General features: G+C 52.3%; 2 protein-coding genes across 10 annotated transcripts; one reads left to right on the plus strand and one right to left on the minus strand.

Annotated features, from left to right (window-relative positions):
* Window positions 1–38,468: 38,468 nt before the first annotated feature.
* NDST1 (N-deacetylase and N-sulfotransferase 1) lies at window positions 38,469–98,063 on the minus strand. 9 transcript variants are annotated; one of them, XM_046667292.1, is made up of 17 exons: window positions 97,864–98,063; window positions 78,777–78,864; window positions 70,546–70,606; window positions 68,354–69,251; window positions 62,016–62,510; window positions 58,456–58,543; window positions 57,118–57,272; window positions 56,260–56,511; window positions 54,464–54,592; window positions 53,516–53,698; window positions 52,413–52,509; window positions 51,067–51,190; window positions 48,893–49,067; window positions 46,725–46,895; window positions 45,962–46,071; window positions 44,080–44,182; window positions 38,469–42,946 (listed from the first exon to the last, which is right to left on the minus strand). In XM_046667292.1, the coding sequence occupies exons 4-17, from the start codon at window positions 68,864–68,866 to the stop codon at window positions 42,827–42,829; spliced, it is 2,715 nt and encodes a 904-aa protein (XP_046523248.1). In that variant the 5' UTR covers window positions 68,867–69,251; window positions 70,546–70,606; window positions 78,777–78,864; window positions 97,864–98,063; the 3' UTR covers window positions 38,469–42,826. The 9 variants fall into 9 exon arrangements, with proteins under 9 accessions (XP_046523248.1, XP_046523250.1, XP_046523249.1 ...); XM_046667294.1 differs by lacking the exon at window positions 78,777–78,864; XM_046667293.1 differs by lacking the exon at window positions 70,546–70,606 and having other exon boundaries at window positions 78,782–78,864.
* Window positions 98,064–121,997: 23,934 nt separating this feature from the next.
* On the plus strand, window positions 121,998–127,964 carry RPS14 (ribosomal protein S14). The gene is made up of 5 exons (XM_046667299.1): window positions 121,998–122,151; window positions 124,451–124,601; window positions 125,235–125,396; window positions 126,741–126,817; window positions 127,850–127,964. The coding sequence occupies exons 2-5, from the start codon at window positions 124,453–124,455 to the stop codon at window positions 127,915–127,917; spliced, it is 456 nt and encodes a 151-aa protein (XP_046523255.1). The 5' UTR covers window positions 121,998–122,151; window positions 124,451–124,452; the 3' UTR covers window positions 127,918–127,964.
* Window positions 127,965–142,329: the final 14,365 nt, after the last annotated feature.

The raw sequence follows: 142,329 nt of genomic DNA on the forward strand, positions 1-142,329 counted from the left end.
CCGGGGGCCTGGGCATAGCATCCCTCCAGCAGGCGTTTTTGATCCTGTTTGTGGTAAGATCTGAACCCAGCCCCTGGGGAGAAACCCTCCTGGGGCTCCCTGAGCCTCTGGCTCCCTGGCCTTACTACCTACAAAGGCTGTGGCCCCGCCTGGGGACTAGTGGGACTATTTAAGGGGAGCATTTTGAGGGGTAGGGGCCCCTGAGGTCAGCCCAGGGCCAGGCCTCAGGCCTCCAGCTCCCGTTCAGCTAGATGGCGTTCACCGAAACGCTGCCAGGGAGCTTTAGCTTACTCTTAATCCCCACAGCCGCCCTGATTTTACAGGTAAGGAACTGGGACCCAGAGGAGCTAAGCAACCCACTTGAAGGTACACAGCAGGTGGGGGCAGGACTGGGACTGGGACTGAGGCCTGGGAAAGAGGAGGTGCTCTCCCCTCATCTCAGGGCACAGCCCTCGGTGTCCCCTTCTCCCCTACGTAAAGTGGCGATGACGCCCTCCTTACGTCAGCAGAATTATTCACAGGCCCGATAGCTTCGAGCTGCTGTTTACCGAGTGCCAGCTGCAGGGTGTGCCAGGACGGCTGTACCATCAGCTCATGAATCTTTATGGCAGCCCATTTTACCAAATCAGGAAAGCAGAGCCGAGAGAGACGCCGCGACCTGGCAAAGTCCACTGCTGCAGCAGGAGCCGAGAGCGGGTTGACCTGATCTCTCTTCTTCTGTTTCTTTTTTCCCTAACCCAGCAACAGACTTCAGCTTCCCTTGGCCCGAAGTCAATGCTGTCACCAGTGGACCTGCGTGTGACTCTGTATGTACACCGCGTGGTCGCCACTCCATGCTGCCTCTAGCAATCCCAGGAAAAAGAAATCAAGGTGAAAGCTCAGACAGTGGAGCCCCAGGGCGTCACTGTGGGTGGGTAAGCTGAGTCTAACTAGAGTCCTCTGCCTCCTTCTGAACCCATGGCATAGCCCACCAAGGGTGACATGTTTAACTGGACCCTGGTCCTAGGAACAGTTTCATTTTTCAAAGAAGAAGATTCCTTTAAGAAGACCTTGCTCTTTAAGCCCACATCCTCCCCACGAGGCAGCGCCGCCTCCCACTCCCCGGTCAGGCAGATCTCTCTCTAATGATGCCATAAAGCTGCCCAGCGCATCATAAAGCAATTCCGTTTGCCCTTGGCCTTGGGTGTAACTGCTAGGAGTTCCACAGCACCCACAAGGCCGCTGAAGGCCAGTTAGAACGTGGTAAGTTCTGCAAGCAGGGACTGTGCCCCTGACCCCGGCCAGCTGCTTCCCCTGGATTTGAAACAGCTGGTCCAGGACCCAAGGGAACCTGAGCCCAAGGAGTGTGGATGAGTCCAGGTGGCCCATCCCTGTGCCAGGGAGCACAACCCCAAAACTTACAGGGTTCTTCTCCTCCCTCCCCCCGGAAGGCACTCTAGAAGGACAAGAACCCTCCAGAAGTAGATGGATGTGGCTCCATCCTAGGGCAGAGCTGGAGAATGACTGCAGCCTCACTGAGGACAATGTCTCCTGGGGCCTGTGGGCACACTGAGGCCCCAAGAGGATAAGGAGTTTGCCCTGGGCTCCTTCCTCTGCACCTGCTGCCTCCCCAAGAAGAAGCCGTGAATTCATCTCCACCCAAGGAGACCATGCACATCCTTGGGCCCAAGTGTGCTGCCCTCTGCCTATTGCAGGATGAGACAAGAAAGGACAGTCTCGGAAGATGCACTTCCTGCCACGGCGCAGGGTCAAGCTTGCCTAGAGAGTTGGTAATGAGACAAATCACCAATGAAGATCCACAGATAAACAGCCGTCACAATCAGGAGGAGCAATGACGGCAACAGCACGCCGCATAGTAAGGGAAGGAGCATGGGGAAGCACATTCCTCATGTCACCAGCTCCAACCAGCGCAGCCTGGAGAAGTAACCGGGCCTCTGCAGAGGGGTTCCCCACGCCCCCTCCAGCCTCCCAGTGCACCTCTCCTGGGCCAGCCCTGGGTTGGCACGTAAAATGCAGCCAAGTGGCCAGGGAGTCAGGGATGAATGGCAGGAAAGGCTGAAGCCAGGGCGGCCCCTCGCCTACCCGCCCATCCCGGTGATTCAAAGCCAGGCCGAGACAAAGCCCTTGAAAGTGCCAGTCAGGGAACAATCTCTTTCCCGTACTCCCTGCCTTTGACCTTGGGCACACAGCCCCAACCTGGGATGGGCTGATCTTTCTCCCAGCTCTGCCCATCCCATCTCCAGTCCCTTCTCACATGGCGCACAGAGCACAAACAGTGTACACATCATACACCACACACACACACACTCCACGGTGACAACTAGGCTTTCCACTCTAATCACACAATTACAGGACTGCCAATTTGTGGGGGCCAAATGATAGTCTACACGGCAGATCGCATCTTCAGGTCCTAGATAGCCAGAATCAACACACTTATGAGCATTTAAAATGGCAGAAGCACAAAGAAAGTCTGTGCCGAAGTGGACAGGGCCCTAGGGATCTTCCGTGGTCCCCAGTCTTCATTCATTTAGGTTGTTTATATTTTTATTTAACTCCACTCCCTGGTTTGATGTGCTTTTCTATATTTTTTTTTCCCAAATGTAGGTGAAAACAACACGCAATCCTTGTTAAAATGAAAACTGGCAGTCCACGTGGCACCAGCTCATGAGCTGCCAGAGTGGTGCACACCACACTTTGGGAAATTCTATCTTGGCCCAACCTTGCCATTGTAGGGGTAGGGAAACTGAGGCCCAGACAGGGGAAGAGACCCATCCAACATCGACAACAAGGCAGAGGCAGGGCCACCACCTGAACCCAGAGGCCAGCTCCCAGCCTTGCTCGTCTGGGAGGGAAGACCCAGGACTCGGGCCACCCAGGCCCCCAGGGTGCCCCAATTTGCCACAGAATCTGAGTGCAGCCTTTTCCCCAAGGAGTGCTTGTCCCGGTAACCCTCGACCCCTCGGGTTCGGATGGCCCCCATACTGTCTCCCTGAAGCATTGGGCAGGCTGTCCCCCACTGGGGCTTGGTTCCCTCACCTTCCAGGACTACAGTGAAGACGCCAAGTCTCTGAAAAGATGCAGACAGATGCGGGAGAAAAAACTGCGAGCAGCCCCTTTCTCGACGCCTCAGCCTTCCTCTCTGGGAAGTAGGTAGAGGTTGTACAGGTGCAAGAAGACTGAACTGGGCTGGAGGAAAACGAATGAAGGAGGATAGTGGCCACGGGGAGTCCCAGCATAGAAGGACCGCCACCAACTCAGTGAGGGTCTCCTCCCCCCAGAGGATCCTCTCAGGAGGCCACTAGCAGGCCCCCAGGCTCTGGGTGACAGATCGGAGCCTGCCCAGGACTTAGGTCACAGGAGGCCGAGGGGGAGGCCAGCTCGGCCCCGCGAGCAGGGACATCCCAGTGACCTGCAGACAGGGTCACACGTCCGCACACCACTCATCCATGCAACATGCACACACACACAGAACTCAGTCGTTCACTCAGAGTCTGAGACGCTCTCACTGGTCCGATGCAAACGACCCCAACCCTTCCTGCCCCAACCCCGACCACCCCGGGGCACACGGGAGGGCCCGCCTGCATCTTTCCTACCCCCATCCCAAGCAAGCCCCAGGCTTGGCCGCGTCTCTGTCCCGCTGCCTGGGAGACACATGTGGTTTCAGTTAGCAGCAGAGCGGGCATTTCCGTCCCAGACGGCCGGGCCCTGCCAGGGCCCCGGCCCCACAGGCACCCGCCAGAGGGGCCACCTTGGCCCCCACTCCTGCACCGGCCTTTCCAGGAACCCCGGAGGCCCCTCTCCCCAGGAAGACCCTGCTCTCCTTCTCCGAGCTCGCCCCCTCACCTGGAGCTAGAATCGGCGCCCATCCGCACAGGGGCTGGCCATGCCCCGGCCCCTGGCCCGGCTGCCCGCCTGCCTCCTCGCTCTCGCTCCGTCTGGGAGCAGGCTGAGCGGGATGGGAGGAGGGCAGGGTGTCAGGGGGGCGGGCGGGAGGGAGGGGAGGGGGCGTGTGGAAATGAAACTTTAATAACAGAGCCCCTTTTGTTTCCGAGCATATGGGATATTTCATACATACTGAAGACATTAGCCGTCTATATTTTTAAGGGCTCGGGCTAGAGGATGAATAAATACAGCCCGTGTTCCGCTCGGCAAACATGCACATGCAGAGCGCTGACTTCTGGAGCATTTCAAAACCCAAAGAAAAAGCCCCCAGTGACACCAGACACTTAAAGATAAATGTGTTTCCAAAACCTCAGGCTCGCCTCGCCCCCTCTGACAGCCACCTGGAGGCCCAGGGGCTCCTTTTCTCCCGCGCCCTCCCTCCACCCGCTCCACCTTCTGATCTATGGGGGGTAAAGCAAGCCCCTCAAAACCAGGCCCCCATCCCAATTCTCTTTCCCAGTACCCCCAACCCCAGCAGGATCCCAGAGTGTCAGAATTCCTAAAGAGCTTGGAAATCTTTGTCCTCCTCATTTCAGTGGACCAAGGCCCAGAAAGGGGCAGGGACTTGCCTGAGGTCACATAGCAAATCAGGATCTTGAGTCAAGGGGCAGTGCCTTCTTCTTTCGACAGGAGGACTCCCCCATTTCCCCACCTCAGGCTTGGGGGTGGGGAGCCTCCCAGCCCCCAGAGGGAGGGCCGAGGTGTGGGCTAGGAGAGTGCCCGCCTGCTTTTCCCACTAGAATGCTGCTCTGGGCACCCCCCACCCCCACCCCAAGTCTGGGCACCCATCCAGGGCAGACGTCAGCAGGGCTGGGAACTGGGCCGGCCCCAGGAAATCCCCTTCAGGCCGGCAGATCCCAACAGGCCTGGAGGCCTCAGGTGCGGGAGCTTCCCTCCCTGATAGCTCGGCTCCCAGTCCCTTGTGTCATCCATCTGCCCTACGGGAGGAAAAACAGAGGCCTAGAGAGGGCCGGGCCTTGGCCTTGGCCAAAGTCACACAGCAAGATGATGACAGAGCAGAAAAGTGGACCCAGGCCTTCAGACCCTAAGCTCACTGGCATGCCTGGCTGGTGAGCTGTTCCCTAGCTCTCTCCAGTCAGGGCCCTTCCTCCTGGTCTGCAGTTTCCCCTACAGGCATTTATTCATCCCCCAGAGGTGGCCTCAGCTCCCCACTCCTTTTAGAGTTCAGTGCCTTCTCACCAACTGTCTAGACGCCCATTGAGGTGAGTAATTAGCACAGTGCTGGACACATAGGCAGTGCCCACAACAGGCGTGAACAACTTCTCATGATGCTGGTGACAGTTTCTGCCATGTACTGCACCCCGTGCCAGGCACAGGGGCGGCAACAGTGACCTTGAGTAAGTCCACACCCTCCCAGAGCTCATGGAGGAGAAACAGCCTCCCTCTTGGCAGACACCTTCTCCCCATTTGGGGGAAACTGAGGCTCAGAGAGGTTTAGATGCTTCCCCAGGCCACACTGGGGGTAAGAAATGGGGCTGCGCCTCCAACCAGGATTTCCTGGCTCCACAGTCAGTGCTTGTAACCCTCTGGGGGCTCATTGGTTGCTTGGGTGCCCCCCACTGGGTCCCAGGACTGCCCAGCTCCGTGTAACCATCGAGTGTCTTTGCATTTAGCCATAGTGCGCATGCGGAGTACTCTGATCCTCCCTGAGAAACAGCACTGATGCAGGAGCTGGAGACCTGGGTCCTCAGCCTCGCCCTGCCACCAACAGCCGTGTATCCTTCTCTAAGGATGGATTTTCTCCTCTGTGAAGTAGAGATAACCACCAAATCACGAAGATCACGTGATATAAAGGGTGTGAGGGGGTCTCGCCTGTACGTGGTGATTTCCCCGTCTGGAATTTCATGCTGTGGATGGATCCTGGCATTAAATCCTGTCTGGGTTCCAACAGGCCCTGACTGGCCTCCCTGCCAGCCGTTGCCCCTCGCCGTAACCTGCGTCAGCCCCCAGAGTCAGCCTCCTGAAAAAGCCTTTGCAGCTCATCACCCCCCACAGTGACCCCACAGCAGCTCCCCATGGCCCCCAGGGCAGCCCATGACTTAGAGGGGCATTCCAGACCCTGGGAACCTGATCCCCACCTGAACCTCCCCACTCTTTCCCAACCCAGACCCTCTACCCACATCTGCCCAGCATCCTCAGGGAAGCCTTCCTGGCCGCAAGTGGTCTGAGCCAACACCACCATCACCGCCCACTGCGCCACTGCTATCACCAACTTCCTGATGAGGAATGTCCACGAGCACAGACTCGCTGCTCTCCATTCGTGACATCTCAGAGGCCTTTTTAGAAGGGGGGCTTCATGTGAGTTTTGGCTGCGTTCTGCAAGGAAGGTTTCTAGGTAAGTGAGACGTTATTGTCTCAATGCTAATATTTCATAAAAATGATAATAAGATAAAGTGGAGCACTTCCTCTGTGCCAGGCACTGTGCTGCTGTATCACGTGCATCTCCTGCTTGTTCCTGACGACCGTGTGAGGCTGGTAGGGGGGCTAAACTGTTCGCCAGAGCCCCAGCCTGTACGCGGCAGAGCCGGTGCTCAAGCGTGGCCTGCCCATCTCCAGCCCACACTCCAAACCGGCTTTGGGGTCAGTGTTTTATGTCCCCAGGGACAGTGTGAGCCCCTGGAGGAGTGAGATTCAGCCTCGGGCTCTTCCTTCTCCCCACAGCAGAGCTGAGCACTGCACTCTGCTCTCAGTTGGCATTAGTGAGGATTTGCAGAACTGAACACTACCGTGTCCTGGTGAGATTCTCCAAACGAAGGAGGTGGGGGGTGTCTGTGTGCATGTGTGTGTAAGCCCTGCCCGGCCCACACAGAGCCCTGGACGTGTTGCTTGGAAGGCGGTGCGCCCGCACAGGCGGGACCCCGCTGGGCATGAGGGTTACGACTCGCTCTGTTTCCAAGCTGGGCCAGTTCACCCCTCCTTAGGGGACCTGGTGGTGCTCCTCTCCCAGGAGGTCACCGTATTGATGGGCACAGCACACGACGGCCAGAACTCCTGGGCTCAGTGGCCTCCTGTGTATGTGCATGGTGAGAAGTGGGCAGGCTCGATGTCCAGGAAAACAGTTCTTAAGCTGTGGGCTCAGAATAAGAAATGTTAAGTGCAGACTTGAAGAAACAGGAACCCTCCAAGGCCCACTGCCCCCCACTCACCAACTTGGCAGAAGCCGTAGGAAGACAGCAAGGATTATCCTGATTTCCCAAGGAGGGCACCCTGAGACACAGCACTTGGTTCCCCGACCCTCACTGTCACAGCCTTGCAAGTAAGCACCAGCCTTCATGTCCTGGCTCTCCTGCCAGGGATCAGAGGGTGAGGAGAAGTCATGAGGGTCACCACCCTCACAGGCTGCACTGGTTGGGCCCACAGGGGTAACATTCATACACTGTCTGCCTCCACCTCCAGCCTCTGTGCCCTGAGTCAGGTCTTGAAGGAACGGGGGGCCTGAGACAGAGCAGGAGGTGGCAGGCTCTTCTGGGTCCCTACCCCCAGCTCAGCAGGACACTGCTGACCAGGCCCTATCTCCCCAGGGGCCTCAGGAAGATACCCCACGCTGTGAGAGGGGTGGACCACAGGCCTAGGAGCCCTCAGCTCTGGCAGAGAAACCTTCACCAGGCCCCCCCGGACACCTGAGCTGTCCTGATCAGATCACCGGTAATTGAATTGCTTTGGGGAGTAAATTCCATCCAGATGTGGAGGGCGGGTGGACTTCCTGGGCAGAGCAGGGGGCGGGACACCGAGACACGGGGGCCATGCAGCCACCTTGCCAAGCACCCAGGAGGCCTGGGATAGAACATTGCCTTCCGGAAAAGCTTGAGGCGGAATTTCAGAGCCAGGACATCTGAGTCCAACCCCTCTCAGTGGGCAGATGGGGAAACAGAGAGGCCAGGAGAGCTGAGGGAGCAGAAGGGACTGGCCCAACAGTGACTGGTGGATCTCAGATCTCCTGTCTGGCCAGATCTCTTAAGTCTGGGGGTTTTAGATGGAAGCAGGCAGAGTAGTGCCTTCCCCCAAAATCCCCATCAGGTCTTGGATGAGGAGGTCAGGTGTGGGGGTCAGGAAGCAAGAAATCCACGGGTAGGGGAACTCTAATCACCTCCAGCTTATACCTCCAAACCAGAGAGAGCTCTGCACTCTGTTTGCAGGGATGGGGGGTGGGGGTGGCTCCAGGGGAAGCCTGTAAACAACATGCCCCCCAGCCATCCACCCCTGCACATCTTGGGGGAGCCCGTGGCCTGGGCCCCTTTTCCCAGGGGAGGCGCATCCATGCTTCTCTCCTTTGACCTCCTCTGGGCCACATACCTTCCTGGCTCCTTTGGGCTGACTTACTGGAAGGCAGGAAGAGGCCAGCCAGCCCTGGTGGGGGGGGCATGAGAACTTGGAGAGAATGAGAGGAAATGAGGGGGGAGTGGGCCAGGGTGGGGGGAGATTAAGAAGGGAATTTTTTTCCTCCTGCCTCATGTTTTGGCTGCCTTAGTGTGAACATGTCTAGGCGCCTTATCGCGAAGGCCAGCACAGTCTGCACGAGAAAGAAAATAGTGTCTGCAGCGCGAAAAATTGCATCTTGATAAAATATCCCTTTGGAATGGCGTTGTGTGTGGGTCTCTTATCAGCAGGCGACTGGGCCCCACATACCTCTCGTCTGACTGTCCCCAGGCCCCCAGCCCTCTTTTTCTTCCCCCTCCCTGGGCTCTCTACCCTGTTGCCACCCCCCCCCACCCCCCCCCCCCACCCCGAAAGTGGCCTGGGCTGAAACTATCTGGGAAGTCAGGAGACCCCAGTGCTAGTCTTGCCTCTGATGCTGTGTGACCTGAGCCAAATCCCTGCCCCTCTCTGGACCTCAGTTTCCCCTCAGTAAACGGCTGGGAGGCATGTATGGGCCAGATGGTTTTTAAAGATCCTTCCAGCGTTAACACTTTGTGATACCAACGTCTTCATACTTTGTGGTTCTGTGTGTTGTGAAAATTTGCAAACTCCACCTGAATGCCATCATGTGCTAAACGCCCCTGATCAAAAATGTGCAAATCCTCTTCATTTCCATTAGACACGTGAAGCTCTTGCTTAAACCCCAGGTAAAGCTGCCCAACCCAGAGCCTGTGCTGCTGAGAAGGGCCTCCTGCTCTGCTCCCACCTGAGCAGTCTTGGGAGAGCACAAGGCTTTACCAATTTGTTCTAGACACAAATATTTTTCCTAGAAACATTTCCTACATAGAAATCCATATGGAAAGCAGGCAAGTGGAGCGATTGTGCGTGCTCCGCCCTGCCCCTCGTCCCCCACACTCTGGGAGTGTGCAAACTGCTGGCCCTGTGGATGGAGGTCTGCAAGCAGAAGCAGGAACCCCAGCTCAGCCCTGGCCTCGCTGTGTGAGCTTGGAAGACTGTTTTCCCTCTCTGAGTCTCAATTTTGTCATCTGAAAAAAATTGGAGAGAGAGCGGTCTGCATGCCCACCTCGCTAACTGCCAGCCTGTTGAAAGATAAGCTAGGTGGGAAATAGAAGAGTGCTCGGTAAAGCATAAGAGCTTATTATTATTATTGCAGAGAACTTGGAATCCACAAAAGTGAGACCTGGGAGGGCTCTAGAGACAATCTGTCCAAGTCCTTCCTCAGACATTCAGGGAACAGAGGTCCGGAGAGAGGGGAAGGGACGTGGCGCAGGTCCCACGCTAAGAGAGCCACAGAAGCAGGGGCAAAGGAGAGAGGCGGGGGTGGCAGGACCCCCTTCTTGGACCATCTTCAACAGAAGAGATGCCGTCTGTCTGCAGGCCGGGGGAGGACGATTCTGCCCAGCTTGGAGGTTCAACATGAGCCGTCTGAGGCACTCAGAGAACCAGGGGGCTGGCTTTCCCCTCTGCCAGCCCCCTGGCCCCATGGGTAGGGGTGGGGAGAAAGCTCCTTTGTGTAGCAGCTGAGCCCCAGCTCTGACCATGTTTTTGTTTAGGAAAGACCTTCCCCTGGCAGAGGAGCCCACGGCCCCGCCCAGCCGGCCGCCCTGCACCCTCCACACTGCCCTCAGGCTGTGAGTCCTGGCCTGCTCACAGGATGCCACAGGGCACCTCTGTCCTCTCACCGTCTGGGTCTCAGGGCGTGGGCTAACACACGGGTGATAGTCTGCAGGCTGGAGACAGACAGGCCAGGGCCAGCATGACCGCGCAGGGCACCTCCATTCTCCCAGCAGGGGCAGCCCCTATCCCATATCCGACCTCGCTGATCACCTCGTTTAGTCCTGCTTCGTCATTCCACAGCCATGCATGGCCAGAGCTGGCAGCCCCTTCAAGGCCACAGTCGGCACAAATGCAGCTCCCGGGCTGCCATTCCACTGCCCACACACTGCCTGTTTTCCCGCTGGAGCCAGACACTGCCTCAGAATCCTTCTCATCACAGAACTCCAGCCCCACTACAGAACTCCAGCCAGCACAGCACCAATCGATCAGAACAGGCACAAAGGTTTTTACCTAGGAGAACAGGCCAAGCTGCTTACAGTGCATAAAGCAGAGCTAAGGTCCAGAAAGGAGAGGGGTCTTGCCTGAAGGCACACAGCAAATTAGAAACTGAGCAGGGAACAGAGCCCAGGGCCACCCAGGCCGTGTCCCCAGTCTCAGGCCCTAAGCCTGTTTCCCTATAAATGAGGAAGCCAGAAATCAAGCCATAAGAGGTACAGTCAAAGAAATGGGCCTATTCAGACTCCAGTGGGCTATCATCATGGCTGACAAATCCCTGACGGACTGCCATGGGGGAGAGGGAGCCCTTTGTTCAGGGGGCCGAAGCGACTCTACAGAGACACTTCAGGAAGGCAGACTTCCTTTCAGTCTAAGGAAGGGCTTTCTAACAGTCAGCGCTGCCCAAAAATGGAAAGAGATTCCTTGGTAGGTAGTGAGCCCCCTATCACTGGAGAAGTGCAAGCAAGTTTCAGATTCCCACATGGGGCAGGCAAGGGCTGGAGTAGGTGTGAGAGGAGATGCCCTCAATAGCACTTGTCTGTCCTGTGAGGTATGATTTGGGCGAACACGCAGCCACTCATTCTCATAAACCATAGTTACTGAAACACGAGCCCCTCTGTCCTCTGAGAGCAGTCGCGACTTTATCCCTGAGGAGGGTCCTCTGTCCCTTAAGCCCTGGGGTCAATGGGAGGAAGGGTGCTCAGAACTCCAAGATTGCTGCCCTGAACTTGCTGCCCCTGTGCCTCCTCCTCCAGGGGGCCTTCCAGAGTTTCCCCAGCCTCAGTGCTCCTCCCAGCTCCAAATTCCCACACTAGAGTGTTTTGTTGTTCTAATGCCACCTGGGGTCAGACTGCCTTTCTCAAGATTATTTTTGGTGGCATAGGGACACTGCATGGGAACATCTATCTCTTGGCAGTGAGAAAGCTAGTCCTTTAAAAACTGTCTTGCATTCATCAAGGAGAGGGTTGCCAGAGTCAGCAAATAAAAATACAGGATGCCCAGTTAAATTTGAAATTCAGATATACAACAAATAATTTTTCTCAGAATAAGTATAGCCTGTGCAATATTGAAGACACACTTATACTAAAATCTTATGCATTGTTTATCCAAAACTTAAATTTAACTGCACATCCTTATTTTACCTGACAGCTCCAACCAAGGAGAAAGTCTTCGGTGGCTGCTAGCCTGTCTTTCTCTCACACTTGCTAATCTCTTTTTTTCTTTTTAATCAAAGAGGGAGCAAGTCTCAGGCACTAGCCAGAATTTAACAACATTGTTTTATTTTTATTGTATTTTATTTAGACAGTTACTCTGCATGGCAAGTGATATAAGTCTTCCACTTACAGTAGCGATATAAACTTCCTTTTTAAAGAAATGTACTCAAGTTTTAAAAAGGAGTCAATTTAAAGTAAAGTAAAGTAAAGTAAGTAAAATCACAGGCTAACCATAGATACGACAAAAAACCAGGCAAGTGGAGCTCACAGGACAAGCCTTGGGGCTCCTGAGAAGGTGGCCCGCCTGTGAGCTCCGGGGGCAGGGTCCGGGAGCCCAGCACAGGCGGGCTGGCGGGAACTCTCCAGCCCCCAGGGCAGGCCCTCAGGAAGCTCGGGGGCTCGGCTGCAAGTGTTGCAATTCTGGGGGAGAGGTTTCAGCCCGCCCTCCACCGCTGAGGTCCCCTGAGCCCCTTTACACAAAACAGCCTCCCCGGCCCGGGCTCAACTTCAGAGAGGCTGTTTCTGAGGAGGCAGACGCCAGGGACTTCTCAGTGTGCTTCCAAGTCAAATCCAAACCTTTTCAGCTTTGCCAGGAAACCACCCCCTGCCCCACTCTGGCTGCCTCCGGAGTTGGGGCTGCAGGGCCACGTCCTCCAGACAGCCTCCCCCACTGCCCAGGCCTCCGGGCCAGCCCCCGGTGGGGCCCCCACCCCGGGCCAGGCACCCTCTCCCCCTCCGCTCCCCACACCCTCCCGCCGAGGCTCAGAAGCCAGCTGGAATCAGAGGTGAGGAGGTGGGAGAGGAGCAAAGAAGGACCTAGTTCCCTGGACTGCAGCGAGAGCCCCAGCCCCTCCTTAGGACATGGCTGGACGGGGCAGGCCCTGTATCAGCAAGTCTGCTGCACGCTAGCCCCTCTCCTTAGAAGCCCCCTCCTCGCTCCTTTATTATCAGGAACAACGACAGTGATAAGAGCTATTCTTCTTGAGGCTCTATTCAGACACTGTGCTAAATACTGTTGTGAATCTCCTCATTTCACCCTCACAAGAACCCTCTGCCGTGGGAATTGTCATCATCCTATTTTACAGAGGAGAAAACTGAGGCTCAGAGGTGTGAAGTAAATTGACCAAGGTCACAAAGCTAAAAGGGACAGAGCCCAGGCAGGGTCACTGCTGACACCCGCACAGAACCATCCACTTCAGCTGCAGATGCCAACACCAGCGAGGTTCTAGGAAGCGGGGTAGGGAAACCGAGAGACCAATAACCAAAGGCTGCCAGGCTCCATTAGATCCCAGCAGAAATGCCCTCCCCTGCCTCCGCCACTTCTGCTCACCGCCTGAGAGAGAGCACACTTCACTAATTCACTGTGTGGCCTGGGGTAGCCCCTTGCCCTCTCTGGTCCTCTGCGTCCCCTTCTGGGCTCTATCACAGGAGTCATGGCCAGGCTGTGATGGTCCCTCTGCCCCCTCCAGGAGCCTGCAGTCCCAGCCGGAGTGGAGCCGGGGAGCACATGGGGGGAGGGCCTGGGGACCATCTCAGCTTGACTCCTCTCTTGATCCTCAGCAAAGATGCTTCACCCCAAGGCGGAGGCAGACTTGGGCCCGGACATCAAAGGGCCTGCGCGGCTGGCGCTTTGATGGGAGCCTTGTAAAGTAATAGGAAACATGAGGATGACACTGTGCCCCAGCCCGAAGCACAGGACTTGCAAAAATGAAAAGAAGAGCTCTTGGCAGCCTCTGCACGGGCTTTGGCTGAACTCGCGCCCCTCACAGCTGCCGGCAGCCTGTCCTCCCCACTCTAGGCTGTTTGTAGCCCCCAGCCCCACGCGGGGGGAATGAGGGTCGTGCATGGCCTCGGGGCTGGGGCCTCTCTGCACAGCAAAGGACCGTGTCCACCGGGGCCCCTTTTCCCAGGCTCCACAAGGAGCTACAGAGAGCACCAGCCCACAGGAGCTCAAAGTGAGCCCTCATCTGAAGATCCTTTAGGCCGTCTCAGACCACGAGACTGTGGCTCATAATCCGATACCTTGTTCTTTCCACCTCTGCCAAATGCATCAGGAGCAGCTGACCAGATCTTGGAGGCTCGTCCTTCCTCCCGCCCGAACCCTTCCCGGGCGGCAGCCTGCTGAGGTCTGCTGAAGGCTGCGTGCACCTGCCCTTTGACCCAGCAGTACCACCTCTACAATTCACCCAACAGGGACCAGCCCACGGGCTCAAAGGTGGATGCACAAGGATATTTTCATCGCAGGATTGTTTGTGGCAGCAAAAGGCTAGAAAAAATGTCACTGTCCATCAGTAGGGACTGGGTCACGAAGTGCAGAGCATCTGCTCCAAGGGATGGTACGTAGCAGTAAAATCCAGGCTAAGGAATGATCTGCAAAGCATACTTCACAACAGAATGGTGTGCGGGATATGCTTCCATTGTGTAAAGGAGGGCTGGAGACCCGGAATAAACACAGTCTAGAAAATCTCTTCAGGGATGCAAAAGACCTGGCATGGGGGTGCCTCGTAGAGAGGGAGCTTGAGGGAGGCCGGAGGGAAGTTTATTATTTATTTCTTACTGTGCATTCACTTGGACTATTGGCTTTTTTTTTTTTTTTTTTACAATGAGCATGCAATATGAATATTTTTAGCATCAAAAGAAAAAGTGAAAGCCTTTTTTAAAAAAGTCATTCTTTACTCTAGAGGATAAAGTCCAAAGGCCTCAGCCTGACTTTATGGCCCTGGCAGCCCGTGGGACAGCTGCCCAACCTCCTCTTCTCCCCTCTGCCCCCTGCCTGCCCCACCCCACACCTCTGCCAGGGGCGTGGGGCTGTCTCTCTCTCTCTCTCTCTCTCACACACACACACACAGACACAGAATGAGATCCCCTCCTCTCTGACTCCTACAGTTCTGTGTCTGGGGCTTCTGAGTACCCTTAAGACCCACACCCTTCCGGGGCTGCCACAAAGGCCCCTTCCTTGCCAACATGTGGAGCCCCTTTTTCTTGGGCTGGGACAGGCAGCCCCAGGCCGATCTAGGGGAGTTCTCCCTCCCTAAACACACTTCCCCCAACTTCAGGGGCTGGGGTTGCAGACGGAGGTGAGGAAGTTCCAGGCAGGGCCTGTGGAACCAGAAACTCACTGAGGGGCCCTCCACAAGCTGCAGCCCCCGGGGGCACCCCTGAGAGTGGACAATCATGCACTGAGATGCAGCTGATGGCCAGGCTGGCACAAGAGAGAGATGGAGGCGGGTCCTCCCACTCCAGACCTGGGACCTCACCTGTTCCCCAGGGGCCTGGCGTCCACCCTGACAGCTCCACTGAGCTCTGAGAAAGGTGTGGGGAGGGCATCTGTACTAGGCCCCTCAAAGCCCAGTGAGGCTGGCCTTCCCAAGAATGTGAGGGAAACTCTAGACTTTGCAACCTCTTCCTTTAAAGAGAAAATGAAGGCCCAGTGACTTGTCTCAGGTCACACAGAAGCCATGGAAGAGATAGGGCTGGAACAAGAGACTGTGACCCCTTTCCTAGAGGCTGGTTTGCACAATAGTTAGGAACTAGGAATTTGGGGTCGCATAATTTGCTGTGTGACCTTGGACAAATTTATTTCACCTTTCTGGGTCTGCCCGCTCATCCCTTATTCTAACAATATAATAAATTTTTTAAAAGTATCTGACTTTAGCAATCTAGAGTTTCATGACTGTTCATATTCTTACAGTCTAACATTCCAAAATTCCACCCATCCATCCTTTCACTTGTGCATCTGTCCATCCACCCACCCACTCATCTGCCTACCCCTCCAGCACCCATTCATCCACACCTTCCTCCACTCAACCATCCCTCCCAAGCCCCCCCACATTCATCCTTCTGCTCACCTATCCATCCATCTGTCCATCCACTTATACATTCATCTATCTATTCACTCACCCACCCATCCATCCCTCCACCCATCCGTACATACATGCATACATACGTACATATACAGACACCTATCTGTCCACCCACACATGGGTTCGGGAAACATCCATTGGGTCTTTACTATATGCCAGGGCCTGTGGATACTCTGGTGAACATGACAGACCCATCTCCTGCCCTCTCAGAGGTTGCAGCTAGAAGGGACACATTATCAATCCCATAATCCCACAAATGAGAGTATAATTACAAATTATCTAGCAGAAGCCCCGCTTCTATATGTGCTTTTCCAGAGGAGTTTGGTTGCACTTCCAGTGGGTGGTGGGGGTTGGAGAGCAGGTATCATTCGGGGTGGGCTTCCCTGAAGAGGGGTCACTGGAGCTGCGACCAGGAGGAGGAGGCGGCGGTTAACCAGGAGACGGGAAATCACGGTGGAAAGTGAACTCGCGGGTTGTGGCTGGGGAGGTTCCCGACTTAATCATTCACAGGTTCTACTCCGGTACGATTGATCCTACCCTCTGCAATTCGGGGGTTTGACTAAGCACCTCACAGTACTGGTCTCAGCTGCCGCTCCCCAAGACAGAGACAGCTGGCGGGGTGGGCTTCCCCTTCCCCCTTTTCCAGCCTCTGCCTGGCACTCACCTCTGCCAGCCTGCCTTACTGGCCTGCAGTTGCCCCATACGCCAGGAAGTTTGATGCTGATGCGTCTCGAGGACCTCCAGAGCCTGGTACCTGCACCTGCCCTAGTCGTGTCCCTCTCTGGGGGTGGCACAGCCACTAGGGGCCTCTCGGCTCCTCCTTCCACAGGGCCTGGTTATGACGCCAGGGAGAACTTTGCCCGGTGCAGGGCCTCCTGTGGCTCCTCTGGGGCTAACCCTGGCAGAGTTCCCAAGAGCATCCCCGACCAGGATACCTGGCCAGGCTCACCTGTTGGCCCCTCCTCCAAGAAGAATCTGAGGGATGCTCCTGCAGCCGTGAGCCTCCCCTTGGACAGGTCTGCCCCTCGCTGGTGATGGGGCTATCAGATATACTCCAGCCTCCATATCTTGGCTCAAGCTGTGTCCACTTCCTAGAATGCTCCCCTCTCTCCCTCTATCCTTTCCGCCCATCCTTTAAAAGCCCACTCAAATGCCAGCCTGTCAAAGCTATCAGCTGTTGGGTGCCCCAGTCCCTTCCTCATCCAAAGCAGTGCAGCCTGGTGAGAGCGTGGGTTTTGGAGAAACAGACCTGGGGTTGAGTCCTGACGACTCTGGCCCTTGGTTTCCTTATCTGTAAAATGGGGGGAAATGTGGTAATAATGGTATCTACCTTATTGAGTTATCAAGAGGAGTAAATAAGAGAAGGCATAAAAATGTCTGGAGCACACAGCACCCAAAACATTGGGGCTATAATTAGTGCTGCTCTGAACTCCCAGAGTTTTCCACATCTGAGCCCCGTATGCGGAATGCAGCACAACCATCAGTGCTCCTGGTGGGTCTGTGCTTGTCTCCCAAAGAAAGCCCCAGCCTGGGCATAGGGAGGCTTGGCTCTTAGGCCTGGCTCTGCCACCCACTCCTCATGTGACCTTGAGCAAGCCCATCCTCTGAGCCTCATATGACTCGCTGAGCTGTCAGTCCCTCGAGGATGGGAACCTGGGTTACCCTCCCCACTATGCCCCGTGTTGACCTCGGTGCCAGGCACACAGTAAGCAGGTCCTCAAGGTTGGCTGGAGAGGGCAAAGAAGGAGAAAGAGGGGAGAGGAGGGAGGGAGGGAGAGAGAGGAGGAAGGACGGAAAATTAAAGGGCTCAGCGACATGGAGGGGGTGCCCCCCTCCAGTCCAGAAGCACAGGTCTGGGGACAACTCTGGATCTATGGGAGAAGCCAAGAAGGTGGTTTACAGCCTGGATTTACTGCATCTCCAGCTGCCCGAGCCTGAACAAGCCTGGTCTGTTCAACTGTGTACCAAGGGCTGGGCGAGGCGTGGAGGGATTTGTGGCGAGCACTCAGACACTGGCAGCCTGGGCAGAAGGCAGCACGCATGGAGCGAAGCGGGAGTGGGCCAGGGTGTGCCCAGTGTGTGCAAGGGCTGGGCTCCTCTGCGCACGGCCTCTGTGACCTTAGGCAGGCGACTTCACCTCATCTGTCTAATGGAGCTAATGACAGTGCCTGCTACTGGGAGGACTGAACGATGCCTGGGAAGTGCCTGGCTCGTAGTAAATGCTCAATAAATCTCTTATTAAAATTATTGTTATTCTATCGTTACTGTGCATCTGAGTGTGATTAAGTGTGCGCAAGGCAATGAAAGGGTAGGCTTCAGTTTGTGCGTGTGGGTGTGTGCACGTGTGGGCAGGGAAGAGAGTGCTGGAATGCTGCTGGGAGTAGCTGACCTGTGGGTTTTCATGCAAAGTTGATGAGAGTAAGTGCCTGCGAATGTCACGAAAGGTGTCAGTTCCACACAGTTCGCAGCACTCTTGGGTTCCAGAAACACTTGAGAGGTCACCTCCAAGTCCATTCCCCTGCTCCAATGCTTCTCCGAGAGGTCATAGCTCGTGCTGTGTTGTCACACACCCCTTTCCCCAGGGACCAGGAGGCAGGTCCTTGAGGTTCCAAGGCTGTGCTGCTCACCCCAGCCAGGTCTGCCATTGTCTGTCCCGTGGTGAGTGGCTTGTCACTGCACCAGGGAAGTGCTCAGGAAATGATGTCCTGCCCTTGAGCCCAGCAGACCCCAGGCGAGTCGCAGAAGTCCCTGCCAGCTGGGTGGGATTATAGAGGAGGTGCTGTGGCTCACAGATGGTGGGAGAGAACGGCGACACTGGCTCCCCCAGTCTGCAGATGGGCAAAGTGAGGACCAGACAGGATTTTTCCAAGGTCTCCTCAGTTCCACTCCAGGACTTCCCCATCCCTTGGTGTCGTCTAGAGAGCAAATGGGGAAGGATGTGTTTCTGGGCCTGCAGGCAGACCCCAGGGACCACTGCAGCCACCACCAGTCACCTTCCTGGAAAGGTGGGGCCAGGGCCCAGTGGACATGGAAGGCAGGCTCCAGGGCACAGCACGTGAGCCGAGTCAGGGAACGAGGGCCTGCGTGTGCAAGTTAGATCTGCTCAGGCTTGCAGGAAGTTAGTTTGATCACAGGTCCCTCAAAATCCCCCCGTGACATACTCTTCTACTGACTGATTTTACTTTTTGAAATTTATCCTAAGAAAATAGTCCAGGTGTGTACAAAGGTATAGGTGTGGAGAGATTCAGTGCTACATTGTCTATATGAGGGAAATTTTGAAAATCACCGAAATGCCAGCAACATGGGGCAGTGCACAGTGGAAAGACATCGACAATGTCGATGGACTCTATGTTTCCGAACACGGGCGGATAGATGTTCACGACGTGTCGCTGGTGGAGGAAGGCAGGTTACAAAGCTAGACGGATATGATGAGCCCACTTTTTTGAAAATATGCACACATAAATATTTATACACATAGACCCAGGATATAAATAACAGAAAGATTTACATGAACACGTTAGCAGTTAATCATTCGACAGGGTGAATCTTGGGGGGATGTCTAGTTCTCTCTTTTTGTTATTCTTTATAGGTATTTTTTCCTGTTCTCTTCTAATTATTGTGTGTTTAACACTAAGAATCATTAGAAAGCCCAGAGGCGATGCTGTGCAAGTCTTTGCTACAGTCCTGGTGCTTGGGAAGAGACTTGGGGCCACCCCAGCACCTGCGGCTGGGACTCCACCTTCTCGCCCAGTCTGCCTTCAGACCCGCTCCCCAAGCCACAGGCCCAGGGGCGTCACCCGGATCTCCCCCCATGGAGGGCTCAGGCTCCGGTCAGAATAACACAGGGTGTTATTCTTGGGCAGGTGGAACATTTTCCTCTCTGGAGCTTTAAGTCCTTTCGTGGGCAGCTATGTGCCTCTCTCAGCAGGACAGAGTGGGTGGGGACCCCCATCCCTGACTCTGAACAGAGTCAAGGCCCAGGACACCATGGCCACTGACCAAAGGTCAACAGCAGAACCAAAGCCACCTCAGCCCAGCTGCCGAAGAGAAGGAGGCAGAGGGTCGACATCTGGGCAGCTGCCCCCTGGCCCACTGCCGGCCCTCCCTACCCCCATCCCAGCTCCCCAAAGGCCAGGAACATCTGGCTGCTGGCCTCGCTCCAGGAGGGTGAGCAACGGAGGGGCCTCCTTCCGCCAGGCCCGACGCTGCTGTGGTGCAAGGCCCATCAATCAGGGCTGCGGGGCCGGCTGGCGCTGGGAGGGGAGCTGGCTCCTGCCCCACCCCCTCCCCAGACATTCCTGCGTAATGGAATCTCCCTTCCTGTCCATTTATTACCAACCCGCAGAGCTCCGCCAGGCCCAGTCTGCAGATTCAAACTTCAGCAGCCCTGTCTTTTCCTGGGGAAAGGGGTTCCCAAGGGGGCACCTGGGAGGAGCACCAACTCCCGGCTTTCTCTAGCATGTCCCATCCTGCTCCTCCACCCTGTCCATGGGTTTGCTCAAGAGGCCAGATCTAAGCTAGGCACATCACATTAGGGATCTCATGTGTCCACGCCTGTGAGATGAGCACTCTCTCATTATCCTCTTGTTAACAGATGAGAAAACTCAGGCTCAGAGAGGTTAATTCACTTGCTCAGTCACACAGCAAGATGACGGCAGAGTCTGCCTGATCCCCAAATCCAAGCCCTTTCCTTCTCTTCTCCTCTTGTTGAAAATGCTCTTCTTTCCTCCTTGAACGGTCTTGGCACCCTTGTCGAAATCAGTTGAGTGCAGAAGTATGGATTTATTTCTGGACTCTCAGTTCCATTCCATTGACCTCAATGTCTAGACTTGTGCTGGTACCACAGTGTCCTGATCACGTTGCTCTGTAGTTAAGTTTTGAAGCGGGGAAGTGTGTGTCCTCCTACTTTATTCTTCTTTTTCAGAGTTTTGTTTTGGCTCTTCTGGATCTCTTGAAATTCCACGTGAACTTTAGAGTCAGCTTGTCAACTTGTACAGAGAAGTCAGCTAGGATTTCGATAGGGATGCAGTGAATCTGTACCCCAGTTTGGGGAGTACTGCCTTCTTAAGAAGGTGGATGGGGTCTCCCAATCCACGAATATCTGATCTTTTCCATTTATTTAGATCTTCTTTAATTGATGTCAACAACGTTTTGTAGTTTTCCAAGATGCTTTGCATTTCTTTTGTTAATTTTTTTGTATGTTTTTTATTCTTTTGGATGCTCTCATGGATGAAATTGTTTTCTTAATTTCATTTTCAGATTGTTCACAGAAAATATATAGAAATTACGAGTGATTTTTGTATATTGATCTTGTATCCTGCAAACTTGCTGAACTCATTGATTAGGTCTAATAGTTTTTTAGTGGATTCCTTGGGATTTTCTACATACAGGATCACGTCACCTGCGAACAGAGATTAGTTTTACTTCTCCCTTTCCAATCTGGATGCCTTTTGTTTCTTTCTCTTGCCTAATTGCCCTGACGATGTTGAGGAAGAGGCGAGAGCAGACATCCCTGTCTTGGCCCTTCTCTTTGTTACATCCTACATCTCTTCCCTTCCATCCTCAGGCTTCTTACTCTCTCCTTCCCCCCACAAACAGGGGGTGAGGGAAGAGGGGATCAGGAGAGAAGAATATATGTGACAAAGTAGGTGCAAGAGTAAAACGAGAAAGAAGGAAATCAGTTGGACACTTAAAACCTGATGGACTACATCAGGCTCCCCACTGTGTAACTGAGAAAAGTGGGGCCCAGAAAAAGATGTCACACTTAATGTTTATTGAACACCTACTGTGTGCCAAAGACTCAGGATGCAAAGAGGAATCACACGGGAAGGGTCAGAGCTGGAATTCAGACTGAGATCAGAGCTCCAGAGACCCACCCTACCGTCCTATAGAGGGAAACAAAAGGAACCGACAGCTGTGGCTCCAAACCCTCCTTCAGGTTCAGAAGTGGCCAATCCAGGGCTGTCAGGAAGGCAGCCGGAGAAAGGGCCTGAGTCAGGTGGGGCCCCTGCTCCTTCACTCCTCGGCTACGGGATCTTGCGCACACAATGAGCTTCCCTGTGACTTAGTTTCCCCTTCTGTGAAATGGGGAGAATTACAGCAGCCGCTTCAGAGGGCTGTTCTGAGGGTTAAAATAGTTTTATGTGAGGTGTTCAGTAGAGGGCCTGGCGTGCAATGGAGCTACGGGAGCGCCTCCTCTCCTGCGTGTTCGGGACCCATCGACAGCAGCCTGCACAGGGCAGTGAGGCTGCCTGGGCTGGGGGCTTGGGAAGGGACTCTTCCTTGCTGCTTGGACCCCTTTATAGACATGGAAGAAACTGACATGACTTCTGCTCCCTTCCAGACAGGGCTCCCCACCATTTGCACGTGGCAGGCCCACTGCTGGGGACTTCTCAGAGAAGATAATAATAATGATATTATTCTTATTTTACCTTACTACGTGTATCAGTCAGGGTTCAGCCAGAGAAACAGAACAGTAGGGGATACATATTAAGAGATTAATTGCAAGAAGTTGGCTTACACCACTGTGGGGTCTGGCTAGGCAAGTCTGAAATCCATAGGTAAGGTTAATTTTATGTATCAACCTGACTGAACCACTGGGTGCCCAGATATCTGGTCAAACATTATTCTGGGTGTTTCTATGAGGATGCTTTTGGATGAGACTAACATTTGAATCAGCAGACTGAGCTATGCAGATTGCCCTCCCTGAGGTGGGTGGGCCTCATCCAAGCAGTTGAAGGCCTGACTAGAACAAAAGGCTGACCCTCCCTTGAGTACAGAAAATTCTTTCTGCCTGACTGCCTTTGAGCTGGGACATTGGCTTTTTCCTGCCTTTGGACTCAAACTGAAACAACAGCTCTCCTCGTTCTCAGGCTTTTGGACTCAAACTAGAACTACACCCTCCGCTCTCCTGCGTCTCCAGCTTGCCAGCTCACCCTGTGTATGTACGTTCTGCTGGTTCTGTATCCCTGGAGAGCCCTGCCTAACCGTAGGGTGGGTGGTCAGGAAGGGCCAGCTGGAACTTGCCGGCACAGGTGGAATATCTTCTCCAGGGAAACGTCAGCTCTGCTCTCAATGGCCTTTCAACTGGTTCAATCAGACCACCCAACTTATCTCCCAGAATCTCCTTTACTTAAAGTCAACTGATTATGGACTTCAATCACATCTGCAAGACACCTTCCCCGCAACACCTTGACAAGTATTTGACTGCATAACTGGGGCCCGAAGCCTAGCTGAGCTGGGACATAAAACTGACCATCCCAGCATGGGCCAGACGCGATGCTGAGGCCATGGCTATGTGTCAGCTGATCTGTTTCTCCAACAATCCCATGAGGAAGATTTTTTTTAACCCTTTTTTTCTTGAAGAAAGTGACTTGCCTAAGGTCACACAGCTGAGCGAGGAGGAGCTGGGGTTTGAACCCAGGTTGCCTCCAGCGCGTGCTCTTTACGACCCTCAGGCTCTGCATCCTCGCCTGACACTTCCCAGCCCGCATACAGCACCCTGAGGTGGGTTCTACGCTCTGCTTTAGAAGCAGGTGGAAGCTCAGAGAGGGTGAGTGGCTGCTAGTGTCACTCAGCCAGGAAGTGGAGGCCTGTTCCGCATCAGCTCGGTTTCCCCTCCTCACAACAGCTGTCGGCTCACTCCGCCTTACTGCAGCTGCCCACCCCAAAGGAAAACGCTGAGTGTCTGCACCTGAATGCTCTGTGACATGGGCACCCCCTTCTTCCTGGCCTCAGCATTGTCCTGTGTCAGGAGAGACATGGCTCTTCCAGGTTTGACCTTGGAGGGCCTGGCCTTGGAGCCCAGGGTGGAGTCTGGGGACCCCTACCTCCAGGGAGCTCCTATTCAGGAGCTAGTCCCACACTTGGGGATGTCCCAAAGGCATCCTGTGGGAGACGCCAGCCAGGACCAAATGCCCTCAAAGTGTCTCTCTCCCCAGCCTCAGGCTGGACAAGGCCTGAGTTGCCCAGTGGAACGTGCATTCCAGAGAAACCAGGGCGCCTTCTGAGACACCAGGCCCCTGAAGGGTCCCGGCTCAGCCAAGACTGCGGTCAGTGTTGGCCGTGGCCTGGCCCGCCCACCCCTTCCTGTGGGGGCCTTGGTGCCAGGGAAGCAGCCCTGTGAACAATGCCCCGCTCTGTTCTTGGCCCAGGACGGGGTGGCTAACTCAGCCACACCTCACACTGGCTGGGGATCCAGCACTCCCCCACTCACCCCCACTAACTGGTCCCTTCAGGGCTCAGGGGAAACCCTGACACCCCACGCTTAGCGCCCTCCCAACTCCCAGACAGGCCACGAGTCAGAGGTCAGGAGTCAGGGCTAAAATGACTTCAGGGACCTTGGGGCTGGGGCCTAGGAATGAGGCCAGCCAGGGCCAGCTGTGAGCACCCAAAACCCCACCGTAGCCAATGTGGCTCCATCTTTGCTCACGCCCTTCGAGCAGGGCTCAATCCTTGTTTGGTGAATGAGGAGAGGGGCTCAGAGAGGCTGGGCAGCTTGCCTCTGGTCACACAGCCAGGAAATAGCAGAGGTAGAACTTAAACCCAGGTCTGTGAGTCTCTAGAGCCCATGGCTTTAACCACTGCACAAAACCGCCCTTTGGAGACCTGAAGCGATCGTGAGTCCAAGGGCGCAGGGTATGCTGCATGGACAAGCACACACCCACACAGGGGCACACACACACAGGCACACACATGCACAGGCACACACAGACACAGACACACAGGCACACACATGCACACACATACATGCACACACAGGCACACACGAGGCACACACATGCACACACACAGGCACACACATGCACAGGCACACACAGACACAGACACACAGGCACATACATGCACACACATGCACAGACACACACAGGCACACACACAGGCACACACACAGGCACACACGAGGCACACACATGCACAGGCACACACGAGGCACACACATGCACACACACACAGGCACACACATGCACAGGCACACACAGACACACAGGCACATACATGCACACACATACATGCACACACAGGCGCACACGGGGCATACACAGGCACACACATACACACATACATGCACACACAGGCACACACATACATGCACACACAGGCACACACGGGGCATACACAGGCACATACATGCACACACATACAGGCACACACGAGGCACACACATGCACAGACACACAGGCACACACAGGCACACACGAGGCACACACATGCACAGGCACACACGAGGCACACAGGGGGCACACACATGCGCATACACACACAGACACACATGCACACTCAGGCGCACACTGCGCGTGCAGGCACACACACGCACACCTTCATCCGTAGGCAATGCCTGCCAAGGACAGCCTTGGGAAGGGCCCGGAGGTACTCCAGGCCAGTTCCCCACCCTCACCTGGAGGGGGCCTCTCTGCCTCCCGCATCCCCAGCCTGGGCGCAGGGGTCAGGGTCCCAGCTCAGGGTCCCCTTGGAGTGGGCGTGTGGTGGGGGAGTCAGTCCTGCCCAATCTCCCCCGAGCCCGGCAAGCCTGTGGGTCAGCTGGACCCCCGCCCCCGTCCTCCCAGGCCCACAGGCCCCGGGCCAGGCCTGGCTTCCGGAGCTGCCGCCACCTTGGCCGGCAGCACCACACATGGTTTCAATCAGCAGCCCGCCTGGATGAATGGTGCCTTGTGACAGCGCCGCAGGGCTCACCTCGCACAGGACAGGCCAGGTGGGCACCCCAGGAAGGGAGGAGGGTGAGGGGACCTCGGGTGGGGGATGGGCGGAGGGACAGGACAGCATGACAGTGCCAGGGACTGTGGTCAAACAGAGAAGAGGGGGTCCCAACCCTGCCACCCACGGTGTCAGTTGGGGCCACCCAGGGAACCTCTCTGGGCCTTGGCTCCACCCTCCATGTAAAGGGGAGAAAAGAGGCCCTTCCAGGGGCTGTGAGGAGCCAAGCGATGATGCTTGGCATATAGGAAGAGCCTGGCACATAGCACGTACTTCGTACCTAGAGTCAGCCCAACCTGTCGGGGCCAGGGCCAGGGGCCTCACAAACTCGATTTAAGGGGAAGGGAGAGGACCCCAGTTTGGAGCAGGGGGGCTGACCTCATTGTGGCTCCATCTGTGAAGCGGAGAAGGCTGCAGTCAACTCCGTGTTCCCATCAGCTCCCTCCACCTTCCAAGGGGCCTCACAACAGGGGCCCTAGAAGCAGATCCCAGCTCCATGAAGCAGGTAGACCGGGAGGGGCTGGCCTGTCACCCCACCTCTATTGCCGCAGGAGAGCTTCGGGGCAGACAGGACAGTAATAACTAATGCTTATTGAGCACTTACTGGGTGCTGCGCCCTGTGCATTACAGGCATCATTTCATTTAATCCTCCGCCGCCTCCTACGAATGTTTACAGTTTACATATATCAAAACCATGACTCAGAAAGGGTAAGGAAGCAGGCCACGGCCGCACAGCCGGGGAGAGACAGAGCTGAATGTCGGCTGCACGCCGCAGCTCCAGAGCCCCGGCTCCTGCCTCTACCACCTGCTGCCTGGGTGGCTGGCCCAGGGCGGCCGGTCCTGGGAGTCGAAAGCTCCTTCCCTGGGGGTGTCCAGCAGATGGGGCCGGGGCAGGGTGGGGACTGTGCTCCCCAGAGTCCCTGCTCGGCCTCCTTTCCCACCCACCGAGCTCCCAAAGGACCCATGTCCTCCTCCCCACCTCCCTCCCAGCATCCGGCACAGCCTGGCACAGAGACGATGCTCCTGGGTGTTCGCGAACAGAGGGGAGGGAGGGAGGAAGTGTCGGGGGGCCCACAAATCTTATTTCTCTTTGTACTGAACCACTATGGCGGTCCTGTCACCGTGGGATAAAGTGCAGACTCCTTACCCCTAGCACAAAGTCCCAAGGACCCGGCACCCCTCCTCCCTCACCCCCGCCCCAGCCTCTACTCTCCAGGCTGAGGCCTTCTGGCTCTCGGCAGCCCTCGGCCCTGTGTCCCTCACCTCCAGGCTTTGCTCATCTCGCCGGCCTGGAGCCCTCTTCCTTTCCACCCTGGCTAACTAGTCCTCCAAGACTCAGCCAAGCACCCCATGCACCAGGCTGCCCCATCTGCCCCACTGGGGTCCGGGGTTCCCCTGCCCTGAGTGCTTCTGGGAGCAGGGCGCTGGGGCCTCGTGGGCCTTTCTCTGGGACTGGCCCCAAATTCAGAATCTATCTCTGTGGAGGAAAGACATGCATCCTCTTCCCTCCGCTGGAGATAGGACACCACCTTTTCAGACTGGTTTTCTCTTGTTCCTCTTCTGACTGACCCGTCTGTGGAGTCAAGGGGGCTGCTTGGCCGTGCGGGGGTCATTTGCTGAGCAGGTCATTTCTAGCTCCCAGGCTTTCAGTGATTCTGTGGGCTCCGCTGAGAGACCATTTCTGGAGGAGGGTTTAAGGAAGAAGCCGTCCCTGCTGGACTAGGACATCTTCAAGCGGAGCCAGCTTAGCCAGAGCCAGCCGCACACGTCTCATCGGGTCCCCTGACGGTCGCTGACCCTCTTGCCCTTGTATGATGAGTCAGGGAGGGCCGTTAGAGAAAGCAGCCCTGGAGAAACAGCTTTGGTTGTGCTAAGGGTTCAGCTGCAAAAATGTTCAGCGTGACCTGGGTTATGATCACTAAAGATCTAAAGTAACATGTTCAACGAAGTGTGGTACATTCACAAAACTGAATCCCAAGAAGAATATCTAATCACACCAGGAGAGGGTCACGATTTATCTCTAAGAAAGAAAAAGCAGATTATGAAACATTATGTTAGAAGAGGAAGGCCTCCAGGCAGGTATGCAAGGAAGCAGGAAGCTGGGGGCCTGCGTCCAAAGACGGACTTCGCCACCTTGTAGCCAGGTGGGCAGGTTTCAGCAGAGCTTCCAGACTAAGACAGACAAGGAAGAAGGACCCACTTCCCAAAAAACTGGCCATGAAAACCTTGTGAAGAGCAGTGGAACATTGTCAAATACCGCACCTGAAGGTGAGAGAATGGCGCAAAAAGACCAGGCAAGGCTCCGCTCGGCTCTACACAGGGTCGCTAGGAGTTGGAATCGACTGACGGCACTAAGAACCACAAAGCCAGCAGACAGTGGACAAGTCACCAAACCTAAAAGCCAGAGTCGTATCATCTGTAAAATGGGGATGACAGTGTCGCTATGATGTGTACCAGGCACTTAGCACAGAGTGAGTGACACAGACCAAGAGCCCAATCAACATCACCTTTCACAATCATCCACACCAAAGTGCAGGCAAGTGCTTATCACTGTTACGAGTGGTTTTAATTTTCTTAGGTTTGCTTATTTGTATTTTTTAAATTTTCTGCACTAAATGTGTATTACTTGTATTAATTTTAAAAATAAAAACAAAGGAATTCACAAGGAAGCAGTCCGATGGAACTCATTCCTGCATTTCCTGCCAGCAGGTTGTTGACAACATCACTTGTTACAATGCACAGATGAGATTTTTCTGGGAGAATCTGATCTGTTCTTGGTACCAGGAGGTTTCCCTGATCACACTGGCTGCCTGTGGGCTTCAAGCCACAGCTGTGTACCTAACTTCAATGTCCAATGTGAGGGGATCATTTAAATAAACTACAACCCAGCTATGCAAGATGCATATGCTTGTAATGTGCATAGGAGAACGTATGAAGGAGTCCCCCCAAAGAGTTAGAAGTGTCACCCCAGGGACTGGGGCAAGAGGAACACATGCTTTAGATTTGGTGCCCTTCACTGATGATTGCAATTCTTTCACACTAATCTTGTTTCACAATAAAAATGGAAATGACATATTTTGATAGCAGAAAACATTTAACAGGTAGTAGAAAGACATTTAATAACACGTAAAAATGTTGACAATTGATTACAATTAAAAAGAGGTTTATGAAACAAAATGTCAGTATGGGAATCCATTTCTACAAAAAATGACTTTATAAATCAGACAGAAAGGAAAAGTCCTTAAAAACCACAAACAGTGGTTATCCTGGAGTGGTGAGATCCAGACCTTTTCATTTTCTTCTCATTTGAATGTATGCTCTCAATTCCCCACAATGGATATCTATAACTTTTATGATTTAAAAAAAATGTATTTTCTGAAAAGGAGAGATCTGGCTCAAGATTTTGCCTCTATTAGGTGTCTAAGTCACGGCAGACTACATTTTTAGCCTTTATCTTGCCTCCACTTTCTCCCCACCCCGTGTGCCTGTTTTTAATTGGCACCTTCTTGCTCTCCTTCCTCTGTCCTCGTACAAAGCCTGAAATCCTTGTTGGATGAAGCAGGGTAGAAGCGAGGGTGCAGGTCTGGCCCACTTCTCCCTGTCCACTGGTGCCCCCAACCCACGCTGCCTCCTGGAGTATTGTTCTAATTAGTGTGGACGCAAAGCAGACCCAAAGGCGGAACTATAAACAGCAGAGGCAAAGACCCATAAACAGCTGGATAACCGGCTCCAGCTGTGCAGACAGCCCTGGGGGCTGGATGGGAGCTGGGCTGGCCACTCGACGATTTGCTCTCTGCCTCCTCTCCTTACACCACAAGCTTCTATGAGCTGGGCAGTTAGAGAACTGGGTGGGTCAATCCTGGGCGAGCTTACAGCCACGTGTGTAGGGGGTATGGGGGCAAAGGATCCTCAAAGTCACCTGAATTCCATTACCTATGCCCCTGGGGCTCAATTTACCTGTCTATAAAATGGAGAAGAGAAGAACCAAGAGACTGGATGGGCCTTCTCAGTTCTACCACATCATGCTTAACTCATAAATCTATGCACTGGGACTAAATGCCTGTAATATACCTACGTGTAAAATCATACAAATATATACCATGTGATAATATAAACATATGCTATTATAAAATTATCTGTAATATAACCCATACATCATATTATATATTATTTTATCATACACTTTTGTATTATATTTCTATATTTTTTAAAGACTGCCTGTAGATATCTGTGATCAGAGAGTATGTGGAGACAAGCCAGGGAGATTTCCTGTAGAGAGATTTAAGGGCTATGAATTTGACAGGCAGAGGAAATGAACCTCCTAAGATGTCATAATGGAGGGGAAGGGAGAAACTTAAAGGAGCAGGGATTTCTGGGGCTGTTTGGGGAGCCATCCAGGGTAGGGATCCATGTCCATCTTGCACCACAGAAACACACAGCCTGGTGCAGTAGGGGGCAGGGAGATTAAAATGACTACGACTTGCCAGTCCCAGTAGCTCTCAAACCTGCTACACAACAAAATCCTTGGGGAACTTGGTAAAACATGGATTCCTGGGCCCTTCGCAGAGTTCCTGAATCCCTGAATCTGGAGCAGTAGGGCCAGGCATTTGAATTTTGAAAATTTCCCGGTAGATTCTGAGGCTAGAAGCATCCGTGTCCGGCACAGGTGGGTGTTTGCGAACCTCTGGCCTGGAGTCCCCAGTGTCTGTGGGTAGAATGTGGGGGAGGGCAGGCACTCAGGATTCACCTGTCTTGTGCCTGATCACTCAGCACAGGGCACAGTCACTGCCAGGCAGGTGGTGCCACCCTACACTTGGGGCTTGGATGGGGCAGGAGCCCTTAGGGGGCTCATCACCTTGTGAGGGGTCCAGGCCCCCAGGTCAGCCATCTGAGCTCAGGGCTGGAGGCTTGAGTCTTCTTGCTCAGAGGAGGAAGGGTATCTCCTGAAAGCAGGAGAGCAGTGGGGATCTCAGAGGGCTTTCTGGATACAGGGTTTAGCTGAAGGATGGAGAGGACTCGTGTGGTTGAATGGGAAAGGATCGAACAGACCAGGAGAGAGAATGATGGGAGCAAAGGCAGGGAGTAGAGACACAGTAGAGCCTGGATCAGGAGGAAATGTGGGGGTTCCTCAGGGGCTCTCCCTGCCTGAGCACTGAGAAAGGGCACCGTGCTGGATAGCCTGGGGCTAGGGGAACAGGCATCACACCTATGACCTCATGTCATAGGCAGCTGGTCCCAAGGGGAAAGGCCAGGCCTGAGACTCCCCCCATCGACCTGTGGATTCCCCTCTTCCTCCAGGCCCAGCCATGTGCCTTGCCCAGTTCCCCCATCTGGGATCCCATGAGGTTGGGGTGGAGGTGGCCAGAGCGGCAAATTCCAACCCTGCCCCGAGGTCAGAACTTCCTTTTCCAAAGGCACCCCTGAGGCCAGGTCATCCCTGACCCAGGCCACACCTCCCCAAGCCAGCTCGATTCCAATTGCCGCTTCTACCCACACCTCTTTGTCACACTCTAAACATATCCTGCGTGACTATAAAAACAGCAGAGCCAGACTCGGACACTGAAAACTACAAAGCATCATTGAAAAAAATTAAAGATGTAAATAAATGGAAATACATCCCATGTTCATGGATTGGAAGACTCAATCTTGTTAAGCGATGGCAGCTTCCCAAAATGATCTACAGATTCAACACAATCTCTAGCAAAATCCCAGCTACCGTTTTTGCAGAAATTGACAAGTTGATTCTAAAATCCACACGGAAATGCAAGGAACCCAAAATAGGCAGAAACAATCTTGAAAAGGAAGAACAAAGCTAGAGGAATCATAACTTTGTAGTTTCATAGTAATCAAGACTGTGAAACTGGCTTGAGCATAGATGATCAGTGGAATAGAATTGAGAGTATATGTAAATTTATATAGTGTATAATTATGGTTAATTGACTTTTGACAAAGGTGCCATGACAATAGGAGAAAGAATAGTCTTCTCAACAAAAGGTGCTGGCACAGCTGGCTATGCACATACAAAAAAAAAGAAATTGCTCCCCAACTCCACATGATATATAAAAATGAACTCAAAATAGATCAAAGACCTAAATGACCTATTTGATAAGGGTCTAGTGTCCAGAATAAAGAACTCTTACAACCCAACAACAAAAAGACAAACAACCCAATTCAAAAACAGGCAAAGCTCTTGAACAGACATTTCTCCAAAGATATATGAAAGGCCAACAAACACATGAAAAAATGTACAACGTCATAAGTTATTAGGGAAATGCAAATCAAAGACCAAAACAAGACAGTAGATCACACTCAGTAGGATAGACACAACTTTTAAAAATGGAAAATAACAAGTTTTGGCAAGGATGTGCCAAGTTTTGGCTACCACATGGATGAACCTTGAACACATTATGTACAGTGAAAGAAACCAGACACAAAAGGCCACAAATTGTAGAGTTCCATTTATGTGAACTGCCCAGAATAAGCAATCCACAGAAACACAAAGTAGTTTAGGCTTTGCCAGCGGCTGAGAAAAACGAAGAATGGATGACTGCTAATGGATATGAGCCTTTTTTCTGAGGTGATGAAATGTTCTGGAATTAGATAGTGGTGACGATGTGACTCTGTGACTATACTAAAAACCACCGAATTGTACACCTTAAAGAGTTATTTTGTGGAATGTGAATTATATCTCAATTTTTTAAAATGACAGCTGCCTTCAATGAGTATATGTATTTCTATTGTGGTAAAATATATGTACCATGAAACTTGCCATTTTAGCTATTTTTAAATGTATAATTCAGTAGCATTAATTACATTCACAATGTTGTGCGACCATCACTACTATCTATTACCAACATTTTCCATCGCTCCAAGCAGAAACCCTGGACCCAGTAAGCAATAACTCCCCATTCCCTCTCCCTTCAGCCCCTGGTAACCTCTAATCTACTTTCTGTTTCTATGGATTTGCCTATTCTAGATATTTCATCTAAGTGGAACCATAGAATATTTGTCCTTTTGTGCCTGGCTTATTTCACGTAGTAAAATGTTTTCAAGGTTAATTCATGTTGTACCATGTACCACAACTTCATTCCTTTTTTTGACTGAATAGTGTTCCCCTGTACGTATACACCACATTTCGTTTATCCATTCATGTGTTGACGGACACTTAGGCTGTTCCCAGCTTTTACTGCTGTGTATCATATTTAACTTTTGAGGAACTATTTTCCACAGCAGCTGCACCATTTTGCAGTCCCACCAGCAGTGTATGTGGGTTCCAATTTCTCCAGATCCTCACCAAAACTTATTTCCTTTTCTTAAAAAAAATCATAGGCATCCTAGGAGTGAAGCTGTTTTGATTTGCATTTCCCAGTGACTAATGACGTTGAGCACCTTTTCATGTGCTTCTTGGTCACTTGAGTCACGTATCTTGTTGGCAGAAATGTCTATCCAAGTTCTTTGCCCATTTCTTAATTGAGTTGCTGGAGTTCTTTATATATTCTGGGTACTAAACCCTTATCAGACATATGGTTTGCAATTATTTTCCCCCGTTCTTTGGACTGTCTTTTATGTATAGAAAAAAATTGACTTTTGTGTATTGATTTTGTATCCTGGAACTTTGCTAAATTTATTAGCTCTACTAGTTTGCACGTGTGTGTGTGTGTAATCTTTAGGGTGTTACAGATATAAGATCATGTCATCTACAAGTAGAGAGAGTTTTACTGCTTTCCAATTTAAATGTCTGTTATTTCTTTTTTTTTTTGCCTAATTGCTCTGGCTAGAAATTTCAGTACTATGTTGAATAGAAGTTCCTGATCTTGAATAGAAGTGATGAGGAAGTGGGCATCCTTGTCTTGTTCCTGATCCAAGGGGAATAGTTTTCAGCTTTTTACTATTGAGAATGATGACTAGCTGTGTTTTTCACATATGGCCTTTATCATGTTGAGAGAAGTTCCTTCCATTCCTAGTTTATTGTTTCTATCATGCAAGGGTGTTGGATTTTGCCAAACACTTTTTCTCCATCAGTTGAGATGGTCGTGTGATTTTCTCCCTTCATTCTATTAATGTGATGTATTACTTTGATTTCCATATGTTGAACCATCCTTGCATTCCTGGAATAAATCCCACTTGATCATGGCACAGAATCCATTTAGATGCTGCTGATTTCACTTACTGGTATTCTGTTGAGGATTTTTGCATCTATGTTTACAAGGGCTATTGGTTTGTAGTTTTTTTGTAGAGTCTTTGTCTAGCTTCAACATCAGGGAAATGCTGGAATGAGTTGGGAAGTGTTCCCACCGCTTCAATTCTTTTGGAAGAGTTTGAGAAGGACTGGTGTTAAATCTCCTTTAAATGTTTGGTTGAATTCACCAGCAAAGCCATCTGATCCTAGGCTTTTCTTCACTGGGAGTTTTTTGATTACTGATTCAATCTCCTGATTTGTTATAGGTCTATTCAGATTTTCTATTTCTTCTTGAGTCAGTTTTGGTAGTTTGTGTATTCTTAGGAACTTCTCTATTTCATCTTTGTTGGTGTGCAGCTGTTCATAGCAGTCTCTTAGGACCCTTCGTATCTGTGAAGTGGGTGGTTGTATATTTGAGGGGTCCTTCTCAGTGTCCCAGATCACCTAACCACTTCCACTTCAAGTGTCCCAGAAAGAACAATCATATGTGATGAGCTTCCACTTCAGGTAAGCCTCTTGGCCCTTGAGCCCCATCCTTATCAGCCTCAGGACAAAGGTGGCAGTGCCACCCCCATGCTCAGGTTCAGGCATTGGAGCTGCATGAGTCTGACAGGAAGAACTGGATCAGGCTTTCCTGAGCACTTGCTGTGCAGAGGGCTCATGCTGAGGGCTGTCCAGGCACTGTCTCCTTACTCCTCACAACAGCCCTGCTACCTGTCACCTATTACCATTCCCATTTCACAAATGAGGAGACTGAGGCTCAGAGCTATGAGGTACTTGCCCAGGGTCACACACCAATATGACCCTGTATGAAACCAGGTCTACCGACCTGTGTATATTTCAACAACTGTGCTGTACAGCCTCAGCCCTTTGCAAGGGAGAACACCCCAGAATGGGGCAAAAGCTGGAGAGCCCAAGATCCAGCTCCCTCCTCCTACTCTGAAAGGTGTGAGAGAGTGGAACCTCCCCAGGCACCGTGGGCAAAAAACCTCCACCCACTACCACACAAAGCAGCCAATAACCCTCCACTCAGTGCCCAGAGGTACGGGTGAAAGAGCAAAGTGCAGAATAGCATGAGGGGTGCAAGGCAGCAGAGTATGTCTATGTACTAAGCTGCTCGTATATGTAAAACTATTTCTGGAAAGACCCACAGAAACTGGTAGTCATGGTTTCCTCTAAAGAGGTGAGCTGGGGTACAAGGGTCAGGGGCTGGAGGGAGACTTGCACCTCACTACCTGCCCTGTTATGTTGTTTGGCATGCATGGAGATTCACATACTGTTAAGTGATTTAGAGACTCCCCAGGACTGCCCAGGCCCCAGCCCTGGGAGGCGCAGGGCAGGCTGAGCCCTCCCCACTCGGCCTTGTGGGCATTGCACTTCCTAGCACAAAGCCAAGGCACAGTCCCAGCCACAGGCCCAGGAGGCAGGACTGCCCGGTGAGCTTCAGGCTGTGGAGTCTCGCAGACCAAGGGCTCCCAGCTATGTGATCCTGGCAGAGTTACTTAACCTCTCTGAACCTAAGATTCCTCATCTGTATAATGGGAATGATGAGAACGCCTACCTCAGAGGGTTGTTGCGAGGACTAAAAGATAGTATTTGATAAGCAGAGGGCCTGTCTGACACATAGGGAGAAGTACTTTTTATTATTCACATTTAGCTTATTGATATTATTATTTATAATATTATTACCCCACCATTAACCACCAGCCCCAGTGTTTGGAGAGGTTCACACCGACTCTAGCCGGTAAGCGGCTGGGGTGATAGTGCCCCCTGGTGGACATGTTCTGAATTGCACCAGACAAGTCTGACCCAGGAGAGAGCATTCAGTCCAAGTTCAGCTCCATTTCTTCCCTTTTACCCATAAACATTTCAGCATGTACTTCTTAAGAACAATGATATACTCTTACATAACAGCACAATAATCAAAATCAGGAAATTTAACATTGATACTATTATCTAATCCATACAGTCCATATTCATGTTTTGCCAGTAGTCCCTGTGGTGTCCTTTACAGCTAGTTGTTGCCTGGTCCAGGACCCCTCCAAGGTCACACGTGACATTTGATTGCCAGGTCTCTTTAGTATCCTTTAATTCTGCACCATTTCTCAGCCTTCCTTTATCTTTCATGACCTCGATATTTTAGAGTTCATGCCAGTTATTTTGCAAAACGTCCCTCAACAGGGATGCATCTGCCATTTCCTCTTGGCAAGATTCATGTGATGTGTTTTTGTCAGTAATTTCACAGGCGTTAGGCTGTGTCCTTCTCACACAATGTTGGTTTGTCCCAATACTGCCGATGTTACTCTAACCACCCCCCACCCCCCACCCCATATGAGCATGCTGGAACCAAGCTCTGAGGGCAGGGAGGAGCTGAGAGTTGCCAGGAATGAACAGCAAGTCAGGATCCCCCACTCCAGGTCTGGACACGTGCTCAGGATAACCTCAGCAAGGCGAGAACTTCCCCCCGCCCCGACCCTGGGCCTCCTCAGGCCCTGAACTCCAATGGGAGCCTAAGGGTTGGGTGAAGGACAGCTGTGTTACCTTCATGGCACCATCCCCACGGTAGTGCAGTTGCCTGGAGCCCCCACTTTCTGCTTCATCCATTTCTAGTTATTTTTTATAAAGACTTTTTTCATCCCACAAATAATATATTCATAATCATTTTTGTTTTTTAAATGTTTCGCCCAAGCTAAAGTCCCCTTTGAAAACCGTCCCTTCCCAGTCTCCTCTCCCTCCTCCAGAAGTAACCACCGTAATCAGTTTGGTCTGAGAGATATGTATCTATACTCCCAGAAAAAAACAAAAGAAAACATACTATGTAGCATTCTCTCTCTACAAATGGTCACACTGTATAGGTCAATCTTGTAGAAATTTCCCTGGCAAGACCTGAAGATTGAGCTAATGATTGTCAACTGTATCATCCTGTTCCAGAATGTGGCCATTTAACTGATCCCCTATGGATGGACATCAAGGTTGTTTCTGGTGCTTTGCTATTATGAAACACACCACCCTGTGCACACGATCCAGGGCTTCTCCGAGGGAAGTGCCCACTGCTGGAAGCCTGGACTGCTCCTGGGGTACCAGATCCCCTGAGCGGACTCCTCACTCTGGGGGATGAGGGTCTAAGGTGCCTTTATTCACTCAACCTGTTAGAACTGCAGGACTTTCAGGACCTCTGGGAGTAGCTGGGCTGGGTTTTCACAGTGTTTCAAGGAATCTCAGGGTTCCGAAATACGAGGGGGCACAAGGAGGTGGAGCTGAGCTTGTGAGAGTTCAGATCCTCACCTCCCAGTCCAACCAGAGCACCCCTGCCTTTACCTGCTTTTCAATTAAGTTTCTAAGAAAGAATCTCAGCTGTTTTAAAATAAAAAGTCTCTGATGCAGCCAGACCCCTTACCTGGCACAGGAATCCCTTCGTATCACGCCTTCTGGATCTGTTCCTGCTGACGCAGCATCCAGCCAGTTCTTGTTGGTGATGCCACATGAGCCGCAGCAAGCTCCCAGCTGACAGAGCCCAAAGCCCTTGTGCCGCTGGGGTTGGCGTTTGGGTGTGCTCACCGCGGTATCCCAGCACGCCGCCGCGGCAGCTGCCCACATTTCTGTGCACCGTCTCTGGCTCACACTTGGTGTTCCCCAAACTTCCTCTGTATCAGGGAGTTTGTAAAAATGCACATTGCTGGGTCCCGCGTCCAGAGGTTCTGATTGAGTGGATTTGCGGGAGCCCGGGAACGTGAATTTTTTAAAAGCTTCGCAGGGGATTCTAAGAGAGCAGGTCCAGACCCCTGCACTGCAGACGGCAGCCAGAGCCTCGCTGCCCAGGCTCTGCCCCTCCCTGGCAAATCATTTGTTTTACCCAAAGTTTTAGTTCCTCAGACAGTGGGACTCTCTGAATCAATTAGAACCAAAGGAACCAGGAATTGCAACCAGGGTTTCCCAAAGCGGGGTGCCTCAGCGTGCTGGAGCATTAGCCCCACATCTGCTGGAGATGACTCTCTGGAGGTGTGGCCTGAGGATCTGCATTTTAAGCAAATTCTCCAGGAAAAGCCACTGAGTCCACTTGTTCCATACCCCTAAAGATGAGGGAAACTGAGGATCAGAAAGTAAAAGTGACTTGTCCCCAGTCAACAACACACGTTTGTGACGTTTGTGACAGAAGTGGTTCCAGAGGCTAAGCCTCCTCTCGGTGTAGTGCTCAGTCCCCAGCACTTCTCAATGACCTGGCGTGTCTGGAGGCTCCATGTCATCTGAGACAGCTGAGGCGACCCAGCTGCCCTGGGACAGGACTCTGCTATCTGGAAAAGCTTCCGTTTACAACCCCATGGAAATGATCTTTGATATTACATGTGTGTGTGTGTGGATGTGTGGCCAGACTGGCTGTGTGTGCAAACAATATCCCTATTTCCACCCATCCCTGGAGACCTGGCAAAAAGGCCAGACAGACAGACATGACCAACACGTACAAACAGAACCCCACTTTATTAGCAGTTAGTTCGAGATTGTACATTAATGGAGGAAGGTTCCCACTTGTAACGCAACCCAAAACGGCTGGTTCGAGAGCCCTGATCAGGTGAGCTGGGTAGCACCCCCTCTCCCTACCTCTCCCCACCCCCATAGGGCAGGAAACCTCTGCCTGCTCCCCTAACGTGCCCCCCACCCTCTCCAGTCAGCCCTCTCCTCTCCCCAGGAAACGACATGAATTTCATGCACAAATTACAAAAGGAGCCCTCTTGCTGATAATAAAAGCTAGCACAGTCATAGAAAACCCTCTCCTCCCTCATTCTCAAGGGCCAGAGAGGGAAAGGATGAACTCATTAGGATAAAACACAGCCAGAGTCTCCCCAGGCCCTTGACATCGACACCACACAAAGCCCATGCCTGTCCCTCCTTCCTGGCAGCTAAAAAAAAAACTCTCTGGCCGCCTGGGCGGGTGAGGGCAAGCCGGGGGGGGGGGGGGGGGGGGGGAGCAGACAGCCCAGGGCAACAAATCGGAAACCCAGTGTTGCCTCAGGGGTGGGGGTCAGGGTGCTGGGCCCTGCCTCCTTCTCTGACGTTTGAAAAGCCCTGCTGTAGCCCCGCTTGCTCATTCTATAAATGGGGAAACTCAGGCCCTGGGAGAAAAACTCACGCAGCTACTAAATGTACCCAGTTGGGATGAAATTTCACATCTCCTGCCTCCAGCCCAGTGCTCTTCTCCTCACACCACAGCTTGGGGGAGGCAGCTCCCCAGCTGGGCCCTTCCCTGGTGCATCCCAGGGGCCTGGCTCTGCTCCAGTGCACAGAGACCACAGGCCCCCAGGACGTAAAAACCCGGAGACCACAAAACAGAGAGAGAAAAAGAGAGAGATGCTGTTTGGTGTCCTGTGGTCCATTACCAGAATCAAAGCGGGCAGCACAAGCTCCTCTGAGCCAGAGATGTCTCATGCCCAACAGGTCCAACACTGCCTGGTCCAGCCTCCGAGCATGCAGCCTCTTCCTTCTAGAGGGCCCCTGGCCCTTCCTCCCGGGTCCAGCTGTGATGCTGCCTCCCTTGCCTCCCCTGAGCTCCTGGAGCTCTGGCAGACCCTCTGCTGATGTGGCACCTGGTACAGGTGACATTAGAGGGACATCTTAGGCTGGAATGAAGATGTCAACTCAGCACAAAAGGCAAAAATTCATATCACCTAAATTACCCTTGACGATACAGGTGCTAGAGGAACTTGCTCTATGAGACCACGAAGAAACCATCAGACACTCCAGAATGTGGGACTTCTGCAAGACAGCAGGCCTGTGGCCTCAGAAATAATGTCACTTAGGAAATCAGAGTGAGCAGAGAGAACTTTTCAGCATTCAAAGAAATTTTTAAAACACAGCTACAAGATGCAATATGTGCACCTTAACTGGATCCTGATTCCAAAGCCAGGTATAAGCCACCTTGGGGAAATGTGAACATGAACTGAGCAGCAGACGTTGTTAGGAAATCACTGTTGTCTTGGGTGTGACAGGAGCCAACATGTAGGAGAAAGTCCTGTCTTGGGAGGTGCAGGCTGAAGTAAGCTGCCTTCATTTCTTGGAGTGAAATCTCAAGCTATTTGCAACTTACTTTTAAACTAGTTCAGAAAAAATATACATGGGGAGAGAGAGAGAGAAAGGTAAAACAAACGTGGCAAAATGTTAATTTTAAATCTACATGGTGGGTAGTGGGCATTCATAATAAAATATGTTGTAAAACTTTTTTTTTACTTGCTCTTTCCACTAACAGATCACCAGGACCGCTCCACGCTGGGAGCCCCAATCTCTGTGGGTCAGCCCAGCAGTTCTCCTCTCCTGGGAACCGACCTCTGCTCTCTCAGCTGAGCCTCAGACACACTGGCTGCTCCTCCTTAGGGGCTCAAAAGAGGCACCTTTTAAACTTCAGACTTGTCCTCCAAGCACAAGATGCTGGCACCATGGGTGGCTCTAGAATCCAGAGTGACTGAGGCAGCAGTGGATGACACATCCCACCTGCACCCACCCTGGGGCAAAGGCTCGTGGAGGGGATGGCAGAACAGAAGGAGGAGTCATGTACATAAATTAAGCTATTTTTCTCCTTTTCTTTCTTTTGGCCAAACGCCTACAGTGAATTAGTGAACACTGCAGACACTGCTGCTGCCATATCCACTGACCTCTGGCTCTCTCCTCTCGTGAGGGCAATCTGGGTGCTCGGTGGCTAAGAGGCCCTGGAAGGACTCATCTCCTCTCTCCCCAGTACCTGCAGGTCCTGGCAGTGGGTCCTCGAGAAAGATTCCTTAGTGGGAAGGGAAGAAGTGGCAGTGACCAGACAGACTCAGAACATGTGTCAGGTCAAGTCCCCAACCTCCCGGAAGGGCCTGGACAAGAATCCCGAAGATTTCCTCTGCTCGCCCCGGGTCTCCAACCTGCCTGCTCCTTCCTCAGGCCAGAGGCAGGAGAAGTGGAGCCTGCCCACCAGGCATTCTGAGCTCTGAGAGACAGGGGCAGGCATCCAGGCCCAGAGGGTCGATTTGAGAATGTGGGAGTTGTACCCCTCACGGGGCATGGAGCCCAAGCCCCTTGCTGACAGACGGGAAGTGAGGCCTGGGATTCGCACCAGGGAAGTCGCTGCCCGGTTCAGGGAGTCTGGTTCCAAGGCATGGGCAAGTCTTCATGAGCGTACAAGCAAGCATGCCACCCTGTCCTCAGACACTCTGCTCCTCATGCCCTGCGGGGTCGACATTACCCAGGGTTCCCAGGCTCAAAGGCCCCGGTGAGAAGCATGACAGGAACACTTCTCTTGGTAGACAAGGAAACCACACGCAGCTGGTCCCGCTGAGCATCCAAACTCTCTTCTCCATCCCAGTGGAGAACTTGAGAAAAGGGATCCGGTTCAGAGTTAAAATAGACGCAGGCCCCAGAGGCTGGGAAAGGATCTTTCAAGGTGGGGAGAGCAAGACAGGGATGCAAATGCACATCTGGAACTGAGAAGGCTCCAAGGCACCCTGGCAGGGAAGGAGTGGTTTGTCCCCATATCCTGGAATGAGCAAGGGTGTGACTGAGGGAGGGAGAGGAACCTGGCACAGAGTAGGGTTCCAAGGATGGGCTCAGAGGCAGTGTGGCATTGGAAGAAGAGCACTGGACTCAGAATCGGAGCCTCAAGTTCAGTTCTTGGTCCTGCTCCCCACCAGCTCTGTGACATAGCCAAGGAGGCCACCTCCCCTTTCTGGACCTGTTTCCATACCTGTCAAAAGACCCTTCCAGCCCCAAGACGCTAGTCTTCTGAACAAGACAAGGCTCTCCAGAAAGGATTTCCTGGGTGTCAGTTCAAAGTTGAACTGGCAGTGGGAGGGGCTGGGGAGAGGCACCCAGCCGTAGTCACTTCACATTGTTAAAAGAAGGGGGCTAGGAGCAGACCCCAACCAGAAAATAGCCCAGAGATCCTGTTGTCTGCAGGGGGGCCCTGGAGACAGTTCCGTGGGTCACGGTGGGCATCCCTGCTCCCAGGGCAGCTCCCAACCTAGCACCATGTGAGGGCGAGGGGAATAGGCCAGCCTTCGGCCCCAGGTCTCCTACCCCAGCCCAGCTGTTTCCTTTGGCCAAACTTCCTCCAGGGTCACTGCACTTCATGAAGCCAGATTTCCTGGAGAGAGTAGGTCTTCCTTGTGCATCTCACCACCTCTGTTCACCTGGGGTAGCCCCCAGGACAGCCATGGCACTTGGGAGAGGGAACAGAGACCTCTCCAAGGGCACCTCCAGACTGTCTCCTTGAGGCCCCGACACATGAAGACATGCCCTCCCCCCACCCTCTTCCATTTCATTCTCTAGCACTGACATATGACACCCTTTGGGACTGGGGCTTGCCACCATTTTGTACAACTGAATTAAAAACAAACCCAACCAAAAAAAAATATAATATATATATACACATTATATATATATATATATATATATATATAACACAGTGTGACCCCAGAACCCAGGGTATAAACTCTGGCACCAAGAAAAAAAAAATATTAAAATACTTTAGCTTCTTAGTATTTGGGAGGTTAAGGGGGTCTCTAGGAACCCTCGGCCACAGGTAGCTGGGGCAAAGCCATGGATGGCAGTCAAACTGACTCTGCCCAGTGTCTGCCAGGGGCCAAGGCTGGGTGGGCAGGGGAAAACATATGTACATTGGAACATGTATACTGGCAGACTCCTGAACGCCTCAGTCTTTTACCACAGGAAACACCACACATGTCATATCCCAGGGTGAAGAAAGTGGGTAGGATGGAGGCCTGGGTCTCTGGGTCCAAATGGCATGGCAGTGCCCCAGGGCCCTGAAAGAGGCCTTGAGGACTGGGTGGATACTGTGGAAACCAGCAATTCTTTCCCCAAAAAGGGAAGGTGAGGTGTGAACGTATTAACCAGGATGTGTGTGGACGTTCAGATTTCTCTTGAGGTGGCCACCCTCACATCCAGCTGAACTCTCTGAAGGGCCCAGCTCGAAACAGTCAGGGAAACATCCAGTCTCTCTCCCTGGTTTGGCAAAAGGCCCGGCTGGGCTCTGCTCCCTTTTGTCTGGAGGACAGGGAAGATGTGGCAGCTAATACTGAGGGGACACCCTGCTAGGACACGGGGTGACGTGATGGAGGAGAGGGTATGGTAGGTAGAACACAGTGAGGAACAGAACAGAGAGTCTCAGGGACTCCCTCCTATCAGGAAGTCGCCTTCCACCAATAGGAAGCGGCCTCCCCATGAAAGGCTATGAACGGAAAGGACCTCCGGTGGCTAGGGAGGTCCTATAGGCCACAGACCCAGCACTGGATGCTCTGAGGCGCTTGTAGACCTGCCTGGGCTCTTCTCCCGGCCCTGCCTGGGCCTCAGCAGAGTATTGCTCATAAGTGCTTGGCCAGCCCGGGGCCCAGCTCCCCACTCTGCAGGTCAGTCTGGCTCAGCATGTGGCGGGATGTCCCTGCCGTCACAAACGTTCAGTCCAGCTGTGGTGGCCACGGCTACCTGGTGTTCTGGAGGTCCTCCCGCAGCCAGGTGGGCAGTGTCTGGCCCATCTTGTACAGCAGTTTGGAAAGCTCGATGTTGTGGTCCCGGTAATAGTCCTTCAGGAAGGTGCGGGACTGTAACAGGAAGGAAAGCGCAGATCTTGGTGACGTGCTGATTCAAGAATGACCCCTCCTCTTTAAAACCATTCTGTTGGCATCCTCCCATACACCTATTATTTATTCACAATCTTCTTCAACATGCTAGCCTCCAAAAGAAAACTCCTATACAGTAGAAGCACCAAAATATAGCACACAAGGTCAAAATCCTTGTGATATGGGGCCGGCCCAGTGGTGCAGCAGTTAAGTGTGCACGCACCACTTCAGCGGCCCGGGGTTCGCCGGTTCAGATGTCGGGTATGGACATGGCACCGCTCGGCAAGCCAAGCTGTGGTGGGCGTCCCACATATAAAGTAGAGGAAGATGGGCACAGATTGTGAGCTCAGGGCCAGTCTTCCTCAGTAAAAAGTGGAGGATTGGTGGCAGATGTTAGCTCAGGGCTAATCTCCCTCAAAGAAAAATAAAAAAATAAAAATAAAACAAAATGTAAAAAAGAAAATCCTTGTGATAGGGAGAAAAGAGAGAGAATTAATCAAAACCAGGAGCAAACGGGAAAAAGGAAACAGAACAAGAGTCACAGTTTGTGACCTTCCCCTAATCCTGTGTACAGGCTGTTCTCTCCTGCAAGAATGCCTGAGCCTCCCACGCCCTGGGTCCAAAGCTACCCCATCCCTCTAGGCCCAACTCCAGAGCCCCCTCCTCGCCTCTGAGAAGCCTTCTTCACCTTCCCAGCTTTCCAGGGCATCTCCTTGTTCTGAATTCCCATAGCACTTCTGTGCACCTCTCTTACTGCACGAAGCACTTCCTGCCTTGTATTCTCCTTATTGGCGTGTGTGAGTCATTTCCCTCCCAGACTCCTTGTCTGGGACGACATTGCCCTGTGTACCTCCTTGAAGCCACAGAACACGTCTGATTCCGCCTCAAAGCCCCACAGCATTCAGCCCTCAGTAGAAGGTAATAAATCCTCACTTGACTAAACCAATTCTAACCCACCATGTCCCAAACCCTATTTCCTCCTCTTAAGAACACCATCCAAGAAATGCCAAGGCCATTAACACGCAGGGTGTGGGGTAAAGGGGAGAGAAGACTCCCTCCAGTATAGGGGCCCCCTCTACCTGTCCAGCCGCCAAGGCAGCGTGTCTACCACTTACATCCAAGTCCATCTCTGGGTATTTCCGGCCCTTGCTTTTGCCCAGACACTTGGTTTTTCCTCCTTCAAGCAGTTGGCACCAAAATCCTTTCTTTGGATCAAACCTGTGGAGGTGGGGAACGCCTGTGGATGAGAGCTGGCCCAGCCCAGCCCCTTCCCACCTTAAGGCAGTGTTCACAGATCCCAGGAATGGCAGAGCCTAGGAGACCACGGAATCCACTCCCCTACACACACTCGAACCCACAGACTGTGAGGGGCTGATGTTCGCATCTGTCGGCCCAAGTTCTGCCCCTGGGCCACACTAACCACGCCTACCCTTCTTCCCAGCAGAGGGCAGCGCACATGCTCTGAGCCTTCTCTGCTGGCTGGGCAGCCTCAGCTCCTGCAGCGTCTAACATGCACACTTCCGTCCTTCATTATTCTGGGAAACCTCTTCTGAGCAGTCTCCAACTCAGGGGTGAGCAACATTTTTTCACCCAAGACCCCAACAAGGGGAAAACGTTTGGTGGAGGTTCTTTTGTTTTTCAGTAAATTGTATTTTTATCAAGAAATGCAATATCTGTAGTTGTACTTAAGCATGCCCATCACTGGAAAGTTTCATTTTTGGGAATAAATTTCAGAAATGACAGAGCAAGACTGCCTTCAGGTTCTAAGTTATGCTGGAGCTTCAAAAGCATTTTTGGGAGATGAGATCTGAAGGTGTCACAGCAAGGGGAGGCATACTGGCATCAGAATTCAGCCCCAGATCAGGAACCGTCAGGAGATTCCTGGGCATGAGGACAGCAGGAAAACAAAAATTCACATTTGGCAGGCGAGGGAGACACGGAGTCCTGGGTGGGTCACAGAGTAGGCATGGCTGATAATGATGGCAATGGTGATGACGATGATGATGATGATGGTGGTGGTGGTGATGATGACAGCAGCCACTGTTTATTGGGCATCAGTACATGCCAGGCACTGAACTAAGAGCTGCGTGTGCATGCTTTCATTCAATACAGTGACCTTTGGGAGGTAGGAATTAGTACCTTTATCCCAAACTTATAGATGAGCAAAGTAAGGCTTGAAGGAGTTAAGACACTTGTCCAAGGTCACAAAGCTAAAGAAGTAGTGGGTGTGGGATCCTAACCCAGGCATCTCTGATGCACAGCCCACACCCTTAGCTGCTGCTCTTTCTGCCTCAAGGTGGACAACGGACTTCCCTTCTCCACCTTCAACTTCCAAGACAGTGAGAAGGGGACATTCTTGCTGCAACACTTTCCCAAGAGGGTAGCCAGGGAAGGTGACTTTACGCCTCCTTCTCTTGAGACCCCCTCATCCAGCTGAGTGTGTCACTTGTCCATGACACAGCACTGGGAGACGGCCTCTCCCCAGCCCTGAGCCCCTGCAGCACAGGTGGCACTCACTCATCCTGGGAGGGCGTTCTTGGAGCACTTCACTGGGTTCTGAGTGAGTGGGATTATTAGCCATCAACAATTTTGTAGTTTCCTTTTCTTGAAATTGTGTTTAAGACATAATCGAATGCTAAGAAACCCTTGTGGGAAAGGGGCTGTTCCTTGTTGGTCTAACTTACTTAGATAAAACACTCTGAAAACGTTCAGCCCAGACTGAAAAGAACATCCCAATGGTATGAATGTCCCAGTGACCAGAGTAGAACAGAAGATTCATTACCTGTTTTTTTTCTTGAGGTGATACCTTTATTAATATGACTCAAGTCATACTAATATTAGCTTTTCGCTAAACTGCCAGCAGGGACATGCGTACTTTCTCACACTTGCTGACTCTCATTAATCTGTGTCTCTCCTGTAATCATTCAAGCCTTAGGCTTTCTGGCCCAGGTGCCTGCTCTAGAAATCCCCCTGTCGCAAGGCCAAGGCAACACTCACGCCAAGGTTTTGTGGTAGTCGATGGTGTTGGTCACCCCAAGGAACTTCTGCACTGTGTCCATCACTTTGGCAGGTTCCGTTCGCAGCAATTTGCCATCCAGGACCAGAATCTGGAAAAGAAGAAAAGGGAGAAGGATGATCAGAACTGTGTTCACTCCAGTGGCAAACAGGCCCCAAGTCTTCTGGCTTGGCAGCCACGGTTACAAATCGGGGACCCCGCACTCTGTGGACTGTGCTTCCTCATCCAGCTTTGAACGGCAGGTGTCCCCACGCCTCAGTTCTCTGCAGTCTACCTCCTTGCTCTCTGCCAGCTTCCCCTAACGGAGGTCATCCTCTCCTAGAGTGTGAGCATCACCAAACCCTGCCTGTCCCTCACATCCCCACAGCCTCTCCAAGCCTCCACACGTCACTGTCCTGCCGAAGTCCTCCAAGAGCTTCCCTAAAACGCCTCGTGCCATCTGGCCCTGCCTACCTCTCCTTCCATCACCACAGCCCCACACCCCCCTCCCAGGGACCCAGCCCAGGGCTTTCTGGGTTCCCTTAGGGACATAAAGCCTGTTGTGATGGGACAAGGGCTTGGGGAATTCTTACAAATCAACCTTGGGATAAATAAGACTAAAACCTTTGAAGACCTCAAAGGTCTAACTCGCCAGTGACGGCGTTTCTGGCCCCATGACTGGTGAAAGAGATTTTGAGGTTCTCTGCTAACCGCCACAAGCCAGCACTGTGATCGCCCTCCCAGGGGTCAGGCACAGGCAGCTACCTGGTTGGCGTGAAAGGCGCTGAGCCAGCGCTCGATGTGGGTGGCGTACCAGCCGGGGACCAGGCAGCGGTTCTGGAGGGCGCGCAGCTTCAAGGACGCGTCGGGCCCAGCCGTGATCACCTCATGGAAGGTGTACTTCAGTGCCACCGGGTCGTCGTGGGCTCGCTGGTGCTGCAGGCAAGGGGAGAGGGTCAGCATGTCACATGGAGGGCACAAGGGAAGAGGCTTTTGTGGGACAGCAGCCATGAGATGGCCAGAAGATCCTTGGCTGGAACCAGGTGCCGTGGGTTCAAGTCCTGACTCTGCCTCTCATTGCTCTTTGACCTCGGGGAAGTCACCAGCCTCTCTGAGCCCTAGTTTCCCCATCTTAGCAAGATGGGAGTTGGACTAGAGTTTCCAAATGTTGGTCATTGGCACGCATCACTGCGGTCTCTGCCATATCCACAAACCAACTGTACGTGCCAGTGTCAACATACTTTTCTTTACATTGACTCATTTTTCTTATTCACACAAATTTATTTCAAAATACAACTCACTATCACCTCCATAAATGGAAAACTAAAATCAGTTGTCATATATAGAAAGTAATCATTCACAAATACAATAAAAATAAAGCAATGTTCTCAAACGCCAGCCACATACAAATGTCTGCCACAGGCCCTGAAGCCAAAGCTTGCACTCCCTTTGTCAAAAAAAGAGCTTAGCAGTGTCAGAAAAGACTTCAGAGCTATTTGCAGAAATTAAGAATTTCTCCTTTATAGAAAGGAGATGGTGTGATAAATTGAATGCTTGTGTCCCCTCCCCAAATTTCATATGTTGAAGCCCTCACCCCCAGTGTGGTGCGTTTGGGATGGAGCCGTTGAGAGGTAAGTGGGTTTGGACGAGGTCACAAAGATGGGGAGCTCGTGATGGGATTAGCACCCTAGTAGAAGAGACAGCGGAGAGCTCACTTGCCCTCTCTCTGCCTGTGGGGATGCAGTGACAAGGCGGCTGTCTGAAAGCCAGGAAGAGAGCTCTCACCAGGGACCGAATCAGCCAGCACCGTGATCTTTGACCTCTGGTCTCCAGAACAGTGAGAAACAAATTTCTGTTATTTAAGCCACCCGATCTATGATATTTTATTATGGCAGCCTGAGTCGACTAAGACAGAAGGATCGGAAAAGAACTGGAAAGGGGAAAATGTCAGGTTTGAACCAGCTAAGATAATACCATGGGTTATCGGCATCTGCAGAGTTCCCAAAGTCCCGAGATCAGGAACCTGCCCACCAGGGGCCCCCTCACTCCCACTGAGTATTACACACAGCTTGGGGTGAGGGGGGAGCTGGGGGGGAGGTCTGTGGGACCAGAGAGCTAAGAGGCTCTTTACCCAACCCCCTGCCAGCACCGTGGACACAGTGAAGCCCCAAAAAGGAGACAGCCATCTGAAGCACCCCGGTGAACAGGCTCAGGATGGCAGGAAGCTGCTGAAAGTGGCTAGGCCTGAGGAGGCCTTCCTGGACTGGCTGGTAGACCAAGTACCCCCCACCACCCTGGCACTGTAGCATAATCCCAGGAAGATTGGCAGGCAGGGAAGTAAACCCCCAAAAGGTCCGAGCCTAAGCTTTCCCATAAGCTTGGTGGAATGGTGCTCAGAAGAAATTAAGTCAGGTCATTAAAATTAAAGAAAGTTCTAGTTCTTACATAGCCAAGCAGCGACTAGGAGTCATACCCTCTCTAGCACAGACCACTGTCCAGGTGACTTCCTTCCTGATTGGGGATTTGCATCCTCCACTAAGAATGGCAGGTCCTGTGTCTCATCCTTCTCTGAATTCCCACCCACCCTGTGCCCAGTGAGGAAGTCACAGTCAGCAGGAGCCCAGAGCATTGTTCACCAAATCTAGGCTTTGTCAAGGTGGAACCACTAGTGTCAGAATCAGAGGCAGGATCCCAAACAAAGCTAGGAGGGTGGGCAGGTAACTCCTGGCTGGGAGTCAACACCAACTTCTGCCTGTCTCCTCCCCTAGGCTAGACGCACTGTGGAGGCAAGACTCTGTTCTTACCCACCACCACAGTGCAGGAGGCTAGCTTAAGGCTGGCACAGTAAACATCTGTTGAAGGAACAAGTGAGTAGCTGAGTGGCAGCAGAGCCCCGCGCCCGCACCCAGGGCCCCACCCCAGCCCTGGCTCACCTGGTACCAGGAATAGGCCCGGTCTGCTGGGTTGATGAGGATGGTCAGGACCTTGGCCTTGGGCAACAGGGCGGCTGCCCGGCGGGGGGCCACTTCTGAATCAAAGTAGTTGGCGCTTTTCTCAAAGTAGAAGTCGGAGGTGGTGTTGGAGGGGATAGGGAAGAACTCCATGTACCTGCAGAAAGCCCAGAGAGGGGCTGGCTCACAGGCCGGACTCATGAGGAAGGGCTTGAGGAACGCAGCACAAGAGGGTGACAGTCACTGGGGGAGAACTTCCGAAAGCAAGCAGGGCACACGGCTCCCTGGCAGGGATTCTAGACAGAAGGGGCACTTGGCAGTCGCCCTTTTCTGAATTCATGCCTTTTCAGGGGAGACCTTAGGGTCAGGAGGATCTGAAGACTTATGGGTATGACAGGGGTTGCCGTGCACAGGAAGGAGGCTGTGTCCTTCCATCCTAACAGGATGCTCCCAGAGTTAAACTCACTGGGCCCGAACTCTCCCTGCCTCTCGGGGGCGAGCTGGGACTCCGAGCAGCTCTACCTCTGACCCCAGGAAGGGAGGGCTGTCCTCTGTGCCTCCAGAGTGCAGGGTTTCCTTCCTGACCTGGGATGGCACTTGCTAGGCACCCCGTGGACCAGGAGACAAAGGAGGAGAGACATCGCCTCCTGCCACCCATAGCCACTCCCCAGCCTCATACGGGTGGGCCTGGCAGCTCTCCAGATGAACCTCTCTCATCTCGCCCAGAGCAACCGTCTACACCAGTCCTTTGGGATCATCCATAGGTAGAGGGCCCCTCAGGAAACTAACGAACACTCCAGACCCTCCCAGGGACACCTACTCACGCAAAACAGAGGTACAACTTGAGGGGTTCGTGGGAACCAAAGCCCACAAGGCCCAGCCTAGTGAAAGGGGTAAGACTCCGAGTCTCCCATGAGATGGGGTTTCTCCAGGGTGGTCCCAGGGATCCCATTTATCAGAATAACCTGGAGCCTTGTGAGATTCCTGCATTCCCCCATACACCTACCTACAAAATCAAAATCTTGCTAATGGGGCTGAGGAATTGCTAACTTTATAAAATAATATTTGTATGTCCATAATCCACTGTTCGTAAAACCTAAATCAAGAAAGTCCCGAAAAGAGCTTTTTTCCATAAATTTGCATCAAAGCCATTTAGCAGCAAAACCTGATTTATTAATCTTATTTAGTGTAAATATTCACATGCTTTGCTATAGACATTAACGTATTTGCTAATGGAGTGCCGCCCCAGGCCCTGCTGAAAGTGTTGCCAAATATCTGGTGTTGGACCGTATTACCTGTCTAAAATCTGCAAAATGCTGACTCCCAATAATACATCTGGCTACTGTGAGTTTTACAAGAGATTATGGTATATTAGAAATACAGACAGATAGATAGGTAGCTGGGTAGACAGACAGAGAGATGACAGACAGACGAGAGAGAGAGAGAGAGAGATACACACAGGAAAACACCAAAAAACAAACCGAAGAACGCCCATAATTCTCCACCCAGGTAAACCACAGACATGGAAATAATAAACAAGAATAATACCTGTATAAGGTTAGAAAAGATGAACAGTAGAGAAAGATGCAAAGTGAAAAATCATAGAGTAAAATCACGCTTATGCAGCCCCCACTCCCTGAGGTAACCTCTAGTGACAGGTTCTAGTGGGAACCTGCAATTTCAACCATGTCCCCAGACCACTCTCTGAAGCCAGCGAGCCACTTCTGCAGGGCTCACAAGAACACCTCCTGCTCACAGTCAGCCAGACACGGAGGGAAGGGCCAGCTCTCAGGTCAGAACCCTTGGATATTGGCCCTGCTCGGGCCCCAGCTCTTGGGACCTCAGGCGAGTCCCTCTTCTCCTCTGGGACTCTGGATGTTTCTGTGCAAGCAAGAGAGGGGCCAGCTCTGACCTCAGCAGTCTCTGACCCCAGGCGATAAGGCAAAGGGGCAAAGGTCTCCCTCATCAAGTGTCCCATCTGTCACAAGGCTCCAAATCACGGCTCAAGGGTTACTGCGTTTTGTCCCTGTTTACAGGAACTTGAGCTGTGTGTGAGCAAGCACCAGCTGCTTCCCGCTGTGGCCACAGAAGCCCTCCTCCCAGGCAGGCTCCACGATGGCCTTCCTGTCCCGCTGCGGACAGAAGGGCCCACTCACCAGTCGATGCCTTTGTGATAGTTGTGGCCGTTAAAAAACTGGATCTCCTCAAAGGTCTCTGAGCTGGGGTAGTTGCTGCTGAGGTCCGGGTGCATGCCCAGGAACAGGTAGAGGGCTGTGGTGCCTGGTAGGAATGGAAGGCAGCTGACACCAAGGCCCAGCCCCCAACACAAAGATGGAGTCTGAAATTGTGGGTTCTGGTCCTACCTCTCCATTACTTACTGGGAGATCTTGGGAAAGTTCCTTCCCTTCTCTGGGTTTAGTTTCCTTATGTCTACCATGAAGGATTACACTAAACCCAGGATGGCAAACACACAGCATACATGTGGGCACCCCAACTCCTGCATCCACTGTAGAGAGCACTAATTCACCCCAGCACTCTCAATCACTAAACAAGGACTTGGCCGCAGAACACTTGTCACCGCTGTACTCCAGCAGCCACATCCAATTGATTACTGTCTCCTCATAATCCCAGAACTGGATGGTTTCTGCCGGTCCCTTCCAGCTCTGGGCCCCTGTCCTCTCTTGTACTTGGGAGGAACTGAGAGAAAAGGGAGCTCCAGACCCTCCAGTCTGTTGATGTGAAATTCCTGAAGGGCTAAGATGTGGCTCAGATGTCTCCTCTTCTGGGCGCCCTCTGTCACTCATACCCCTCCCCTACTTGACAGCATGGGACCTACCCCCTCCCTTACAGAGTTCATTCCTTTCCTGTGTGTGAGTCTATGCTTTACACGCCTCAATGAGAAGTCCCAGAAAAAGAGGAGACTGCAGAGTTTGGTGATTAAGAATAATCTTGGGGTCACAGAGACCAGGGTTCAAACGCTGGATCTGCCATTTCCTTACTGAACGTGTTAGGGGAAGTCCCTTAACTTCTCTGAGCATCAAGTTTTTTGTCTATAAAATGGGAGTATCCATTCGTGCCTTACAGACTGTGTGCATGGCAATACTCAGCAACTGTGTCACCACTCCTCCCTCTGGCACCGCTGGCAGACGAGACTAATTGATCGCAGTCCTCTTTGTACTGAACCAGTTTTGCTTGTCACTGCTCAAACTTGCAGAGCAGCCGAGCCAGGCTTCTATGCCTAGACTCGGAGACTCCCAGGAGAACACAGGGCCAGCTCCCTGAGGCTGAAGTTCACGACAGAGAGGAGAATCCCATGCCCACCCTCCATCTCCTTCCCACCTCCACACTGACAGGCAATTCATGATCACCCCAACTTCGCTCCCACTTCCTGGGAAAGAGGAGTCAGATTACTGGGGAGTAGGACCAGGACAAGATGGTCCCCAGAACTCCTTGGCTGAGCCAGCAGGCAGTGAGGGGGCTGGTCAAGAGTGGAGAGACCTGCCTGTTTTCTGGGGGCCAATGATGAGGAGCTTTGGGAAGCGGTCACATGTCTTCTCCTTGGACCAGATGTCTTTGTGGCGTTTGTCCTCACAGGGGTCCTAAAACAACAACAGAAGGGACGTTAGGGGGCCCCAGAACCCAGTGAATGGACTTGGACTCCCACTGCACATGGATCTGTGGCTCTTACAGCCACAGACAAGCTAATTGACAAGGATAACTTAAGTGTGTCCCTGTCATATCCCCACCTTGGGACACTGAGCTGCTGGAGGCAGGGACCACGTCTGGTCAGTCTCATACCTCGTGCTTGGCACTTAACAGGAGCTCCATGAGCACTTACTGAATTGCACTGGATGAGCTGTGTCTGAACCAGGGGTCAGCAAACTTCTTGTATAAAGTTTAGTAAATCTTTTGAAATGTTTAGTAAATATTTTAGGCTTTGGATACTGTCCAGTCTCTGCTGCAACTACTCAACTCTGCTGTTGTAGCTTGAAAGCAGCCACAGACGGTACGTAGAAGAATGAGCATGGCTGTGTTCCAATAAAACTTTATTTACAAAAACAGATTGCAGGCCAGATTTGGCCCACGAGCCAAGGTCTGTGGACTCCTAGTCTGAACTATGAGCCTGCCACAAAGCCCAGCTTCTGCATCTAGTTTTTGACAACCCCCTGGGGCAGACTTCCCCAAGAACTGCCCCCCTAACGCCCTCCCATTGGTCCCCTTTCCCATGGCTCAGAGCCTGCTGGGGTGGGAAAGGGCAGCAGAGACTACTAAGAGTCTGATCAGGCCGGGCAGTCACTTTCTACACTTCATCCACACCATGTTCACTTACAGTTTTGTAATGCTGCTTTTCAGAGGCTGTGTGTGAGTGTGCATACATGTAGGTCTGTGTGGGAGGTATGTACACATATGTACACATGTACAGATGAATGCACGAGAACAAGTGAGTCTGCCCACGCTGGAGAGCAAGTGTGCGCCCAAGTGTCTACTTGCGGGAGTGTGCAGGTATGAGAGCTGAGCCCTTGAGCCCATGCCTGGAGCAGATGCCTGTGAGTGGTGGGCATGCCATCCCTGCAACAAGGTGCCCAGGCCCCCACCCCCACCCACCTGCCAGAGCGGGTCCTTCTCCTCAGAGAAGATCTGGAAGTACTTCTGGGCCAACTGCACAGGGGGCAGTGTCTGCAGCCGGAGGTTGGTCCAGGAGTGCAGGAAGCGCACCAGGTGCTTGAAGGTGTACAGGCCCAGGCGGTCGTTCCCATAGTTGGACAGGTGCGTCATGAAGATGCTGATCTGCTCCGGGGCAGAGGAGGGGGGAGGCAGGGGCTTGTCAGCATCTGAGCTGCCTTCACCCCTGCTGCTGACTCTCTGGACTTGCTCCAGCTTGCAGGGCCACTCGATGACTAGTCCAAGGTTCACTGGGGCCGTCAAGAAACTCCTGTGTGACCTTGGGCTAGGCAGAGCCAGGTGAACCTCAGTCTGACTGACCATCAACCAGTACAACCCTGAAATGGGGCGCTGACCCACTGCGCAGCTAATTGGAGCATTCTTTTGTTTTTTTTTGGTGAGGGGCACACGAAGAAAAGGAGTACTTGGTTACCCCATAAAGCTGAATAACGCCACCACTTGATATCTATTGAATATTATTAGAGCATGGATGATTATGTCCATTTTACAGAGAAGGAAAGACAGACCCAAAGAGCTCAGGTGAATAGTTTAATATATATACAGTTTGATAAATTAGCAGCTTACTATGTATATTACTATATAACATTTATATATTTATACACACACAAAGACTAGAAAGAGAACATGGACAAAAACGCTAACGCTATTGTACTGAAGTGCAAGATTATGAAAGGGAAAAAAACCCAGCCTCCCTACCCAAGGTCACGCGGCAGAGCAGGCACAGAGCCAGGGCTGGAGACTGGGGTGCCCAACTCCCAGCCCCCACGCCTGCTCCTGGCCCCCTCCCCAGCTCAGCGAGGCCTGCCTTGACTGCACACGGACTGTCCAGCCGCCCTCCTCCCCACCAGCCAAGGGCTGTGGAGCACTCACAGGATTGAGGAGCACAGTGAGGAAGAGCTCGCCCCCATTGATGATCTTGTCCAGCTCGCTGGAGCCACCAGGGTACTCATTGTAGAAGATGGTGTGTGTGAAGAGGCCGCAGGTCTGCCGCGGGAGGACCTGGGGACCGGGCAGGAGAGGGGAACTATGGCATCCAGAATGGATGGTGGTGGAAGGGCCCTTCCTCAGAAGAATGGCCAGGGTGTCTCCTCAGAAAGGCAGCCTCCTGTGTGACCACATGGGCCCCACCTTTGGGGGTCTTCTTCCCCCAAGACCTTCTGCAGCCTGCGCCGTTCCCCTAAGGGAGCCCACAGGCTCTTATTTTTATATACTTCACTGCTATTCTCTGTACGAGATGAGTAGACCTAAAAGTAACAGACAGCCCAGTGAGAATGTTTCTGGAAACTTGGATTGTTTGCCCAGCGAGGGTCCCTGAGCTCTCTAAAGCAGCTCTCCCACTCACGCTCTGCAGCTCCCCTCGCAGCACTAGGACCTGGCCTGTTAGCACTCCTGGTCACACACTGGTTTAACTGTTTATTATCTGTCTCCCCTCATGAAACTGTGGGCTCCAAGACAGCAGGCACTCGCCTGTCTCGTCACCACCTCATCCGCAGAGTTAACATGAATGCTTGGTATGGAGGAGGTCAGTGGATGGACAGATAGATAGATAGATAGATGGATGGATGGATGGATGGATGGATGGATGGATGGATGGATGGGTGGACAGACGGACAGACAAATGCATGAATTTGGCCTTCCCACAGCTGCCCCATCTAGACTGATGACAACTCATCCTTCCAGTGGCTCAGGCCAAAAACCTTTGAGTCATCCTTGACTCATCTCTCTCTCCCACACCCTACATCCAGCTCGTCAGCAGGTGCTGCTGGCTCTAACCTCTAAATAAGTTCAGAATCTGATCACGTCCCAACGTTGCACCCTGGTCCAAGCCACTACCATCTCTTGTCTGGAAGACAGCAGTGGCCTCCTAACTGGTGTCCCTGCTTCCCACTTTGTCCCCTACAGTCTCTGCTCCACAGAGCAGCCAGAATCATGGAAATCCTTTTAAAATATGAGTCAGATCACAATAGCACTCCATTCAAAACCTTTCCATGTCAAACAAAACGCTCAAGTCCATCCAATGGCCTTATGTGGCCCTACCTGACCTGGCCCATCAGCCCCTTGACCTTATCTCCCACCACCTCCCCTTCACTCACTCCCCTTCATCCATACTAGCCTCCGAGATGATCCTCCAACACTTCCAGCACAAGCCGGCCTAGGGCCTTTGCTCTTGTTTTCTCTGCCTTGAATGCTCTTCCAGCAGCATAGCTCACTCCCAGGAGGCCCTCCCTAACTACCTTATTTAAGATGGCTTCCCCTTTCCCCTGGCACTCCCTGCCTCCCTTCTGCCCTGAGTTTTCTCCACAGCTCTTATCACCATCTGACCATTATACACTTTACACACTTATGGGGGGGGGGGGCTTTTGTTGGTTTTGTGCATTTTTGTATCCCCAGTGCCTAGAAAACAGACAGATACACAGTAGAAGCTCATGAATAATGTTTCCACGAGCACACAAATGAATGACACAGAAGCCTGTCCCAAGTCCTCACCAGAGGCCCCTTTAAAGAACGTCCCTCCTCTGATTCGTCACAGCAGCAGCCCACCTTCCCCGAGACAGAGAGCCTCAGACGCCACAGCGGGCAGCAGGATTGCCCTGAAACCCCTCACAGCTCACCAAAGTCCTATGTCCCAGGCCACACATGCACCCCACCTCCCAGGGCCCACCTACCATGATGCCATTGTGGATGAAGCCACGGCGGTAGCGGGCTGGCTTCAGGTGGGGGTATTCCTCTGTGCTGGTCACGCGGATGCTCCACACCTGCTTCCAGGCCTCGTAGAGCTGCACATGCACGGGGTACACGCCCGAGTGGTGGGGTGCCACCGCATACCCCATGTCTGTGGGAATGCCGTGCTCCTGGGGAGAGGAGGGCCAGGGCAGGGTGAGCATGGGGCTCCTTCCCCCCTGGGCCTTCCTTCCCCTCTGTAGAACAGGAGAGAGAAATCAGAGGCCAGAACAGCAGGGCAGTTGGTCCAAGCCCTCTGGTACAGATGGGGAAGTTGAGGCCCAGGGAGGGAAAGGGATGTGCCCCAGATCCCGGAGTGAGGGACTGGCCAAGCTGGGACTTGACCCTTTGGCCCAGTGTCGTGCCCTCCAGCACCCAGCAGCGGGGAACAAGGACGGGGCTCTTCCTGCCTCTCTGGGCCTCTAACTGGCTGTGGACAAAGGCTGAGCCAGCACCAGAGCCTCATTCCCTCCTCACTGAGTGCCTCCTCCAGCTTTCCAGAGCCTCCCACTCTAGCCTGAAACAAGAGCTTGGGCTCAGGAAACAGTCAGGCCTAGGTTTACATCTGGCTGGACTTCTTTTTAGCTGTTGCAACCTCCCTGACCTTTGGTTTCTTGTCTAAAAGTGAGGCCACTGATACCTGCCTCTTGGGGTCTCAGCGAGGCTTCAGGGAGACAGTGGCTGTGAAGATGTTCATAAAAAGCAGTCAGACCCAACTGTGAAAGCAGTGAGAGGCCAGCACTCCGGACCCCCAGTCCAGCCCCTAACCCACCCAGCTCTGCCCTGTAGGGAATCTTACTCACGACAGCGAACTTCTTGTTCAGGGCCATCTGCTCTGCCAGCACGGACTGGTTGTGGAAAAGGTGGGGCTGCATGTGGCTCCACATGTGGGGGAACCACCAGAATTCCTTCACGTACGACAGCAGCAGGTCATCCCCAGCGTCCTCGGCATCAGTACCTGCAGCCCCAGCACAGGCAACTCAGCCTGGCCCATCCGCCATGAGGCACTCCAACCTGGGCCAGTGCCTAGGGATGGGGGCGCCTGGGCATGGCCCACCCAAGAACTACTTGCAACAGATATCTGAGCTACAGCCCAGGAGCAGACAGAGCCCCAGTCCAGGGCCCTGGATCCCAGTCTAGAGTGTGGCTTTGGCTCAGTGGGTGACTTTGTCTGACTCTTTCTCTCTGGGCCCTCAGGCCCCCTCTGTGCAATGCAGGGTTCAGGGGCAGAGATCCCAAGGCTTTCTTCCAGCTCTGACATGCCTGCTCTGATCCTATTCCTATTGTTCTATTGGGTCATTAGTCTTTTACTTATTGATCTGTGCAAGCTCTTTGTATATAAACAGAATGTTTAATCCCCTGTCTCATGTATATTACTACAACTACCTCTGACATGCTAAAGGTTGAGAATAAAGAAATGCAGAGACAACCCAGTATTGCTCTGACTTGGCATATGGGGCTATGTTGCATGCTTTCCCTCCAGAATTGCAGACTAACAGGGTTTTGTCTAGAATTCAAGAGAGGCTGTCCTCACTGTGGCCTGAGCAGAAGGCAGCTAGATGGACTGCTCACGACAGGTCACCGCTCAGGGGCTGTTGCTGCCTCTTGCCCAGTCCCGAGGAGAGCATGTGAGGAACTTGGGAGAGCCCAAGACAGGAGGGAAGCCCGACCCAGGCAACTCACAGCCCTCAACCTCAACCCTTACACCTTGAAAATCACCTCATTACATGGTCACCTCCAGGGTGGGGTACAGCTACAGGGCATTTTCACTTTCTATGCTATATATTTCTGTAACAGTCTTAAAATCCAACTAATTACTTTTTAAAGCAAAAACAGTACAAATAATTTTAAAAGGTGGGGGTGAGAGGGAGACAAGGAGAGAAGCAACTCCCCAGGACAGCACATCCCGTGACCAGGGAGGGATGAATGGGAGCTGTCGTGGTGGTGTTGCTGTCACCACATGCCTTCTCCCTGGGGCTGTGGCTGCTCTGTGGGCTGCTGGCTCAGGGGAGGCCACGTGGCCAGATCTGCCCTGACGTGGGCCTGTCAGCCCGCCTGTTGTCCCTGTGGCACACGCTTCGAGGGTCTGGCTGTTGAAGGCCCCTGAAGTTGCTGGTGGGGGCAGAGCCAGGCCCACTTACCTGTGTGGAAGAATTTCCCTGAGTAGCCCAGGTTGAAGGTGAAGTTTGGGATGTGCGTGCGTAGCTCATTCTGCGTATCAAACAGGGCCTAGGATGGGCAGAGGAGGAGGAAAAGGGTGAGGGGGAGCCAGAGCTCCCTGCTTCTCCCACTGAGGGCCCAGGAACATCCTGCTGCTTTGTGAGAGTTTGTGGGGCCCAGCAAAAAAAGAAAATGTGGGACCCTTGCTCAAAAATTATTAACAATGTTAAGAAGGCAAGAGTGGAGCATTGAACCTTATATAGGCCCCTTCTGAGTGTGGGACCCTGTGTGACGGCAAAGGTCCCAGACACATGAAGCCAGCCCTGTGCTACCACTTCCACCAGGCCTCTAACAAGAGAAGACCTCGCTCTGCCATGTGGCCTTGGGAAATCTCTGTAACTTCTCTAGGCCTCAGTTCCCTGAGTGTGAAAGGAGGATAATAAGATCTCCCTCACGGAGCTCTTGGGAGGATTAAATGAGATATGGCATGCATGTAAATTGGCCCGACATTTTGGTAAATGATGAAAAACGGTGGTGTTACTATGTCTGTAGTCATGCCACTGTGAGCCTCATGTCGTCATCTGGCAAATGTGGAGGACTCTCTTTGCTGGTGAATGCTAGGCTGATGTCAAGGGACCATGACTCTTCCAAAGATGTACTGTGTACCCAGCAATGCAATGTTCCCACACATGGCAAACCCAGCACTTTGCAAGTCAATGAAGGGATGCCGACACTTGGGAAACAAACGTACAGCTGTACTCTGGAGTCAGGACTCAAAAAAACCCCTACCCTGCATAAGCCTGCTATCAGAAGATTTTGCAAATTGAAAGTCCTGGCCCACCTGGGGCCACCACTGGTATCTGATGAAGGTCATGCGAGGCTTCAGGGAGACAGTGGCTGTGAAGATGTTCATAAAAAGCTGTCAGACCCAACTGTGAAAGCAGCGAGAGGCCAGCAGTCTGGACATGCAAGCTCTAGCTGTGTGGCCGTGGGCAAGTCACTTCACCTCTCTGAGCCTCAGTGTCCTCCTCTGTAAAATGAGACTTACAACAATACCCACCTCACAGGGCTGCTGTGAGGATCAGATAACGCCACACACAGAAAGGGCTGAGCACAGAGCCTGGCACTAGCCAAGCCCTGAAAAAGCAGCTGCCATCGGTACTGTTTAAACTGCACTGTACTGCCAGTACTGCACCAGTTAAGGGGGCCGCATCCATGTCGCTGAAAGAAAGGCTCAGCTGTAGCCTGTGGCTGGGATTAAAGAAAAAAACAAACTCTGCCCTTTCTCACTCACGAGATGTTGAAGGTAAATGGGACCCCGGCGGGTGAGGCACCCTGCAGCCTGCACTGCGCTCAGCGCTCAGCAGAGGGCGCCTGTTAGCATTCTTCCATGGAAATGGCTCCAAACTGCCATCACCCCTCTCACTCAAAAACGGGGCAGGTCAGAACCAAGAAGGGCAACCCCTCGGTTCACAGGGGACACAGCGAACCCGGCAGGCTGATTTCCTCACGGGGTCAACCCTGGACAGGCAGCAAAGACCCAGGTCACAGCAGGAGAGAGCAGAGTTGGGCCACTAGAAGAACACTCTAGAAAGAGCAATCCATGGTCATGCGCCACTTAACAACAGAGATAGGTTCTGAGAAATGTGTCCTTAGGTGGTCTCGTCGTTGTGCGAACATCACAGAGTGCACTTCCTCACAGCGAGATGGCACAGCCTACTACACACCTAGGCTCTATGGTACTCATCTTACGAGACCACGTCTTATATGCGGTCCATCGTTGACTGAAATGTCTCTATGCGGCACGTGACTGTGCTTTGCTAGAGGTGGGTTGTGGCATTACATGAAGGCTTAGAGCTGGACAGCTCAACAAGAACCATCTTCAAACTTTGTTTCAACAGGAGAGCCCTTGAGGCACTGAAATCCCAGGAGGAAGCACAATGCGTAAGAGTAGTAAAGCAACACTGCTCTGTCCCACAGGGAGGTGAGGAGGCAGGCCTGGGAGCTCAGAGCCTGGCCCCTGGGCACATATCCCCACCCCAGCTATCCAGGCCCCTCTGTGAGACCCCCTGGGGTGCCAGGAAACAGCCTGAAAGCCTCCAGTCCACCCTGTCTTGTCATTTCACCATTGAGGCTCAGACATGGGAAGGGACGTGCCCAAGTCACCCAGTCAGTCAGGGTCAAACGGGTACTTGAACCCAGATCTCAACTCCCCAGACTGCTCCCCGACACCATCCGCTCCGCTCCTCTCCTCTTCTCCAGAGGTGTGAAGCAGAGTAGACAGGAGGACGAGCCCCCGAAGGGCCTTCCTTCTAAGCCCGGGGCCAATTCTGACCACAACTTCAGGGGACAGAGCACAACCCCCAGCCTGGCTCACCCAGGGACAAGGCTCTCCTCTCAGAGTCTCTTCCTCAAGCCTCCTCCTCACATCAAAAAGAAGGCGTGGTTTAGTGCTAATATGTCTCTAGTGCTCGCTAATCTCGTTCGTGTAAGAGAGGACGGGCGGTCAGCAGGCGGCACTATCTCTAGAATTTAATCCCCAGTTTGTTGTCTTTGGCTCTATTGCTATGGCTGCCCTCTATTTATGGCAACCAACTCTGATGTCCCCACTGACATTAGTGATGTTGTTTCCTTTCCAAATACCTTTGAGTAAAACAGTGAGCAGATAAGAACTGTATATTAAAGATTCCTTAATGGTCTTAACTTGCAGGTTTCTCTTTAGTAGCGATACATGTGTGTAGAATTTCCTGGTTTGCAAAATGCTTTTACATACAGTTCAGCTGGGTAATCACTTTTGAATTAAACACATGCATTCCACTATCTATACAGACCTCAGTTAAAATATGCCTTGTGTATGATTCAAGCTCTAATTCTTGTTTTAAGAGTTTTGTGGAAGCTCTGGTAGTGACATAAACATTTTTGAGAGTTAAAAATGATGTCTGGGTTAGAAGGCAGATCCACAACCCTGCACAGCTCCCATCTCTGCGTTTTGGTGACTGGGTCTCTTCCTCTACAGACACATCCTTGAGCTCCACACTCCAGAGGCAAGCTTCGTCTATACAGTGGCCCTCCTTATCCGCAGGGTCTGCATCCACGGATTCAACCAACCGAGGACTAAAAGCCCTATCTATGATGGCTGCATCTGTGCTGAATACCCACAGACTTTTGCTTACTATTCCCTAAACAATACAGTATAACAACTATCTACAAAGCACTTACATTGTATTAGGTATTATGAGTAATCTAGAGATGATTTAAAGTACATGGGAGGATGTGCATAGATTATATGCAAACATGCGGATTTTGGTATCCATGAGGGGGAGGTGTCCCGGAACCCACGTCCTGCAGATATGGAGGGATGACTGTGCTTCAAGATGATTTTAAATGACATCTGCTTTAAGACAATTAACAAAACCAACCGGCTGGGAGAAGTGGACTAACGGCTCAGAGGAGACACAGACAGCAAACTCCGGATAGGGTGCACCCAGGTCTGAAGAAGGTGAGGCCGCCCTACCCGGTCTGGCCCCCACCCCGGCCATACCTTCACGTCCTCCACCTTCATGCGCGTGCCCTCCTTGCCCACAAAGATGTCGTCGATGTCCACCAGGATGTAGCGGTCCAAAGGCAGCGAGAGGCGCTTGCCCGTGAGAAAGGCCACGGCGTCGACAAAGACGAGCTTGTGCAGCCAGAAGTTGAGATTGTTGCCAAACAGCACGCGCTGGATGCCGTCGTGGAGGCCCAGGTCCTGGACCACGGTGGCGTGCAGCGCGGCGTGCAGGCCGGCGTCTGCCCCCAGGTGCGGGATGGACTCGGACGAGCGCGTCTTGGCCAGCAGCACCGGCTCGTAGGTGGAGTGATTGGACTGGAACACGGTCCAGTCCTCGCCGGGCAGCATGCCCTTCTCCACCTCGCTGGGCCGCGTCACGTAGAGCAGCGGGGACTTGGGGTTGATGCTGCAGTCCTTCAGGCCCAGGTTTGAGTGCAGGAACAGGGGGAAGCCTTTGAGCTGCGCACTCAGCAGGCTGTTCTCGTTGGCCTGCAGCCGGGGTGGGGCGGGAAGGGGGAACAGAGCCGTCAGGTCCACAACCACAAGGGACCACGAATCTCAGGTCTGGACCCGTAACAGCAACGGCAACAATGTCTGCTAACATTCCCGGAGGGCTCACCACATCTCTGGCCTGGGCTAACCCAGCTCCACCCTCACAACAACACACAGGACACGCTGACCAAAGCCAGGCAGCAGATCCGGCACTCTGCAAGCAGGGATGCTGTTAACCCTTACAACGACCCAGTGATGGAGCGCTTGCTGCCCTCAGTTTACAGATTAGAAGCCTGAGGCCCAGAGGGGCTAGGTAAATTGCCCAAATCACACCGAGGAAAGTCTAGCAGTTGAGAGCAGGGACTCTGCCCCCAGACTGCCTGGCCCTTGAGCAAGTTAGGGAACCTCTCTGTGCCTCAGTTCCGTCTGCTGTAGAAGGTGGCTAAGATTGGTAAACACCTCAAGGCGTGATAGAGGATGATGAGTGCCAATGCCAGCAAAGCGCTCAGAACAGGGTCAGTGGTATTACCAATTGCTCATTCAGTCCTCACATCGGCCTCAGGAGGCAGGTTCCTCTACTATCCCACTTCACAGGTGAGGAAACTGAGGCTCTGAGGGGAGTGCTGCCCTCAGGAACACAGAGGTCAGGAGGAGCCACAATTTGCAGCCAGGCAGTCTGGCCCTGGAGCCCACACACCTGACCACCAGGCTCTCATGCCTCGGGTTTCCAAACTGACTTCTGCTCCCCTACCCTGTCCACAGGAGAAATCTTAGGTGGAAGGCAATGTAGAAGAGATGAAAAAGGAGGATGCCGGGGGTGCAGGAACAAAGACACTCCACCCCACAGCATGCCCAGCGCCTCCTACGTCCCTAGCACCCCCTCTCAGGAGTTCAGCCTCCCTGGCCTCCCTTCTCCTCCCAGGCTCTGCTGTGGCCCAGCTCCCTGGGATCTGCAGACAGTACCCACAATCCCCCTTCTCCTCTTCCACAGGCTCACAGCTCCTTCATGCCATCCCTCACCCTCCAGCCACCTGCCTTTAGATATGTTGTAATTTGCCCTTGTCCTTGTGCCAATTCCACACCACCTTCTCAGTCTGGAAAACTCCTGCTCATCCTTCAAAACCCAATGCACATACTTTCTTCTCTGCACTGGCCTCCCTGGGACCACATTAAAGCCAGCTGCAACACTTTCTACCTTGGCTGCTGCATTTCTGTTCAGGGTCTCTCTCCTACCAGCCAGTACCCCCTCGAGGGCAGGAGCTATGCCATTTCCATCTTTGGATCCCCTGTGTTCGGCATTGGCTCGACAGCCCATGGGAGCAAACATATTTGATGAGTAACTGAATTTTTAAAAGAACAAAAGAGGAACAGACAGCTCTGCAGTACCTGGCTCATGACAGCTGTTCAGTATATGTTTCACTGGTTCCTTCACAGCTATGCACTGTGCCAGGCACTGTGTTAAGTGCCAGGGACACAGTGAGAAAAAACAGACAGGGCCTCTGCCCTTATGAACCTTAAAGTTGAGCAGGGAAGAGAGACAGCAATCAAAACTGCAGAGACAAACATAAAACTTCAACGTGGCACATGCTACACGGAGAAGGTTCATAGTTCTAGAAGAGTAGATAACTGGGCATAGTCAGTTGGCTCAGGAAGGCTTCCTGGAGAAAGGGACTTTTGAACCAAGACTTAAAGAATGAATAAGCATCAACCAGGGGAAAGGAAGGGGCCAAGTTTCAAGAATAGCAAGTGCAAAGGCCCTGAGGTAGGACAGGGCTCAGCACAGTCAACTAATAGCAAGAAGCCAGCAGAGTGATCAGGAGGGAGAGGAGGAGATGAGGCAGAGAAAGGTCAGCTAGGGCCAGACCTGCAGGACCCTGGAGGCTGGAAGTGGCGGTGGGAAGCCATGAAAGACTCCATCAAAGGGTTCTGAACAGAGGGATGACAGGTTTCCATTTGCATTTTAAAAAGACCCATCTGGCTGCTGTGTGGAGAATGAGTGGGGTGGGGCAAAGCAAGAGTGGACAAAGGGCACCAAGTGACGGTGAAGAGGGAGGCAGGGCGGTGCATGGGGCCGCCCTGGAGAGCTGGCCAGGCGAGCGCTGTACAAGGACGCTCAGCTGAGGACTGGGCCTGGCCTGTGTGGAGCTGCATCTGCCTAGGAGGTGCTTTTCCCTAACTCCCACAAAGGTTCTTCAGGGCCCTAGCCTTAGAAACCATGATAAGGAGCATGCCTTCAATCCTCCACACACCATGAGCACCTGCCAACTCCTGGCCCTGTGCCGAGCCAGCCCTGGCTGCTGAGGCCCAAGGCAGAGCCCCATCCTGAGAGGCCACCTCCCCCAGCCTCAGGCTCCCCATGACCCCTAAGCCAGCGCTGATCAAGAATGAGAGCTGCTTGGGCCGCATGGGGGCAAAGGCAGCGGGTGCTGGCAACATTTCAGGCCCTGTCCATCACCTGCTGTGGCCTGGGAGGCCACAGTGGACCACAGGCACTGGGGGATCCCATTTCAAAGCCCCAACCCTGAGCTGACTGCCAGGTACTGGCAGCTCGGCCAGCTGCCCAGCTGGGAGACGTCGAGGAAGGGAGAACGCCAAGTTGCTGACCGTCCACTCCAGTCAGCAATGAAAGGAGGCCAACAGGGAAGGGGACAGAGAGTAAGCCTCAGCATGGCAGAAACTGAGCCCCTGCTGCGGCCCTCACCCCATGGGAGGGGAACCCCTCCTGCTCCTCAGCCTGGAGGACCCACTCAGGATTCACCAAGTCTTCCAGCGGGGTCATCCAGGCAGAGGAAGGAAGCCCTGCTCCGGGAATTGGGAGGCCCAGTGGACTTAGAGAGTAACCAGCTAGATGACCTAGGGGGCCCCACGTCCCCTCTCCCGGCATCAGGTCCCCCGTCCGCTGGTCAGTTTGCTCTGACATGCTTACCTGTGGTTGGGTTGGAGGATCTGAGTGTGCTTGTCAAATCCTGGCTCTGACTTATTCACTGTGTCACTCTAGACAGCCATGTAACTTTTTGAGCCTGACTTTCCTACCTGAAAACAAAATGCCTACTTCACAGGGTAGTTGTGAGAACTACACATGGCAAGGCCCACTCAGGGGTCGGGTAGCCCTTGTCAGTCTTCTGCCCCTCACGGGTGCCAGGAACCAGGGCTCCCACCCCCAAGGACCTCACAGGGGCACATACAGGTCAGAGCTACAGACAAAGTACTACCACCAGCTGTGTTTGCTGGGTGTAGAGATGACTAAGCATGACAGCTGCCATTTATCACATATTAGGTACTGTGTTAGTGCTTCCCACCCACTGCCTTGTTTTATCTTCAACGTGGTCCAGTGAGGTAGGAGCTATGATTGGCCCCACTTTACAGATGGGCTGACAATTCCACCCAAGGTCACTCTGCTTCTAAGTGATGGAAGGATCTGGACCAGGGTCTGGACTTTCCAGTCCCTGCTCTCACACTGACCTGGGAAGCCAGTGCCAGCAGCAGACGGAAAATGAGTCTCCAGATCCCAGGAGTCCACAGCCCCGCTGGGTCTGGCAAGCCCAAAGCACAGCCCTGAAGCGAGCCTTGCAGAAAGAGCCGAAAGATGCCGCTAGACCACCAGAGGGCGCCCGTTTGAGCAGAACATCTCAGGCCTCTGCTCCAAACCAAGGCGGGGTCTTGTCTTATGCAACAGGTTAGGGAGAACACGAACACCTGGAACTGCCCCCACAGTGAGATCTGAGCATGTTTCTCTCTCGTGTTCACCTTCTGTAGAGCACGGAATTGCGGCCGGACAGGATCCAAGCTCTGTAGTACCAAGTGTGCCCAAGACCCCGGAGACTGTGGGACTATGCGCTGGACGTGGCCTCTGATTCAAGTTCTACTAATAAACGGTATTTGCGGCTCCTGGACTCGTTGCACAATGGTTAGGAGGAAGGCCTGTGGAGCCAGACTGCCTGGGTTCAAATCCTAGATCTGTAGTTACTCGAAGTGTGAGCGTGGGCACGTTTATTCACCCCTCTTTGCCTCGGTTGCCTTCTGTCTTAAATCAGCATGATCTCCACCTGCCCTGGAGGAGGGTTTATGTGTTCAATGGGTTAGTTCAGGGAAGGTATACAGGACACGCAAGGCACTGGATGGGCACTCAACAAATGTCAGCCACTCTGAGGTCTCACAGGCCTGCGGCCCTGACTCAGGCTGCATGAAGTTCACGGCAGGAAAGGGAACAGAGTCCAGGAGAAAAGAATAAACAGACAGTGAAGACAGTCTGACTTCACGCCACCGTAAAGCCATAAACCAGGCCAGTGTTTCCCAGAGCGTGCTCTGTGAAATCAAGGGTTTTGTGATTGAGCCAGTTGGGGAACAAATCTCACCAGGCTGCTCTGCTGCAGGACTTCTAAGGGCCTTCAATTTCTTGGCCCACAAAACCTCTTTCAATGGCAGCGCATCCTGCTGCATTAGTGCGTGAAACAACACGTTGTGGGAAACCCTCACCCAGACCAGGCTCGTCCCAGCACTGAGCACAGGGCCCAGTGCACAGGGGTGCCCACGAACCCTTGGGCACAAGTGGGCACCTGCTAGTAAGTGGACATGGGCCACTTCTGATCCACCTGCTGCTCCTCTCCCCACTCACACCAAGCAGGAACCTGCTTCGGGACCTGTGCATTTACTGTCCCCTCTGCCTAGAAGACCCTTTGCACAGAGAGCCATCAGCTCCTTCCTTCCAGTCACTTCATTAAGGATGACTTCCCTGGCCAGTCTATCAAAAACAGCATCAACCACCCATACCCATCACCCCCTAGGCCCTTTCCCTACTTTATTTCTTTTTGTACTTAGCACCGCCTACCACATGGGTATGTTTATTTGTTCACTGTCTGTCACCCACGCTACCCCATTGCACTGAAATGTCAGCTCCATGACAGCAGGAACCCTGCATACTTCGATCACCACTGTGTCCCCAGTGCCTAGCGCAGGCCCTGGAACAGTAAGTGCTCAGTAAATATTTGCTGAATGAAAGAACAAACACCCCCCTACCCTGCACACCCAACTAGAGTCCCAATCAGCAGTGGCTTGCTTTCATCTCGCAGGTCAGAATTCTCTGGCCAGAGCCTCTGGATCCCCCATCCAGCCATCACCAACATCCCCCTCTCCAAGGTCAGCTTCTCCACAACCTTTCAGCAAGGACTCCCATCCCAGTAGTTGTTCTGGGTGCCCCACAGAGCCCAGAGGAGCTCACCTGCCCACTGGGATTTCTTTCTCCTTTCTCCCAATGCAAAATGGCTCTGTTCTGGAGGTACATGAATTCCACACCCCACCACAGCCAAGAGGAAAGAGCATAGGATCCAGAGCCCAAACTCTCTAAGTCTGGGTTCAAATCCTGGCTCTCCCACTTAGAGGCTGCATAGCCTCATATGCATAACTCAACCCTCCTGAGCCTTAGTTTGCCATCTGCAAAATGGGGATACACCCCATCCCTTGCGATGACCGCATGACAGGTCCACAGGGACCCAGCAGAGCATCTGCTCTCCTATCATGCACCCATCACCCATCCCCAGGACTTCCTTCAGGCAAGAGCCTACTGTGTGCCAGGTCTCATGCATGGCAGGCAATCCTGCTGATATGTGCTCCTAATAAGAGTTGATAGTTAAAAAGCACCTACTAGGCACCAGGCCCTGTATGCTCCAAGCACTTTACATACACTCACTCATATAACCTTCACGACAACCCTGGGAGGTGGGTACCACCATTACACCCATTTTACAGATGAGAACAGTCAGGCACTCAGCTAGCGAGTGTGGAGATGGAATTCAAGCTCAGCGGGAGCTCTTAATGGCTTGGGGACTCTGCTCCCTGCGTACCTTGAAGAAGCCAATGATGCCCACGCCATAGGCCACGCAGTACTTGTCCAGCAGCTCCCGGTTCCAGGCATCCAGGTTGACATACTTGAGGATGTTCTCGTAGATGATGAGGGCAAAGCGGCCACGGCCCTTGTCGGTGAGCGTGGGCATATCACCCTTGCCCGGTGCGATCTCTGTGCGGTACTTGAAGCGGCTGGACTCCAGGATGGCCACCACTTCCTGGCCCAGCTGTGAGTAGAGGCTCTCCACGAACACCAGCACCAAAGGGTCTGTGCGGGAGGGGGCGGCCGCCTGCACAGGTTTGAGCGGCAGCAGGCGGCTGGGGGCCACAGGCGGAGGGTCCCCACAGTCAGGCTCGGGGGCATCCGCCGAGGGCTCCAGGCCCCGCTTCCAGCCATATAGGTAGTAGGCCGAGACAAAAACGCTGAACAAGCAGAAGAGGAACAGCAGGAAAAGGACAGCCTGCGGGGACACGTGCCGACACAGCCTGCGGAGGCGCGCCAGGGTGAGCATCCTGGCCCCCGAGACCTCAGCCAATGGAGGCCCGGCCTGCCCTGGCCACCCCAAGGCCCCACGCAGCAGAAGACACCAGAGTTGTCCACTGACCAACAAATTCACAGAGACTTAGCAAGCGAGGCCCTCAGTAGGCCACAGGAGTGGAGGATTGGGCCCCGGCCCTTCCTCCCAGCCAGGGGCGCAGTCCGCAGGCTGGGTGCGCTCCTTCCTTCCTCTGCGCCCCGTTATGTCACCATGGCAAACCCCCACGTGGTCCTGTGCACAGCAGAAGTGCCCCAGGGCATCAGGGCCTCCTGGGGGCGCTGGGCAGCGGGCTGGAGGACACTGGGCAGGCCCGGGGGTGTGGCATGCCGCTCGCTCGGTGGGGCCCCCGGCGCCAAGGCTGAGGAGAGAAGAGGAGAGTCAGAAGGTGAGAAATCAGAGTGTGGCTCTGGGCGTCCGCTGACTATGGGTGCACAGGACCTGACGTGGGTGGGCCCAAGTCCAAGTACTGCTGCCCAACCTGGCTGCATGCTCTGGGGCCAGCTCCTTAACCTCTCTGAGCCTTCGTTTCTCCATATGTGAAATGGGATTGACAACAGCACCCCCCTCATAGGACGCTGGGGGAGTAAGTCCAATCAAGTGTAGGAACCACTTAGAGTAGCACCTAGCAGACGGAATCGAGAATGGCGATTATTATAATTATCAGAGTCTAAGACTAGACCAAGAAAACTCCAGAAACAGGAAGGACAAAGTGAGACAATAAACATTCACAAGGCCTGGGAGCTAGAGGTGGAATTCTCAATCATGACCAAACACCACGTTCTCACCATCTTCTCTCACATACCCGCAGGGCTTCCCCCTCTATTTCTTTATGAATGGGCCCAGCAGCCCCATCTGACAGATGAAAAGTATGGGGCTCAGGCAGAGCAGCCAAGCCAGGACTCAAGCCCAGGGCTGTGGGGCATCAGAGTCTTGGTTGTACCAGAAGGCTGCTCTGGAGCATCTGTGAATCAGCACCCCCGCAACATAGAGTTGGGGCCAAGGGGTAACTGAGAAAACCTGTCTGAGGAGCTGAGCACAGGCAACACTCAAGAAACAGCAGCTGTCACTATGTGTCCCTGATACAACAGGCACCTCTCATCCTCGGGGGGCACATGCCCACAGATGAGCACCCCAGCCCAGGATGGCAGGGGACCAAAGCCCTTCCTGGAGGATCCCATGCTTGCCAAGGGACCAGTGGGGAGGCACCTCCCTCACTGGGCCTTTGCCCATCCAGGCAGCCAGAACTTGGGGTCCCCAGCTCCCCCACAGCCTCACCCCCACCCAGGGCATGCCACCTGTATTGGTCTCACTGGAGAGTTAATGAAGACCAGACACCCACACCCACTACACAAGGGCCCCAGTTTCCTCACTCCAAACAGCACCCATAACCACGGCCCTCCAGTCTCCCTTAAACATGAGAGGAAGCAGCTGCTGAAAGCTGGCAGGAGAGCTCCCCACAGCAGGATGGGGGCAGGGACAGGCACGGAAGGTGTGAAGGCCTGGGCTGGCGCAGCCAGGGAGGGAATGTAAGCCTCGGACTTGGACTTGGGGGTGAAGATCTTCAAAATCCCTCCCAGACCCAAGACTCTCCGGCGTGCTCAGCGTGGGCACAGCACACCAGAGCCCCAACCACTGCACTTCCAGGAACTTACCCTAGAGGCAGTGATCGCGGAAGTGCAGGAAGATCTCCCCACAAGAATACGAATCCCGGTGCTGTTGATAATAGCAAAGGATGTTGTTTGTAATAGCAAATGCCCAACAACAGGGGACTGTCTTCTGCAATTATAAGGGAAGCACGTGATGGAATCCCAAGCAGCCATTTACAGTATGTCGAAGAAGGACATTCACTGGCATAGAAATATAATTACCATACACGTTGTTAAAGTGGAAAACATTTACCAAACAGTATGCGTGGTCACATATTTGTTAAAGATTAAAGTTAACAAGGATTATCTCTGAGTAATTTTTATTTTCCACTTTTTGTCTGTTTTCTAAATTTTCTACAATAATCATTTATTACTTTTGTGAAAATAAGAAAACAAATGTTTGTAAAAGATGTGCTCAGAAGCAAGAGACGGGTGAGAAATGAGGAGGCATTTGAGACACCAGGTCTGCTCCCAGCTCTACCATGATGTGCTGTGTGCCTGTGAGCACACCCTGCCCCTCTCTGGGCCTCTGCCCATTAGAGGGGGCTTGGGCTAGATGATCTCTGGGGCTCTTCCACCTCTGATATTCTACAATTCAGTCCCCACTGTGTGCCACCAAGGGGAACCCAAGGCAGCTAAGAAAACAGGCTCCCACAATGCAGGGGGACGAGTGTGGCTGTGGGGAAGGAAGGGGTTTGAGAGAACTGAGGGGCACTTAACGCCCTGTGGAGGGGGAAAGAGGGCGACCAAGGAAGGCTTCCTGGAGGAAGTGGCACCTGAACTGACCAGAACAACAAGTAAGGTTGACCAGGGGTAGAAAGAGGGAGGGGCACATACCACAGCTTGGAGATAAGGGAGCATGCAGAGCTTTCCAGGGAGTCCCTGCAATCCCAGCTGACAGCAGGGAAGAAGGGGCAAGTTTCCTGGGTGGAGGCAGGGCTGGGGTGACTGGTCCTGTTTATGCCCAGGGTGCACCTGTATCCTATTTCCCACTGATAAGGGCAGCCCTCTGCCCTGCTACAGTGAGCCTGGCCCCTTGGCTGGGGGCCAGGACAGCAGCACAGTGGGTGGGGCACCTGCCTACTCAAGCCACCCCACCCCACGTCCCCTGAGGCCTGGGCGCTGTGGTCATGGGCCCTCGGTCTGTGGCATTAACAGTGCGTGTGTTAATGATGCAACCAGCAGTGTCAGGCGTATGGGAGTCACAGACCCCTGTGGGAATCTGACTTTTTCCCATAAAAAATATGCACATATGCTGGAAAATGCCGTGATGGTTTCCAGGAGTCCAGAGCTCACGCCCCCAGGCCCACCCACAGACCTAAGCCCTGGGTTAACAGAGCCTAACAGTCACACGTGCAGACTGGAGCCAGGCAGCTTCATCCAAGCCCGAGCCCCACCACCCAGAAGCTGTGCCATCTTGGGCAGGTTACTTAACTTCTCAGTGTCCCCAGTTTCCTAATCCGTAAGATAGGAAAACTTGACATACTTCCCGAAGTTGTGAAAATTAAATAAGTTGCTAGATATGAAGTGCTCAGAACCAGCCGGCACACAGCGCTGAGTGACGGTCAGCCACTGCTTTCATGCCCCGCCGTGGCTTACATAACGCACTCACATGTAGGTAACAACAGGGCCCAGAGAGCAGCGTCCAGCTCCGTGCTCTCTCTGAGGTCTCCGACAGCACTCAGAATCCCTAATCTCCATTTCCAGAGGCAGTGGCCTTTCCCAGGAGCTAGGTGGACAGGCAGGGGCTGGATGGTTAGAGGCCAGGAGGCTGGCAGAAGGCCATGGCAGAGACCAGGCCCTAGAGGCGGTGAAGGGAGAAGGAGAGTGGGCCTCCCAGCCCCTGTCCTCAGGGAAGGCCACAAACCCCGGGGTGGGGGTGGCAGGAGAGCTGGCTGCTTTGTAAACAAGGTGCTGGCCCCCAGTGCGCTGGCAGGGGCCTCCAGCACTGCCCCCACTGCACCCCCTCAAAGGCCTGGCGCCTGCCATTCAAGGCCCTCCACACCCGCCTGCATTCCAGAGCCCCTGTGGCTCAAGGGATGGAGAAGTGGGGGGCTTCTAATCCCCCTGGAGCCACCAAGGCCTCGAGGACAGCTGGGTCTCAGCTGGACTGAGAGCTGAGGCCTCACTACCTCCCTGCGGCCCTGGGCCCGCCAGGACCTCGCCGACATCACCAGCCATTCTCCTAAAGTCCAGCCTTGCCCAGCCAGTCACCAGTCTTGGTCGTGCATCAAGGCCTGTGCTAATAAAGTTCCCACTGCCTGGAATGCCTGCCCCTCGGGATGCTTACTCATCCTTCAAGACCCCAGCTCCAATGTCATCACCTCTCTGAAGTCATCCTATCCACCACCCCTTTCCCACTCCATGTCCCATTCCTCAGGCTCCCGCCCAACCCCACTGGGTCCTAGAGAGGATTGTGGGGAAGCCAGAGAGTGGGAAGCTGAAAATCAGGACCCCCAGGCCAAAACCGGACACAGATGTATGTTCTTTGACTTGCACGCATTTTTCTTTAATTTGAGATTAGTTATTAACATTTTAAAATCAGGAGATTTCACATAAAAGTCAGAAATTCTCTTTAAAAGGAGCCCATTCTGGTGACACTGGGCATGCATCCCCACCAGCCACTATCAGCAAGGCACATACAACGCCAGGCTCAGATGGGCCAGGCGTGTATTCTCCAGTTAATGCAGCCCATAACCAACCTCCTTCCTGCCCAGCCCCTGGGCGCACCTCAGTGTGTGGTCCATGCAGAGTAGACTCGGGGCATTTCTACACCTGTATCCTGCAGATCCCAGGGCAGGACCAGGACTTACTGACCTGTGTGTGGGCAGATCCTGCCTGGTACCTGGCACACACAGGCTCTCCACAAACACCAACTTCCCTTCTTCCTCTTCCCCACATGCCTGGGAGCCCTAAAGGGCAGGGACCAGTTCAATTCATTGTGGAAGCTCTCACCACTTTCCCAGGCATAGGTCCTTATTGAGCACTCAGGATATGAATGAATGAACAGCTGTAATTATGCCCAGTTGACAGGTAAGCAGCCTGAGGATCCAAGGTGAAGTGACTTGCCACAGTCACATCGGAAACCGCTAAATCTTGACTCAAACAGGTTTCCTTCCTGATTTCAAATTTGGTCTTTCATTCCTCCATAAACCCAGGAGTTTCTACAACAAAAATAACAACAGCAATAGTACCACTATAATTGTCATCATTGTTATTCTTTCTGCTATCGTGTAGTGTGCATTTATCATGAGCTTGGCGCTGTGCTAAGTACTTTTACATACCTTATCTCACTGAATCCTTATGACTAATACTGTCATTATTCACATTTACAGTTGAGGGAAATGAGGCTCAGACAGGTCAAATCACTTGCCCAAAATCACAAATCTAGTCATTGGCAAAGCTGAAATTTGGACCCAGAGTCCACGAGAGGGAGATAGCTCCAGAGCCTATAGAGGAACCTTGGCTGGAATAGGGGAGAGAATGAGGGGGCCTCAGCCACCGAAGCCTCCAGTCTTCAGCCAGGCTCCCACTGTGCTCTCCCAGCCCTAGGCCCAGCTTTTCCTGCCAAGGTGCTAGGGATAATGAATGAGATGCTCTGGTCGTCATGGAAATGCCATGGCAACGCCACACTTTCGGGAAATGCCACGGTAACTGTGGCCACTGCTCTGGAGTTGAAAGTCACTCCCTACCCCACCCTCCCCTCCAAAATTCTCTGGCTTCCCCACAATCCTCTCTAGGACCCAGAGGGAAGGAGGCAGAGGTACAAAGGCTGTGTAGCAATGAGGACTGGGGAGGAGTCCAGCCCTGCCCTGGATGGACAGGTGGGCTCCAGGAGTGAGACTGAGAGCTCCCTGAAACTAGGCTTCCTGTGCTTTTCGTGGTGAAACGCACCTAATGACTCAGCTTGCATGTACTTGGTGCCTACTGCATGCAGCAAGCCTCCTGTGAAGGGCTGTACGCATCACGCTGCTGCGCCCCAACAAGCTGAGAGGCAGCAGGACAGTGGTGGCTAACATCACACTTACGGGTTTAGACTGGAGCCAGCCTGCCTGGGTTTGACTCTTGCCTTCAATCTCCACTAGCCTTGTGACCTTTGGGCAAATCTCTCTGAGTTTCCTCAAGTATAAAGGAGGGTTTACACTACTTACCTATCTCGTGGGGCTGCTGCTAAGACTGAGAGAGATGATGTGTGTAAAACAGCTAAGCGCCTGGCACACGGTGATAGAAGCTAATAAAATTATTATCCATTCAACAGATTTGGAAACTGAGACTCAGGAAGCAACTGGTCCAAGGTCACATATCAAGTTAACAGTGCATTCAAAAAGAGAGGAAGGGAGGTCAGGTTTGGGGGCACACTGGGAGTCGGGAACAAGCAGAGACCCATTCCCCGTTCCTGCATCCCGTGCTCAGTGAGTACTAGGAGCTCCCAAGCATGGCACTGGGCACTGAAGATGCAGGCCTTTGGGCTCCAAGGTTTTGTGTCTCTGGTGTGATGCCACTACAGGGTGAATGGAGGAAGGTCCCCACAGCCCCGCATGCTCACCCAGCCCTGCCTGGGTCATTCCTGACAGTGCCCCCAACATCCCCCACACTCACACGCACACGAATGCACAAGCAAATTCACATGGCGCTGACACGTTCAAATGGTGTCATCACCGGCACCTGGGCCACAGGCACAGCATGGGGCGGAAGCTGAGGAGAGGTGCAGGAAGAGCCCTGCAAGCAGGCTCAGAAGTGGGTGTACGGGTATCCGAGCTCAGGGAGGATGGGCGGCTACAGGCCCACGCACTGGCAGCCCCACATGCAATCCCAGGGCCACTCCCCACAGCTAACCCAGCCCCTCCCAGACTGCCACACCCCCGGCACAGTCACACCACCACCCACTACCCAGCCACACCCCACAGCCGCCCAGCTCCATCAGCCACCCTGCCCCAGCCTGCCCCACCCACTATGTACAGCGCAGCAAAGAAAATCCTCCACATTTGCTTCCCAGCTGTGCGGGAGTTTCTCCTGCACAATTACACCCTGGGGACGCCAAGACCAGAAGTAAATCCCTTCCTCTGCTGCAAGCTGCTGCACACCCCATCCCCCACAGCCCCGCAGTGCTGCCTGGCTGGGGGCCAAGTTGCTGCCCATCAGTCACCCCAGAGTCCAGGGCTGCCACCAAGGGACCATCGGCAGTCTAGCTCAGAGTCTCAGGTTGCAGAGTGTGCGGTCTGCCCTGCAGTGAGCACATGGGGACACTGAGGCCCAGAGAGAGAAAAGGACCTGTGGGGTTGCGTCAACTAGGGCTGCCCCACCCCCACCTACCGTGGCCCATTTTCTTGTCCATTAAAACCCTGCCATCCTTCTCCAAGGCCAGCGTCAGCCCAGAGTTGACTTCTTCGTCGGCTGTGGATTTCAAAAGTCCTAGATGAGCTCTCCTGCTCTGCATCCCACCATGCAATGCCAGATTCATGCTGCCAGATGTCAGCTATTCTCGCAATTAGAACACTGGTCCCCCAACTGCACCGAAAGCTTTCCAAGGCAGAAGCGGTCGCCTGCCCATGGTAGGTGCCCAAGATGTGCCCTTCCCAACCACCTTCCCCTTTGTGAATCTGCTATGAGAAATCTCCAAGCTAAATGCATTAATAATATGAATTTCCATTTATTAGACACAATATGCCTGTACTACAAGTTATTATTTAACCCTTACAGCAGCACCATGACCTACATTTCCCTCATTTTACAGATGAGGAAACTAAGGCCGGGAGGGGCCCATGACTTGCCCCAGCCCACAGAACTAAGGGTGACTGGGAATCTGAACACGGAGCCACCCTGCTCCAGAGCCCAGGCTCATCCTTTAGCACCAGGGCCCTCTGTGTTCCCCAAGGACAGCAGACACACATGAGTGCCCTGGACCTCCCATTCTCTGCTCCCTCTGGATGGTGTTTTCTGCTTTTGTTTTCATCCATTTGATGTGTGTTTTAACATCAAAAGCAGTCTCTAATGATCCTTCTTGGAAGCAGACCCACAAATCTTCCATCAATCAACAAGCGAACAAAGCATAAAGCACTGGTCAGCTCCCAGGTTCTCAACCCGGGGTTTGTTCTGGGTTCCCCGGCAGGGACTGCCTCACAGAAAACCTCAGGAACTCAGACCCCACTTGGTGAGAACCTGTTTTCTTCCGACTGGACCTGAGATGAGAGTTTACCTTTGCACCACCTCTGAAGAAAGGGCTTACTGAGCAAACAAACAAGACAGCTGTGGGGAGGGTGGGAGGGGGGAGAAAGACAGGTCAGGACCAGCTGCCCTCCCGTCCCACTGCAGCTCCTAATGCAGACCAAGGTGGGCAGGCCCGTCACAAGGCATGCTATTCACTAGCCCATGAAGCTTCCCAAATAGGGCTCTTTCTCCGCTCAGCTCCCAAATCCATCTACGACAGTCGATCATCCCTAACTATTTTCCCTAGGCTCAGATCATAGGCACTCGAAAGGAATGGAATGATATTTCCTCGCAAATTATCATAACCTCCCTTGCTGACAACAGCCAGCACCGACTGAGCTCCTGGTAACTCACCAGCCCTACACTGGGGCCATGCTGACAGTTTTCCCTGATTAATCACACCCAATCCTCACACCCTGGTGGTAGTGTCACTGACATGTGCACTTTACAGACATGGAAAGCTAGGCTCAGAGAGGGTAAGCAGCTGACTCAACGTCACCTAGCTGGGCAGTGGTAGTGCTAAGATGACCCCACACCAGCCCACCTCAGAGCCCCTACACAGTCCTGCTGCCCAGCATTCCACACCATTCTTGAGTGAGGTCTGAGGCCCAGTGGGCACCCAGAGAGAGGCTTCCTGCAGGTGCTCAGCCTCAGCTGCCTAAACGTAGGCTGACCCAGCTTCTCCAGCAATAGGAAAGCCTTCACTGGCAGAGAAGGGCACCATGGATCCCAGAGAAGCAGGGCCTCAGCTGGAGGGTCCTCACCTTCCCCTGCGCCAGGAGCCTCTGTCAGCCCAGACAGGCAGGGATCCCACATGAGAAAGGGGGACTGCCTCCATGCCCTAAGCAGAGGCCTCATGCCAAGGAAGAGGAGACAGAGGTCGGAGTGAGGGTCAGAAGCACGAGATCCCAGCCAACGAGGACAATGGTGACCTGCACGCTCCACGGGTCTGCCATGCCAGGTATTATACCAAGCACTTCCCAATCATGACCTCATTTATTTGTCATTTATTCCCAATGAAGTAGAACCAAGTTTATCATGCCCTGAACTTCTCCCCTGTCTGCTGCTCCTGCAGAGAAGCCGGGAAATGCCGTCAGCCCCCACCCTCCCACATGCCCCCAACAAGGTTGCCAGATGCCCCTTGAGAGATTCTGAGAAGCAGTCTTAGTTGGGGGGACCTCCATCTCGTGGATGCAAAAGCCAAAACCCATGTGGGCCTAGAGGACATGTCAGCATCCAGCGCCTCCACTCGCTCCCTGTGTGCCTCTTGGCAAGACCCTTCCCTTCTCTGAGCCTGTTTCCTCAACCGCACAATGAAGGATGTGGACTAAATCAGAAGTCTGTGACCTCCTGGGGTTACAGAATCCTTTGAGAATCTAATGAAGGCTGTCAGTGGACTCTCCCAAGACAGATGCCACATTCCATACAAATTCAGGGTAGTTGTGACTGGCCCACCAAAAGCCAAGTTAAGAACATGGAAACTCTCTAGGGGCCCCTCTGGCTTTGACGAGCCAAGGCTCTCGGAGTCTAGAGAGGACTGAAGCCACGAATACAACATCCGAGTGCCCTGGGACCTCACCATTCTAGCTCCTGCCCTGGCCCTACAGTAAATCTTTAACTCTCGGACCTGTTGGCTTCAGGTGGATCTGCGGACTTGCCGAGCTGTCAGGAGAAGCCACACGAGAAGCTATGTGTGACACTGAAAAGGCTTCCTTCCCAGCCCTAAGCCGCTGCCTTCTCCTCCAACAGGAATCTGGCAGGTCAGCCCTGGGCCATCTCCCTGGGGCTCCAGGCACTGGGACCCTTGAGGCACCTGCTTCTGGTCCTGACTGGAAACAGAACCCACACCAGGCTCGAGGACCAGCCTGCACCAACCCCTGCACCCCGGGCCCCTCCTGTGTAGGTACGAACGCACACGCTGCACATACACGCACATCCAGATAGACCTAGGAGGACTGGACAGGAGAGAGGGGACTAGGGGCCACGGTCAGAGGGTATAGGGAGGCCAGGGAAAGAATGACAAGACCCACCAGACCTCCAGGCAGCAGCCACTCAGCTCCGCTTCACTTCGCTGCGTCCTCTCAATGGCTCCACACTCCTCACTTAACAGGGCCGCACCTAATCCGAGAGCCAGGACAAATGGCATTACTGTCGGCGGTCCCCTCCCCGGGGAGGGAGGGAGGAGGGTGGCCCTAGGGCACTCTGAGCCACCAACCACATTCCTGGAAGCCTCCAGCTCCCCGCCATGTCCCTTGTCAGAGGCCACCAGCCCCTACCTCCTGGACCTCAGGAAGAGGTGTCCTGCCTGATTCTGCCCCACACCCAGAGACCCCACAGCAGGCAGGGACCCCGCATGGAGGTGCCTTTCACAGAAGAGGAGAAAGTATGTCCCTGACCCTCATGCCGATGGGCCCTCTGGTCTCTCTCAAGAAAGGTGGCAGCCAGGGGTGGAAGGAGCCTTCACTGGCACCGAGGATAACTGGGCTCTGGCTGCAGCTCTGTCTGACTTCCTCTGTGATCTTAGGCAAGGCCCCTCCCTGCTCCAGGCCTCAGTTTCCCCACCTGCCCTGAGAAGAGGAAGAAGGACCGATATCCCTATTGGAGCCAGCTGGTGGTCAAAGCATCTGCACTGCTAGATGTTGGCCCCTGCCCCCAGCCCAGCTCACCTGCCAGGCTCTTCCCATTGCCCCACCCTGCAGAGGAGGAGGAAGGGTGACGGCCAGTATGGATGGTGTAGAAACTGTGCCAGAGTGTTGAGGTCCTAGAGCTGAAATGCGCCTTACAAAGCCCAGAGACAAGAAGCAACTCGGCCATGGTCACACAGGCAGCTGGAAAGGGGCGAGGCTAGCCTGGGTTTGCTCTTCAGTAGCAAACACGTAACGGGATCCACCTGCAAGCGTATTTGCCTTTTTAGAGGACACCAAGGAGAGCACAGGGCAACGTGCCAACGTCAGAATTTCAGGCCCCCAAGAGCAGCAACAGGAAAAAAGATGGTGCATTTGTACACGTGGAGCTTAGGGATGGAGACTGGGCCGACTGTCCAAGGCCCCCTCATGCCACACCACGAGGGTGGCCTAGGATCCCAGTGGCACTGGGTAAATCCCAGGAACCCCCGCAGGGATTAGCAGCCTTGGCCACCTGAGGCCTAGCCAGCAGGCCTGGCGGTGGTGATGGGGAGACACCAGAAAGACGCCCCAAGACCAGGCTGCCCTGAAGACATGAAAGCCTTGGGGACACTGAAAAGGTTCCGGGCCCTGTGGCCAGAGCAGAGGGAAACCAGGTGCTCTGGGGCAAGAAAGAGAAAGGGAAAAGCTCTGAGGCCCTCGGAGCCGCAGAAACCCCCTAATCTCCCAGAGGCCTGGGGGCACAACACGGGGCCTGCTGAGACCAGGGAGGCTTCACCCAGGGCCCACACGAAAGCAGCATCGTCCCTCCAGACTCGCTGGGGCTTGTCACCACAACAGGAGCCTGCCGCCAATCCACCTTGGTGCGCGGGGCTCCACACACTTCCACGGAGACGCAGCTGGTGGTGGAGGGGGCAGGGGGGGGGAGGTGGGGGTGAGAGGGCCTTGCTTTCTCTGGAATACAGACGGCGCAGACACACAGCAAAAAGTGCCAGAGGACCTACTTATCATAGGCTGATTTTAAAGGGGCCCAGGGGCCTCGATGAGATTCTAGAAGGTGCCTTGCAGGTATCCCTGCACCCTCAGGACTCAGGGAACAGTTCACGAGGTCAGGAAACCAGAGTTCTAGTCCTAGACCAGGCCAGAATGAGGCAAGCGAGGCAGCAGACACATTGTTAAGGAGGCACTCACTCGCAGGTGTCCCTGTGCACCTGCATGATGATGAGAGTGGGTGTCACCTCACAGCAGCACCTGAGTGTGAACGTTCCTTAGAATTTGCCTCTAGGTGCCTCACTCGCCTCACCATGGTCCCAGCCTCGCACTAACCTGCCAGTGACTTCAGGCAAACCCCCACTGCTTCCTGGGCCTTGCCTTGGTCACCTGCAAAATGGAATCGCACCAAACGACTCCCCCTAACTTCTCCTAACTCTAAGCTGGACGATTCTGTAGGGAGCATAACTGACCTCCACAGCTCATCCCAGCAATGAGCACCATGGCCCCACTCTCCACCATCAATTAACCCATCACTCACCATCTCCAGGCAGAAAACACATTATACAACCACCCTACATACCAGTGTGCTGGGCCCTTTACTAAATGCTGGCTCCACTTCAGCATGGCCTCGTCTTACAAATGTGGAAACTGAGGCTCACGGAAGTTAAGCAACTTGCTCACACTCTCAGTTGGGAAGTGCTTAGCTGAGATTCAAACCAGTGTCTGGCTTTAATTCCTACATTCCATGGCATCAGCCAGATAACCCAAAACCCACTAGGGCCTGGAGGATGCCATCGGGTCTTTGCACCTCCCACATCTTCGAGTGTGCAATGCTTAGGCTAAGATGAAAGGCAGGCTGGTGGAGACCGGGGGCAGGCAGGGATGGGAAGCCCGCGTGGGCGCTGAGTATTTGCAGACTGACCAGTCTCCAGCCAAGCCAGTTGTGCACCACTGTGGCTACAATGTCCTCATCACCATCTGTACGCCACAGCCACTGCTGTGCCATTTTTAAATCATTACACAGACACAAAGCTTTTTCACAGACAGTGCTTTGGTGACACATGACAACCTTATAAGAACATAGCAGGGATTTCTTCCCCCTTTCTCAAATGAGGAAAGTGGGGTTCCCAGCAGAGGAGTGACTTCCTAAAAATCCCACAATGAGGCAGAGTTTGAGCGTAACTGGGAGCCCGTCTTCTGCCTCCCAGTGCAGGGTGTTGTCTCGCCTCCATGCTCTTGACTTTCAGCTCAACCAGCATTGATGGGCCCTTATAACAATGACCATTTTTGAGAGCTCCCTCTGTGCAGGTATTAAACCCAGCACTTCACACATTATGTCATTTAACCACCATGACATCCTCGTAAATTAAGTATTGCTACTGTCTTTGACAGACTCTCTGGAGACACTGAGGTTCAGAAATGTGGGGTATCTTGCCCTGGGTCGCCGTGCTAGGAAGGGGCAGGGTAGGATTCAAACTGAGGTCGGTCTGGCTCCGGGGCCTGAGCCCAGAACCTCCACTGAGACTGGAGGGGACAGGAGACCAGATGTCCTCAAACAGCGTGTGCGCCTGGCAGGTTACGGCAAGATTATGATAATAGGAGGACAAACAAAGCTCTTGGAGAGCCCACAAGACGGAGGCTGTTACAAACATCCAGGCAGGAGGCCAGGAGTCTGAGCAAGGGACATGGAAACAGAGGGAGGTGACAGATAGGAGGGAGGTGGCCTTGTGAGACCTTGGTCAAGTGCCTTGCTCTCTCTGGATCTCCATTTACTCAGCTGTTAAGAAAAGTCCCTGGAATATCTCCAGAGCCCCCACATCCCTAAAAACCCTTGGACCCTGGGAAAACAAGCAATGCCTGGTGACAGCCTGGCTGCAAGCCCTGGGGGACTCTGAAATGTCCTTGGCTGTCCTGGCATGGCTCAACTGCTGGGAAACAGGCCTACAAAAGCACAGGGTCAGACGGCATGCCTGGGCACCACTGAAGTGTGGGTCCTGAGGGGGCCACATTCCGCCCATTGTCGACCTCTCCATAGCTCCATTGGAGCAACCACCCCCAGCCTGGATCCAGACCAGGCACCGAGGTCACATCCAGGCGCTCAGTGGAATGCCACTCAAGGCCTGCCCTGCCCCTGCCAGCCATGTCCAAAGCCCGACATGCATCAGCTCAAGTCCCCTCAACGTCACCCACCCCTCAAAGCCCCTCACTCACATTCCCTGAGGTCAGCCACGGAGATGTACAGAAAAGGGATCCTATGGGAGACCTTAGGGAAAATGAGCACCCATCCCCGAGGGACCTATGCAAGACGGAGGCTGCCCATGCCAAGTCAGTGAAGACCTCAGTTGGGGAAGCAAGGGAGAGTCCATCAGCCCTCAGTTCTCACTCCGGCAGGTGGAACAGGCTCAGGGGCTTGCCAAGAGGACTCAGCCTCAGTCTCCACACTTACAGCTGCCCCCTCAAAGTACATGCATGACGTGCTCCTGCTCAATAACCTCCCATGGCTCCCACCACCCACCAGGCAAAACCACTTAACTTGATGGACTACACAGGTCACTGGTACTAACTAACAGCCTCTGTGAACTGGGTATGGTATGCGCCAGGGCCTTTGCTAAGTGTCTTATGTGCATTTCTTCATTTAACTCTCACAGTATCCCTGTGTGGCAGGTACTATGGCTGGCCCATTTTCCAGATGAGAAAATTGAGGCTCGGAGAGGTTATGTCACTGGCCTGGAGTCTCACAGCCAGGCGGCAGAGCAAGGATTCACATCCGTGCCTGGACTCCAGGCCTGGGTTCTGAACCACTGTGCTTTGCGGCCTCCTCAAGCGTTCCCTGGCCGCCTCAGAGCCCTGGGGCCAGCTCAGCGCTTCCATGTACAGGAGGGAAAACAAAGGCACAGAGAGAACACTCTCTGTACTGGTAGCAGAGCCAGGGCAAGGCCTGAGGCCTCGGGTCTCCCCTTCCAGGGCACCCCTGGCCCCTCCCCAGAAGGAACTCCCACCCAAGAGGCATGCCAAAACCTTGACAATGAATTCTCGGAATCTCCCTTCTTCCTCTGTGTAGAAGGAAGGGCAAAGCAGGAAGAGGTTTGCAAAGAGAAAAATGAACATGAAGGGCCCAGGAAACATCTGTTCTCACAGAACAGATTCTCAAGGCTGGGAGGGTCCTACAGGGACCCCTCACCCTCCTGCAGGAATCGCTCCTTCAACAACTGGAACATGCAGGGCCCAGGACCAATCTCTATGCAGGTGTCCCACCCCTCTCCACCCCCAGGGTAGGCTCCAATCTAACACATCTGACCTAAAATCTCCATTTCTCTCCCCAAACCTGCTTGTCCTGCAGCCATCCCCGTCTCAGGAAATGGCAATACTGTCCTTGCAGTCTCTCAGGTCAGAAACCTTGCCGTCAACACCTCTTCCTCTCCCACCCCACATCTAACCCATCAGCTCATTCTGCAAAATCAATCCAGAATCTGACCCCTGGCTGCCTCCCCCACTGTCTCCACTCTGAGCACGCCCTCATCCACATGACTGCAGAGCCTCAGGGCTGGGAGTCCTGCGTCCACCCTCGTCTCTTCTCTGCGTGGCAGCCCACACTATCCCTCTCAAATGTATGTTGAAACAAGTCAGCCCTCAGCCCAGCCCATCAGCAGCTTCCCCTTTACTCAGACTAAGCAGCAAAGTTGTCTCTGTGGGCCAGCAGGCCCTACACCTTCTACCCTCCACACTCCCCTGGCTCCATCTCCTAACAGGGCTGCTCGTATTCTTTCTGCCCAGCCACTCCAGCCTCCCTGCTGCGCCCCCAGCACCCGCACCCTCTGGCCTCAAAGCCTTGCACTGCTGTTCCCTCTGCCAGGAACGCTCTTCCCCAGATACCCAGTGGCTCCCTTGCCTGGAGTCTGCTGCCCCCTTACCAGAGAGATTCCACGACCATCCAACCACCCGACACAGAGGAGCCCTCCATCGAGTCACAGTGTCTACCCCCAACCCAGCTTTATTTTTCTTCCAGGCACTTCTCCCCACCTGACATATAGTTGTATTTGTTGGGTTGTTGATTCTACCCCACCAGTCGAACGCCAGCCCCAAGTCTATATAGGGACTGAGTCTGTTTTGTTCACTGCATCCCAGTGCCTAGAAAAGTGCCTGGAACAGAGTAGATGCTCAATAAAAATCTGTTGCATGAGAGACTACAGCCTCGCTCATCTGAACACACCTTTTGGTTTCCGCACCCACTAGGAGACCAGGACCTGGAGGCTGAGATGACACCCCACCTGTGCCAGCTGAAACCCTCAGGGTCGTCGCATGAACAGTTCCCAGCCAAATCCCCTTCCTCTCCCAGGACAACTGACTGCTGGACCAGGATACGACTTAACAATGGTCCCTGTCTAATGCCTCTGTCCACCCTTTTGGCCACTGAGGGAGAACTTCTGGGTCTGACAGCTGGGCCCATGGGGCGGCTCTAGCCGCCAGCAGGATCATGGACGGGGCTGCTGCTGCCCGCCCTCCTAGCCCACCAGTGCTGCCGGGATCCAGCATCCGACAAAGGCTGCCCCATGCGCCCAGCAAGAGGAGGCGGAGGAGGGAGGCCCAGCGCACGCCTGCCCTTCTCCTGTTGTCAGCAGGAGGGCCATCAGAAGGAAGCTCTGTTCTCAGAAGAAAGAGCATGAAGCCCAGTGCCAGGCGGAAACGGGCACAGAAGCAACTGGCCCATCAGAGACAGTTAAAGGAAAAACAAAAAAATGGGATGGAAGATGTTTGAGGGGTAATTTGCACACCCAACCGGTTTCATGCCTCCAGGGTAGCTGTGACGATGATGGCTTCACTTTTCCAGGCCCAAGGTCCTCACAGACAATCAGATGATTGTCCCAGCTGGGTGATCTGGCACTGACCCTGCAGAGGAAGGTCGGGACAGAGGAGTGTGGCCTTGCCTGGGAGTGAGAAGACGTAGGGTCCACGCCCAGCTTTCCACACACTCATGTGTGACATTGGGAGAGTCCCTCCCTCTCTATACCTCAGGTTACCCATCTGTAAATGGCTTGTCCAGGCCTGCACTTGAAGCCTCAGCCTGCCTGCCACAGGACCACACAACAGGGCACCCCTCAGCCTATGCAGGTTGCTGGGCTGCCCAGACCAGTCCTCCAACCTCCCTGGGCTGAGGACCTCCCTATGGGGCCTGACACCAGGGACACAGCCTCTGCCCACTTTGACCGAGGATTCCAGCTTATCTCCTCCTCTGACATCAGGGCACTGCTCTCCTGAGCTGTTACCTGAAGAATGTGAAACCCCTCTGGGCCTGGCCAAGGGGCCCCTCACTCCACCCAGACCCTAACACTTGCTGTGATCCCCGTCATCCTCTCCAAGAATGGCTCACAAGGCACTTTCAGCCACAACCACTAGGAAGAGCTCAGCGTGTTAGTGCACATAGGGCAAAAGAGAAGCCCAGAGAGGGGAAGACGCATGTTGATGTCACACAGCACAGCTGCCACCCAGGGGTCCTCCCTACCAGCCCTAGGCTCCATGAGCTAAGACAGGATCCTCAAAGCATGTATACAGACCCCCATGTCTGAATCTTCTAGGAAGGGAGAGGCTGTACCCTAGACTGAAGGAATCGAGGATGGGAGACAGAAATCTGCATGCATTTTTTACAAGCTTCCTAGGTCTTTCTTGCGCCCAGAACAACTGTGACCTCTCAGGTAAGACCTCTTCCAGGAGGAGGCATCTTAGCTGGCCTCGAGGGATGGTTAGGATTTCAATTAAAAGAGTGAAATAAACCTTGGACGGACAGACAGCTGGGCAAAGGAGCTGATGGATAAAGCCCATACTCTAAGAGGAGAATAAAGCAGAGAAAGGCCTGAGGGAGGGGAAGCCCAGTCCAGTAAACATCTGAACTGATCCCCCCGTCCCTCTGTCCCCGCAGGACACACAGGGCTGGACGGGATGCCCTCTGAAGGCTGCCACTCCCAGCCTCCCTTCCCCCCTAAAGTCCTCCAAACCCCTGGAAGAGTGAGAGGCGGGGACAGCTGCAGGCAAAAGGCTTCTCTCCTTGGTTATATGGCAGCATGGGGACCACACTTTCAGTGACTGTTTATCTGCAGCTTAAGAAGCTGCCTGGGTCAGTGGCTAAGCAGCCACAGCTTATCTGGGAGGAGGATTCGAGGGCCACAGGGCAGGCTGATCCAGCAGCCTCTATTAAATGGAAACTTCACAGCTGGCCAAGAGCACCACTGCCATGCCTTCATTCATCAGGGAAGCACTCGTTATGCTCCTTCTGTGTACACAGCCCTGAGCCTCAGCACAATGCTCAGCACTACAGTCAGCACAATAGGATGCAGAAGGAGTCAGCCCCCCAATTTCTACCCGCCTCAAAGAGCCCATGAGGCAGACAGAAGACGCCCCACACCAGAAGGCAGGAGAGAAAACAGGCCATGCCTTCAGGACAGGGCTGTCAACGCAGATGCCTAGGGGCCTGGAAAGGTGATGTAAGTGTGCAAAGGGGCCAGGTTGGGATGGGGCAAAGTGGAGCGTACGTGCCTCATCTCTAGTAGCGGCCACTGGAGAATGCAGGCTTGAGGTTTTCTGATCTTCCTATTTTTGAAGTAAAGCCAGAAGTTGGGATTTTTATATGAAATCTCCTGTTGGCAAATCTCCTGTTAGCTCAATATTTGGCATGGGCCGAGTAAAATCTGCCCGTGGGGCGGATGTGGCCTGCCAGTTTGTGGCCTCTGTTTTCTTAAAAGGGACAGAGAATACAATGTGGAACTCAGTAGAGGAGACTTCCCTGCAGCTGAGGTACCAGGGAAGGCTTCTTGGGAGAGGAGGCATTGGCGCTGGGCTGCAAGGATGGGGAGGGCACTCCTGGGGAGGGAGTCATGGCAGAGGGTGGGCACACCTGCTGGAACCACAGGGGCCGTGGGACAAGAGCCCCCCCAGCCTACAGCCTACCTTTCCCGGATAAAAGGAGTCCCTCTCTCCCTCCCCAGGCACAGAGGCATCAGCTCTGTGCATCCCCAGGTGGCAGAAGGAGGGGCCGCCTGCCCGGCAAACCTCTGGACTAAATCAATTGGTGGCAGAATAGTGTGGGTTTGATTTCATTCTTGGAGCTTGAGGAACAGGTCGGCTAGTGCAACAGCTCCATGGGGGAAGGGAGAGGAAGAGACAATGGAGGACAAAATGAGGTTGAGGATCGTGTCCTGCCTGGCCAGGCCCGGCTGGTTACATAACCCTGCCTCAGGACAAAGCCACGTTTAAGCACCAGGGAGGGCCTGGGCTAGGGAGTCCTGGGAGGCAGAGGGGTACCCCCCCTCGCCTGCACACCCCTGCTCTTCGGCCTCGCCCTGCAGCTCCTGGAAAGCCCAACAGAGTGCAGAGCTGGAGGTGGAGACCCCAAGATAAGGCACTTAATGGGACCACACAGCAACTCAGTAGCAGAGCCGGAACTAATAGCAAACTTTTACCAAGGGATAACTTTGTACCAGGCACTGGGATAAGTCCTTTACAGGCATCACCTTATTTAAAAGTCTGTAACACCATGAGGCAACTATTCTTATTCCCACTTTACAGAGAGGGAAACTGAAGTACAGACACAGTAACTCACCCAAGGTCACGCAGCTCCTAAGTGGGGAAGCTGGCTTAGAATCCAACAGGGCCCCCCCACTCCCCGCCAAGACCACACGCTGAACCATGATACTGCACTGCCCCCAGGCTACCTTCTACTAGAAGCACACTGCCTCTTCAGCAACCTTCTCTCAGCCTGCAGTGCATGCGAGCGGCCCCCTGCCCTCCTGTCAGCACTTTGCAGGACACCGAGTCCTCTGACAACTCGATGAAACCTACAGAGTTTCTCTGCAGAAAAAGAATGCACAGAAACTCCTACAAAAGGTTGCACATGATTTCAGGGGCTCACAGACCCCTGCATTGGTGAGAATGGATGGGTCAAGATCACAGGATACTCAAGAGATAGGGGGTGGCAGAGGGAGGGGACTCCCCCAAGCCCTTTGGGCCCCTTCACATCTGTAAACTCAGAGCCCTAATGCATAGCCACTCAAGTCCACAGGCGTGGGCACGAATGAGAGCTCAGGGTCTAGTCATCCCTCAGGGCTGGGAGAACAGAATGAATCACAACACACAATAGCCTTCGCCTCTGCACCCACTGGGTGTGACTCACAGCTCCCAGCTGTTGGGCAGACGGTGCACAGCTGGGCCCCAGCATCTGGACGAGGATAGCATCATCAAGCGCACCATTCTGGCCTCCTCCCCACCACGCAGTCACTATCCAGTGGGCCCACCTCGCTGCAGATCAGACCTGGTCTTGCCCCAACCCCAGCAGCTCTGAGTGTTTACAAGAGAGACCCCAGCACAGCCCCTGCCCAGCCTCCACGCGGGCCGTGGCCCTGGGAGTGCTAAGCCAAGAAGACAGCCCCTTGCAAGGCACCGGGAAACCAAGCTCCAGTCCCAAGTCTTCTGCTGCCTCACTGTGGGATCTCAAGCAGGCCCCTCCCCCATCTCAGAGCCTCAGTTTCACCAACTATAAACGGGGGAGACAACCTGGTCAAGTCCTTCCCAGCTCCAAAGCCCTGCGCCTATAAACAACAGCATCTGACAAACTTCACGGAGCTGTGGGATCCTGCTTCAGGAAGTTACATAAACATCCTTCAGAGAAACAAAAGTCAAACCTAAAGACTGCTTTTTTTTTAAGGATATCAAGAAGCTCTTTTTATAGTGCAACTTCCCCCATCCTACTTCCATTGTTCCAAATATCCTCTCAGGACCCAGAAAATACATTTGGTTTCCGTCTGGGGTTTGGGCTTCTTGGTGTTCTTCCTCTTAGAAGCTGCCTCACCCCTCCTTGGCAGCTTTCTCCACAGGACACACCCATCTCTGCCCCCAGCATTGCTCTGGGCCACCCTGAGGGCTACGGCTCCCCAGCCTGCCAAAGATGGGGGCAGGGACAGTTGTCCGGAAACAAATCCTTCTGTGGTCAGAACAGAGACAGCTCTGGATTCTGGTCCCAGTATGTGGCCCTAGCTGGGCAAGTCTTTGCTTCTCTCTGGGCCTCAGCTCCCCATTGAGAAAGGAAGGGGTCCCTAACTGTGTCAGAAAAGCCCTCGGGTACCTTGGGGCCACTGAGACAGAAAAGAACAGCTGGATAGACAGTGGGCTCTGATCTTCACTTCCCTATCCCCTCCTGCTAGAACCAGAGGAGATCCACTTTTCTGTCTCTGATTTTACCTCTTGTCCTACCTCGGGGACCTTGAACTCAGCACTGAGTCTCTCTGTGCCTCAAATGGCCCAAAAGACAGGGAGAATGACAGTGTCTGCAGTGGGGGCCAGAACTGGGGAGCCTGAGCCCTAACCATCCCAACACAATCGCATCACCGCCCCCCCCAAGCCTGTTTCACTCATTTAATAGAATATATACTTTCACATCTTTAGAAAACCAATCTACGTTGTGCCTTCTACACCAACACTGCAAGACAAGTCCCCACTGCCCTTCTCTCCCATGAGATCATGCTTCTAAACACCTCTACAGAATTCTACAGAACTGCTAGATCTACCACCTTATGGCCTATGGCCTCAGTCTACAAAACGGGGACAATAATAGTGCCTACCTTCCACGATGATTCTGGGGATTACTCCAGATAAGATTACATAGAAGTGCCCAGCAAGTATTGATAAGCTCTCAATAAATGTGAGTAGCAATTATATGATCATCATCATTAAAATTATTGAGATGCTTAAAACCACTGGACCGGTGACAGCTAAGGCCCCTTAGCCCCTCTCAGATCACATCCAGACACTGTAATGGCTAATGCATACACGCACCCCTGCCCCCAGCATACACACTTCTCTGAAGCAGGACTCACACTCTCTGCCCAACCCGAAGCCTGGGCCCAGACCCAGAACACAACCAGCTTGCTCCAGGCCCCCATACTTGCCACCCATGCTTCAAGTCTCCAGTCCTGCCTTCCTCAAGTAGCCCCAGCACTGTATCCTGTGATCATCAGAACCACAGTCCTGTGTCACAAGATTGTTTCCTGGGGGTAGGAAGCTGTTATAAGATGGTGGCTCCTTATAAACAGGGTAGAGAGAAACAGGGCTTTCCTCTGGGTCCTCCACATTTGCTGAATGTCTGGATATGCTGAAAACAGGAAAGCCCAAGGAGAGAGGCATCCATTCTTTTTAATACCTAACCAAGTGTTTCTCAAACTTTAGCATGCATTGAAATCCCCTATAGGGCTTCTTAAAACAGATTGCTGGATCCCACCCCTCAGTTTGTGATCTGCGGTGGGACTAGATAATTTGCATTTCCAACAAGTTCCCAGGTAATGCTGATGCCACTGGTCCAGAGACCAACTCTGAGAACCACTGACTTAACCTGCAGGTGAAATCAGGGAGAGTTTCTGTGAATATGTGAGGCTCACACTTCTGTAAAAGCAGAGTAGGAGCTGCCCAGGTGAGGAGAGGAGGGAGGGAATCCAGGCAGAGGGAGCAGCACCAGTGAAGGCCCTGTGATGACGATGCTCATTTCTCCTCACCCGGCCTCTGCCTGGGCAGGTCGTGTAAACCAGAGGTGGCTGCAGCTGCGCAATGACTACAGCAGACCTCCGCCGACGGCCACCCAGACCTGCCTGGACAGGCCGATCCTTGGCCGGCCTGCCGGTGATGAGAATCCTAGCCCTGCCTCATGGTGCCAGACCTCAGGTCTGAACGAGGCCAGTCCTCACATCTCAACCACTTGAGTGCCAGGATTCTGCTCCGCACCTCCAGACGCCACCCCTTCCATCTTGGCTAGATGCGATAGTTTACGCTTCCTCATTTCTGGTGCCTTGCAGAACAAGTCTGCTTCATCTCGCCAGAGCAGCCCCTCAGAAAGCAGCAGACCCTGACAGTAATCCCCCGAGTCTGAACCTCTCCAGGCTGAGTGTCCTCCTCACTAAGCCTTAGGTGCTACATCTGCTAAAAGGGGATAATAATGGTGCCTAATTCCTACCGCTGTCCGGAGGATTAAATGAGCTCCTCCGTCGGTAATAACAACACCAACCACAACCACGACCATAACTAACAGGGACTGAGCTCGTAGTTATGCACCTTCCCTGCATTATCTTTCTAAATGCTGTGAGATGGGGACAATTATTATCTCCTTTGTACAGATGAACTAAACAGCTTGCTCAAGGTCCCATAAGTAGGAAGTGGCCCAGCAGGGATGTGAACCCAGCCGTCTGGCTCCAGAGCCAAGCTCCCAGCCTCTGCTCTGTCTGTGTCCTAGTCACCTGCCCCAAGATCTTGCTCAGATCACCTCTCCCTGCCACCATCCACTCCCCTTCCCAGGGCAGGGGGAGGCCTCTCAAGGCTCCAGCCCACAGTGCACAGAGTCCAGGGTAAGCGCCCCTGGTCCTCAAGGCCTGCCAGCCAGACCAACTTATCTGGCACAAGTTTTAGATACCACTCAACATGGCCACGAGGGAGGAGGCTGGGCCTACAGATAGCTCTTGAGCACCTTAACCGTGATGAAAGGACAGAAGAGGAAAAACAGGTGTAACAAAGAGAGGAAATTCTGTCAGGCTTCCGGACAAGACCAGCAGCTCCTACACCCCATGCAAATCACCCTATCTCTCAGTGCCTCGGTTTCCTCATCTGAACAAGCCTTCTCAAGCCACTAGACAGAAAGTTTAGCAACTCAAACTCCGGGATTCTGCTCTCCATTTTAAGAGGACAGATCACCTCCCAGGTACAAATAATAACAACAATAACCGTCGTTGTCTGTGAAGAGCTCCTATTCACTGGACTCTTACCATGGGTCAAGCACTGATCTGCTCAGCCTCCCTAGCAGAACAGGACTATTATTATCCTCATTTTGCAGATGAGGAAATCAATACCCAGAGAGATTTGGGTAATTTGCTCTAGATCTCACAGTTAACGGTGGCAGAGCTGGGATTTGAACCCAGGACTTCTGACCCCATTCTGCAATGCCGCCCACCCCACTGGTGCAGAAACAAGCCCCACGCAGCCCCTGCATCCGGAGCACAGAGCCTAGAGGAGATGAGACACGTCTTTAAGGAATCAGAATTCAAAGCCAGGCATGTGAAGGGCCCCGTGAGAGGTGCAGATAACAGGCTCTGCACATGGAAAGGAGGGAGGGGGCAACGCCAGCTCTGTGGAATTAGGAATGACTGCACGGAAGAGGTGACACTGGAGCTGAGCACTGGCGGGGGAGGATTTTTGGGCGGGTGAGGGGAAGCGACTGGGTGCAGCATTCCTGCCATGAGCAGAGACGTGGAAGCAGGAAGGGACGGGGCACACAGTGGGAGGGAAAAGAGGCAGGTTTTGCTGGAGGGCTGAGGGGGATGTGGGGGTGACATGGAGCAGCACCTCCCATATCTTGCCCTCCAGTAAATACGCACTCATTCGCAAACCACATTTTAAAATTAAATCCAACTTGTGTCAAGAAATAAAACAGACAGGAATAAAAAGGGTCAGGAGGCAACTTAACACAAACTCTCCTCCATCTAGATAAGAGCTTCAGTCCCCTCTGTGACTCTGTGACAAACAGGCTCTAGCCCTGAGGCCACACAGTCCAAGACATCCACCCCTTACACCAAGCTCCAAACCTCCAAGCTGGGGCAGAGCTTTGTCACAGCCCCACAGGCAGGAGAAAGCACCTTTGCTGGTGACCCCCAAGACCAGGAGACCCTGCTTTAACCCCTAGTGTGGAGAAGGAAGGGGATAACCATGGCCCCCCACCCCGACTCCTCCCGTTCCTCACTTTCAAACCCTCCAGCTCTTTCTCCCAGCTCCTACTGATTTGGCATAATTTAGACTTATTTCTTCACATTTGAGGAAAGAGAGACTGAACCCATTTCACAGACTGGGAAATGGAAGCAGAAGGTTCCAGTCCTCTGTGAAACCACAGTCCCAGAAAGCCCAGGCTCGGACAGCTGATCCAGACATCCCCAGGGGCCCCTTGAAGGTCAGCTGGGCTGAGTGCATTCCACAGGGCAAGGACTCTCCCAGGCAGAGCACTGTGGGCTGGGCACATACAGAGAACTTCCCGAGATGCGCAGGAAGGGGCAGCTCCAAAACGCTATGAGAAAAACAAGGGGCGGAAGTAGGCCAAGTGCCACCTCAAGTGTTGAGACTCTCGGGTGAAAAGGGAACTGAAAGAGGTCACCCAGGCCTGACCCTGCTCTTACACGCCCTCTGCACCCTCTCCAACTCTCCGGCCTCTCTGCATTCCTTGAGCAATGGGGACCTTGCCTCCTCCCCAGGTAGCTTATTCCCCTATTAGCTTCCCTGGCACTCTTGGTGCTGTCTCTGTCGTCAGGAGCCGCACAGGACAAGACTATGCCCTCTGCCCGTAGAGAGCCCTGAAGGGATTTGAAAGCAGTAACACTGCCCCCTTAAGGGCCCTTCCCCAAACCTTAGACCACCTGTGATGACCCCAATCCTCAAGGCAGCTACCAAGTCCTGCAGCCTCCCGCTCCTTCTCTCTCAGTCCCATGGCCTGAGTCAGACTTTGGTTAGCTCTCTGCTGGACCACGATCAGCAGCATCCCTGAGCTGGTCTCATCCCTGCCAATCTTGCCACGATCTTTGCCCAAATGACCCATGAGAGGAGCAGCACTACAGGGCAGAAGCAGTTCAGGTCTGGGTTCAAACACAGCTCTGTAAGTGATTCGATGCCTCTGAGCCTCCATTTCCCCATCTGAAAACAGGGCGGGGGTGGCATTACCAGTGGCAGCAGCAGCTACTTTGCAGGAGTATTGTGAGATTTCAATGGGGCATTTGTAAGGAGCCTGGCACAAGGCGCAGTAACAGGCATCGACTCAACGAGCTGCTTAAAACCCTCTGTCCTCTCCACCAGCTACAGAGTAAAATCCAAACTCCCAAGCAGTATCCCGCAGGCTCCCCATGACCCAAGCTTGTCCCCCACTGACCCCCTTCCCGCAGCCTGCATCCTCACATACACTTCCTCCCCCAGGAAGCCCTGCCGACATTAACAACCAGAAGAGCTTTTCCCCTCCACTGACCTTCCAAAGCCCACCTATCACTGATCACATCCTGCCTCTTCGCCATCACTTGATCCTTGTCTTCCCTCCCCCATCAGATCAGCAGCCTCTCCAGTCAGAAACCAGCAGCACCTCACCCCACTTCATTTCCCCGTCACCCCTGTCCACAGACATTTTCCATACATATTTAACAAATTACCCTAACGTTCCATTTCAAGTAAAGAATGTCCAAGTCCTTCAAACAGTCCAGATATTTCAAGTCATACCCCAAACCAAATTCCAGGCCAGCAGAAGTTTGCCCAGTCTCTAGGGACTTGCAGGCCTGGCTGTGGCCCCAAAGCATGGAAGACAGGTCAAGCAGGGCAGAGAGGGCTCTGCGCTGCTGAGGCCAGAGCCTGCTTCTAAGTTTCTTAGTCGGCCCCTCGGCCAGCCCCCAGCCTATGATTTCATACTCTTAACCACATCCCCAACTCGTGATTGTAAAATTGTTCCTTGCATACCCCTTGTGATAAGAGGCTCACTATCCATCTTTTCTTCCTTGCTGGCTCCTCTCTTCACCTGTTGATTCTTCCAGAGTCCTCTCCTCCTGCTCTGATCACAAGAACAAGGAGAGTCTGACCACATGCCAACCGTCATCCTATCCCTCAGGACTCCTTTCAGCCTTCTGGCCCTTCCACTCAGTCCTTCACTTTTCTGAGTCCCCACAAAGTCCAACTAAGTAGTGAAATTTTTCACTCTTGTTCCTGAGAGCTGACAGTGAACTGTCAGCCCAGGAGGGCTCCCTATTCCCTGAGCCCAGGAAAAGCCTATGGACCCTGGACACCCCACGCACAGTGCTGCAACAGCCCTTGGAGCAGTTAGAACAGCAATGCACAAACTTCCTCTCCCAAGAACTTCTTTTATCATCTACTCCTACTCCATTGTTTTCAGATGTCACATTAACTAGCAATTTGTTTTCCTTTTTTTTTAAAGATTTTTAAATTTTTTTCCTTTTTCTCCCAAAGCCCCCCAGTACATAGTTGTATATTCTTTGTTGTGGGTCCCTCTAGTCGTGGCATGTGGGACAGTGCCTCAGCGTGGTTTGATGAGCAGTGCCATGGCCGTGCCCAGGATTCAAACCAACGAAACACTGGGCCGCCTGCAGCGGAGCACGCGAACTTAACCACTCGGCCACGGGGCCAGCCCCTCCATTTTTTAAGAAATTATTCAAGGTCCCCAATCAGAGCCTGATCAGTAGTCATGAAATAGTAGCCCCCACCAAAAGATTGGGCCAGCACAGAGCACTAAAACCGGTGGAAGTCTGGGCCACCCCTCGCATTCACTCACAGGGTATTTACTGAGGGCCTACAGAATATGACTCAGAAACCCGTATACACATGCATTTTCCTTTAGGATTCTGCCATCCTGACACTGGCTCAAAGTCTACCCCCCATTACTACCCTCAAGGACCTTTGGGGTTGGGGTACCTGGAGCAGCCCATGAGTTTAGCAATGAGGACCCTGTCAATGAGTCCCACAGAAGGACACCTGGGATCTAAACCCCATGGCCTTAGACCTCTCATCGCCCCAAGGGCTCCAATTCTCAGCCCTACCTCTGCCCCCTGCTGATCTGAAAGTGACCTGTCTGAATGGAGATGAAAGGCTCTGCTGTCCCCTCGGTGCTGGGGAGAGGCCTGTTGACAAAGCCACCAGCTGTCCCCAGCCGGAGCCAGGGGGACGGGCTCCTCCCTGTGCTACCCGCACTGGGAGAGCGTTCCTGCCAGGGACCCGGCCAGCACAGAACTCGGACCATCACGGAGCTCCAGCCCAGGCTCCAACTGACTTCCCCTCTGCTCCAGCTGCCCACAGTAACAAGAGCCAGGGCACAAGACCTCACCCCGAACCAGTGCCAGCCAGACGGAGCATCACCTGGGGGTAAGAGTAATGGGAAGAGGGGGCAAGTGTCCCCATAATTCCATCCGAAAATGACACCATGAGCTCAGTTGCAGCAGGACCTTATAGAGTCCTGTAGTTGAGACTCAGGCTGGACGAGGGGAGTCAAATCCAAGCTCCACCACTTCCCTCTTGTGTGACCTTCAGCCATTCTGTGCCTCAGTTTCCCCCTCTGTAAAATGTGGTTAATGGCAGTGTGGGAGAATTAAATGAGAAAACATATGGAAAGCAATTAGCCCAGTGCCTGACATATGGTAAACACGCAACAAATACTTGTTGAGCATAAACATGTCACTGTTCACTAAGGTACCACCGTACCTCATTTCATCCCTATTCTGGCAGATACTGTATTTTGCCCATTTTACAGGTGAGGAAACTGAGGCTAGGGGAAGATAAGGAACCACGCCAAAGTCACAGAGCTGAGAATGACAGACACTCAGGTCAATCTGAACTGCAGACCAGGGAGCAATACCGCCCAAGCCATTCGGAATGCTTTGGGGGGAAGGTACAGCACTGGGCGTGACCGTGGGGCTCTGGATCCCCTGGGCCGGGCCGGGCCGGGCCTGGCTCCTGGCTGACCCCGGTGCTCGAATCTGGGAAAAAGCAAAGAGGCCAGTCACCAGCTTCCCGGCCTGTCCCAGAGCCACGCGCTCACGGCGCCCCCTCCTCAACCGGTCCCAGGGAGTTAAAGGACAGCGTTCGACGCCGGGGCTCGTGGCTCCCGAGAAGCGGAGGGAGGAGGGAGTTAGAGACCAGGCCGCTCACAGCCCGGAGAAAACCGGTCCGGCTGCCTTACCCTTCCCGAAGCGGGGACCCGGCCTCTAACCCCCTCCCCCGCCAGACAAAAGTTTCCCCTGTTCGGGAGGAGGGGAGGGGGAGGGGGCATTCCTCGTGAGTGACATTATCCGTGACCTACAGCTGCCGCGCTGCCCTCGCCCGCACCCTGGCCTGCCCCCGGCCCCCGCGCGGCCCCCACCCCTTTGTCCTCCCACCCCCGTGCGCGGGGCCCGGCGGACTGTACTTGCCCGCCCGGCGCCCGCCCGCACCAAACTTGCGCCGGCGTCCGCTTGGGCCCCGCGCGGCCTGCACGCCGGCTCGGGCCCCGCCGGCTCGGCGACAGGGAACTGGCGGCCCCGGCCCTCCTGGCCTCTTACCTGCCACGGCTGGGACGCCGCCCGGGGGAGGAGGCGCTCCCGGCCAGCCGCCGGACGCCTGGTCCCCCGGGCCGTGCGTGCGCCGCTGGGCTCCGGCCCTGGCCGGGTTAACCCCTTCGCGGCCGACGCCGCCGCTCCCACCCCCGCTCCACGCCGCAGCCGCCGCCGCCCCGCCTCCCGCTCCTCGCCTCCCCCTCTCGCCTCCCCCTGTTGGTGCCCAGCCCCCAGGCCCGGCCCCCGGCCCCGCTCGGGGGCAGCTCGCCGCTCCCGCGGCTGGGCGGTGGGGTGTCCCTGAGACTGGAGTTGGGGCGCGCTGCCTCGCCCCCGCCGGCCCGCGGAGCACAGAGGGGCGAGCCCGCGCGCCGAGGGGCCCCGGCCCGCCGCCCCTCGCCGCCTCCGGCCCCGGCGCCTACCTCCCCGGATCGCGGCCGTGGGAGCGGGGTTCGATCCCGTGATGGAGCGGGGTTGCCGGCCGGAGAGCGGCTCCGAAGGCCCGGGCGGCGAGCGCCCTGGGGCGGGGGCCGGGGCGGGACCGGGCGCTGCTATCAGGGCTGGATTTCTCAGCTTCCACCCGGATTCTCCCTCGGCTCTCCCGGCCGATTCGGTGCTGCTCGGCGACCACGTGACGCGGGCTGCCTTTGACCCCTGTCTTCGAGCGGGTAGGGGGCGGGGGCCGGAGGGGGTGTCAGATGCGGGGCCCACGAGGGCGCGGGGCGGCTGCCAGGCGTCCCGGAGGCGGTGACCCCGGGGAAACAAAGCTCGGGGGAAACCAACAAGTTATTCGGGGTCAAAGAGGGAACAGCACTGGGGGTCGGCGAGGCTGCGGAGAAAACGAGGGAGACAAAGACCCACGCCCGCCGCGCCTCCGAGGGCCCTGGGAGCGCCCTGGCCAGCCCGAGGGGACCTCCAGGCTCTGCCGCCACTGGGCCTATGACAACCCCCCAGGCATCCTCAGACGGCTCCCGACAACAGGTCTCTGCTGGAGTGACCCCTTCTGGGCAGGCCTTCCTGCCCCCTCCCCTTTGCCCTGACTCTCAAAAACCACTTTATATTTCCTTTATCATGATTATCTGGTACACTTACTGGTTTCATTGTTTACTAGACTGTCATCTCCCCCAACAAGTTGTTCCCCGTTGAATCCCCAGCGCCTGGCATTAACAGGCAGATGAAGAGGTGGATGACCTTGTGCACATCTCTTCTCCCACAGAGCCTCACTTTCCCACCCCTGGTATTATTTCAACCATCTGAACGGCCCTGCAAGTTAGGCAAGGCTTCAGTGGTTGTCCTCATCAAACAGACGGGGACAACCAGGCCCAGAGAGATGACATGATTTCTGGGCGTCTCCTATGTAGCTGAGAGCCGCAGCCTAAACTCAGATCTGAGTGCTCCAAGCAGGGGCTTTTTGCCATCCATGAGCCAGCCTGCGAATTGAGGGGTGGGGAGTGGGGGAGTGAATTTGATTTAGGGAGCCTTAAGAGGCCTGCTAATGATGCAGATCCCCGGGCCTCTCCCCTGGAGATGCTGATTCAGTGGGCCTGGGGTGAGGCTGGGGCCAATTTGGAAAACAGTGGACTGGTGTTTTCCTAAGGACCTTCAGAGGCTCCTGATCATCTATCTAACTGTAGGAGCAAAGCTCAAAAAACATATGCACAACAAGAGCAGAGCAAAGGGAGGTAGAGGAGCCAAGCGTGACACATGAGAGGAGGATAGACTCATCTCAGTTCCCCCAAAGGGTAACTTCCTTGTGCTGAGGGGAAAGGGTTTCAGCCAGCCCACTCATGCCTCAGAGGGGGAAGATGCTGAGGCCTGAACAAGGAGAGATGCTGGGGGTGGGACCAGGCTCCTGACTCCCAGACGCACCCATGTGCCAGGTCTGGATGGAGTGTAATCAGACAGGACTGAGCCTAATGGTGGTGGCCACAAGCCCCAACTGCAGGCCATGTTCAAAGATAGGCTTGTGACTTCTTAACACACATTCCAGCCACCCCACCAGTTAGTCCAGGGAAATCAACAAACACTAGCAAATTCTCCTTTGTAGTTTATATTCCTATGGTCAACTAGTAAAGTCCTTGAAGATGGTTTGGGTCTTGGGCAGGTTAAACAAGCCCCTAGAATCTCACTCATGCTAATCTCTACTTTAGAGCATCCACCTGAGGCCCTGTGAGCATCTTCTGTGTGCCAGGCGCTGTGCTCCTGGTAAGGGAGATGCACGGTTGAAAGAGACATGGGTCTGCACTCTCAGAAAGTCTCCAGGCATATGTGGAGATGATCTGTATGTCCCTTCCTATGTCCAAAAGCTGGCAGAGCAAAGAGCCTGCTGGGGAGGCCCAGGGCAAGTGCTATGGCCCATAGTAAGAGGGGAGCAGAATGAAGGAGCTTTGGGGGGAGGCAGCCTCTGAGCAGGACCAAGAGGAATGGGTGGGATTAGGATGGGGAGATGGACATTCTCAGAACAAGGAACAACCTGTGCAAAGGCCACATGGAAAGTGCTCAGGAAAAGCTGAATGTTGCGAGGCTGAGGGGTGAGCACAGAAGGATAGAGGAAGCAGGAAGGAAAGAACAAGCAAGAAAACTGAAGAAGAGGGTTAGGAGCAGATTATGGGCCCTTCTGTGAGGGGCTCTGTGGACTGGATGTTATCCTGAGGGCCTAGTGGAGTGAGAACGCTGTAAGCAGACGAAGGAGGTGATAAGAGCCATGCAGTGGGACGCTGGAGGGGAAGGGAAGCCAGTCAGGTCATGGAGCCATGTTACCAATGAAGCTACAGATCCAAAGCAGGCTCAGGCTCAGCATTTGGGGGGCAGCCTGTGAGCTGGGGTAAGCCCCCATCACTGACAGCTCTTCCTACTCTTCTCAAGTCCGCAAAGCTGCTGTTAACTGGGCTGGGCCCAAGACCCTGCAGTCACCGTCACCCAGAAAGCCTGTAGGGAGGGGGGCCCAGGCCCCACCCAGAGGTGGTCCTCTGTGGGTCTAGGTGAAGCTGAGGACCTGCATTTCTAACCACATCCCAGGAGGTTCTGAGAAAGACTGTTGGGATGCCCTGCTCCTCCATCCCCTCAGGACCCACCCACCTCTCCCAGAGCTTTGGGGACTTTCTTCTGCTGACCATTCCCCCTTCCCAGACCCCTTCCTCAGTGCCAGGTGGTGTCCCCAGTGCACACTTGACATATCCCTTGGCTGTCCCAGATTCACCTTTATCCACCTCCAGAAATCAAAGGCTGAACTCAGTGTCTTCTACCCAAACCTGCTTCTCCCCCTCCTCCTGTGTGCCCAATTCACATGTCCGGTCCAGAAATCTGACACCAGTCCCTCATCCCCACATCCCATTCATGAGCCAATCCCATTGGCTCTGCCTCCAGGTTTTTTCTCTAATCCAACCCCGTTTCTTCTTCTTCATCACTACCACCCTCTCCAAGCCACCATCTTGTCTCTGCCTTGGCCCATATTAATGGCCTTTTAAGCGCTCTCCCTCCCTCCTGCTTTGGCCCCTCTAATGCAACCTCACCATGCCCATTTCTTACTTAAAATTGCCAACGGCTTCCCATTGCTCTCAGGATAAATTCCCTGCCTTGTTGTCCAGCCTGATCTTTTATCCTAAATGGCATACTCCACCTTCCCCTTTACCTAATTCGTCATTAAAAGCGTGGACTCGAGGGGCCAGCCCAGTGATGTAGTGGTTAAGTTTGCGCACTCTGCTTTGGCAGCCCAGGGTTTGCAGGTTCGGATCCCAGGCGCGGACCTACACACCGTTCATTGAGCCATGTTGTGGTGGCACCCCACATACAAATTAGAGGAAGATTGGCACAGATATTAGCTCAGGGACAATCTCCCTCACCAAAAAAAAGAGCGTAGACTCAAGCCAGACTGCCCAGTTTGAATGCTGGCTCTGCCACTTAAAAGCAGTGTGACCTTGGGCCAGTTTCTCAACCTTTCAGTACTCAGTTTCTTCATCTCTAAAGTGGGGATAACATAGTATGTACTTCACAGGGCTGCTGTGACAATTAAATGAGTTAAATATGTAAAGCCCTCAGTGTGGTGTCTGTCACATGATAAGCACTATATTAGCTAAATGATTAATTGTGATCCTTTGGGTATCAGGTTAAATTTCATTTCCTCCTGGGGCTTTTCCTATGTCCTTAATCTAGGCCACCCTTCCTGGTCTACATGTCACATCTCCCTCTTGGAATTACTTGTCCCTCTCTAGTATGTAAGCTCTGTGTGGGCAGGACTGTGTTTGTCTCAGACTCCACTGAGCCCCAGTGCCCCACACAGCATGAGGCACTGGGTAGGCAACCAGCACATATTTGCTGACTGAACAGATGAAATAAAAGTCAGCAGATTCATCACCAAACAGAGGGCATTGTCTACCCACAAAATGCTCATCAATGGTACTTCATTCATTTATCTGCTTGACATTTTTTAGTACCTCTCCTGTAGTCTTCCTCACACCATCCTGGTGGGGGAGGGCAAGTAGAGGGACACAAACAGATGAACAAGACAGATGTGGCCCCTGTCCTGGAGGAATATATAGTCTACTGCAGAGATAGACACGTAAAAATGCGCAGACGACACAATGCAATGTAACCACGCTGTTATACTGGCCTGTAACAATTTTGCTTCCTGGGAGGGCTCCGGAGCAATGAGAGTGAGAAGTAACTGAAGGCAAACACTGTTGCCTACTTAGCCGCATCCCTAGTTCCCACAGGGGAGTCTTTAGAGCAGAAAGGGGTGGTCCTGTCCCCAGGGCATTCAGCCCGCCCCCTCTTCCTCAGCCTAAAGACCTCCTATTCGGCCTTCAGGGCCCCATTTAAGCAGCACCTTCTCTGGGAAGTCTTCCTGTTCCTTTCAGGGATCTGTATGGGCCCCTGTCAAGGCTCTAGTGATTTTCTGGGACAATAGTGGGATTTGTCAAGGACAATCCAAATTTCATGTCATTTGTTTCTTTAAAAAAGTAAAAGGTGATTCAATGAATGTGTAACTACATGTGATTTCATGTTTGGACTTTAGTGGAGGCAGAAAATAGCCTCTGTCAAACCACGTGACCTGATTTGTGGTTTGGAGAACATGGTCACCATAATTACAGCATTGACCACATGGTGTAACAGTTTCCTCTCTCTCTCTTTCTCTCATATATACACACAGTGAGCTCAAGGACAGGGACTATTTACTTCCTGGCAGACCTTAGTATCTGTTAAACAAATGAAGGAGAAAATCTGTGAAACACGCATGTTATCCATGCTTCAGATAGACAATGGATATAAAATGTTCTGGAGGGGCGGGCCCTGCGGCCTAGTGGTTAAGTTCAGCGTGCTTTGCTTTGGCGGCCCAGGTTCCGTTCCTGGGCACAGACCTACACCACTCGCTGGCAGCCATGCTGTGGTGACAGCCCACATACAAAATAGAGGAAGACTGGCACAGATGTTAGCTCAGGGCTAATCTTCCTCAGTGCCCCCCCCCCCAAAAATTATTAAAAAAAAATTCTGGAAAGCAACCAAACACTGTCTTAGGTGGGGGATACGAGCAATTAACAGCAATTAATTACTTACTCTGGTGCATGCCACCTGCTTTCCATTTGTTACTCAGCAACCCAGAAAGCATAAAGCTCAGAGATGTGAAGCAACTTCCCCAAGGTCACCCAGACAGAAGTGGCAGAAGAGGTTCAAATCCAGGTCCATCTAACTAAAAGACTAAGTTCTTGTCACTGTTTACCCTGGGTTCTGTGCCCCCTTCTGTCCCTTCCACGGGGTTCCTTTTCCACCCTCCCCTGTTGTACACCCACTTTCGTCGATGCTGCTGCTGTTTGAAAAGCACTCACAGCTGGTTTCTAAAGCAGCTCCATCTCTGGGGCCAGGTTTCCTGTTTCAGGCAGAACCTAGGACGTGTGTCACACCTTCCCCAGCCCATCCCTCACTCCCAGGAGCTGCCCCTGGGTCGAGGACTCAGCTAGCACAGTCCCTTTCACGTGCAGCCCCCATCCTGTTTTTCAGAAAGCACTTCCCCATTCTGTACGCCACTCCCGGGGACTCCACAGCAGTCCTGAGAGGTAGACACAGTGGAGATCATCACCCCCATTTTACAGGTGAGAAAATGGAGGCTCGACCAACCTGCGGGAGATCCCCTCAGCTGGCAAAAGAGCCGAGCTGTGGCTAAGCACCGTTTCAGACCACCTGCTCACACTCTTCCAAGTCCCTGGAGGGTTCAACTTGACCCAGAGAACAGGGATGGGGGTGACAGACCTCCAGAATCCTCACAGAGAGAAGATAATGGCTCTGCAAACAAATGTAAATCGGTCAAGTTCCCTTCTTACTGTGTTCATTGTGATGCACCAATTACAACCTGACAGAAGAACACCACTCTCAGCACAAGTGGTCTCTAAGTTCTGAGTCCCCTGAGGGCAGGGCAGGGCCCAGGCCTGGCGCCAGGGCGGCAGGTGCCAAGGGCGGTGGTGAGTCAGTTCCTTCCTGAACCTCTCAGATGCTACTCCGAGGGGCTCTGCGCGGGCCCCGCCCTCACCCCCAGGCCACTGCTCATCCACTCCTCCACTGTCCGACCACCTCACTCTTCAGTTTGCTTCACTTCATCACCTGGAGCTAAGTACATCACTCAAGTCAAAAGACTACATTAATCAAAGGGGGTGGGATTCTCCACAAGATTCCCACCAGTTATTCCAGTTCATTCTCACTACTCCTGTGGGATAGGGAGTAGGCACTACCACTCCCCCCCTTTTCTTTTAAGATTTTATTTTTTTCCTTTTTCTCCCCAAAGCCCCCCGGTACATAGTTGTATATTCTTCGTTGTGGGTCCTTCTAGTTGTGGCATGTGGGACGCTGCCTCAGCGTGGCTTGATGAGCAGTGCCATGTCCGCACCCAGGATTCGAACCAACGAAACACTGGGCCGCCTGCAGCAGAGCGCGCAAACTTAACCACTCGGCCACGGGGCCAGCCCCAACCACTCCCCCTTTTAAAGAAACTGAGGCCCAGGGTCCCAGTGCCCCCACAGCAGAGATCCAGAAAGCCCCCCTCTCAAGTGAAGTGGGGAGGGATGGTCGAGGTTCCCAGGTCTGGGGGTTGCTGTCCAGTTCTCCTCGGTCCCCACCACTCCATACACACACACCCAGCCCACCTTGTTCATCTGCAGTATCCTCCTGGGCCCCCTTGGCATCTTAGTTTACGATTCCTGAACTAATCCAATCCACCACCTTACAGAAATAGAGAAACTGAGGCCCAGGGAGGAACAGGGGCCTGCCCCCATCACCAGTGACGCAGCAGAGCTAGGACGGCCTGGGCAGGCCCCTGCCTCTCACTGTTCCCCATTGCCTGGCTGTGTGTGCGTCAGACGCTGAGAAGAAGGTGGCACCAGCAAGGCAAGGACTCCCAGGGTCAAGTCTAGACACCATTCCTGGGCCCTTGGAGATGTGGCAGCAAGAAGAGTGGGCAGTGTTGACCCTGGTGGGAAGTTGGCTCAGGAACTGACCTGGTGGCCAGACTCTTGTCTGGGGCTATCTGCTCCAACAGGCATGGAAATTCTTATCATTCCAAGGTCCCCTCTTCACAACCTGTCTGGGCTGGGTCTGTCCTGAGATGGAGTGGGGCTGGGGGAGGGGAGAGTGGGGGAAACAGCAGGGATGCCCTCCCCACACAGGCAGCCCAGTCCACTCATTCACTCATATGCTGCACACACCATGCACGCCCTCCCACCTCCCTTCTCGCCCAACCCACCTCCATCCACTGCTTAAGAGCTTTGGAGCCAGACTGCCTTGTGTTGGAATCCAAGGTCAGCCCTCACTTACTGTCACTTACTTGGCTTCAAATGTTTATTTGTAGAATGGGGATAATGGTACTTACCTCATAGGTTGTTGAGAAGATTAAATGAGATATTAGGAAGCCACTTAACACCATGCCTGGCATAGCTATAATTGTTACTATTATTTTATCCTACACTCCCCTATACCTCGTTGGGGTTTCTCCTCTCTATCGTAGACACAGACCCCCCAGATGCTAACTCCAAGGCTGCCCTGAGCCAGCTGACCCATCCTCACAGCCCTACCATCCTCTGACCTCTCTACTCCAGGCAGCCTGGGACCCTCAAGGCCTAGGTACAGACCACATGTGCCCAGCATCCCTTCTGCCCAGAATGCCCTCACCTCTACCTCTTCACAACTCCAACCTCCCCTTGCCTTCAAGTCCCAGCTCCAGTCCCATTTCCTCCAGGAAGCCTTCCCTGACTGACCTCTGGTCTTCCTCCTCTGAATTGCTGAGGCCCTCTGAGTGAGTCATTGCCACTTAGTACCACCTTGGAATTCCTGACTCTGTTGGTGAGAAAGCTTCTTCCTTCTTCCTCCTCAGAGTCTCTTAAAATGGAGCAAAGCATTTTTCAAGCAGATTTGGGGCACTCAATTAAGCTCCTGATTCTCATATCACCCTATGTCCTAGCACCTGTAGTCTCCCATCACACAGCTTCCTGGAGTTGGGAACAGGGCAGGGCCTAGAGACCATGAAGTGCAGGCCAGTTACCCAGATGGACAGACAGAATAATCTACAAATTGGGACAGGCAGGAAGGAGCCCCGCTCCATTACTGGGGTCCAAGGAACAGTTCTGCTCAGGATGGGGAAGCAGAGAGGGCCATCTGGAGCTGAGGGTCCCTGCTGGAGGGTCCCTGAAGCCCACTTGTAGGAACAGGTATCGAGGTAGGCCCTGCAGCCTGTAGGACAATGGCCTGGGAGAGGGAGGGGCAGGACCAGACTCGCCTTTCCTGGGAAGGAGGATGCAGATTTGTTCTGGGAGACTCTGGAAGGTGCTCTGGGAAGCAACCATGAGGGTAGAAGAGGCTGCAGGGAGCAGATCCCACCCTACATGTAGAAACTCTAACCAGTCAAAAAGCCCAGCAGCTGTGGCAGTGGTGAGCTCTCCACTGGGCAAAGGGAGGAGGTCAGCAGTGGCTGGTCAGCACCATCAGGGTGAGACAGAGGGTGGGAGAAGGACCAGGACTGTTCTCAGATCCTTCCAGGCTCTAAGAGTTAGTGTCTAAGATTCAAAGTCAGCGATGTAAGGATCTGGTAATCTGATTCTAAAATTCTGCCACTTTAGGGGCCAGCCCTGTGGCGGAGTGGTTGGGTTCATGTGCTCCACTTCGGTGGCCCAGGGTTTCACCAGTTCAGATCCTGTGCATGGACATGGCAAGGCCACGCTGAGGCAGCGTTCCACATGCCACAACTGGAGGGACCCACAACTAAAATATGCAACAAGGTACTGGGGGGATTTGGGGAGAAAAAATAAATAAATAAAATAAAATAAAATTCTGTCACTTTAAGGTTCTGAAATGCCACAATTTCATGATTCTGAGATTTTAAATATTATGATTCTTAGGTTCTAGAACAGCTCTGTCCATTAGAAATATAATGCAAGCCATACACAAAATTTTAAATTTTCTAGTAGCCATGTTTAAAACAGTAAAAAGGAACATGAAATGAATTTTTAGTAATATATTGTATTTAACCCAATATACCCAAAATATTATCATTTTGATATGTAATTTAATATAAAGAAATTATTAATGAGATGTTTTAACTTCTCTCTCTTGTACTAAATCTTCAAAGTCCACTGTGGTTTTTACACTTACAGCACATCTCAAATGTGACAGATGAGTCACATTTCAAGTGCTCAACAGCCACACGTGGCTAGTGGCTATAGTATTGGACAGCACAGTTTAGAAACCTAAAGTCTATGATTCACTTTTCTAAAATTCTAGGATGCTATGACTCTGAGATTCTAGAATTCTGCAGCATACTAAGGTTCTAAGGCTACAACTGTGATTCCATCAGATTAAAATGTTTCCCCAAGTCTGCCTCAAGTCTGCTTGTGGATAAGGCTTCTCCCCACATATCCTTTGTGTGGAAAGAAGTCCAGGCCCCCACAGAGCCCCTGGGGAGTGAGGGAGCAAGGAACTCTCCCCTCAGCAGCCCCCACCATCTGGTGGAAGGGGGGGTGGGCGTGCCCATGTGCCCAGGGCCCTGGCCTCTCCATGTGGAGCTGCCTCGCCCGCCATCCCTCCAGCTCATCACCTCTCCATCCAAGCGCACAAGCCCAGAAGTGAGACTCCTGCCTTGGAGTCCTCCTGGGGAGAGGGCATGCTCATGCCTCCCTCCCTCTGTTTCTGTCCACTCTGGAGAGCATCTGGGGGCGGCTGCAGCAGATGGAGCTGGGGAGCGTGGTTGAAACCCCAGATGGAATCCCCTGAGGGTGGAACTGGTCTCCATTTGCTCAAAGCTGGAGCCTGGACCCCTGAGGAGGGCAAAAGTCAGAGACCCACCATCTGGGGCTAGGAGAGCCAGAAGGGCTCTCTGAGGTCATGTGCTGTATGCCTTGAATGGTGCAGATGGGGAAACTGAGGCCCAAGAGCCAAAGGGGTTTCCCAACCTAAGCAAAAGATGAGTGTTGTGCTCTGCCATAAGGATGTCTCCTGGTTACCCAGGGGTCTCCTCTTCCTACTCCCAAACTCTCCCTCCCACCTCTGCCTGCTGAGAAAGTCAAGGCACAAATCCAGCATAGCAGGATGTCAGCGAGGCTTCGGGAAGCCCCACAGGTATTATATCCAGGTGGGTGACTTCTTGGCTCAGAGACTGCCTGGTTCCAACCTTGCCCCAGGCTTCTCCTTGCCCCAGGGCCACAGTTGCTACAGAGGGTCTGGGTAATGGGAGCGTGAGCACAGGCAGGAGTCTGCATGAGGCAGAAGCTGGGGCTGGACGAGGAGGGTGTCAGTCGACAATGATCAGCTGTTATCCAGCTCTGCATTCCTTTTCCAAGTCCTCCACAGTCCCATTTTTATCCCCATGGGAGCCCAAGAGGAAAGGTGGACACGAAGACTTGCCATAGCACATAAACTCCCAGCACAAATGCCAGCAGGGGGCCTGGTGCTGGAGTTTTGTTACGGTTCCACTTTTGACAGATGGGGAAACTGAGGCCCAGGGTGGGGCTACAACCTGTCTCAGGCTACAGAGCCAGAGGGAGGCTGGGTCCAGGCCCCTGGGGAATCATTGGTTCAGCACCCATCCAGGGAGCCCCCCACCTTGCCCTGCTCCCAGGCAGCCGATGCTCTGCAGCCAAGGAGACAAACATCAGGACTCGCCAGGGAGACAGATTTTCCAGGCTGGGCTGCTTCCAGGCTGGGTTTCCCCTCCAGGGGAAAGCCCCAAGGTTGTTTCGCATGGTCAGGAGAACCAGAGAGGAAATGACAAAGATCCTACCACAGAAGGCAACAGAAAACAGCCTGACCTTTGGCCTCTAGGGATCTGGCGCTGCCAAAAGGGGGTGGGGCAGCAGGAAGGTAGACCTGGAATCTAGATTTGGAAAAGCTCGAACTTTGGAGGGAGGCAGGCCTGGGTTTGAGTCCCAGCACTGCTTCTTAGCAGCGGTGTGATCTCGTGTCCGTGACTTCACCTGGCCTCCTCTGTACTGGCTAATACCCATCTCCAGGGTAGCGGGAATCTGAGTGTACATAAAGTAAGCCCATAGTTAGTGCTGAATAAATGTTAGTTCTCTCTCAAGTGCCCTTCTAGGAACCAATCAGTCCTGGGGCCCCCATCTGCCATCCTTTGCTACCATAAATATGCTCCATAAATATTTATTGAATAAATAAATGAATGAATGATTGCTGCCAGCCAAAAATATAGCAAAATATAGAGGAAGGCTTTGAACTTAGTCTATCAGGAGATCTGATAGATCTGTTACAACTTGGTGGGTGGCCTCATTTTTTAAAGAATTTAACAACTGACCTTTCTAAAGCACTCACTATGAGTCAGGCTCTGCCACGAACCTTAGAGCGTGTAGCTCTCCCAGCAGCTCTTTGAGAAGGTGTGACGACTACACTCGTGTTCTAGATGAGGAAACTGAGGCACGGGAGGCTAAGTAGGCCCACAGTCACATTGCTGGTTGGTGGCCGCACCTAGATGTGGACCCAGCCATCCTGTCCCCAGAGCTCATGGTCTTCCCTCCAGGATGGCCAAGGATGGCCGAGGATGGCCAAGGGCCCTCTGAGCGCTCCCTTCCAGGTTCCTCTGGCCAGGACTGCTGTGGGGGAGGGGCTCCCCTTCCCAGGCCGGTGCTGGTGCTGCTCAAGGCTTGCCATGAGTTTTGAAGGCTCCTGCAAATCAGCCTTTGGGGGTGTATGTGGGAGATGAAGTGGGGGCTCGAGAGAGTGTTGCCCGGGCCCTTTGTCAGAGACTAATTCTCATGGCTTTCTGCTGCTTCCTGCCCAGGGGGAAGCAGGAAGCAAGGCCACCGGGGATTTGGGCTCCAGCTCCTTTGTCCTCCCTCAGCTCATCCTCCCCCGCCCCTGCCCTGCTTCTTGATCTTCCTCTTCCTTGCCCAGCCGTGGACCTTGAACTTGAGCTTCCCTCCCAGGCAGACTTTTTAGCGCAAGGGCAACAACTCAGGGCTGGAAATCCAGCCTGTGTTCCATGTACTGCCGAGAACCCAGGGGTGCTTTTCTCTCTGGGTGGGCAGATTTGGAGAAAACCTGCCCCAGATGGCGGAGATGGGGGGCGAGAATGTGCCAACAACTCACATGTGCACCTCAGTTTACAGAGAAGCACCACAGTGATCGTGTGGGAGCGTCTTGCCACCCTGGTTAGAGATGGGCCAGAGTGCTATCACCCCTCTTTAACGGAAGAGGAAACTGAGGACCAGGAAGATTAAGTGACGTGTTATGACTATGCAGACATTTAGAGGCTGAAGCAAATGTTTACCCAAGTCTCCAGAGATTGTATGATAAAAATAACTATTATTATTGCAAATATTTACCAAGCACTGGCTCTGCCAAGAGCTTTCCTCTGATTACCTCATTTAACCATCTCAACAATTCTAAGAAGCAATGCCCCCCATTTTACAGATGAGGAAACTGAGGCTCAGAGAAGCAAACCACCTACCCAAAGTCCAGTTATTCACATCCTCTAGTCAGACTGTCAAAGTCAGATTTGAACTCAAGTCTGTCTGGTTCCAAAGTCTCAGGTCTTATAGGCAAAACAGGGTCACCTCCACCTGGGTGGAAGAGTCACCCTGTGTCCCAAAGCCAGGCCTGGACCGAGCCTGGCCTCACCCCTATTCGTGGTGCTGCTTCAGGCATGGTGCACACGGCTCCTGAAAGCCCCACAGGCAGCAGGCCCCGGGAAACGCAGCAGGCGCTGCCGGACGCTGGGCATGTTGGGGCCACATCTGTGTGTGAGCCCTCCACACGGAGCGGCAGCCCCTGTCTAGGCCAGTGTGGCCCCGTGACAGCCTCACAGACGAGCTCACACACGTGTGAGCACAGAACCCTTCCTTCCTTCTTTCACCAGACACCCACCAAGCAGCCCTCACATTCTACACACACACTCACTTCTTTTGCCGACCTTCCCAACTAGGGATAGCTACATAACGTATGGAGCCAGGGCAAAGTGAAAATGCAGAACCCCTCGTTCGAAAATGAAGAATTTCAAGACAGTGACAGCAGAGCATTCCACCAGGCATAGGCTGCTGCGAGTGCACAGGTGGCACGCCGCCTGCCCTGGCTCAGCTCGCCCCTTCCCCTCTAGCTCTCCCCTCCTGCCACCTTATCCTCCTTTCACATCCTCACCTATTCCAAGCTCTTTCCTGGCTCAGGGCTTTTGCCCCTGCCGCAGACCCCTTTCCCAATCTTCTCTCATAACTGGGTCCTTCCCATCATTCAGGTCTCAGCCCAAAGGCCTCCTCAGGGAGGCTTCCCTGGGGGCCGGCCTCACGACTGAGTGGTTAAGCTCGTGTGCTCCACTTCAGTGGCCTGGGGTTTGCTGGTTCACATCCTGGGCGTGGACCTACACACCGCTCATCAAGCCATGCTGTGGCGGCGTCCCACATTGAAGAACTAGAACAACTTGAAACTAGGATATACAACTAGGTACTGGGATATTGGGGAGAAGGAAAAAAAAAAAGAGGAAGATTGGCAACAGATGTTAGCCCAGGGCCAATCTTCCTCATGAAAAAAAAAGGAGGCTTCCCTGGTCCCCCAGTCTAATGTGGCCACCCACATAGCTCTCCATCATATCTGTCCTTTAACCCTTCCTAGTGTGCATCACAATCCATGACCTCACGTGCACTGGTCAGTTTACTGTTTATTGTCCCTCTCCACTGATTGAATGTCCCCCAATGGCAGGGCCCATGTCTGTCCTGTTCAGCACTGAATCCCCAGGGCCCAACTCAGTGCTAGGCACAGGGTAGGTGTTCAATAACTATTTGTAAAACAGTGGATGAATGAATGAATGAACACAGACACCCCAAGATGCACACCCTCCCCCCATCTCCTTCCACCCTTCCTCTACAACTCAGATGAGCATAGGGTTCCTCTATAGCCTGGTACCCCAGACATCTCAGTACAGAGAGCTGAAGAGACCCAGAGATGCAGACGGGTCCTGACCTTGAAACAAGGACAGATGGCAGTGGAGAGGCCTGGAGAAAAAACATGAGAAAGAGAGAGGAGAAGGAAAAAGGAGACAGAGCTGGAGAAAGGAGAGAAGAGGTAGACAAAGACGGGAGAACAAGTTGGGTTTTGTGGTGATAATCCCGTTTCTTCTCTTTATTAGCGAAACTAATAATTACCATTAATACCGGGCCCCTCCCTGGCCCTTTCATCCGGGCTGGTGGGGAAGTTTTGAAGATGAAAGTCTGGGGGGCCTCTCAGATGCAGGTTCCAGGGCTTCACAACCACTAATTAAACTTGGCAGCCCCTCCAATTACCCCCCTCCATGCTGTGCCACCTGACTCAATGCCTTTCCACGTGGGAACACAGCAGCTAGCTGCTCCCTGGGCCTGGCCTTCAGAGATGCTGAGTAGCTGCAGTTGGGGGGGTGGGGCTGTCAGCAGAGATAGTTATGGGGGAGGTGCCAGAAAGAGGAACCTCACACCAGGTGGCACTGAAACCCAGGAGCCCTGCCCCCAGCTGAAATTACAGCCCCATCCCTGAGGCTGGCCCCCCCAACCCCACCCCAGGGTCTGTGTCTCTGGGCCCTGCCAGATGGCAGTGGGGGAAGTGCCACTGGGAAGGAGGATCTAGCCAGACAAAGAGACAATCAGCACATCCAGCTCCTCCACATAGCCCCAGGGCCACCCAGAGACCGGGTCTCTGGTATCCTCAGAGGCCATTTCATTCCACCTCCCTCAAGGAGGCCTCCCCTCTCTAGCAGCCATGACTGACATCAGCCAGGCTCACCTGCACACCTGCAGTGATGGGGCCCTCACTACCTCCCATTATTGAGCCACCTGGACTGTGCGCTGCATGATCTCATCTACTCCCTTGACATTAAGAACAATCGAGAGGCTCCTGAAGTTCTGTAGGCAGCCCCAACTTTTCCAATGAGCCCCAACTGTCTGCTCCATCTTTCTACCAGGATGTCACATGGGTGGCTCCAAAGATAACAGGGCCTAAGCTTTTAAAAAAATTTTTTTATTGAATTACATCACTGCGTTGTTATTTAAGTTGTACATTAAAAAGTTGTACATTATTTCTTGTCTGTCACCACACAAGTGCTCCCCTTCACCCCCTGTGCCCAACCCTCAGCCCCCTCCAACGGCCTAAGCTTGATTCCCACCCCCCACTCAAGTTATGACCTCCTCCACCTTGGTCCCAGACTTCTCCACCTTGGTAAATGGCCCCACCGTCCCCCCATTGCTCAGTTCTAGAACCTGGAATCACCCATGCATCCAATCCATCTGAAAATCCTACAGAGTCTACTTGCGAAGCCTCTCTCAAATCTGGGTGTTGTCCTCCATCTTCCCAGTTGCCATTGTGCTCTGAGCTACCACCATCTCTCACCTGCATGACCATCTTCTCCTGATTCTCCAAACAAAGCCAGAGGGGACTTCGAAATACACAAATCGGAACACGCCACATCCTGCTTAAAGCTCTTCACTGCCTGCCCACGGGATGTAGAATATAATGCACACTCCTCACCAGGGCCCACCAGACGCCTGGTCTCCTAGATGACCTCACCTCTGTCCCCCCTTCTAGGTCCCCCCGCCCTCGTGCAGTCCCTCAGGCTCCTCTCTGCCTGGGCAGCTTTTGCACAAGCTGTTCCCTCTGCCCAAATGCTGTTCCTCCAGCTCTCCTCATGACTGCACCTTCTCACCCTCCAGGTCTCTTCCTCAGAGTCCCGTCCCTGCCCCCTCTAAAAGAGTGAGCCCACTCCTTACAGGTTACACCTTCTCGGGTCTGCCTGTTTCCTTCCCAGCACTTACCACAACCTCTAACGATAAAGCTGTTGGCCAGGTTATTTGTATAATGTCTGGCTGTCCCCTCCACTAGATTGTGCCTTCATGTCTATGGTATCCAGTACTTTATTGCTCACCAGTGCCTAGCAAAGGGGCTGGCACATAGTAGGTGCTCAACAAATGTGCTGAACAAATGAATAAATGAGGGTTGGGACTTGATGCTGGTGGGTGAGAGGCTAAGACCCTGATGGGCAGCCTCTCGGTTTGTTCCTGGGCCCAGCTCTGCCCAGTGAGGATGCTCAGTGCATGGTCCCAGAATCCATATCCTGTACCACCAACCCACTGGGTCCTGTTCTTCCCTTTGGGGTGACTCAGAGCAGGTCTTTCGCAAGTTGGTCCTGCCGTGTGGCAAAGTGAGGCCCGGGTCTGGATCTGGGAGTCCCGGCAGCAATCTCTGTCTACCTACTACACTATGAACCAGCTGAGTGACCCTGGGCACCTCCCTGACCTTCTCCTGCCTCAGCTTCCCCTCTTGGAAATGAAGATACTATCTGAGCTCCTGGGGGTGTGATGAGGACAAAGGGAGAATGTACACCAAGGCCACAACCCAACCATGTCCCACGTGGATGTCCTGACTAAAGTGCAGACTCACACACACTCACACTTGCACTCACACTTCCCAGCCGACTTCTGGGTTCAGAAACTTCAAAGCCCCTCCCTAACTCCCCGGCCCCCTGCACTCCTGCGTGCCAGCCTCAGCCCAGGCCATCCTTCCCCTAGAAGCATGGAGGTCAGACGCCATCTAGTGGACACCCAGGTGAGAGCAGGCATTCCAGCCCCTCTGGCCCACTCAGGGTGGGTGGGGCAGCTCCCTGGGACCGTGCCCTGACCGTCCTCACGCAGCAGTGCTGGGCCCAGGAACAAACCAAGAGGCTGCCCATCAGGGTCTTAGCCTCTCCCCCACCAGCATAAAGTCCCAACCCTTAACCCCCACAGGCCTACCCCCCCAATCTTTAAGCTCACTTCTCACCCTTCGCTGCCCTCCAGCCACACGGGACTGCTCCATGGGAGATCCTGAATGATCCAAGTTTTCCTTTGACTGGAGACCTTCCCACAGGCTGTTTCCTCAGCCTAGGAATTCTCCCCCAGCCTCTTCTCCCTGTCCTGGCTGAGCCTACTCCCGCTCCGGGCCTCTGCTTAAATAGCACCTCCCCAGAGCCCCTGACCAGGCTGGAGCTGCGCTCCAGTGTCCCACAGGTCCCCTCAGCCTGTTCCTAAACCTCCTCCACATGGGCCATGTTTCTTGCCTGTATGCCCCATTAGATAAAGACCTTGACAGCAGGCCTTGCAATGACCCCTCTGCATGCTAACTGCTAAGAGGGTCCAGGGCCCATACACTCAGACGGTGGATAAGTCCTGTGAAAATCAGAAGCAGGCAGGTCACAGCCTGTGGTGGACAGACACTGGGTGTTTCCAGGAAGGATGCAGGGTGCTGCTTCAGGTTGGGCCCTACCTCCAAGCCCCAGGGCCCACTGGGCTGCAGTTAGTCTCTGACTCCTGTTGTGCATCTGTGGTGAACTAACTCACCCTCTCTGGGCCACAGCTGCTTCTCCCCATCCTCCCCTTGCTCGCTTTTGCAAAACTTCCCTCCAGTGGGAGAAGATGGAGCCCATGGGCAAACTAAATATGAACTGTTGCTAAGAATGGGAAGTATGGGGCCTTCCAATCTGGGCTTGAGGGTCCAGGAAAGGGCTTACATTCTGCTTTCTCAAGGCCGAGTCCCTGCTCTTCATTCATCCACTCAACAGATATTTCGAGAATGCCTGGATCCGAGATGGAAAGTATTGGGGTTCTGGAGTCAGACTGCCTGGGCTCGGAGCCCAGGACCACCACCATGGCTGCTGACCGCTTACTTGTTTCCTCAGCTGTAAAAGGGGGGGAACAACCATGTCTACCTCATCGAGTTGAGAGGATTCGATGAGACGATAGATGCAACTCACTTAGTACAGGGTCTGGCACGTTGTAAGCGTGCAGTGTAAGGACTGTTGTTGCCTATTATTCATCGGGCAACTACAGGGTTCAGTCTCTAATCCCAGGCTGCCTTTCACCCACCCCGAACCAGGGCCTCCCTTGTCTCCAGGGCTCTGGTCCCTGTGGGGCCCTGGGCAGCCACTCCTCAGTGCCCCCCTCAGACTCCTCCTATCACCTCCAAGCCTTCTGCTGCCCTCAGGAATCCCAGAACATCTGCAGCAGAATCTTCTCCAACCCAGTCCTTTCTCTGAATACTCCTGTCTTGTCCTAGGAAAGCTGGCTGTCCCTGAGGACACTGTATCCCCCTGCAGGCCTCCAGTGGCTTCTCCCTTGTCTTCCACAGCCTGTGGAACTGAGAGAAGGTGGAGAAAGGGAGGGAGAAACCACAGGATGTGAGTATGTTGTCCTCCCTGCTCCTCATTGTCCCTTTCAGGCCATTCGCTGCCCCGACCCGCCAAAAGACGCCAGTTTTGTATCTTGTCTCTGCACCCTAGCACCCACGGACTCCACCTCAGTGCAGACATCGCCCAACCCCTGGGTCACACCCTCCCATCCTTGAGGGCTTTACCATGGACTCAGTGTCACTCCCAATCAGTTTGTTCCTGTTGTAGTTCTTGGTCATTTCGATATTCACAGAGACGATACTGCCATCACCCTGGCCTCTGGTCCCCTGACCTGCTCCTATCTAGTGATCTTGTCCCCCAGCCCATCTCGGCCACTCACTCGCATGCTTGTTACCAATACCTGTAACTCCTCCCCAAACCATCATCTCAATCTCATGCCCCCTAGTGCCTGACTGCCAGCTCAAAGTAGCAGCAGTACCCTGACTTCAGCATCCCTTGCCCCATCAGGACCTCAAATCCATTGTTCCTGGCACCTTCATGCTGTCCCTTACCCCCTGACGTCCTCACTACCTCAGAGATCCAGTGTGAATGCCACGCTCAGTCCTGAGCATCGTTCCCGTGCACTCGCCTTGATTCCCCTGCTCCTCTCTCAAGTTGTCTTCTCTTAGCAAAACCACAACCCTGGTTAAATCCAACACTCTGCCCATCGAATGCCTGCATCCATGCAGCTGAGCACAGCTGGAGAAAACACCAGCCCCTAACCTCAAGTGGACCCTTAATGCTGCCCCAGAATCACCCTCGATTCTCCTTGACCTCGGTGACCATTTCAAACCTCCTCTCACCTCCAATCTTCAATATCCCTCCCCGCCCTACCCTCCCCCACCCTCGCCATGCTGCCTCACAGCTGCTGGCTTCCTCCTGCCCTGCTGACAACTTCCCAAGCTCCCGTTCCCAGGTATGCTCACCCTCCAGCATCTTCCTTCTCCCGGGGTGCAGATGTACTATCCACGCCCCCATCTAAAGCAGATTCCTCCACCTGTGAGCTAGAGCTGGTCACCTCCCACTGACTTAAGGACACGGCTTCATCATCAGTTTTTCACTCTCAACTAGACCATTCCCATCAGTGTACAAATATCTGTTATTGATGCAATCTTAAAACAAGAAAACAATAGAACCTCTTGATCCCACTTCCTCATTCTTCTGCCCCTTTGCACACCTGCACAGCAAAACCCAAGAGCTGTCTATACTTCCTTCTCTCTCTCTTCAATCTCCTCCATTCCAGCTTTTGCACTCCCACCTGGCACACACACTGCCACTACTCTTGTCAAGGTCCCAATGCCCTCTGAGGTGCTCCATCAGTGGTCATCCTCAGGGCTCATCTCACTCAACCTCTCAGCACACGGACACAGCTGCTCATGCCCTTCTTCTTGCTTCTCTTTCCTCCCTTGGCCTCCTGGATGCCCCTCTCCTGGTGTTCCTCCCGTCTCTCTGCTCCCTCTTCTTTTTCCTTGGCTATCTCCTGCTCTCATCCCCACGCTCCTGACGCTCCATCCTTGGATCTCGTCTCTATTTACACTCAGCCTCTTGGTGGTCACAAGCAGTCTCATGATTTTAAATACCATCTAGATGCTGAAGACTCCCAAATTGACACCTCCAGCCCAGATCCTCTCAATTCCAGACTCATCTATCCCAAAAACTTCCTCAACATCTCTACTTGGATACGTAATAAATATCGCAAACTGAGACTGAACATCTGATCTCCCCCCACAACCTGCTGCACCCTCAGCCTTCCTTATCCCAGATGATGGCAACTCCATCCTTCCAGTTACTCCAACCAGAGATGCTGGAGTGAGTCATCTATGGTAACTCTCTTTCCCTCACGCTCCATGTCTTATCTATCAGGAAATCTTATTGGATCTACTTTCAAAATACAATCAAATGTGGACCACTTCTTTCTACCCCACTGATACCACCTTGATCTCAGCTACCAATATCTTTTACCCCCACTGAGAGTCTGTTCTCCACAGAGCATCCTCACTGACCCTTTGAGAACATAAGTCAGATCCAGTCACTCCTCTGTTCAGACCCTCCAATGGCTCCACTCAGAGTAAAAGCCAAAGTTCTTACAAGGACCTAAAAGGCCTAGTGATCTGCCCCCACCACCCGTTACCACTGATCGTGACATCTCCTCGTCACCCACTCGCCTCCCCTCACTCACTCCACTCCAGCCACACTGGCCTCCTTGCTCTTCCTAGAAAGGGGCAGTGCTGCTTCCACCTTTAGACCTTTGCACATGGTATTCCCTCTGCCTGTACTAATCTTCCCTTAGATACTGGCAAGGCTTGCTCCCTTTCCTCCCTCCCACATGCTCAGATCTCTCCTCAGCAAGGCTACGCTGCCCTCTCTACTTAACTCCACCACCTGCCCCAGGCCTTTCCTCAGAACACCCCCATACCCTGTACGCTGCTCAACTTTTTCTTCTTTCCGTATTACTAACCACCCTCCAACATAATAGAAAATCTACTTAGATAATATGTCTGCCCTTCCTGCCAGAATGTAAACCCCAAGAGAGAAGGGATCATTTGTCTGTCATGACGTAGCCCAAGGATCTAAAACAGTGCAAGATACATACTAAGTGCTCAATAAGTATTTATTTATTTATTTTTAAAGATTGGCACCTGGGCTAACAACTGTTGCCAATCTTCCTTTTTTTTTTTTTCTGCTTTATCTCCCCACCCCCCCCCGTACTCAGTTGTATATCTTAGTTGCAGGTCCTTCTGGTTGTGGGATGTGGGACGCCGCCTCAACGTGGCCTGACGAGCGGTGCCATGTCCGTGCCGAGGATCCAAACCCTGGGCCGCTGCAGTGGAGCACGCAAACTTAACCACTCGGCCACGGAGCCGGCCCCCTCAATAAGTATTTATTGAATCAATGAATAAACGATGATAGGCAGACTATTCTTCCTGCCTTCATCTAGCTAATTCCAACTCTATTTTCAAGTCTTAGATAAATGCCATTATTATTGTAGCTCAGAGCTGAGCACTGAGTAAGTGCCCAATAAAGGTATATGTTTCGATATATATTTTTAAAAGTACTGTTATTATCCCATTTTACAGATGAAGAAACTAGAGCCCAGAGAGGTTACAATTTTTGCCCAAGAACCCACAACTAAGAACTATTTGTTGAAATAATAAACATGTTGATTAAATAATCAAAGTGGAGTTTGAAAGCAGTGACCTTGATGGTTTCTGAAAGGAAGATAAGAGTTTCCTGTGGAAAAACTTGTCCTGAGGTGAGTGAGAGGGCTGCCTGCAGCTGTGCAATCAAGCCCTGCTCCCTTCCTGAAGCCCTCCCTCCCCGAGGTTTAGAGGTTTGTTTATTTAACATAACTCCATCCAAAGCAGGAACTCACTCCACAGTACTCCAGCCTCTGCTAACATACCTCCTCAACTGGGGAACTCACTACTCAAGAACACAAAAGCCCTCTCTTTCAAAGAATATAAAGAGACAATTCACAGAAGAGACACAAATGCTCAAAACAATCCATAAAGAGATGTCTGATCCTACTAACCATGGAAGAAATAAAACACAACATGGAGATATACTTAGTTTCTCAGTTTAGCAGAAGTAAAAATTGATAGGAACTTTCTAGAGGGCAGTTTAGCAACATAGGTCAAAACGTAAAATACATATTCCTTTTGACTGCTGGCAATTTACCCTGAGGAAAGAACAGCACAAGTGTGTTCTTGACAATTTTTGTTCATATTTGCAAATTGTGGAAATAACCTAAATGTCCAACAGTAGAGAACTGGTTAAATAAATAATGGTACAGCTCTACATGTTGTAGTTAAAAATGATGCAACACAGGTATTCCTGGTCGCTTGCAAGGAAGAGGATTGTGTTTCTGGGGACAGAGGGGAGGGGGGAGGGTTGGGCTTTTCTTGTATATTCTTTGGTAACTGTAATTTTTTATTTTTGTGGATGCATTTAACATTCAAAATAATAAATAATATTTAAAATATTTGTTTAAAAAATGCTATAGATCTCTACTAGTTGTTCTGGGATGATCCACAATGTTGAGTGGAAAAAAAGTTACCAAATTCCATATAGAATACAATTTCATTTACATTAGACTGCTTATTATATAATAAAGATATAAGTATAGACGTAGCTACAGAAAGTTATTTGTGGAATGATGCTCCTCTAGCAGAAAGAATTTAGAGATGATTTTTACTTTTTTCTACATATTTTTATGTATTGTGTGGATTGTTCACAATGAGCATGGATTTTTTTTAAACACCAAGGAAAAATATTTTAAGGTTTTTTTTTTTTCTTAAAAAAGGAAGTGCCTCTTCTGAATGTATCTGCATACATGATGTCTGGGAAGGACATACACCAAGGTGTTAAGAGTAGTGGGTAAAACTGTTGCTTCTCTTCATTTTTTTGTTCTCCTTTCCGCATGTTTCTATTTTATGGGTTTTCTGTAGTTAATTAGTTTTGTAAAGGGGAAAGGGGCACTACACTTTGTTTTAAAAAGTTCTTCCCTAAACTGAGCTGAAGTTTTTCAGTGGTATCAATTCCAGTGCATAAAGGGCTATATGCTATTCTGCATAATCCTCATTTTGTCCCAAAAATTATATATATATATGCAATATATATAACCCATTACATTGGGTTTACATATGTAATGTATGTGTATATACACACACATATATATACCTCTATACATATACACACATATATATACGACCTACTTCTTAGCCCTTCCTCATATCTCCATCTGTATTCTCCCAATCCTTCAAGATCCTTCAATATTGCTATTAGAGGGATAGATGAAAGTAGCTATTAAACATAACAGGCTTTGAAGTCAGAATTCCAAGTAGGTCACCAATGTGTGATCTAGAGGAGATATTAAAAATCCTCCCCACAGGAAGAAAAGGTTTTTGTTTTTCCTGCTTTATCCCCCCAAATACCCCTGGTACATAGTCATATATCTTAGTTGCAGGTCCTCCTGGTTGTGGCATGTGGGATGCCGCCTCAACATGGCCTGATGAGCGGTGCCATGTCTGTGCCCAGGATCTGAACCAGCGAAACCCTGGGCCGCCGCAGCGGAGTGGGTGAACTTAACCACTTGGCCATGGGGCTGGCCCCGAAAAGGTTATTTTAAACTATATATAGTGATGGATGTTAACTGGACTTATTGTGGTGATCATTTCATCATATATACAAATATTGAATCATTATATTGTACACCTGAAACTAATAGGTTATATGTCAATTAGACCTCAATTTTTAAAAAAGGGGTGGGAGTAGGCCTGGTGGCCTAGTGATTAAGTTCTGCATGCTCTCCTTCGGCAGCCCAGTTGGTCCTGGTTCGGTTCCTGGGTGCAGACCTACACCATTCATCAAGCCATGCTATGGCAGTGACCCTCATACAAAATAGAGGAAGACTGGCATAGACGTTAGCTCAGGACCAATCTTCCTTAGCAAAAAAAAATAAATAAATATATTTTTTTTAAAAAGGTGTGATCTCAGTTAACATCCCTTATCTGTAAAAGAGAAATTAAAACAGCATCTCTTTGATAACTTTGTGAGAATTAAATGAAACAATGCATACAAATCGCTTAGCCCAGGCTGGTATATAATAACAAGTATCGAATAATTTATTCTTACTTGGCCCAGTACATGGTAGGCGAAAGTCGGTGATTACCGTGCTGTTGTTGTTATTCCCCTCCACGCCACGAAGTGCGCTGCGGCCTTCAGGCTGACTAGGCCCGGGGTCAGGATGGCGGAAGTCCGTCTAGCCGCGGCCGCCTCCATCTTAGAATACAGGCCCGCCTCATCCCGCAGGCAGAGCTGCTTCGTGCAGTCTCAGAGGCCGACCTGCTCGCAGCGACACCGGGCCCCTTACCTCCTTTGGCACTCCCTCCAGTCAACCGTCTTTCCGCAAGGCGAGTCTTAATCTCCTTGGAAACACTAAAGGCGGCGTCTTCGGGGAGCCGGCTTCGGCCCGTGACCTCAGAAATACACTTCCGGAGACACGGACGTGACCCATCGCCCCGCCCTCTCCTCCTCTCTCTTTCCGGTGGCGGAGCTTGGAGAAGACGTGCAGGTAGGAGGCCTTGGAGAGGACAATCGGGTGGCATCCTGCGTCAGGGGGCGTTCAGCGGGGCCGGGGTCGTGGGACTGGGGTCTTTCCGCGGAGGCCGAGCCAGGTGCCGGGCGAGAGCGGCGCGACCGGCGGACCCAGACTCAAGTTTGCGCCTGGTCTGAAGGCGGCGGTCTCGCTCCAGGGAGGAACCTGTGAAGTGGGGACGAGCGCGGGTGTAGCTCGAAGGCCCTGGTCCCGCGCTGGGACCGCCGCTGCGTGTAAGCACGTCGTGGTTGGGGAGGAGCGGGGCTCTGAGTGTGATGGGGGCTCCCGCCTCTGTCCCGCCAGCGTCTTCCTGGGCGGTCGCAGGCCAGGCGCCTAGTCTCCAGTTTATTTCCTCGTCGGGAAGATGGGAATCGTGGATCCCATGGGGCGTAGTGAGGATTCCACGGGGCCGTGCAGGAAAAGCGGCCCTGTGTCGGGTGCTTCCTCAGTCGGGGCGATGGCAAAGTCGGGCACGTTGCAGATTCTGGGCGCTCGGGGCAGGCTTGTTAAAGCCAGAAACTGGGGGAGAGACTGCACGTCAGTGTCCACTGAGCACCTGCAGTGCGCTTGTACACCTCCGGCTGACAGTTCTCACCTGCCCCTCGGGGTGGCGCGCGGTGGGAGACTGCAAACGGGCATCCGCGTTCCCAGTGCCCACCGTGCAGGAACTGATAGTCATGCTGCTTAGTTCAGCTATCCTGGAGCCTTTCTGGCCTCCTCCAGGCAGAACGTGGAGCTGCTCCCCTGTGAGTTCCCTTGGCACTTTCCTTGCTATTCTCACCCATTGGGTCTGATTTGAGGGTAGGAACAGTGAGCTTTGTACACCCAGGGGCGACACTCAGTGCTTACCGTGATCAGACACTAACTAAACATTCTGTAGGGAAGGCACAGGCTGGATCGAGGGACACGGACTGTCCAGGTCTGGAGTGGTGGTCCCTTATGGGCCAGCGTAGAGAGTGCTGGGCTGGGAGTCAGGATTCTTTGGTTTCAGGTTTGGTTTTGCCACTGTCTTCATGAACCAGGTGAGGTTCTGCTGTCTCTGTCTTCTCCATCTGGAAGGGTACATCCTGGCTTCATCTGAGCCCTTCTTGGTTCTAGTGTCTTCTGAAAGTGTTAGGAAATCGTTCTGATTCTTGAGTCTTGGGAGGGTGAGGAGGCCTGGGGCTTTGGCAGAAGGCAGTCGTCTCCCAGCCTTCCAGATTCTCATGCTCACCTGCATTCCAGCTGTCCTTGTCTCCTTTCTCTGGGTCCTGTGACACTGTGGCTGCTCTTAGACTGCGTGGTATGTCAGATGGGAATTACTGGGTTTCACAGGCACCTTGAGTTTCTGGGCTAGGTCTTTTCTATTAGCCTTCTGAAGGGACATGTTTTAGTGCCTCTAATATTTAGTTCTGGTAAAAGCTTAAGAGTTTGGTTTTAAACAGTTGTGGAAGGGTGGCAGGAGATGAATTGCCAGAGGATGGGAGGTAGCATTTAAACTGGCTTTTGGAGGCATCTGGTGGGGCACAGAAATAGTAAGAGATGAAGCCAGAGGGGTGTGTTGGTAAGGGAGCCTTGAATTCTAAGCTGAGGCGTTGGTGCAGAATTCAGGCAGTGGGCTCCTCACCCCTCCAAGCGTCTTCAGCTCTCACCAATGCATGCCTGGGTTATTGGCTTTCTACCAGCCTTCGGGGCTGTGATCTTTTCCGGCTTCTGTGAGCCTAACCTCTAAATGGTGCGTGGGGGCCAGGAAACCCAGAACTCCTGACATTGGAATTATCGTGAGGTATAGACTGAGAATCCCCTGATCTGGTTCTGATCTCTGCTCTGTGACTGACTTGCTATGTTACCCTAAACAAATCATCCAGAATTTGTCAGCTTATGTATTTGGGACAATATGGCCCAAAGAGTTGATTTGCCCAGATCTACAGAGACTTTAGCCAGTGTGTTTCTCATATTTCTGAGCCCCACTGGGTAAACATTTGAGGAATGCTTGTGGTCTGCTGCTAGAACCCTCAGCTTCTATCCTGTGGGTGCTGTGAGCTGTGCTTTGGTACAAAGGTTTAGGAGAAGGGTTACCTCTCAGGGTACTTTGCTTTTTAGCCATCAATTGAAATCCCCTAAGTGCAGGGAGAAGTGGGTTTTAGTGAGGCAGTGATGAGAGTATAGCACAGTCCTGGGTGGAGGGAGACAGGACACAGAGGAGCAAATGTGGGGTTTCCTTTAATAGTGCGGGGAGAGGAATTCTGGAAATCCGTGTCTGTTGTTAACATTGGGGTTCTTTTCCTCGTCTCAGAAATGGCACCTCGCAAGGGAAAGGAAAAGAAGGAAGAACAGGTCATCAGCCTTGGACCTCAGGTGGCTGAAGGAGAAAATGTATTTGGTGTCTGCCACATCTTTGCATCCTTCAATGACACTTTTGTCCACGTCACCGATCTTTCCGGCAAGTGAGTACCTGGGTGGAGAGGCAGAACGCCAAGGGGCTGGGGGAAAAATGACCCCGCAACTGGGTGGTCATTTAAGGTGTTCTTTAAAAAGAATTTAAAAGAATGTTTAGATAGGGGAATGTGCTTGGTTGTTTGGTCCACACATACTGTAATTTCCCAGGCACTGGACTTAAGAAAGAGGAAAAGGCACATCTGCGCCTTTATGGCTTTAGAGTGTGGCGATCGTTGAATCCTCGATCTCTTGGTACTTTGTAGGGGCAGTTGTGGACTGGAAGTCCACCCTTGGTGCAGGTTCTGGCTGCCATCAGCAAGTTTTTGTGACTTGTGTGAAGTCACTCAGATTCCAAGTTTTGGTTTCCCTTGTATGTAAAATGAGGTTAACAGTGCCTTCCTCATGGAGTAATTGGGTGGATTAAATGCAAAGTAAATATAATGTGTCAATACCAAGTTTAGCTATCTTGAATCTTTGAACCCCATGAAGGCAGAGCCCATGGCAGTCTTGTCAGAAAGGATGCACGCTCAAGTTGACCTTCATCCTCTGCCATCCCTGAGTGTGACACTCTTTACTCATTCAAACATATAAGCACTCAGAATCCTTATTGGATGAGAAATGACCGTCTGCTTTTGTCCCAGGGAAACCATCTGCCGTGTGACTGGTGGGATGAAGGTGAAGGCCGACCGAGATGAATCCTCTCCGTATGCTGCCATGTTGGCTGCCCAGGATGTGGCCCAGAGGTGCAAGGAGCTGGGCATCACTGCCCTCCACATCAAACTCCGGGCCACGGGAGGAAACAGGTGGGTCAGCCAGGGGCTGGGTGTGAGATCATTGGGCTTGGGTGCCAGAACACGTGGATTTAGGCTTGGTTTTTCTTTTGTGACTTTGCACAGGACATCTTAGATGTGTGCACATATTTAATAACTGATTCCTGCACTGCTCCCCTCTTCTCCAACTTACTGTGTTTAATGAGCACCCACTGTGTACCGGGTGCTGTGTTCTACATACTGGAAGAGAATGTTGAGAAAAGGTGCTTGCCCTCTTGTGTGGTATGTAGGCTGGTGGGAGAGTCAGACTTTAAGCCCCATAAGCACAGGAGCATGTGATTTCTGTTTGTGGCAAGTTTTGGAACGCAAAAGTATGGTTTCAAGGATGGAGTTAGTGAAATTAGTTAAATCACACTTTAGTTGGTTAAATTACACTTTAATTTAAACTAAAATCTAGATGTTGTGCCAGGAGTCCAGTAAAGGAAGGACGAGGGGAGTTGTCTGCAGCCAGAGACAACTACAAAGAAAAGGTCTTGAGTGGGAATGAAGTTGTCATATCTGCAGGAAAGAGTGACAACAGGTGTCATCAGAAATAGGCAGGAGCGAGCTCCTTGTGGGTCTTGAAGGACACAGTAAGGATTTGGACTTTGAGGGGGTGTGAGGGATAAAACCTTTTTTGATAGTAATGACCTACTGAGAGTAGGGTTTTTAAAGATGACTGCTATGTGGGGACCAGATCAGAGAGGAAGTTGTTAAAGTGGTCCGGTGGAGAGATGGTAGTGTCTTGGGTCTTAGGTGAATGGAGCAGTTGGAAATGGACAGATCACTAAAAAAGACTTAGACTCATAGGATGTGTCAGGAAGAGACAGTGCTTTAAAAGGCTGCAGGCAGAGCAGGGTACAAATTATCACCCATGGGCCAAATCTGGCCTGCCACTTGTTTTTATACTGTTAGTGGGCTGCGAATAATTTTTACGTTAAAAAAAAAAAGGGTATGCTGGGGCCGGCCTGGTGGCGCAGCGGTTAAGTTCACACGTTCCGCTTCTCGGCGGCCCAGGGTTCACCAGTTCAGATCCTGGGTGCGGACATGGCCCTGCTTGGCACGCCATGCTGTGATAGGCGTCCCACATATAAAGTAGAGGAAGATGGGCACAGAAGTTAGCTCAGGGCTAATCTTCCTCAAAAAATAAATAAAAATTTAATTAAATTTTTGAAAGTATACAACAAAAACCATAAATGCCCCGCTAAGCCAAAAATATTTGCTGTCTGGCCCTTTATGGAAAGCTTGCAGATCCTGAACTAGAGGGTTGTGGGATTTAGAAAGAAGCCCTGATGACTTGGCCAAAGGCTTTTCTTAATGTAGACCTTCATTTCCTAGGACCAAGACCCCTGGGCCTGGGGCCCAGTCAGCCCTCAGAGCCCTTGCCCGCTCTGGAATGAAGATCGGGCGGATTGGTAAGTGTCCCCCTCTAGCTAGCACTTGGATCTGCTTTGAAGCGTTGACCCCAGAAAGCATGTGATGTACCCAGTGGAAACAGGGCCTGGTCTGGGCACTGTTGGCAGTCAGGATTGTTGGTGGGGACTGCAAGAGGCACTGTGTGACTTAAAGTCTCTCCCTGGACACCCCTGTTACCTTGATGTGAGTGTTGTCCTTCCCTTCTGCATTGGGACAGCACAGTTTCATTTCTGAATCTCTGTGTCCCACGCTGCCTGATGCAGGGCTTGAGACAGTAGCTGGTAGCACTGACAGGAGAGGAGTTAGCCTTCCTGTCCAATGTTTCTTGAAGGAGTTAATGCTATTGGCATTTTGTGTGGCCTGTCTCCTGCATCATAGGACACTCGGCATCTGTGGTCCTTCCTTCCTAAGTATCAGTAGGACCTGCCAGTCATTGTGACAACCAAAAGTGAATGTGGGGAGCTGCGGCTCCCATAGTTGAAAATCACAAAAGCCCTACCTTTGTGTAGCACCAGTGCCCTCACATGTGTGATCTGGCCCCTTTCAGCTCAAAGGAAGAGGATGTGTTAGCCCTATCCTATTGTTTCTGTGCACTTGGCAGCAACATGTACTGATACCTCAGTCTAATGATCCAGCTCTCTCCTCTTAAGATTTTTTTTCAGAATATTTTCAACCTTTGACCTATTTGAAAAGGAGATAGTCTTCACTTGCCCTGTTTCCAAGGACTTTCCCACTAGAGAGTCAGTGGGTTAGGTGTCAGAAACCTGGATTTGTCGTCTGCCTCTGGCATCCTATGGAGGTTGTGTCCCCTCTGAGCCTCAGTTTTCCCTTTGGAGAAGTAAGTTCAGAAGTGAAAATCAAGTTTTGAGGAAACAGCCAGTGGGGCAGCTGCATATCCATCTGTTAGGTACCAAAGACTCATCTGGGGAGCAGCGGCATCTGCTGTCGATCCGTTAGACCACTGGCCTAGGGAGGCATAAAGGCCTTCCCATCCAGCTCCAGGCAATGATGTTTTCTCTTCCTCCCCACAGAGGATGTCACCCCCATCCCCTCTGATAGCACCCGCAGGAAAGGGGGTCGCCGTGGTCGCCGTCTGTGAACAGGACTCCTCAAATTGTTTTCTGTTAATAAATTGTCTTCATGTAAGCTGTTTTGACTCTAGTCTTCTCTCCTCCATGTAGTGGCCACCCCTCAGGGATATTTGATTCTTTCCTCCTGTCAGTGTTTGACCAGGACGGGAGACTGACTCAAGGTCACAGATACAGTGATAAACAAGCCGGTATTTCGAAGATATATTGCTTCAGACAATGTAGATAGACACAAAAGGGGTTGATTCAGCCCCTGACATGGGACAGAGGATGAGCCTGTGGTCTGCAAACTGACTTTGCTAGCGGGAGGAGGATAAGGAGAGGTGAGATACTAGTCCTGGAGTTGGGTCTTTTCCCTGCTGCCCATTGCTGCAGTAAGCTGCCTCAGTCGTCCAAAGCAGACCAAGGCCTTAGAGACCTTGTTTGAAAGTGGAGATGTTGGTTCCAAAAATGGACCAATTCTTAAAGAGCCAGAACGGAGTAGAAACTGTTGAGCCAAGTGTACCCTGAGCAGAAGAGGAGCCTTCCAGACTTGAGCCATATATAAACACGTGTGGGTGTACTCGCCCCCCCACACCTTCTGTGCAAAATTGGTAGCACACTCTACTGCATCTTTTTCTCACTTGGCAGATCTTGGAGATTGTTCCACATCAGTACATAAAGTACATAAAGATTCAGTCATTCCACAAATACACACCAAGCCCTATTTTCATCAACGATAAAAAGTTTTTTGCTTTCCGGAAGCTTGCATTCAGTTCCAAGGACCCAGTGGCACCAGATGGTACTGAGTGTTCTGCAAGAGTTTTAGCATAGGGCCCTGCATTGGTGACTGCTACTCTGACAGGTGGATACAAGATGCAGGACAGTAGCTGGTGGGTGAACAGGGTTAGCCAGGCCTAATGGAGAGGAGAGGATGCTGAGTGTCCCTGGCTAGAGACGGGAGGGCATTGAGAGTACAAGGGAGTGATAAGTTGCATAGGAAAAGTCAGGACAAGAGGGGAAGGTTTGAAGAATCAAAGCAAATTAGAAATGAGATGTTGCGTTTCGGAAGAACATTTCCTTGCAGATCTTACAGCTGAATGTATAGTCTGCTCTCACCTTTCCTCTGAATGACAAGGCAACAGATGAGGAATAGAAGGAAGCAGAAAATAACGGAGTGAAAAGAATCACAATGGGAGACCTGTCATCAGGATCAATTATTCAACACAATTACTTATTTTAAAAAATAGCCGTTAAAAGCTATTGTGTGTTCTGTGTATTCTCTTTGGGGGTTCATATTGGCCAGTATTCTGATACAGAACAGATTCTACTCTAGACAATTTGAATAAAAAGATATATTACACCATGTCAGGTGGCTTACAGAGTTATTCTCAAGTCAGGCTGCCCAAGGAGCTGCTTGTCCAGTCAGGAATCATCGCTTATTACGAATGTAAACATGCCTCAGTCTGAGCTGCTGGATTAGCTACATTTACTAGTTCCAGAACGGCATCACTGTGCTTGAATCGGGACATCTCGTGTGAAATCGGGAAGCTGCCATGATAGCTTCAGGGTCCCACATCATGCCACCTTTTCTACTATCAAGGCCATTTGCAGTAAGTCTCAGAGACAGTTTGGCTCCAGAACCGTGCCACGTCTGCTGTAATCCACGTGATAAAATACATGCTCAATATCCTGTTTATCTCAATTTAAATTTCAAGTCTCGTGATTGTAAATAAGTATTGAATAAAAAGGAAGGTATGTTGGGATGCTGTTAACTTAGGGCAGACCTCTGAAGGCATGTTTTGAGCAGAAACTGACAAAGGAACAAGCCGCTTTCTGAGCAGAGGGAAGGAGCTTATAGAGAGGTCCTGAGACAGGTGGGTTACTGTGATGAAGCAGCATTGCTTACACGCCAGACCCTGCTGAGCATTTTAATCATCTTGTTGAATCTTAAAGCTGATGGAAAAGCTGGTGTCATTCCCATAATACAGGTAAGGAAAACCAACATAGAAAGTGACTTGCCAAAGGTCACAGCTTACAAGAGAAAGCAGTTCTGACTCCTGAGCTGCACTTTGAATAACAAATTTATTGAGCTATCATTCACATACCATACAATTCACCTATGTGAAGTGTACAGTTCAGTGGTTTTTAGTATATTCAGTTGTGTAGCCATCTCAACAATTTTAGAACATATTCGTGACCGTCCCCCCCCCCCCCAAAAAAACCCCAGACCCGTTAGCAGTCACTCCTTTTTCTTGCCCAAGGTAACCCCTAATCCAAATACTTTCTGTCTATAGATTTGCCTGTTCTGGACATGTCATGTAAGTGCAGTCTACAATATGTGGTCTTTTGTGTATAGATTTTATGAATTCTTTAATTCAGAATGTTTTCAAGGTTCATGTAGCATGTATCAGTACTTTATTCCTTTTTATTAACTGACTAATATTCCGTTGTCTGGACATACAGATCGCATTCTTTACAACACTCTTCCCCTCAGAAGAGTCCTGGACACCTAAGTCTAGCCAGGGCTTTTACCAGCCTGCCCTGTGCTGTGAGACGAGTCAGCCTTTTTACCAGCCTGCCCTGTGCTGTGAGACGAGTCAGCCTTTTTGAACCTCATTTCTTCATCTTAAAAATGAGTGAGGGCCAGCCCCGTGGCCTAGTGGTTAAGTTCGCGCGCTCCACTTGGGCAGCCCAGGGTTTTGCTGGTTTGAATCCTGGGCACGGACATGGCACGGCTCATCGAACCACACGTGGGTGGCGTCCCACATGCCACAACTGGAAGGACCCGCAACTAAAAATATACGACTACATACCGGGGGGCTTTGGGGAGAAAAAGGAAAAATAAAATCTTTAAAGAAAAATGAGGAGTGAGATTACCACCCACAATGTAAAAAGAGTCCATATAAGTGATTTCAATAAATAAATGAAGAAAGTGCAAGTTTTCCTCGTAAAAGAATTCCAAATAGTGTAAGTAGATACTCCCTCTTCCACTCTGTGGAACTTAATTTCTCCTCCCATTGAGTGAGGGCTGGACTTAGTGCCTCACTTTCCAAAGAACAATGTGAAAGAGGGAGAGTGCTAACTTTGCCCTGGAGAAACCTGGCCTGCACCACCTTCACCACATTCCTAGGGTTGGTATCACTGTGATAAATCATGTTACATGATACCGCGTACTCTGAGGAGGTGAGAGCACTTCACCTCTGTGGTACTCTTGCTAAAATCCCATTGCCCAGGTGGAAGACGTTCTACAAGATAGCAGTACTTAAATCGTCAAAAATCAAGAAAAACAAGGACAGAAGACCAGAGGAGGTTAAGGAGACATGATAACTAAATGCAGTGTTGGATCCTGGACCAGAAAGAGGGCATTCGTGTAAAAACTAGCAAAATCCGAATAAAGTCTCAAGTTCAGGTAGTAATAATGTACCAGTGTTAGTTTCTTAGTTTTGACAAACATCTCATGGTAATGTAAGATGTTAATGTTAGGGAAAACTGGATGAGTGGTTATACAGAAAAGCCATATAAGCTTTGTGACTTTGATAAATCTAAAATTATTCCAAAATAAAATTATTAGGAAAAAAATGCGAATGCTTTCTCACTGTAAGCCTGGTTTCTAAGGCAGGATGTGGTGCACAGACCCTCAAGAGCTAAAGATGCCCGGGTGAAAATCCTAGTTCCCCAGCTTTAGACTGTAACTAGGCACATTGCTTAACTGCTCAGCCATTTAGTGAAAATTCCTATGATAACGGCTGTATCACAAAAGTTAAATAAGATTAAAGTGTTTAGCACAGTGCCTGGCACTGGAGAAGCTGCTGCTATTCTTGTGCCTGTTCACTTCGTATGCCAACAGCATGAGTGACAGCTGGCTGGAATCCTGGTGGAAAAATGCTGGCAGTTGCTGGAGCATTCTTTCTATTTCCTTTGATGGGACTTTGCAACTTCTGCTGTTTCCTGCTAACCAGAGATGCAATCAGCCAGGTCTTTGAAAGCAGTTCCTTTCAGAGTTTCGTTTGCAAGGAGAGCCAGTTTGTGCAGCTCCGGTTGTAACGTTGCAGGCTATTGGCCACTGAGGCGGGCAGAGCAGGGCAGGACTAGACGAGCTGTTGCCCACCTGCGACTGCAGACCACGGAAGCCCGGACTTGGCAGGTGAGCCTGAAGGCACTGGCTATAACTGCACCCACATCCAGGCCGCTAGAAGTGGTCCCTATTTCTCTCTGGCTCCTCTCTCTTACCTGAGCTCCTGCAACAGTTTCTCTCATAGCAAGTCTCTCTGTATTCCCTCTGGCCCCTGCCTATCCCTAGACCACACTGCAGCTGTGTGATCTAAAACTAATTGAATTGTCGCTGCCCTGCCATCTTGTCACTGCCCCACCCTGTTGTCTTCAGTCTAGAACCCAGTCTCCTGCATGCATCTCCAGCGTTTTATCTGGCCCTGGCATACCCTTCCCCTCTCACTCTGCCCAAGCCAAACCCACTTCCTTTCGCTTTGCCACTTGTCCATGCCTTCAGTCTCTTGCCCCTGTGCCCCCCTCCAGCTTGGCTCCTTCACTGTTTACTTTCTCCCACTTGGCTTCACTGCCTCATCTATGAGAATCAGTTTTTCGTCACTCTCTCAAAGGTATCTTCCAGGATGCCCCTCAAGGTGCTTCTCCACTGAATTCCCACAGCATCCTTACTCCCCGCATGGTTCCACTGGTCGCCCTTTATTCTAATAGCCTATCTTCCTCGCTAATCTGAGCTCTGAGAGGGCAGGGAGTATGTCTTGTTCAGTGTCTGCTGCCCCAGCACCCAGCACAGTCTGCAAAAGTAGGGGCTCAATAAAGATTTGTTTGATGAATCACTGAGAAAATGGACGAATGGGCTTTCACCTGTAATTCAGCCAGCTAGATACAGGCATGTGTCACTTAATGGGAATATGGTCTGAGAAATGTGTTAGGCGATTTTGTCATTGAACCTCATAGAGTGTACTTACACAAACCTAGATGGTATGGCCCATTGCACACCTAGGGTATGTGGTACTAATCTTATGGGTCAGCTGTCATATATGCAGTCCATCATTGACTGGAACGTTGTTATGTGGCACATGACTGTAGTTTGAAGGATCTTTCTACATCTTGGATAAATTAAGACAAACATGCATTCCTGGGCTCCAGAGAAGTAAAGGAAATGCACAAGGCCATTAAAGAAATGAGAAAGAGAACATCAAACAGAGCTGTAGGCAAAGAAAGTTGGGGGTGGCCGTTGGGGCAAATGCCAGAGTCAATGAGAGGAGGTTAAATTTAGGTTCTGTCCCCACTCCCAACCCCAGCCCCAAGGTGAGGGAGCTGAACTTGACCACGTTAAGCCAGAAATCCTCAGATTTCTGGGCTAATGTGGTCCCAGGTAGGAGTGTCCTCAGGCTCTTGGCAGAAGCAAAAGCAATCCTTTCTGGAGAAAACCATGCACGGTTGAGGCCCTTCAGTTTCCTACAGGTTAGGTTCAACCAAATATGGCTCCAAAAGAAAAAAAATCAACGCACATGAAAATAAGCCACCTGAATGAGAGCATAAACAGCAGACATGTATACCCCAAAGGCTTCAGATCATATTAGAATTATCAATATAAAATAACTACATAAGAAATGTTTAAAGAAGTACACATGGAACAAAAAAGAGTGGGCAAAAAGTATAAATAATAATCAGATATGTTAAAAAATGAGCCAAAGAAAACTTTTAGAAATAAAAATACATATGATAATTGAAATTAAATACTCAGTGGATGAGTTCAATGGCAGATTAGAGCCAAGTGAAGAGAGAATTACTGAACTGCAAAATAAACACGAGGAAATTACAAAACAGAAGATTCCAAGAGTACTGGAACTAAATATGTGCCTGCATGGCTTCCTCTGGCTTCTGCCTGAGGTAGAGCACTAGCCTTGCCAGCTGTTTCTGCTTCCAGGTAGCCTTCGTTGACCTGGGTGGTCATGTGGGAGCTCCCTGTCATCCAGGAGGGCACTCTCAAGGCTATTCTCAATCTTCTGATGCAAGATCAGGAGGACCTTTCCCAAGATGTGGCTTCAGGGAAGCATTATTGACCGTAGGCAGTCCAAAGAGATGTTTAAGGGACTTCAGAGAGGTAAAGTTCTGTCTTGGGGAGGAGAGGGCAGGCAGTATTGTGTGTAGTCCTAAGTTGGTAGAACTTGGTCAGTGGTTAGGAGTTGTAGAGAGGTAGAGTTGAACGGTTTTCTAAAAGAGCTGCTCAGGGCTGGCCCGGTGGCGCAGCAGTTAAGTTTGCATGTTCCACTTCCGTGGCCCAGGGTTCGCCGGTTTGGATCCCAAGTGTGGACCTATGTACCGCTTGTCAACCCATGCTGTGGCAGGCATCCCACATCTAAAGTAGAGAAAGATGGGCATGGATGTTAGCTCAGGGCCAATCTTCCTCAGCAAAAAGAGGAGGATTGGCAGCAGATGTTAGCTCAGGGCTAATCTTCCTCAAAAAAAAGGTAAAAGGGCTGCTCAAAGAGGAAATAAAACTGCTTCATGAGATAGTGATCTCCCCATTGTTGGAAGCATACAAGTGTAAACCAGACTCCCAAAGGCTAGTTACATCAGGATCGCTTAGTATGGCAGAAACAATTGTTCCCCAATATTCTTTTTCTTCATCTTCTATTGTAAATAGGAGTCTCAGTTTTTAGCTGAATGTATGGTTGATCAGGATAAAGACTACAGTTCCCAGCCCAGGCAGCTAGACGTGGCCCATATGACTGTTTTGTCCAATGCAATATAAGCAGAAGTTGTGTATGCAGTTTACAGGCAGTGTTTGGAAGGTGCAAAGGCATGCCCTTTTTCCCTTTCCTCTAAATATTTGCTTTCAGATCTCTGCTGAATTTTGTCACCTATCAGACAGTTCTTCCCTGACCATCACAGATCAATTAGTATCCCGCCACCTCAGGCCATCGTTCTCAAGCCATTTATCCATGTATCCTGCCACATTCATGTTGCTTAACCCCATCTGATAAATACATCCATGTCTCTGAGTCCAGTGGTTCTCAACTTGAGCATGCCTCTGATTCGGATGCAGTAGATCTGGAGAGGAGGCCTGAGAATTTGCACTTCTAACGAGTCCCCAGGTGGAGACCACACTTGGAGAACCACTGGATTTGTCTGTTTAGGTCACTGCTGTATCCCAGCACCAGGAACAGAGCGTAAGTGATGGTGCTCTGTAAATATTTGTTGGCTCAGATTACAGGTGTTATGTCATTCATTCGCTTTGAGGTAAGTAGTGTTATTACCCACATCTTACACATGGGGAAACTGAGGGGCAGAGAAGTTCAACGATTGGTCCAGGGGCACACAGCTAGAAAGGGGCAGAGGCGGGATTCAGACCTGCACTTGTCTGTAACCACAGATTGTGCCCTTAATCACTTCATTGTGACACCCCTGGCAGGCTGGGGCTCAGCGCAGTCAGGCTGGCAAGGAGGTTGAGGAGCTGAGGGAGCCCTGCGCTGTGGGAGCTTGCAGCGGTCATATATGGATGACCACCAGGTGGCATCGTTCTGACAGGAAGCCGCCTGTCGGGATGGGGGAGGTGTCTGGGTTCTGATCTGGCTTCTGCCACTATTAATGGTGTGGCCCTGAGTATATCCCATTTCTTATGGGCTTCAGTTTCCCTATCTTTGCAGAGGGGAGATTGGATCTCTATAATCTCCAAGGAGCCCGTGCGGCTCAGATGCCATCTATGAGACAGGTGCAGCCACTAAAATTCAAATACCCCAAAACCAAATGTACCATTTCTCTTCTCCTCCAATGAAAAAAAAACCACCACTATCAAGAAAAGAAAAACTCACCATAGCACTGTCCAAAAGAAACACAATGCAAGCCACAAAACTGAGCCACATATGTAATTTCAAATTTTCTAGTAGCCATATTAATAAAGTACAAAAATGACATTAATTGTAATAATATATTTTGCTTAACCCAATAAATCCAAAATATTTTCCTTTCAACATATAATCAATATAAAAAATTGTCAAGATATTTTACTTTCTTTTTGTGTATTAAGTCTTTTGAAATCCAGTGTGTGTTTTACACTTACAGCACATCTCAATTTGGACTAGCCACGTTTCAAGGCTTCACCTGCCACGTGCAGCTAGTGGCTGCCTTATTGCACAGCATGGCCCTGGAATGTTCATGGCAAACGTTTACTGAGGTAGGCACTGTGCTGAGTGGTTTCTATGTATCAGTCAGTCCTCGCCACATCCTATGAAGGAGGCAAGATGATTATTGGTCTCATTTTGCAGATGAGGAAACAGAGGCTCAGGGAGACCAAGTGTCTTGGCTAAGATCTCTTACAGCCAGGAAGCAGAAGAGTCTCGATTTGAACTGGTTCTGTCTAGCTCCAGAGTTTGGGCTCTTCATCATGATGTAATCCTGCCGTGATGGTAGATGCTTAGGATAAGCAGTCACTGGGGCCCAAACCAGGGAATGCAAAAGCCTGGGAGCCAACAAGCAGGCCTGTGAGGGCAGGAGGCGAGGTCTTGAAGCTGCATTCTTCCACCCCGAGTTATGAATTTGGCAATGTCAAGTTTGCCAGGCAAACAACCAGTGACTGTCAAGGAGAAGTCATGTTTATAGGAAAATCGTGTTTGCATGGTGAATAACTGAGCTTGCAAAAAAAACGTTTTGGCGTCAGGAGAAAATGAAAATTGAGAAATGCAGAACAATAGGGATAACCTGCAGGTGAGTGTGGAAGAATTCCAAAGGACAGGGCTGGGCCCACTGTGGAGGCAGAAGGAGGCAAGCTGTATTCTAGCTCAGGAAAAATACAGTAATGATAATGTCAACAGCTAAAGTTTATTAAGCACGTACCAAGCAACTTAAAAGTAGCATCTTGTTTAGTCCTTATAATCATACTAGTACTTGAAGTGGGTACTACTGTTATTACCGTTTTACAGGTGAGGAAACTGAGGCACAGGATGCCAATAGGTGGCAGAGTTGAGATTCAACCAAAGCAACTTGAGCTGGAGTCCATACTCTGGGTCACTATGCTATCCTATTGCCTAGAACAGGCTACCCATGGAGGTAGTGAGCTCTCTATCTCTGGAGGCATGCAGGCAAACCATCAGGGATGTGAGGAAATGCTCAAAAAGAATCATTCCTGGGTGGGACACAAGCCTGGTAAACTGATATTAAGCTTGTCTGGAAAGTAATGGAGGTAGAAATTGCCCAGATGAAACAAAGATTGGGAAGGCATCCCATCTGCCTTTCTAATCCCTCCCATGGGAGTAGGGGCCATAGGAGACATGGCCTTCCCTAAGACTGGTCAAAGTGAGTATGGGGTCTGTGGGAGGCAGCAGGGCCTGGTAGGTAAGAGAATGGGCTCTGCAGACAGCTCAGATCTGGGTTCAAATCCCAGCTCTGCTGCTTGCTGGCGCTTAACTAGCACTTGTAAATCTCATTAATCTCCCTGAGACTCACAGGGCTGTTGTGACAATAAAATGAGAAGCCGCATTCGCAGGTTCGGATTCCCGGTACAGACCTAGCACTGCTTATCAAGCCATGCTGTGGTGGCATCTCACGTAAAATAGAGGAAGACTGGCACAGATGTTAGCTCAGCAACAATCTTCCTCAAGCCAAAAGAGGAAGATTGGCCATTGGTATGGGAATGACATACATTCAATCAAAGAGGTGAGACAGAGCTCCATCAAGAGACAGTGAAAGTCAGGAGCTAGGGTCTTAGTATAATTCAGTAAGTTTCGTTTTTCCCTCAAACCCAGTGGATGGCACTGTTGGTGGCAGCATTTGGGAAATGAGCTGCCAGGCCCAGGCAGGAGGTCTGAGTCCTGGGGAGCAGGAAAAGAGAGGTGGGAGGGAGCTGGTTTGGTGCCTTGGAGGAGAGACACTCCAGGGCCACCCAGCCTAGGGAGGAGGCTCGACAGCCTAGCGACCTTGCTGTGGAGGGGCAGCTCTGCGGAAGCACCATGGGACTCACTGAGCGGGACCCCTCCTCCTCAGCATCATCAGTCTCTCCCCCACAACCCTGAGTCACTCCTGTATTCGGACAAACATGCTCTAACACAACGACTGCGTCCTCTTGCAGCTGCTACCCCCCTACCTGCTCCCCGTACCATGCTGGCACCACTCCTTCTCCTCCCGATCTCCTCCCAACCCAATTCGCAGGCCTGCTCTGAGCAGTCCCGTGGCTTTAAACACCATCTGCAAATTGATCGTTCACAAATATACACGTTCCCTCTCATTTACGTTTCGGTCTGGTACCTTCAGTCCTCTTCTTGGTGTCTATGCGTGAGTGGCACTCAGAATACAGCCAGAACCAAACTCTGGAGCTTACCTATTTCAGAACGTGTTCTCCCAGTCGTCCCCATCTCAACGAATGCCACCCTCCATTCACAGCCCGAAACCCAGGCACCATCTTTGACCTCACTCCCACAGCCTGTCCTGCCGTTTATGCCTTCATAACAGCCATAGAATCCATCTGCTTCTCCTTGTCTTCTCCGTCACTTGAAGCCACCTCATCTCTCACCTAAACTACTTCAACTTCTTTTTCTTTAAGATTGGCCCTGAGCTAGCATCTGTTGCCAGTCTTTTTTTTTTCCTTCTCCCCAGAGCCCCTCAGTACATGGTTATGTATTCTAGTTGTGAGTGCCTCTGGTTGTGGCGTGTGGGATGCTGCCTCTGCATGGCCAGGTGAGTGGTGTCATGTCCGCACCCAGGATCCAAACCAGTGAAACTCTGGGCCAACGGAGCAGAGGGGGGGAACTTAACCACTGGTCCAGGGGCTGGCCCCCTACTTCAACTTCTAACTGGTCTCCTGCTCCCACTCTGCCCCTTTAAATCTGTATACCACACATCTTTTTTTTTTTTTTTTTTTTTTGAGGAAAATTGGCCCTGAGCTAACATCTATGGCCAATCTTCCTCTTTTGGCTTGAGGAAGATTGTTGCTGAGCTAACATCTGTGCCAGTCTTCCTCTATTTTATGTGAGATGCCACCACAGCATGGCTTGATAAGCAGTGCTAGGTCTGTACCGGGAATCCGAACCTGCGAACCCCAGGCTTCCAAAGCAGAGCACACAAACTCAACCACTACGCCCCTGGGCCAGCCCCTCACACGTCATTTTAAAACATAAACCAGGTGCCGGCTCTGTGGCCGAGTGGTTAAGTTCGCACACTCCACTGCGGCGGCCCAGGGTTCGGATCCTGGGTGCGGACATGGCACCGCTCGTCAGGCCACATTGAGGCGGCATCCCACATCCCACAACTAGAAGAACCTGCAACTAAGGTATACGACTGTGTACGGGGGGGTTTGGGGAGATAAAGCAGAAAAAAAAGATTGGCGACTGTTGTTAGCCCAGGTGCCAATCTTTAAAAAATAAGGAAATAAATAAAACATAAACCAGGGGCCCGGCCCCGTGGCCGAGTGGTTAAGTTCCCATGCTCCGCTTCAGCAGCCCAGGGTTTTACCGGTTTGGATCCTGGGTGCGGACATGGCACCGCTCATCAAACCATGCTGAGGCGACATCCCACATGCCACAACCAGAAGGACCCACAACTGAAAATACACCACTACATACCGGTGAGGCTTTGGGGAGAAAAAGGAAAAATAAAATCTTAAAAAAAACAAGCGAAACAAAACATAAACCAGACCCAGCCCCTGCCTGGCTGACAGCCTCCACCAGCTTCCCATTGTTCTTGGACTAATAACCAAGCTGCGACAAGGCCTACACAAGCAGGCCCCAGCGAGTCCCTTCAACGGCGTCCGAAACCGCTCTCCCCTCACTCACTAGGCTGGACGTGCTGCGCTTCTTTTTGTTCCTGTAACGTGCCAAGGACTTCCTGTTTCTATGAATGACATCATCTTCTCCATCACCCCAGCAGGAAAGCTCAGCGGCCTCTTGGTCCCACCTCTCTCTGCATATCCAGTCCGGCTCAAATCCTGTGGACTTTCCTTCTGATGTTTTTACCCTTTGCCCCCTTTCCTCCACACACTCAGACACTGCCTCTCCATCTTGACTTCAGGACAGCCTCCTAACTGGTTTCCCTGCCTCCAGCCTCAGCTGTGACCTGACCCCAGCCACAGATTGACTCCTGACCCCTAAGCCATTGGAACCCTGGTCTCTAACGGATATCTGATTCCTGCCCCACCAGAGGCAGGCTCTGCCCTTGCCAGGTGTCTCCAAATGCCCCTGTGTCCTGGTGCCTGGCGTAGAACTGGTGCTTAATATCTGTGTGTCGGGAGAGTGAGTCATAGGGGAGCACTCGGTCAGTCCTGCTGGCTGTGCTGGCTGAGATCACATGTCCAAAGGCCATCCTATTGACCTACCTGCCAGATGGCAGTGGGGAGGAGAGTCCCAGAGTTCCAGAACCTGAACTGGTTGTAAGAACCTCTGACCTTGGGTGGATCAAATCCTCTCCTTGCTCAATTGCCCCTTCCATAAGACAGGAAGGAGTCAAGCAGCTAGTCTCTTTCTCCCAGAAACACTGTGTTATGTTCAGGGCCTTTTGTTACACTGTGGTGCCCAGCCAGGCTCTCCCTGGACCTTCACAGCAGTCTCATGAGGCAGTGGGATTATCTGTCCCTATTGGACAGATTCTCAACACGACAGCCTGAGCCACCCTTTCAAACCACAAGTCAGATAATGTCACTCTTCTGCTCCAAGCCTTCCCACGGCTTCCGATTTCACTCAGAGGAAAAGCGCAAGTCGTGACGATGGCCACAGATCTGGCCCCGTACCTCGCTGACCTCACGTCCACTCACTCTCCATCTCAGTGGCTTCACTCCAGCCACGCTGGCCTCCTTGCAGTTCCTCACCCATGCCAGGCACATCCCCACCGTGGGACCTCTGCTTCGGCTGTTCCTTCATGCCCCTAGACATGGGCTTTGTTAACCACCACATCTCCTTCACACCTGTACTCAGATCTCGCCTCGTCAGTCAGGCCCATCCCTACACCCTATAAAGTACTCACCCTGCCCCATCCTGCTGCACCAGTGATGCCTTTCCTTTTCCCCTCTCACGCACGGCTCTCATAACAAACAATATCATTTACTTGGTTATCTCTTGCTAGAGTGTAAACTCCCTAAGGGCAGGGACACTTGTCTGCTCTGTTCAACAGCATAGCCCACGTACCCAGTAGACACGCAATAAATAATTGTTGAATGAATGAGTGAGTGAATGAAAGAAGTGATGTCAGTGACTGGCCTGAGGCAGGCGTAGCAGATACAGGGTTGGAGCCCAGGCCAGCTCCTTCCCCACAAAGAGCACCTTTTCCAGCCCCTTGTGCATAGCCAAGGTGTACTAGGGCCCGCGGGGGCCCACACAGAAAGGAGGGCCCCAGGCCATGTAGGGTGGTGGACAGGGCTGGACATGCACCGCCTGCCACCTGGGGCAGCTCTTCCCCCTCAGGGACTCAGGACCAAGAAGGAGAATAGGATGGACCGGTGGTCCTGGGACGCTCCACCTCCTGGCTCACCCAGGGGGACTGGCAGGAACTCACACCTCTGGGGCCAGGAGTGCCTAGACCAAGGCAGGGCAGGCATCTCCACCTAGACTAGCTCGAGGGTCTCCGCTGGAGGAGACTTCCAGGAAGGCCCAGAGAGGGAGCAGGAGGCCCCCTCGGGCTCTGTTGAGCAGGTCCAAATCTCTGCACACAGGCAGGGTCCCAGATTCAAATTTAGCAAGTTTGCAGAAAAAAATCCTATCATTGAACTGCCTAACATTTATTTCACACTTAGTCTCTAGACAGGCATATGTGTATTAATTCATTCAGTTTTCCCAACAACCCAATGACGCAGGTTCTATTAGTATGCCCATTTTACAGGTGAGGAAACTGAGGCACAGAGGAGTTAAGTAATTTGCTCAAAATCACACATCTGGTAAGTGGTGGAGCTGGAATTTTTTTTTCTATCCAAAAAACTTGTGATAGTCACTGAGAAATTTCAAAGAGGGTTATACAACACATATTTTGTGCTCATGCTGTGAAAGAGCCCACTGTCAGTGTAACAATGTGTCATTGTAACAATGATGGGAATGTAGTGTCTTCCTAGCAGCCGGTACAATTCTTATATAGGAGGAAATCAAATTTGTACACAGTTGCTTTAATTTTTTTCCAACCATTTATTATGAAAAATTTCAAACATACAGAAAAGTTGATCATTCATGTACCCACCACCTAGATTCAACTATTATTAATTTTATCTATTATCTTTCTATCATCTTTTTTTCTGAACCATTTGAAAATTAGTTGCAAACCTCATGTTACATCACCTCCAAGTACTTCATTCAGACTTCAACTCCTAAAAAGAAAAATATTCTCCTAAGCAGGCTAAAATTCCGTTATCACACCTAAGAAAAGCAGTAATAATTCCCAAATATCATCTAATATTCAGTCCTTATTCAAATTTCCCCAGCTTCTCAAAAATATGGGGTTTTTTCTGCTTTTTCTCCCCGAAT

The sequence above is a fragment of the Equus quagga genome, chromosome 7 (genome assembly GCF_021613505.1).
Source record: "Equus quagga isolate Etosha38 chromosome 7, UCLA_HA_Equagga_1.0, whole genome shotgun sequence".
NCBI lineage: Eukaryota > Metazoa > Chordata > Mammalia > Perissodactyla > Equidae > Equus > Equus quagga.

Bases quoted from the DNA above. Each gene is read 5' to 3' on its own strand.
- NDST1 (XM_046667290.1), bottom strand. From the start codon at position 68,866: ATGCTCACCCTGGCGCGCCTCCGCAGGCTGTGTCGGCACGTGTCCCCG. The intron at 62,511-68,353 runs GTACGCAGGGAG...CCCCGGCTGCAG, and splicing joins GCATCATTGGCTTCTTCAAG to GCCAACGAGAACAGCCTGCT. The intron at 52,510-53,515 runs GTGGGTGGGGGT...TTGTTGTTTTAG, and splicing joins AGAAGGACCCGCTCTGGCAG to GACCCCTGTGAGGACAAACG.
- RPS14 (XM_046667299.1), top strand. From the start codon at position 124,453: ATGGCACCTCGCAAGGGAAAGGAAAAGAAGGAAGAACAGGTCATCAGC. The intron at 124,602-125,234 runs GTGAGTACCTGG...CTTTTGTCCCAG, and splicing joins GTCACCGATCTTTCCGGCAA to GGAAACCATCTGCCGTGTGA. The intron at 125,397-126,740 runs GTGGGTCAGCCA...TTCATTTCCTAG, and splicing joins CGGGCCACGGGAGGAAACAG to GACCAAGACCCCTGGGCCTG.